We start from the raw sequence: 144,179 nt of genomic DNA on the forward strand, positions 1-144,179 counted from the left end.
GTTAATGTATAATAACATTTAGGAGCGGAATGTGGGTTTTTAGGGGAATAGGGCGGGGAGTGTTTTAATAATGTGAATTTGTAATTAATGTTTTTTTTATTTTAAATTTTTTTAAATTAAAAAAAATATTTTTAAAAATGTGTAATAAAAATTAGGAGCAGGATGTGGGTTTTTAGGGGAATAGGGTGGGGAGTGTATTAATAATGTGATATTGGAAAATATTTTTTTTTTAATTTTAATTTTTTTCCAATTTTAAAAATGTATTAAAAAATGTTTAATATGTTTTAGGAGCGGGCTGTGGGTTTTTAGAGGAATAGGGTGGAGAGTGTATTAAGAATGTAAAATTTGAAACTTTATTTTTTAAAATGTAGGGGTCCATTATGATATCGGGCGGATTGCCTCCGCTAGGCTGGCGGTAGCCACTGCCAGCCTGGCGGAGGCAATCCGCCCGATATCACAACCAGATTTCCCTCCCGCCATATTAGGTTGGCGGGGGGACCACGGCGGACGGAAAGACCGTCCGCCGCTTTTCCGCCCCGGTCGCCTCGCGGCCGGGGCGGAAAAGGAATAATATGGTGGCAGTGTCTAATAGACACCGCCAGCCATATTATGATGTCTGGTTTTCAGTGCGTTTCCGCGGCGGCGATGCCGCCATGGAAAGTCATGCGGTCTTCACTCTGGGGGCCCCCTGCGGGCCCCCAGAGTGAAGTGCAGGTGAGTGGTGCACATGGGGGGTACCTGTGGTACCCCCCTTCATTTTACAAAGTGGCAGGCACTGCGCGGTGCCTGCCGCTTTGTAAATGACAATGTGAAAGTGCATTTTCAGCATTGTGGCGGGCGGTGCAGAGAGCACCTCCCGCCACAATGCTGAAAATACAGGATGCGCGCGCCACTGTGGCAGGCACATCCTAATAGCACCCCGGGGACCCCCGCCCTTATGGCGGGCGGTCCAGATTTACAATGGGATGACGGGCAGGCAAAGTCCGCCTGTTATCCTAATAAGGCCCTTAAAAAAATGTTACATTTGAAAATACATTTTTTAACTTAATTTAAAAAAATTAGGAGCGGGAAGTGGGTTTTTAGGGGAATAGGGTGGGGAGTTTTTTTTTAAATTTGGAAATGAAATTTTTAATAACTGTTTAAATATTTAAAATTAAAAAAATTATAGAGAATTATAGGAGTTGTCTGTGTGTTTTTTTTAAAAAAAATGGGTGGTTAGTGTGTTAAATTATGTCGATTACAATTTTAATAAAATTTAATAAAAATGTGTACAAAAATGTGGGTTTTAGTGTGATAATTAAGTTTTTAGGTTTTTATGTTGTTTTTTTAAAATTTGAAATAAAATTTGTTAAAATAAAAATTTTAAAATATACTTTTTTTAAATTGTGGAATTATTAATTTTTATGAATAATTAAAATATATTTTAGTAAAAAGTTTTTTTTTAAATTTGGAAGTGAAATTTTTAATAACTGTTTAAATATTTAAATTTAAAAAAAATTATAGAGAATTATAGGAGTTGTCTGTGTGTTTTTTTTTAAAAAATGGGTGGTTAGTGTGTTAAATTATGTCGATTACAATTTTAATAAAATTTAATAAAAATGTGTACAAAAATGTGGGTTTTAGTGTGATAATTAAGTTTTTAGGTTTTTATGTTGTTTTTTTAAAATTTGAAATAAAATTTGTTAAAATACAAATTTTAAAATATACTTTTTTTAAATTGTGGAATTATTAATTTTTATGAATAATTTAAATATATTTTAGTAAAAATGTTTTAAAAATTATTTCAAATATTTAAATATAAAATTTAATTTTGGAATTTTGTTTTTTTTGTGGTAAATAGTGTATTTTTTAATAGTAATTTAAAATAATGTGTAAATATGAAAAATATTAAATTCAAAATTACAAATTTAAAATTTTAAGTTTGGAAATATAAATTTTTATTTTAATGTAAATAATGTTTAGTGTTGTTAAGAATTGTGTTATGAATAAAAAAAACATAAAAAATCAGCGGTTAATATTTTGAAAAATTATTTAAATTTGTATTTTATATGTAATGTTTAAAAAAAATGTGTTTGGAATTAAGTAAGCCATTATCCATTTTAAAATATTATTTACAATTATTTGAAATATTTATAAAATAAATTAAATAATGAAAATAATGATAGAATATTTTTAAATAACTTTTACCATTTATTTTTAATTAATTGTTTGGATTATTTTTAATATGTAAAAAAATAATTTGGTGTAAGATGAATGTTTTATTTAAGTATGTTTTTTGTATGTGTTTATTTTTTTAACTGGTGTTGAGTATATAATTAGTGGAGTTGGGAATAGTAAATTATAGGGGTTGAATGTCCAGCACCTTCCCTGACTTTATTCTTGGTGGAGTGGGAATAGTAAATTATATGGGTTTTCTGTCCAGCACCTTACTTGAGTTTATACTTGGTAGAGTTGGAATAGTAAATTATATGGGTTTTGTGTCCAGCAATTTCCTTGAGTGTATACTTGGTGGAGTGGGAATAGTAAATGTTATTGTTTGAGTGTCTAGCATCTTATTTGAGTTTATACTTGGTGGAGTGGGAATAGTAAATTATTTGTGTTGACTGTCCAGCACTTTCCCTGAGTTTATACTTGGTGGAGTGGGAATAGTAAATTATTTGGGTTGACTGTCCAGCACCTTCCCTGAGTTTATACTTGGTGGAGTGGGAATAGTAAATTATATGGGTTGAGTGTCCAGCACCCTCCCTGAGTTTATACTTGGTGGAGTGGGAATAGTAAATTATATGAGTTTTGTGTCCAGCACCTTCCCTGAGTTTATACTTGGTGGAGTGGGAGTTGTAAATTTTATTGTTTTAGTGTCCAGCATCTTATTTGAGTTTATACTTGGTGGAGTGGGAATAGTAAAATATATGGGGTTTGTATCCAGCAAGTTTCCTGAGTTTATACTTGGTGGAGTGGGAACAGTAAATTATATAGGTTTTGTGTCCAGCACCTTATTTGAGTTTATACTTGGTGGAGTGGGAATAGTAAATGTTATTGTTTGAGTGTCCAGCATCTTATTTGAGTTTATACTTGGTGGAGTGGGAATAGTAAATTATTTGGGTTGAGTGTCCAGCACCTTCCCTAAGTTTATACTTGGTGGAATGGGAATAGTAAATTATATGAGTTTTGTGTCCAGCACCTTCCCTGAGTTTATACTTGGTGGAGTTGGAGTAGTACATTATATGGGTTGAGTGTCCAGCAATTTCCTTGAGTTTATACTTGGTTGGAGTGGGAATAGTAAATTATATGGGGTTTGTGTCCAGCAACTTTCCTGAGTTTATACTTGGTGGAGTGGGACCAGTAAATTATATGGGTTGACTGTCCAGCACCTTCCCTGAGTTTATACTTGGTGGAGTGGGAATAGTAAATTATATGGGTTGAGTGTCCAGCAATTTCCTTGAGTTTATACTTGGTTGGAGTGGGAATAGTAAATTATATGGGGTTTGTGTCCAGCAACTTTACTGAGTTTATACTTGGTGGAGTGGGAATAGTAAATTATATGGGTTGAGTGTCCAGCACCTTCCCTGAGTTGATACCTGGTGGAGTTAAAATAGTAAATGTTATGGGTTTTGTGTCCAGCACCTTCCCTGAATGTATACTTGGTGGAGTGGGAATAGTACATTTTATTGTTTGAGTGTCCAGCATCTTATTTGAGTTTATACTTAGTGGAGTGGGAATAGTAAATTATATGGGGTTTGTGTCCAGCAACTTTCCTGAGTTTATACTTGGTGGAGTGGGAACAGTAAATTATATGGGTTTTGTGTCCAGCACCTTACTTGAGTTTATACTTGATGGAGTTGGAAAAGTAAATTATATGGGTTTTGTGTCCAGCACCTTCCCTGAGTTTATACTTGGTGGAGTGGGAATAGTAAATGTTATTGTTTGAGTGTCCAGCATCTTATTTGAGTTTATACTTGGTGGAGTGGGAATAGTAAATTATTTGGGTTGACTGTCCAGCACTTTCCCTGAGTTTATACTTGGTGGAGTGGGAATAGTAGATTATTTGGGTTGACAGTCCAGCACTTTTCCTGAGTTTATACTTGGTGGAGTGGGAATAGTAAATTATTTGGGTTGACTGTCCAGCACCTTCCCTGAGTTTATACTTGGTGGAGTGGGAATAGTAAATTATATGGGTTGACAGTCCAGCACTTTTCCTGAGTTTATACTTGGTGGAGTGGGAATAGTAAATTATTTGGGTTGACTGTCCAGCGCCTTCCCTGAGTTTATACTTGGTGGAGTGGGAATAGTAAATTATATGGGTTGAGTGTCCAGCACCTTCCTTGAGTTTATACTTGGTGGAGTGGGAATAGTAAATTATATGGGTTTTGTGTCCAGCACCTTCTCTGAGTTTATATTTGGTTGTGTCGGAATAGAATTATATGGGATTTGTGTCCAGCACCTTCCCTGAGTTTATACTTGATGGAGTTGGAATAGTAAATTATATGGGTTGAGTGTCCAGCACCTTCCTTGAGTTTTTACTTGGTGGAGTGGGAATAGTAAATTATATGGGGTTTATGTCAAGCAGATTTCCTGAGTTTATACTTGGTGGAGTGGGAATAGTAAATTATATGGGTTGAGTGTCCAGCACCTTCCCTGAGTTTATACTTGGTGGAGTGGGAATAGTACATTATTTGGGTTGACTGTCCAGCACTTTTCCTGAGTTTATACTAGGTGGAGTGGGAATAGTAAATTATTTGGGTTGACTGTCCAGCACTTTTCCTGAGGTTATACTTGGTGGAGTGGGAATAGTAAATTATTTGGGTTGACTGTCCAGCACCTTCCCTGAGTTTATATTTGGTGGAGTGGTAATAGTAAATGATATGGTTTGAGTGTCCAGCACCTTCCTTGAGTTTATACTTGGTGGAGTGGGAATAGTAAATTATATGGGTTTTGTGTCCAGCACCTTCTCTGAGTTTATATTTGGTGGTGTTGGAATAGTAAATTATATGGGTTGAGTGTCCAGCAATTTCCTGAGTTTATACTTGGTTGGAGTGGAAATAGTAAATTATATGGGGTTTGTGTCCAGCAACTTTCCTGAGTTTATACTTGGTGGAGTGGGAACAGTAAATTATATGGGTTTTGTGTCCAGCACCTTACTTGAGTTTATACTTGGTGGAGTTGGAAAAGTAAATTATATGGGTTTTGTGTCCAGCACCTTCCCTGAGTTTATACTTGGTGGAGTGGGAATAGTAAATTTTATTGTTGAGTGTCCAGCATCTTATTTGAGTTTATACTTGATGGAGTGGGAATAGTAAATTATTTGGGTTGACTATCCAGCACTTTCCCTGAGTTTATACTTGGTGGAGTGGGAATAGTAAATTATTTGGGTTGACTGTCCAGCACCTTCCCTGAGTTTATACTTGGTGGAGTGGGAATAGTAAATTATATGGGTTGAGTGTCCAGCAATTTCCTTGAGTTTATACTTGGTTGGAGTGGGAATAGTAAATTATATGGGGTTTGTGTCCAGCAACTTTACTGAGTTTATACTTGGTGGAGTGGGAATAGTAAATTATATGGGTTGAGTGTCCAGCACCTTCCCTGAGTTGATACCTGGTGGAGTTAAAATAGTAAATGTTATGGGTTTTGTGTCCAGCACCTTCCCTGAATGTATACTTGGTGGAGTGGGAATAGTACATTTTATTGTTTGAGTGTCCAGCATCTTATTTGAGTTTATACTTGGTGGAGTGGGAATAGTAAATTATATGGGGTTTGTGTCCAGCAACTTTCCTGAGTTTATACTTGGTGGAGTGGGAACAGTAAATTATATGGGTTTTGTGTCCAGCACCTTACTTGAGTTTATACTTGATGGAGTTGGAAAAGTAAATTATATGGGTTTTGTGTCCAGCACCTTCCCTGAGTTTATACTTGGTGGAGTGGGAATAGTAAATGTTATTGTTTGAGTGTCCAGCATCTTATTTGAGTTTATACTTGGTGGAGTGGGAATAGTAAATTATTTGGGTTGACTGTCCAGCACTTTCCCTGAGTTTATACTTGGTGGAGTGGGAATAGTAGATTATTTGGGTTGACAGTCCAGCACTTTTCCTGAGTTTATACTTGGTGGAGTGGGAATAGTAAATTATTTGGGTTGACTGTCCAGCACCTTCCCTGAGTTTATACTTGGTGGAGTGGGAATAGTAAATTATATGGGTTGACAGTCTAGCACTTTTCCTGAGTTTATACTTGGTGGAATGGGAATAGTAAATTATATGAGTTTTGTGTCCAGCACCTTCCCTGAGTTTATACTTGGTGGAGTTGGAGTAGTACATTATATGGGTTGAGTGTCCAGCAATTTCCTTGAGTTTATACTTGGTTGGAGTGGGAATAGTAAATTATATGGGGTTTGTGTCCAGCAACTTTCCTGAGTTTATACTTGGTGGAGTGGGACCAGTAAATTATATGGGTTGACTGTCCAGCACCTTCCCTGAGTTTATACTTGGTGGAGTGGGAATAGTAAATTATATGGGTTGAGTGTCCAGCAATTTCCTTGAGTTTATACTTGGTTGGAGTGGGAATAGTAAATTATATGGGGTTTGTGTCCAGCAACTTTACTGAGTTTATACTTGGTGGAGTGGGAATAGTAAATTATATGGGTTGAGTGTCCAGCACCTTCCCTGAGTTGATACCTGGTGGAGTTAAAATAGTAAATGTTATGGGTTTTGTGTCCAGCACCTTCCCTGAATGTATACTTGGTGGAGTGGGAATAGTACATTTTATTGTTTGAGTGTCCAGCATCTTATTTGAGTTTATACTTAGTGGAGTGGGAATAGTAAATTATATGGGGTTTGTGTCCAGCAACTTTCCTGAGTTTATACTTGGTGGAGTGGGAACAGTAAATTATATGGGTTTTGTGTCCAGCACCTTACTTGAGTTTATACTTGATGGAGTTGGAAAAGTAAATTATATGGGTTTTGTGTCCAGCACCTTCCCTGAGTTTATACTTGGTGGAGTGGGAATAGTAAATGTTATTGTTTGAGTGTCCAGCATCTTATTTGAGTTTATACTTGGTGGAGTGGGAATAGTAAATTATTTGGGTTGACTGTCCAGCACTTTCCCTGAGTTTATACTTGGTGGAGTGGGAATAGTAGATTATTTGGGTTGACAGTCCAGCACTTTTCCTGAGTTTATACTTGGTGGAGTGGGAATAGTAAATTATTTGGGTTGACTGTCCAGCACCTTCCCTGAGTTTATACTTGGTGGAGTGGGAATAGTAAATTATATGGGTTGACAGTCCAGCACTTTTCCTGAGTTTATACTTGGTGGAGTGGGAATAGTAAATTATTTGGGTTGACTGTCCAGCGCCTTCCCTGAGTTTATACTTGGTGGAGTGGGAATAGTAAATTATATGGGTTGAGTGTCCAGCACCTTCCTTGAGTTTATACTTGGTGGAGTGGGAATAGTAAATTATATGGGTTTTGTGTCCAGCACCTTCTCTGAGTTTATATTTGGTTGTGTCGGAATAGAATTATATGGGATTTGTGTCCAGCACCTTCCCTGAGTTTATACTTGATGGAGTTGGAATAGTAAATTATATGGGTTGAGTGTCCAGCACCTTCCTTGAGTTTTTACTTGGTGGAGTGGGAATAGTAAATTATATGGGGTTTATGTCAAGCAGATTTCCTGAGTTTATACTTGGTGGAGTGGGAATAGTAAATTATATGGGTTGAGTGTCCAGCACCTTCCCTGAGTTTATACTTGGTGGAGTGGGAATAGTACATTATTTGGGTTGACTGTCCAGCACTTTCCCTGAGTTTATACTAGGTGGAGTGGGAATAGTAAATTATTTGGGTTGACTGTCCAGCACTTTTCCTGAGGTTATACTTGGTGGAGTGGGAATAGTAAATTATTTGGGTTGACTGTCCAGCACCTTCCCTGAGTTTATATTTGGTGGAGTGGTAATAGTAAATGATATGGTTTGAGTGTCCAGCACCTTCCTTGAGTTTATACTTGGTGGAGTGGGAATAGTAAATTATATGGGTTTTGTGTCCAGCACCTTCTCTGAGTTTATATTTGGTGGTGTTGGAATAGTAAATTATATGGGTTGAGTGTCCAGCAATTTCCTGAGTTTATACTTGGTTGGAGTGGAAATAGTAAATTATATGGGGTTTGTGTCCAGCAACTTTCCTGAGTTTATACTTGGTGGAGTGGGAACAGTAAATTATATGGGTTTTGTGTCCAGCACCTTACTTGAGTTTATACTTGGTGGAGTTGGAAAAGTAAATTATATGGGTTTTGTGTCCAGCACCTTCCCTGAGTTTATACTTGGTGGAGTGGGAATAGTAAATTTTATTGTTGAGTGTCCAGCATCTTATTTGAGTTTATACTTGATGGAGTGGGAATAGTAAATTATTTGGGTTGACTATCCAGCACTTTCCCTGAGTTTATACTTGGTGGAGTGGGAATAGTAAATTATTTGGGTTGACTGTCCAGCACCTTCCCTGAGTTTATACTTGGTGGAGTGGGAATAGTAAATTATATGGGTTGAGTGTCCAGCAATTTCCTTGAGTTTATACTTGGTTGGAGTGGGAATAGTAAATTATATGGGGTTTGTGTCCAGCAACTTTACTGAGTTTATACTTGGTGGAGTGGGAATAGTAAATTATATGGGTTGAGTGTCCAGCACCTTCCCTGAGTTGATACCTGGTGGAGTTAAAATAGTAAATGTTATGGGTTTTGTGTCCAGCACCTTCCCTGAATGTATACTTGGTGGAGTGGGAATAGTACATTTTATTGTTTGAGTGTCCAGCATCTTATTTGAGTTTATACTTGGTGGAGTGGGAATAGTAAATTATATGGGGTTTGTGTCCAGCAACTTTCCTGAGTTTATACTTGGTGGAGTGGGAACAGTAAATTATATGGGTTTTGTGTCCAGCACCTTACTTGAGTTTATACTTGATGGAGTTGGAAAAGTAAATTATATGGGTTTTGTGTCCAGCACCTTCCCTGAGTTTATACTTGGTGGAGTGGGAATAGTAAATGTTATTGTTTGAGTGTCCAGCATCTTATTTGAGTTTATACTTGGTGGAGTGGGAATAGTAAATTATTTGGGTTGACTGTCCAGCACTTTCCCTGAGTTTATACTTGGTGGAGTGGGAATAGTAGATTATTTGGGTTGACAGTCCAGCACTTTTCCTGAGTTTATACTTGGTGGAGTGGGAATAGTAAATTATTTGGGTTGACTGTCCAGCACCTTCCCTGAGTTTATACTTGGTGGAGTGGGAATAGTAAATTATATGGGTTTACAGTCTAGCACTTTTCCTGAGTTTATACTTGGTGGAGTGGGAATAGTAAATTATTTGGGTTGACTGTCCAGCGCCTTCCCTGAGTTTATACTTGGTGGAGTGGGAATAGTAAATTATATGGGTTGAGTGTCCAGCACCTTCCTTGAGTTTATACTTGGTGGAGTGGGAATAGTAAATTATATGGGTTTTGTGTCCAGCACCTTCTCTGAGTTTATATTTGGTTGTGTCGGAATAGAATTATATGGGATTTGTGTCCAGCACCTTCCCTGAGTTTATACTTGATGGAGTTGGAATAGTAAATTATATGGGTTGAGTGTCCAGCACCTTCCTTGAGTTTTTACTTGGTGGAGTGGGAATAGTAAATTATATGGGTTGAGTGTCCAGCACCTTCCCTGAGTTTATACTTGGTGGAGTGGGAATAGTACATTATTTGGGTTGACTGTCCAGCACTTTCCATGAGTTTATACTAGGTGGAGTGGGAATAGTAAATTATTTGGGTTGACTGTCCAGCACTTTTCCTGAGGTTATACTTGGTGGAGTGGGAATAGTAAATTATTTGGGTTGACTGTCCAGCACCTTCCCTGAGTTTATACTTGGTGGAGTGGTAATAGTAAATGATATGTGCAGCCTTCGATACTGTCTCGCACAGTATCCTTCTCAGTAGCCTTGCCTCCTTTGGCATATGTGACAAAGCCCTGCACTGGCTTTCGTCCTTTCTTACTGACCGGACTTTTCAAATTTTCTCCAACACCTCCACTTCCAACACTTATCTTTCTCCTCATGGTGTTCCCCAGGGTTCTATTCTAAGTCCTCTTCTCTTCAATCTTTATTTTGTCCCTTTAGCACATGTTGCTTATCACTCTGGTCTTAAACTTTTTACTTACGCTGATGATTCACAGATTGTGTTCTCCCTATCCCAAGCTGACCCTTCATCACCTTCTTCTTTACAATCTGGTCTTAGGGACATCTCCCGCTGGATGAGCTGTAATTTTCTTAAGCTCAACAGCGATAAGACGGAGGTGCTTGTCTTCGGTAATAAGCCTGACCTATGGAGTTCGAGACATTGGCCATCAACTATGGGAGACTTACCCATTCCATCGGAACGAGCGAGAAATCTCGGGGTCATTATCGATAGGGAGCTATCGATGAAGGATCAGGCTAACAAGGTTGCAGCCACCTGTTTTACCATTCTTAGGTGGCTGCGAAAAATCTTTTGGATCCTGCCTTCTGACACCCAGAGATCTGTTGTAACGGCGCTAGTGACCTCCAGATTGGACTACAGTAATGTGCTCTATCTGGGGGCGACCAGGGCGGTCATGCGCCGTCTCCAACTAGTCCAGAATGCCGCTGCTCGGCTTCTGTGTGGATGTCGGAAATATGACCCAATTTCCGAACGCATCAAACAACTCCATTGGCTCAGCCTTGATAAACGAGTTAAATTCAAAACACTATGCTTTATGCAAAAGATAAAGATTGAAGCTGCCCCCACCTATCTTCAATCTCTCGTTAAACTCTATGTTCCAGCACGTTCCCTCCGTTCCTCCTCCCAACATTTTTTCTGTGTGCCTAAGTTTAGGCTCACCAGAGTGGGCGGTCGTTCCTTTTCTGTACTGGGACCCAGACTTTGGAATTCTCTTCCTTTAGACCTACGAGTGGAGCACTGCCATCTTCGCTTCCGCAAAGCCGTTAAGACCTGGCTTTTTGCCCAATAATCCCCTTCGGAAAGCTGCTAAGCCTTTAAGACCTGGCTTTTTGCGCTTTAACTCTTTCTTGACTACTATGCTATAATGTCAATCAGCGCCGGGAAACCCTCACGGGTAGCTGTTCGCGCTCTACAAGATTAATAATAAATAAAATAAATAAATAAATATGGTTTGAGTGTCCAGCACCTTCCTTGAGTTTATACTTGGTGGAGTAGGAATAGTAAATTATATGGGTTTTGTGTCCAGCACCTTCTCTGAGTTTATATTTGGTGGTGTTGGAATAGTAAATTATATGGGGTTTTTTATCCAGCACCTTCCCTGAGTTTATACTTGGTGGAGTGGGAATTGTAAATTATATGAGGTTTGTATCCAGCACCTTCCCTGATTTTATACTTGGTGGAGTGGGAATAGTAAATTATGTGGTTTGAATGTTTAGCACCTTGGTAGAATATATAGTTGGTAGAGTGGGAATAGTCAATTATAATGTTTGAATGTGTAGTGTTTTGTGAGAGTATGTATAATGATATGTACAGTGTTTGAATACATGTTGTACACTAAAATTACATTTTAATTAATTATTATAATTGTTAGTAAGTAAAATTAAATTAATCAGACTCACAGCATCTAACGTAATAGCAGCAACTGGCGAATCCGCCTTGGAAGCTAAATGAATAATATTTAAGAAAGTCCAAAAATTGTCTGTGATGGAACACTCCTTTACAAATCCTGATTGATATATATTAATCATGTCCGGGATTACCTTATTGATGAGAAGGGCTAATAACTTGGCAAAGATTTTACAATCTGTATTGATTAGGGAAATAGATCTGTAGTTTTTACAATAAGAGGGATCTTTGTCTTTTTTAGGGATCAGACAGAGTATCGCTTGAGTAAAGGAACCTATAATTTTATCAGTGGCAAGGAAATCATTTATGAGAACTAACATCTAAGGGACCAAAATGTGCTTAAAGTGAAGGAAGAAATGTACAGTAAAACCATCAGGACCAGGTGTTTTAATAGCATTTATAATTTCTTGTTCTAATATAGGAGTATCGAGGGCTGTGAAATCAACGTGGTTATCTGAGGGTTTGAGAATGGTGTGAAAGAAAGAATCAATTTGATCGGTGGCGGGGGTTGATTCGAGAGTAAAGAGGGAGGTATAATATTCAGTAAAACATTCAAGTATCTTGGCATCTGTGGTGTGTCTGATTCCGGCATTATCCATAATGGCATAAATTTTCATTTTTGTTTTTTAATTTTAAGATAGTTTGCGAGTGCTTTACCAGCTTTGTTCCGGCCGCATTACATTTTAGCATTAAATTTAAGGAGATTGTTACAAGCATTATCCAAAGATTGTTTGTTGTATTGCATTTTGGCCTTAATTAGATTGGACAGAGTGTCAGAGCAGTTTGAAGTAAAATATTCATATTCTAGGGACTTGATTTGTTTTAAAATTAATGTTGCATCATTTAGTGACTTCTTTTTTTCCGGGAAACAAAATTGATTATAAATCCTCTGGCAGTAGCTTTGAAGGCATCTCAAATGAAGAGAAATGTTGAAACAGAGGAGAGATTGTTATAAAAAAAATTCCTGCATAAACTGTTGAAATTGTTCCACAAATTGGGTGTCTAAAAGAAGGGCATTCTTGAAGCACCATCGTCTTACGATGGGTGTAAAGGTAGGGTAATCCATGTCTAATATGACGGGCCTGATCAGATATGAGAATGGAGCCAATCTCCACGTTTGTTATGAGTTGAAGGGATGATTGAGTAAAAAATATGTAGTCTATTTCGGAATGAGACTTATGTGCAGGGGAGAAGAAGGAATATTCAAAACATCAGGGTGAGAAATTCTCCATGCATCCAACAGCCCTCTAGATGTAATAGCTTTATAGAAAGTCTTTTGCATTTTATTGGAAATGAGCTTGGGGGTCGATTAGGATGGCGGACGGATTGCCCCCGCCGGGCTGGCTGTACCCACCGCTGGCCCGGCGGGGGCAATCCGTCCGCCATCCTCACAGAAATGACCCCCCGCCACATTAGGATGGCTGGGGGGGTCCGCGGCGGACGGGAAGACCTTCCGCCGCTTTTCCCCCGCTGTCGCCTTGCAACCGTGGCGGAAAAGGTCTAATATGGTGGTGGTGTCTATCAGACACCGCCAGCCATATTAGGATCTGCCTTGGGGAAAGCCTTTCCTTGGCGGCATTGGCATACGGTCTTTGCTTTGGGGGCCCGTTGCGGGCCCCCCATGGTAAGGGGGGGTGGGGAGTGCGCATGGGGGGTACCTATGGTACCCCCCTGCATTTCAAAGTACAACATGGCAGGCACCGCGCGGCGCCTGTCATGTTGTGCTTTGAAATGCACAACATGCATTTTTGGCATTGCGGCGGACGGTGCTTTCAGCGCCGCCCGCCGCAATGTTAAAAATGCGGGATGCACCCGCCAATGTTGCGGGTGCATCCTAATTCGAGGCACGGGACCTCCGCCCTTATGGTGGACGGTCCCTGCCCAATGAAATTAATCCCAAAAAGAGAAGAACAGAAAAGGACTAGAAAATAAGGGGCACCAAGAGTTCAGAAAAGGGAAAGAGGGAAAGCAGTTGGCTTGGTGGACCAAAGTATACATACCAGGTAAAAAGTAGAAAAACAAAATTACTAAAACAAAAACATCGAAATAAGAAAAAGCTGCAGTAGAATAAAGGACATATAAAAATGGATAAAAGAAGGGAAAAAGGAAGGTATGGAAGGGATAGATAAGAAAAGCAAAAGGAAAACACAGTCTCCTTAGAAATATAGCAAAAGAGAAGATGGCAAAAAGCCAATAGGCTTCAGCCATAAATTTCACAAACAAGAAGAACATTGATGTGTGTGGGGGGATGAGGAGGACAAAAGCTTGCTCAAAGCCGGACATCTGAAAAGAACAGAATCAATGACAACAAGAATTCAGAACGCTGCAATCATAAACATAAACAAAATAAACACAATGGAAGGGGACTTACCAAACAATGAGGGAGACAACATAAGGGATGAAGCATACATACGGATGGATATTGCGAAAAAGAACATCAGCGTTGAACGAGGTACGTAGAAGAAACCTGTGGAATAAAAGAGAGGATATGTAAGAAAACATTAAAGTTTTGCTCAGTTCCACAGCTTCTCCTTCATGAGCGTGAATACATTTCTTAAGTTCAGCGGGCTCCTCGAAAGTAAAAGTTCTGTCTTTGTAAGCTACTTTGAAGAAACATGGATGGATGAGGCCATAGCAGGCATTCATAGTACGCAGCGTCGGTCTGAGATCTAGAAGGTCTTTCCGGCGAGTGGCAGTAGGTTTTGAGACATCTTGACTAAAGAAGATTTTTTGACCAGACCATAGCATCTGTGCTGCTTGGCTGCATTGAGAATCATCATAAGATCAGAGTATAATAGGAAATACGCGACTATTCCCCGCAACTTGTTTAAGGATGATGCATTCTGAGGGCCTATCCTGTGAGCCTTTTGAATATTGAGATCAATAGATTTTGGCAAACTAATTATCTGGGGGATGTGAATCTGCAGAAAAGAGATCATATCCAAAACCTTCGGAGCCTTCCAGAATACCATAAACACAAAGGTTGTTGCATCTATTATGGTTTTCCAAATCCTCTGTAGTTTTCTTCAGTTGTGCTATCTCACGAGAAAGAGTGTCCACTTTGGCGACAACGTCCTGTGCGCCACTAATCCTTTGTTTTACATCCGAGAGCCTTGAGTCTAAACCAGACCGTTTTGCCAAATTCTTTGAAGAGTCCCAGTGGTGTCTGACATAAAAGGTCGAATGTTGCACTGTTCATCTATAATATCCTCCAAAGTCAGAGGAAGAGGAGATTTTGTGGGGGGAAACGGATCATTTTTGACTCATTTATTGGTGTTGCCGACCAAATCTTTGCAACCACTGATATTGAACCTAGCAGCCCCCTGGGGCTTGTTAGGATGTATGAGTTCCATGTTAACAACAATATATATCCAAAGGGGAAACAAATAACTCTCTCCAGGCACAGGAAACTAAGTCTTCACAACAATATGGCAAAATAAATTGCGCTAACAATATAATTCAGATGAGATCCTGACTAGAAAAAAAAACAATCGCCAGCACAGATAGCATTAGTTCCATGTAAGGTAAAGATAAAGGCATGGAAAAAAGTAAACTGCTAAAGAAATGCCATTTGTTGTACCGTGACGCTAGTTATGAGGGAAAGAGCCCAAAGGGGCAAAGAACACAGACCACAGGGCCATTTTGCCACGTCGTCTCAAGGAAAAGGAAAGGTGAGGCAGATGCACAAAATGGCAGCTCCACCATGAGGAGCCACCGAGGCAAGACAGAAATGAAGGGAACAGTGTCCAAAGAAACATTTCAGGCCTCAAACGCTTGCCTCAGGGCTCCCCACCACTTCCAAAGCTGAAATACATTTAGAAACTGGCGCACTGTACATTTTAGTGGTGTCCTTCAGCTCCGACCATTTCCTGATATCGCAGAGCTGCCTCAGGAAATGGACATTTTGTTTCACCGTCACGCACACCTCTCTTGTTCCCAATTCAATTCTGTAATAGTCTTATTTGTCTGCATGGTACCCATACTCGCAGCTCCTCCCAGCTTTCTGAAGAACTGATTAGTCTCCCTGGCTGCTGCAATTAGGAGCATCTCTTTGCATTGCCCAGGTCCTGTTTCAAGATTGTCGCCTCTGGATCCACCACAGATCCATCTTTTATATGTAGGCATTTAGCTTCCAATGGTTTGAACCTCACACCTGACAGATGGCAGCTCAGCTGATGTATCGCACCACAAACTGTGCCTCTTCAATCAGCATCGTCTGGCCCCAGCTCCCTTACTCTTATTATAGGAGACGACATGTCAGTCTGAAGCTGTTCAAAGGTTCTCAACTTTTTTCAAATCCTGAGCTAGAAATGGGAACAGAATCACTTTGGGAGCCCACTGGTTACATAGGTAGTAGGGAGGTGAAGGAGTAAGTTTAGGAGTGCCAAGTCACACCAGAGCTGGCTATGACAAAGGCATTGTTTCTTTAAACACTTTAACCCCATACAAATTGGTAGGTGAAAAGCGGTTGATATTTTACAAATGCTTCTGTATTTTATCCCTACACTAAACAAAGATGCCCCATCTGGTGAAATCTTGTGTTTCTGGAATAACAACATATGACATGTGAGCAGGGCCATCTCAAAATAGTGGTATATTTTCACAGAAAAGAATTGTGCAAGTAGAGTCTGGTTAAAAGCACATGAAGAAAAACAGAATGTGATGAGGAGGGAGTTAGTGTTAGCAACATCTAATTATAATAATTTAATAGCAGGGCCAGTAGAATTGGGCCAAATTATGCAGCAGGTTGAGTAAATTTGTCAAATTATACGGCATGTTTTGGTTGTATTACTTCATTATTTTGACAGTTTTACACTTGTTAAGACAGTCTGGGAATTGGTTTCACCTTATTAGTACCAGCCTAACATCCAAATATAGCAGTAAGCAATAGAAAGGTGTCCGGTCAACCTATGCAAATGGCGTTCTACTTGCAATTACACTGCCCTCTCTCATCCTTCCCTCACACTCTCCTCTCTATATTGTCTGCTCACACATGCTACCTTCATGTACCACTTGGTGCTGTGCTCTGGTCCACCTCTTGCTTTTTCCCCCTGGTGCCCCTCCCTCCCACTCTCTCTCTCTCTCATACTCTCTCTCACACCTCTCCCTCGCCCTCTCAGGCATTCTTGCCGCCTCTCTCAATATGGTTCACTTCATGTCTTCGAGCACAGTTTCTGCCCCGTGCTTCTTCAAAACGTCCATCCCACAAACCCATGCTTGCCTCCTGTTCTTGGCATGTCTTCTGCGTACACAGGCACAACCTCTTTATGCGTCTGTGGCCTGCTCTTCCCTTCTTTCTCTGTTTCTCACACACTGTTTCTGCGCTTGTCTGGAGTTCATTCACTACTTTGTGCACAAACTACCTATCCTTCTCTATCTTCCTTTCAATCTATTCTGTGCAGATCTCACCCCTATCTGTTCCCCATGCTACATAGTTTCACTACACAAATATACTACACACCACACAAGTCCACCCCACACAATTTCACAACTAGCAATTCCAATTCAACCCGCATATTTTCACTCCAAACCACATACATCCACTCCACTCCAAACCAAAACACATGGGTAAAAGACATAGTTATTTATAACGCCAATAGCACTAAGTCTCGCAGTGTAAGACCGATTGTATTGCAAATGCTTGTTGGGGCTTGGAGTTCCCATGCAAAAAGGTTTGCATTTCACGTATCAGGGAATTGTCTTACGCTAGCTATGCAGCACTCTTGGTCACGTGTGGGGCCTGCATCCTTCAGCCCCTACTTGTTCTGTTGAAGGTGTCTGGGGCTTGGAGTTCCCAAGCAGCAAGCTTTGCTGGATGTAGCGGGGATCTGTCTCTAATATTAAATGGTAGCGATCAGGTCAGGAGGTGCGCAACGTGGAAGCTGTTCCCAAGGCCATTTGCCAGTTGGGACGAGCATACTGTTGTATTATTAAATCAGCCAACATGTCTGCAGACACCTTAAAAAATCGCAAGTTAGCAGCCGAGAGCATGTTCTCGGATGTCCCAGATGAAACACAAGGGGTGAGCATGATTGACAATGAAGAACCAAGCAACAAAAGCAAAGGGCTGAAAGAAGGTTTTCGTTTATTAGAAAAGCTCAAAAAACAAGAACAGTCAAAATGGTGGGAGGCTACATCGTTAAGGAGGTCCCTGGAGGTGGGAAGGATCCCAAGGGGCCTACGTATAACGATTGCCCCCAGTTATGAAACACCGAACCCCCGGATGATGGCATAATGGGGGGATTGTAATCTGGAGTCGTCCCGGAGACTTGTAGAAATACTGGTCAAATATGCTGAAATTGACAGGGGCGAATTACAGATTAAAATTGAACTTTTGGAGAAAGAAATAGAAAATATGGGAGAACCCCAGATCAGACAGAAATATCATGATGAAATGAATAACCGTTTACAGAAAGAGGAAGAGAAGATTAAAGCACGTAAAACTTACAAATTTAAATGTGATCGCGACGACTATGCAAATGGGCAAATTTTCACCTTTGCCAGATGTTATGATTCAATGCGGAGCACCAATGCTAAACAAAGAACTGCAGAAACTGAGGGAACAAGGAAGGGATAAAAACCAACTGATTCGCCATCTGCATCGGAATTAAGTTCTGCGGTCGATAGTGGGTCAGAGTCAGATAATTCGTTGTTAAGATCAGACGTGAGAAATGTAAAGCTGACTTTGGGGGGAAAATTAGAAATTTTAAAACGCAGCTGAAAAGAGACATTAAGGCCTCGCAACAAAGCACCGGTACCGGCCCAAGTAGGAAAACCTTGTAGTGTAGTTCCTATTTTCCCTATAGGCCCTGCGCATTGGAATAACATAAACAGTAGTTTAGACGTAGAAGTGCGGTCTTCCAGGTCTCTACTGACTATGCTAAACTTAATTGGGTTTGTTACCAACTAGCTCAGAGGTCACTGGAAACTTTCTTGACTGAATAGGAAGTGATCAGCTTCCCTGGCACAGACAAGAAGGGATTCAGTTTTCCAACGACCGCATAAACATGACAACTTTGCTCCTTAGAATAAGAGTCAATCTCTAGAGTCGTGTGAAACAATAGACAGTTATTTTACTCAGTCAGTTGTGCTGATTACTTTCACCAAGATGCAGAGAATAGAGAGACGGGTGTTTTCAATAAAAAGGTATTATTTATTGAACAGTCTTTCTTCTCATGCAAGAGAAATGAATTGCCACAATTGCAAGACTAGTTATTATAAAAAGTGCGTACAGTAAAATGAGGATTGCGAAATAATACTGTAAAAGCATTGATATGGTTTCTTAGCCTTACAATGGTTAAAATGAATAAAATATATACATTCATATATACATTTGGCTAACGTACTCAACTGGTGCTTCTGACTACGCCTACCCCAGTGTACCTGACCTAAGCCTAATACTTGGGAGGGAGTAAGTAAGTAGCAGTTTTAGTTAAGTTGGTTTTGCCAAGGTTTGCTTCAAGAATTCTCTCTAAGGGTTTAGTCAACACCATACCACTGGAATAGAATGTTGGAGGTCTTGTATATCCTTCCAGGACTCGATATCCCAGTCACTCGCAAGAGTAGGCTGGAAACACCGGAGCTGGATTTTCTCGACAAGAGAAAAGACAGCGTCTCTTTCAGCGCGTCAAGGAGGAGGAGGGGCAGCGTCCGTGGGCTGCTTGCATCTGCTGGGCTCTGCAAGGGACAGCTGTTCGGCTCCTGTATTCACCACACCATCACTATCATCGATGTCGCCGCTTGCTTAAGGCAACGTTGGCAATATTTATACCTGAAAGGTGCCTTGTTTGACATAGGTTTTTGGACATAAGACATTAATAAGGATGTCACTAGGAAGTGATTGTCCTTTCAGTGCTCATTAGAATTCTATTACTAATCAAAACATAGCAAGCGGGGTTTTCCCAGGTTGCTGAGTTTTATCTTGTTGAAGAACTAGGAGTGTAATCTAGGAATCTAAGATAGTGGCTTCTGCTGTGTCATCTACTGTAATGAGCTGCAGAGGCGAGTTTCAGAAATGTGGCTGAAATATAGCTCTGATCGTGTATGCCATTATAGGGGTATGAATGGATTATAGCCTTATAGGGGCATAAGGTCACAGTATTGATCGGGGTCCTAGATTAGAACACGACACCCACTCCACGAATTTATGTCCATCAAATTACTAAAAACTAAAGCAATAAGATGCATGTGTAACATTACCCACCCCAAAATACATATTTGCATTTGAAATGGCGTATTTTGAAATACATGAAAATATAGGTACTGTACGTCTTTAAGCATAGAAATCATTCAAAAATTATAGCATATGTAATCAGTTGAACGATTTTGCGAAAAATTACACATGAAATATCTCTTTATACAGAAAAGAAGGGCGAGATACTTTCATCACATATAAATGCATTTGCTGTAACATGTGCTAGAGGCTGATGTAAAGTTATTATGTCTCTAGATCTACCTAAAAATAGAAGTTCTGTTCTTTATGAATAGGTCTACTTTAAGCAAAGAATTTGTGCCAGAAAAAGGTAAATATTTGGAAAAAAGTTCAATCCCAAAAAAAATTTCATGGTGAACGGGGGAATAGACTTCCAACGCTTTTCAGTAGTTTTTGTTGATCAAAACTGAAGGCCGAATTCAGAGTTCATGGGAACGCTGTGTGTCGGAATGCTTTTCAAAAAATATTGTTTCTGTTCAGGGGAGAACATCATATCAGACAGGCTCTCAAAAAATTGGTCTACAAAATCACAGTTCGATAATGCTGTAACTTGGCAGGTGTGAGAATGATTGCTATCATCAAAGTCTGGATCAGCAATGCTCACAGAAGGTCGTACCTGGGTGATGTTGCTTTTATTTCTCGCTCCACTGTTACCACCTAGTCGTAGCACAGGAGTCTCAACGAATGCCGTCATCAGGATTGGTAGCCGCTGGGGACATCACAATGCGTGAGCCGTTACAGGACTTAGCAAAGTATCGATATCCATTGGTACTGCTGATGGAAGTGCAAGACAGGTGTCCAACACGCATTCATCTCCGCATAGCATACATCGAAGCACAGGTAAGATGCAGGTCTGCCATATAGGTCTGAATGAAAGAAACCAGGTCATGTTTAGATCTCTCAGCCTGGCCAATCCAAGCACTCTAGTTATTCGGTCCCGGTAGCGTATTGCTAGGATAGTTTCTTCCATCCCTGCCGGAGTCATGTCTGTATTTTGGCTTGGCATATCGGAGCAGGAGGGTCAAAAATAAAATGCCTGCTACAAGTCCCAAAATCAGGGTATGCCGCCAAAGACTGAATGGACAAAATTAGGAATGATTCCTAGAATTGCTTTGAATGGTGTTAACAGTCCCAAAAAAATGGTCTTGAATATGCCTTGGATGCCTATAGCACTTGACATATTTCGCTAAGCATTTCTGTGAAATGCACGGGGCAATTTGTTGATAAAAGGTATCTCCGAAGCCGTCCTTGCAACTTGGAGATCATACGTCTCTTTTGATGACGTGATGGGCACTGTTGTCTGCAAAAGCACAGACTTCATTCTGCTTAAAGTATCAATTTGTATAGAAGAGACATTACAAAGAGGCCATATGGAAGTCTCAGAGTCTCCAGGGCCGTTTGGAAACAATGCTTGTATACAGCATTTGACCATGGAAGTTACTTGTACGAGATATGCTTTCCCTGCCAAAAGGCAACAACAGCTGTGATCCGTTATTAGAATGTAACTCCCGTTAGAGAGCTGCTTAAAGAAAGGCTCTATCTGCGTTGCAGGTGTGACATGTTGGTGGCATGAAAGGTTGTTTGAAGTTCCTTCACAGGCCCCGTGTAAATTAATACCCTGGCACAAAAGTATACCGCTTAGTGAATATTTGCAATTTTCACCACTAAGAAATACATTTTTGATGCTGTCACTATAGCATGTGTGTGTATATGGAAATTTCCATGCTGACTTAATGTACCCTTTACCCAAACGTTCATACTGGCCAGTCGGTATGTATTCAAGGCAATTTTTAAATCGGAAAGTTGTTATCGGAATTGTGATAATCCCTTGTATTATCCATTCAATGACAGGACTTTCAGACATTGTCAATGGTAATCTCTCAAGTTTTTCGATGCTCAGGTTTGTATAGTCTGCTCCTTTCTGTGCCAAGCTGATTTGTTTATCAGTAAGGTTAAAGATGGAAAACAATGACGTTGTGTTGATTAAACGCCAAGGCACATAGCCTGAACGAAGATTTTGCAGCGTCCAGCCTAACTGTACAATAGAACGCAATTGTGACTGGCCATGCTGTAACATTAGCAAGTCTTTGTCTATTATATCTATGGCAGATGACACAATACTGTCAAGTGAATATATTCTGGAGGACAGAGTCATTAACCCATTGTCCACTACAGAAAGTGATTTTTCCAAATTAATACGATCAATTTCTCGTATTTTTTCAGCTGTTTCAATTTGTCTGACTTTCCAAGCCTCGTTGTAAGCCGCATATATACTGGTTGCTATGAAACGTTTCTGACGCTGTTTGCGTGGTCCCAGAATGAAATCGCGCAAATCAATACCATCTTTAATTAAAGATAAGTGTTGCTTAATTTCTGCCAGTGTGGATGTTTCTAGCCATTCGAGGCAGAGTTTGCCTACACTGTATGTTGTTACTATCCCTGGATGTTGTCTCCGGGAGTATCTAGGGTCTGGTCTGGTCATTGCTAACCCCTGTGTTTTATTCAGGAATCTATCTTGACAGTTATTCGTGTCAGTAGGCCAGATTAACCACTTTTTCCAATCAGGATGTGTTCTGTTTAGATGTAAAATTTTAGATACGTCTATTTCAATATCTGTTGTTGCATTATCAGGTATTGGCTTTGGAATAGACGGTTTGTTAAGGTCTTCAATCTTAGCTAGGCCAAGACAGGTTGTTTGGTGAATTGTGTCATTTAAGAACAATATTTGTTCTGGGATCATGCAGGCTCGAAATAATGCTTCTAGGCCTTGTACCTGCCAATCTTTTGTACCCCATATGGTTTTTGTTTCAATGTTATTTCTCCAAAAATCTAAACCAAATGTCATCATTTTTTCATGAAATGCTTCTAAGTATATCAATTTAGTATTTGTCAGCATTGTTTTCAACCCTGTTTTATCCAACAGTTTATAATAAACGTTTCTGCATTACTGGTGTTAACCACATCCGTGCGGTGCAGATTTTCCGCCGGTGCTGGGCCCTAAAAAAAACGGGCGTGGAACCGTTCCGTCATGAGCACAGCTCGGCCGATGCTCATGACGGAACCGTTCCGTCATGAGCATCAAAGGGGTTAAACCCTGAGAAGTACTGGAATTTCACATAGAATGTTTTAGAACTGCTTTTAGGTGGAGTAGCACAATGTTCCCATTGGTTATTCTTTAAAACATTTCTAGGTTGTGCAGATTTATGTAAGTAATGGTCTTCGTAATGTGAGAAGCAATACATTTGTTCATAACTAGACGAACCTTGTAAATAATCATGTTCTGTAAATCTTGCTGACAACACAAAATCAGACATCATATTATTAATACTTTCAAAATCCCAATCATCAGAAAATGTACTTGGTTTTACAAAGTCACTTAAGGAAACAACACCACCACCCTGCTGGACAACCTCGCCAACCTGGGACTCAAGCAACTGGTGTCCACCCCCACCCACCTCGCCGGACACACACTCGACGCAGTCTTCTCTTCCAGCACAGACATCGACTTCAGCCACGCCACAGAGCTTCAATGGACGGACCACAACTGCGTCCACTTCACCTTCAAGAGAACGACGACCCACCACCACCAGCAACAGGCCGCCCGCAGAAGCTGGAACAAGATCACAGCAGACCAGCTCGCCACCTCCCTGAGCCAGCACCCTCCTGCCAGCTCAGCGGACCCCAGCCAGGCCGCCGACAACCTCACGAAGTGGATCAGCATCTGCACGGACGAGCTCGCCCCGCTGAGGACCCCGCCCAGCAGACCCGGCAGCAAGAAAGCCCTGTGGTTCACCGACGAACTCAAGAGCTCTAAGAAGAACTGCCGAGCCCTCGAGAAAGTCTGGAGAAGGGAACCTACACCGGACAACAGGACCTCCTTCAAGCTTGCCACCCGGAAGCACCACCAGCTGATCCGCGCCGCCAAGAAAACAGCATTCAAGGAACGGTTGGACAACAACGCACACAACTGCAAGGAACTCTTCAACATCGTGAAAGAGCTTTCCAACCCCAGCGCAGGAAACAACGACATCACCCCATCGCAAGACCTCTGCAACTCCCTCGCTTCATACTTCCACAACAAGATCGCGGACATACACAACAGCTTCAACAACCAACCAACGCACACCATGACCGAACAATCACCCCCCACCACCACCCTCCACGCCTGGACCCCGATCAGCACCGAAGACACCATCCGCACGATGAACTCCATCCACTCCGGATCACCGACCGACCCCTGCCCTCACCACGTCTTCAACAAGGCCGACGCTGTCATCGCACCCCACCTGCGAGACATCATCAACACATCCTTCGACACCGCCACCTTCCCTGAGAGCTGGAAACACGCCAAACTCAGCGCTCTACTCAAGAAACCAACAGCGGACCCCACCGAACTCAAGAACTACCGCCCCATCTCGCTCCTCCCGTTTCCAGCCAAAGTCATCGAGAAGACCTTCAACAAGCAGATGGCCGCCTTCCTCGAGACGAACGGATCCCTCGACCCCTCACAGTCCGGCTTCCGAGCCAATCACAGCACCGAGACCGCCCTCATCGCCGCCACCGATGACATCCGAGCCCTGATGGACAATGGAGAAACAGCGGCCCTCATCCTCCTAGACCTCTCCGCGGCATTCGACACGGTCTGCCACCGCACCCTAGTACAGCGCCTCAGCAACATCGGAATCCAGGACAAGGCGCTGGAATGGATCATCTCCTTCCTCGACGGAAGAACACAGAGAGTCCGCCTACCACCGTACAAGTCAGAGGCCTCCGAAGTCATCTGCGGCGTCCCTCAAGGATCATCTCTGAGCCCCACCCTCTTCAACGTCTACATGAGCCCCCTCGCGGCCATCGTACGCAAACACAACCTCAGCATAATCTCCTACGCCGACGACACCCAGCTGATCCTCTCCCTGACCAACGACCCCGCCTCCGCCAGAGCCAACCTGCACGAAGGGATGAAAGAGGTAGCCGAGTGGATGACGACCAGCCACCTGACACTGAACTCTGACAAGACGGAGGTCCTCATCCTGGGCTCTTCCCCCTCCGCCTGGGACGACTCCTGGTGGCCTCCCGCCCTGGGCACCGCACCCAAAACCGACAGACCATGCACGCAACCTGGGCTTCATCCTGGACTCCTCCCTCTCCATGACCAGGCAAGTCAACAACGTCTCCTTGGCGTGCTTCAACATCCTACGCATACTACGGAAGATCTTCCGGTGGATCCCCACCGAGACCAGGAAGACCGTCACCCAGGCCCTCGTCACCAGCCGACTGGACTACGGCAACGCCCTCTACGCCGGTACCACCGCCAAGCTCCAGAAGAGACTCCAGCGGATCCAGAAAGCCTCAGCCAGACTCATCCTCGACATCCCACGAACCAGCCACATCACCGGACATCTGAGAGACCTTCACTGGCTCCCCGTCAACAAAAGAATCACCTTCCGCCTCCTCACCCACGCACACAAAGCCCTACACGACCAAGGCCCGAGCTACCTCAACAGCCGGATCAACTTCTACGCTCCCAAACGCCACCTCCGATCAGCCAACCACGCCCGTGCCGCCGTCCCCCGCATCCGAAGAGCGACTACAGGAGGAAGGTCCTTCTCCTACCTGGCCGCCAAGACCTGGAACTCCCTCCCGACCGACCTGCGCCTGACCCAAGACCACCTCTCCTTCAGGAAGAAGCTGAAGACCTGGCTGTTCGAGCAGTAGCGGCACCCCCTCCCCCCCCCCCCAGCGCCTTGAGACCCTACGGGTATGTAGCGCGCTCTATAAGTGTCACTGATTGATTGATTGAAACCTTGAACTGGTGAGGATATTTCAGGATTTCGACCTCACCATATACTTCATAGTCAGTTTTGTCCCAAACAACCCCGCCGGGTATTGGAATGGCTGTGACATTTACTATTGATAGTTCTCTTTTCTTCACGTGGGATGATCTGTGTGGTTTCAGGACTAAGTTGATGTTCTGACTTGCTGTGTCCATTGAACTGTAATACACTTTCCTAAAATCAAGACTAAAATTAGGCATAGTAGGGGTATAAGTACCCCTGAGATAATCCAATGCTCAATCAATGGTGCATCAATGGTGCATCAAGATATACTTCTTTGATTTGATGAAAGAGTTCTGTTGCCTTTTCTTTAAAAGTCTTTGTTTCTGGCATCACTTCAGGGTCGTTTTGATCTTCAGAAAAGGTATCGAAGTTGATGAAGTAGCCAGAGGCAGTTCTGTCAATTGCTGGAATTGTTTTCTCAATTTGTCTTTCGGTAGCACATTCTGATGCCACATCATTGTAGACTGGTGTTTCATGACGAACTGTTTCAATCTGTGTTTCAAGAGGCACGAGTTCCATGGCATTATTGTATAGTCCCTCTCTGTGCACTGTAGGTTTATCAAATGTGATTAGTCTTTCAGTTTGAACCTCTTGGATTGTTGCAAATTTGGGTATTCTGTTGTTTCTCAGGAGTACACTGGGCCTACTGTTGATTATAGGCCACATGCTTGTGGTTTTACCAGGTCGATTGATACAACTCTGTTCTCCTTTTTACCAGCAAGGGGCGGTAGTACTACTGATCTTGTTCTGTTGATTGCCAAGACAGGTACTGCTTTTCTGTAAGAAGGCCCAAATTCCTTCTTCACCGCTATTTTTTCTCTGACTAGTTCCCCAATCTTTGGAATCCAGACAGGTCTTGCTGGGGCTGGTGGTGCCTCGTCAGTGGTAGCTGGCTGTTGCTTTAACTTTATGTTGCCTAAGGATTTTCTTGTTTCATTCAAGTCCTGTAAAACAGCCAAACGATCTTTGATGTCAAAGTCTTTATTCTTATCTTCTACCACTAATACCTGACTATCTAAGTCCTGAATGTGCATTTTAGTTCCGAACAATAGTTCGTATGGGCTGAAACCTTTTAGAGAATTTCTTGGCAAATTGTTTAGACAAAGCTGGACACTTATTAAATGTTTGACCCACCCATCACCCGAACCTAATACCTTCGCTGTTATAGATTGCTTTATGTCTCGGTTTTTTCTTTCCACTACACTGTTCCCTTCGGGGTGTGATGGACAAGAGTATCGCAACCCAACGCCCATGCTGGCCATGGCCTCCTTATAAGCTCGAGAGCTGAAAGCAGGACCCTGGTCAGAATGGAACATGGGAATTGCGTATGTGCCGATAAAGACTCGCAGATCTTTTATAACCGTCTGGCGTCAGCCGAGCGCTGGGGCCACATTTTTTAAGTGAGTTTTAGTCTTAATAATTAATAGGACGCTGGATGGCATGTAGGCAGCATTACGCCTACCATGGCAGTAATGGACTTGACTCATTGCTGCGATCTCTGTCGCAGTCCGGGCAGTTCTTTACATATTTATAGTGGTGCAGGCTCATTCCCGGCCACCAGTATACTGATTGTAATTCAGTCAGAGATTCCTTCATCTGTTTGTGCCTTGGACCTTCACCCATGTGTGCGTCTGCTATTAATAATTTTCTCTGGTTCATGTTTGGAATTACCCTATCCCCCACTCCAGGAATTTGACCAAAAGGAATGGAGTTTGCATCAATTACGTATGCATAATTGAGTGGATAGTTCACTGGTAGTGCTGCACAGTCGCCTTTTACGGACGTTTTTACTGCCAGCATGGTTTCCCCGTCTATGTATTTTTCTGAACACTTTTTTGTGGCTACGGAAGACGGTTTAGTTGCTTCCGCTGTGGCTGTATTAGCCAATGAATTCCCTGCAACGTGAACGCCATTACGTTGATGACTCAGAGTGTGTATCACGTGAGTCTTTTGTAGTTCTTTCTGTAAAAGAACTACCTGTTTCCAAAGCATTTTATGCTTGATTGTGGCACCTGTGTCGTCTTTGTAATCATTTTGAACCCAGCTCTGCAACTTATTATGGTAAGAGTTGACACAAAAATGCAAATCGCACACGATTAGTGTCAGGAATTCACGTTCTGCATGTTCAAGCACCATCTTTAAAGATCTGATTTCAGCTCTCTGAGCCGAACATTTTCTCAACAATTCAGTTTTTGTTATTTTCGGTCTGAATTTACCGCACAGCCAGCGACCTTTAACAATCGCGCAGGCTGCATCATAGGATTTGTTTTCTACATTGTAGTGCTGGACAAATCTGTCTGTATAGATTATACAGGCGTACTGTGGGAGAGGCAGAAGTTCGATTGGCAGAGGATATTCTTCTTCATAAGTCAAATCATTCAGTTTTTCGAATTGCGGAGCAAAATAGTATTTCACGTCGTCCGCAGCAAGAGAATTTTCCCACTGTATCCATTTCGGATCCAGTGACACTGTAGGCAGGTTTACTGGGCTGAATAGCGCCTCGAAGGCGGATTCCGCTGTGAGGACATTGATCCTTTTGCCATGTGCTAGTTCTCGTTCATTAGCTATTGCAGTTAGTACTGCTTTCACAGAATTTTCTGCGAGACTGAATGTTTTTTCTGCTTGTGTGTACAAGTGAGATTTGTAAGCTATTGGTACCTTTTCTCCCTCATTAGAGGTCAGGTACGTGAATCCGCATCTTCCTGGGATGACATGGATTACAAGGTTGCGTGTGTTATCACGTGTTTCTAATTTAGTTTTTGCTAACATGTCTGTTTGCAATGATCTCAAAATTTCTGTGTGTTTTTGAGTCCAGTTGATTGGTTTAAAATCAGGTTTAGTTAGTTCGTAGAGAGGTTTAACCCTCTCCGCATAATTTAGAATGTAAGTTCTTCCGAAATTCAGGAAGCCTAGAATCGATTGTAAGTTCTTCGGAGTTTTCGGTGCTTGGAGTACAGCGCACTTCTCTAAGAAGTTGTCCGCTACGCTTTTTCCTTCACTTGATAATTCGTATCCTAAAAATAATACTGTCAGATGGGCAATTCTAGACTTTTTAAAGTTGAATTTGTAACCCTCTGCTGCGAACCCAAGTATAATGGTGTTCACTCTTTTCAAGTGAGTCTCCAAGTCGTCGTTTGTGAGATAGATGTCATCGACATAAGATAATGCCTCATCATCGTACATTTGTAGTAACTCTGTTACTCTGGCTGAGAATAGTCCTGGGCTGTTCTTGAATCCCTGTGGGAGCCTACAGAAATTTTTCTGAGACCCCATTACTGAGAAAGCGGTCAAATACCTGCTTTCCGGTGCAATATTTTGACAAAAGAAACCATTAGATATGTCTAATGTCGTTTTATATTTTTTCCGAACTATGTTATTCATTAGTGCAGCACTATGCGAATTTTGTACTGCAAATCTTTTGCAACATGAGTTAAGGTGTCTGTAGTCCAAAACTAGACAATATGAATTGTCTGGTTTGGAGACAGGAAACAAAGGATTGTTCATTTGAGAGGTGCATGTTACAATCACCCCCTGGTATTCAAGTTGATCTAAAATCTCCCTGACTTGTTTTTTAGCTTCTTGCTTAATTGGATACTGCCTTTGTGCAGTTGGTTGATTTTTTTATTGGATTTTGTGAGGAGGAGACTCATCCCATCCTACATGATTTTTATATAATGCTGGTGCCTGGGCTACTGCCCATTTCCTTGCATATATATATTTAGTGTGAATCGGAATGTGATTTGAGAAGGCAGGCATAATCATTTCTTCGCCACGAGGGCACTCCCTGACAAACTCTGAGGGTCAATCTTTTTCAGCTAACAGGATATCATAGCCTTTTGAGAGTTTATCCCAAAATAGACCCCTTATCTTCCTAGTCTTATCACCCTCTATACGCAGTGTTATTTCCTATATCTTATGAGGTTCGCTAACTCTGGTGTCGGCAGTTTCTACTTGAATGTATTCATTCGTGTCCACTGTCTCCAGATGACTCATCAGGATCTTGCGAGCTATACTGATTTCTGCTGCACTGTCTAGCATTGTCTGTGCCCACTCCCCGTTTTTCAACTGTGTCCTCAGTATTCTCGGCATGTTTGATTACTCTAATACTGGCTACCTTCTTTCTTGGAAATTGTAACTTTTTACTTTGAGCAGGTTCCTTGTCTTTGGACTTGGTGTTCTCTCCTGGGTCTGACCGTCCTCTTCTTTCCAATTTCTGCGAAAAAGATCGAGAGGGACGTGTATCAATACTTTGATATCTATCAGGCTTCTTCAAATTATCCCTATTTCTAAGGTTATATCTTTTCTCAGAGGGCTCCCTCTGGGGAGACTGGTGTTCTCGAGTCGGAGTTCTTTCCCTCCGTCGAGGAGACCTTCCTCTGGACTGGAAAACTTTTTCCTTGTTAGTGGATTGTTTATTTCCATCCCAGCTCTTTTTAGGAGTGTTTGAATTATTTTTAATAAATAATTTTTCAGGATTTTCGAGCAGTTGGGGTTTTACTGGTTTTCCACCCAAGCTGTTTCTACCTAGTTCTTCATAACATTTTTCTATAATTCTGGCAAGCTCAATTGGTTGATCTGTTATATCTGTTTCTTTCAATTTCAGGCGGATCGTTTTATCCTCCATTGCCAATTGAACCAACTCCCTATATGCCTTTGTTAATTCTTTTATTTTAACTAAAAGTTCTTCACTTGACATTTTATCAATGTCTGGATGTGGTGTGTAGCTGGCTAGAACCGGCCACGTTGCTCCTGGTCTACCTAGCGGACCGAGCCTGGTAATGTGATCATTATGTTTTAGGGCGCCTTTAAACCAGAGCAGGTGCTCTTGGTATTTTAATGGGATTTACATCTCCTTGAAAGGAGCGTACTCTTCCGGTGGATCCCCTATTTTGTAATAGTGGAACTCGTGTGTTGCGGTGTTTGCCGCTGGAAATTTTATCCAAGAATAGAATACCTCTGTCTGCCGATATTCGTGTGCCTCTATATCGAAGACGATTGTGCCACCTTGTGTGGTCAGTCCATTTTCTATAAGTTTTGACGTTATAGTTTTTCTTATGTTGACCGGGATGATTATCGCACCCGGTTCAGTAGTCCCTGTACCATCGGGACCCTGCTGAGTCGCATTTACTGCGGCATCAACGGTTCCGTTTTCAGTGCCTGACATTTTATTGTCAGAAAGGTTTTGCAGAGCAGGTCTCCAAGGAGACAAAGATTAGGTGCACAATATTTTGGAACACTGTATCCTTCAACGTTGAATAAACCAGAGCTTTACATAGGAATCTCTTCCTACTAAGTTTGGGCGGATTTTAACCTTTCACCCACTCCAGAAGTCTATTGGAGTATTTACGGAAGAAAGGGTCTGTGTGAAAAATGCACGACTGAGTTACTCTAACGTCTTGCGTTAGTTTTATCGCCTTACCAAACGTTGGGCGCCATGTAGTGTAGTTCCTATTTTCCCTATAGGCCCTGCGCATTGGAATAACATAAACAGCAGTTTAGACGTAGAAGTGCGGTCTTCCAGGTCTCTACTGACTATGCTAAACTTAATTGGGTTTGTTACCAACTAGCTCAGAAGTCACTGGAAACTTTCTTGACTGAATAGGAAGTGATCAGCTTCCCTGGCACAGACAAGAAGGGATTCAGTTTTCCAACAACCGCATGAACATGACAACTTTGCTCCTTAGAATAAGAGTCAATCTCTAGAGTCGTGTGAAACAATAGACAGTTATTTTACTCAGTCAGTTGTGCAGATTACTTTCACCAAGATGCAGAGAATAGAGAGACAGGCGTTTTCAATAAAAAGGTATTATTTATTGAACAGTCTTTCTTCTCATGCAAGAGAAATGAATTGCCACAATTGCAAGACTAGTTATTATAAAAAGTGCGTACAGTAAAATGAGGATTGCGAAATAATACTGTAAAAGCATTGATATGGTTTCTTAGCCATACAATGGTTAAAATGAATAAAATATATACATTCATATATACATTTGGCTAACGTACTCAACTGGTGCTTCTAACTACGCCTACCCCAGTGTACGTGACCTAAGCCTAATACTTGGAAGGTAGTAAGTAAGTAGCAGTTTTAGTTAAGTTGGTTTTGCCAAGGTTTGCTTCAAGAATTTTCTCTAAGGGTTTAGTCAACACCATACCTCTGGAATAGAATGTTGGAGGTCTTGTATCTCCTTCCAGGACTCGATATCCCAGTCACTCGCAAGAGTAGGCTGGAAACGCCGGAGCTGGATTTTCTCGGCAAGAGAAAAGACAGCGTCTCTCTCAGCGTGTCAAGGAGGAGGATGGGCAGCGTCCATGGGCTGCTTGCATCTGCTGGGCTCTGCAAGGGACAGCTGTTCGGCTCCTGTATTCACCACACCATCGCTATCATCGATGTCGCCGCTTGCTTAAGGCAACGTTGGTAATATTTATACCTGAAAGGTGCCTTGTTTGACGTAAGTTTTTGGACATAAGACTTCAATAAAGATGTCACTAGGAAGTGATCGTCCTTTCAGTGCTCATTAGAGTTCTATTACTAATCAAAACATAGCAAGCAGGGTTTTCCCAGGTTGCTGAGTTTTATCTTGTTGAAGAACTCGGAGTGTAATCTAAAAATCTAAGATAGTGGCTTCTGCTGTGTCATCTACTGTAATGAGCTGCAGAGGCGAGTTTCAGAAATGTGGCTGAAATATGGCTCTGATCGTGTATGCCATTATAGGGCTATGAATGGATTATAGCCGTATAGGGGCATAAGGTCACAGTATTGATCGGGGTCCTAGATTAGAACACGACAACCTACAGGAGAAGAGAGCGCAGAAGAAGCTGTGAAGCGCGGGAAAGGTAGGTGGAGACGCAGATAACTGCTGTTGGAAGCTGCATGAAGAACAACATAAATGACCCCGAAGAAAATAACACTATTATCAACCTGACTGATATTGATCTTACGGCTGCAGAGAAACAATTATTGTCACTGGGACTTTCGTTCTGTCCAGAATCAAATTTCAGCTACACAAGGACTCGAGCTGATATTTACCGGTTCATAAGAAAACTTAAACTCAAAAACTGTCACCTCCAAAAGAGTAAAGAGTCTGATAACAATGAGGCAGCAGTCCCACACCAAGAGAGTGGTATGGTAGGACTGACAAATTCAGACCATGAATTATTAAGGGACATGCAGAGCCTTGCCCGGGAGGAGGAGTCCAGGACAGGAGTGGGAAACCCCAGTGACATAGCTAATATGGAGCAGCAAATAGAAGGCACCAACGTGAAACTAGTTACACCCTTCAAGCCAAAATTAAAATGTGTCCCTATTATGGCAAGGGATTCTATTGACGCTTTTAATGAACAGGTAGTGGCACACATTAAGAAATTAAACATATCAATAAACAGCTCCAAGAAGAAATACACGAATCAGGACAGAAAATACTGTCAATTGATTGACAAACTTAAGGATAACCATCAAATTATAATCTGGAATTCCGATAAGGGCGGAAATATTGTGTTATGGCCACTTAAAGATTACTTGGAAGAAGCATATAATCAACTTAATCAGGAAGAATGTTATCGTCGTATCACCCCTTACAAATTTAAAGAGACTCAGGAACAGCTATTTTCAGGATTACTTGCATGGAGAAGTCAGGGTCTTCTAAGCTGGGAGAAGGTCAAATATTTGAAGAAAGATCATCCAACTACCCCAGTTATATATTATATACCTAATATTCATAAAGATCCTAGAAGACCGTCAGGAAGGCCCATAATAGCTGCGTGTGACGGCCTACTGGAGAACATGTCTAAAAAGATAGACTTCTTTCTGCAGGAACATGTAAGGGAGTTGGGATCCTATGTGCAGGACACTATGATTTCTTGAGGAAAATCAAAGATATTGAATGGAAAGTATCATATTTGTTAATTGCACTTGACATTTCTTCCTTATACACATGTATCAGAAATCGAGATGGTATGAGGGCGATTGAATATTTTCTGATGAGAAGACCCTTGATATATGCACAGCACATCAACATGCTGCAAAAAATGTTACTGTTCTGCTTAGAGAATAATCTGTTTTTATTTGATGGAAAACTATTTCAGCAGATACAGGGAGTCGCAATGGGGGCCAGCTTCTCCCCCAGTTATGCCTGTTTATTTATGGGCTGGTGGGAGTAGCTGGTCCTCATGCGGCAGCATGCACTGGCATATGAAACCAATATCATTACATGGTTACATTTTATTAATGACTTATTTATTGTCTGGGATGGAGAATTGGAAGGTGCTAATGAGTTCATTAATGCATTGAATATAAACTCAATCAATTTACAGTTTACCAGCCAAATCAGTAAGGATGAGGTCACATTCTTAGATGTTAGACTTAATGTGGTAGGCAACAAATTGATAACAACCCTGTAAAGGAAACCGACTGCGGGGAATACCCTCCTCCACACAACAAGTGCACACCCCCAGCATTTGATTAACCCCTCCCCTGCTGATGACGGAACCGCTACGTCATCAGCCGCGGTCGCGCTGTGCTGATGACAGAGCGGGTCCGTCATGGCCCGGCCGCCGCTCCTGGGCGGCGCGTTCTATTGAGTGGGCGGGGCCGTGATGGAACCGCTCCGTCGTGAGCACAGCGCAACCGACGCTGGTGACGGAGCGGTTCCGTCACCAGCATGTGCCCGCCGCTCGGCCGTCCTCCCCCCTTAGCACTGCGGCGGAATAGCCGCCGCAGTGAAGGGGTTAAAAGCATACCATACGGGGAGATGCTGCGCATCAGGCGCATATGCAGTGAGGAGGAGGATTGCAAGCAGAAACAGGAAGAGAGCCGAAAGAGGTTTCTTAGCAGAGGATATAAGACTCAGGATGTTGAGGCAGCAGCTGCCAAAACTAGGAATGTAGCCAGAATGGACCTTATGCAGCGCACGGATAAAAAGACCAGTAAGCCAGGTATGGAGGAACCGACAAGGTTAATTTTGTTCTACTCCCGACAGGAAAAACAGATTCAGTCTATTATAAAAAATAATTGGCCAATCGTGAGGGGGGACCCTGTCATTGGTAGGCTTCTGCCCAACTACCCAGCTGTTACATTTAGAAAAGCTAATAGTATGGGCAGTATGCTTACCAGCTGTAGCCTCGATACCAGGGCTAAAAGTACATGGCTGACGGCAAGAAAAGGATACTTTAAGTGCGCTACTTGTAAAGCTTGCCAACATGGCATAAATACAACCAGCTACACAACGGCATTAAATAACAAGCCTCGCAGCATAGAAAGACATCTTACCTGCAAAACAGAGTATGCTGTGTATGTCCTAATGTTGGACCCGGCACTTTGGGCAGGTTCACCCGAGACTTTTTGCTTTTTCCTAGCCTGTTTATGGAACATGGTGGTGGTGATTTTAGGCCTCTGCGCACTTTTTCACTGTGGTACAGTGTAAGGTGCTTGAGCTCTATGTGTATGTGTGGTGAGTGAACTGCCCTCCCATAGGAATGAATGGGGAATGTGTATGCCCATGGTAGTTCCTGATGTGTGGGGAGTGCAGGGGCGAGTTTGGTATGAGAGAACTCGTGAGACTGAATGCTGCGAAATGGTATATGCGGCATGATTGTGTCTAGTCTAGAACTGCCACTTTTAGAAGTTGGTATATTTGTGTAATTTGTGTCTGGTGTGTGATTGGCTGGTGAGTCTGGGTGAGGAGTGCCTGGGCCTGCTTGTGGATTAACTATCTGGTTTGAGGGTGACAGGGGCTGGAGAGCCCAGGAGGTTGTCTGAGTCAGCCCATGGATGAAAGGCAGCATCTGCTGCCAGGGAAGTGGGAGGAGATGGCACCTGATAGTGAAGGGCTGTGCCTGCCTGACCACAATGCTGGCTCCACCCCCCGCTGGGCGACTGTCACCTCTATCCCTGATACTGAAGGGACTTCCCTATAACCAGTTCTAGCTGGTTCTCACACTGCCTACACAAAGACTTCAAAGACTTTTCTGTGTATAAGAAGGGGCTGTGTCCCCTTCCAAAATGTTCTTGTTTCTGACTTTAATCTACCAGGGGCGGGCGCTGCCCAGCCCCTGGATGCCTGGAGGACTTCTGGGGGACCCCTCTGCCTTGCCTGGGCTGATGGGGGGACCCTGCCTAGCCCCTGGACACCTGATTGATTTTTCCTGCTGGGGGCTATGCTGCTCCCTCTTTTACTCCTGGACTGCTGAGGTCCTGGACTGCTGAAGGACTTTTTATTTGCTTTAAATTTCCTTTAGCGCTTGAGAACACTTTATTCCTGCTCTAAAAGCACCTGGGAGCGCTGTGGATTGTCATTTAGTGCTGGGAGCGCTTTATTTACTTTGCAGGTGCCCACCCTGCTTATGGTGGCCCTAGCGAGTGCCCACCTCACTTATTTGCTATTTTTTGATTTCTACTCGAGGGAGCCCACTCCTCGGTAAATTCTCCCCCCAGCCTCTGAGTCCCTGAAACGGGCCGCCGCGCTGCCCGCGGCGACCTGGAAGTGCTAGGCCAGCCGGCCAATTGCAGCGCGGCCGGCCAGAAGTCCCGCCCCTGCAGCCAGAGAGAGAGGAAGTAGGGCCGGGAGACGAGGCGTCACGAGGAAGGAAGGCTGGTGGTGCTTGCGGGGCTCCCGTGTGCTGAGGGAGCCCCGAGAACGAAGGAGAGCCGCCGCCCAGCAGAGAGGCCGCCGCCCAGAGGAGCCCCGCCCAGGAGACAGCCCGGTGAGTCGGAAGGGCTGGGGGGGGCTCGGTGCGGCTGCTGTTGGTGCCGGAGAGTGGCACATGGGGCGAGAGCAGAGGTAGGGCGGCCCCAGCTGGCAGTGGGCCGCCCTAACGTTTCGGCAGAGCCTGAGGCTCCAATGCCCCCATCTGTGTACACGAGTCCTGAGAGGGCTCTGGGGGCATTTCTGTGTTCATGAGTCCGAGGGACTCCAACGAAGGGGGCCATAATTGTTGAAGAGCCCCACGAGGCTCTGCAAGGCGGCACTTGTTTATTGCCGTTAGGGGCTCAGTTCATAGTGGTGCAATTTAGGGCGGCCCCAGTTGGCAGCGGGTCGCCCCAACGCAGTCCAGAACCCCGAGAGGCTCCCTGAGGGCATGTTATGTGCCAGAGCCTGATAGATCCAACGTTTGCGGCACATATTTTCAGAGCCTGTGTGGCGCCAGCAGCGGGCGCAGTTTGCGCCTGAGGGTCAGTGAGGACCCTGTCGCAGTTTGCTATTCTCCAGCTGCCCAGCAATTAGTGGGCAGCTGCACCGTTTAGGCGCAAGTTGGAGAGTGAGTCCCTGAGAGGGACAGAGATGGCACAGAGGTGCCCGGCCAGTCACAGCTGCGCAGCACTTAGTGCCAGCTGCAGCGTTTAGACCCTTGTGAGTGTTCCCAGGTGCCCAGCAAGTAGTGGGCACCTGCAACATTTAGGTTTTGCGCCCGTGGCGCACCCCTGGACCGGCGCTGCATGGCAGCGCGCCCTGACATTGGGACACAGGGCGTCTGAGCCCCAACAAGGCCAGTTGGCCTAGGGACTGCCACAGGTGGTGGCTTATGTAAGTTTTGCGCAATTGTATGGTTATTGCACTACTGAATGTGTTTTCTTGCATCATGTGTTACTCCTGCACCTCTGAATGTTTTTATGCATCAGGTGTCTTTCTTTCCTGCGCTGCACCTCTGAATGTTTTAGGCATCATGTGTCTTCTTGCGCTGCACCTGTGAATGTATTTTATTACATCATGTGCTTTGTTCTTAACACCGCTGAGTGTGTAGGTTTATGCATCATGTGTTTCTCTTTACTACTCCTCTGAATGTATATCTGTGCATCATGGGTAATGTGTTCTTTCCTAGACCCCTAAACGCTGTGTGATACTAAGGTGGTTGTCCTTACACCTCTGAATGTTTTAGGCATCATGTGTTTGTCCTTTATTACTCCTCTGAATGTGTTTCATGCATCATGGGTAATGTGTTCTTGTTTATACCCCTAAATGTATTTTATTCTTAGGTGGTTGTTCTTTTAGTACAGGTGGTCCTAGTGAGGTCCTGGTACCTGTTCCCAGTAGTTACTGGATGTGATTTATAACTGTTAGTTTGTGCTATACTTATTCTAAGTTCTAGAAGTGATTTTATATCCTATATTCTATTTCCAAAAGTGTTGATTCTGACAGTGGCCCATGTGGCCCTGTCCTGTACATAATCCCTTGTGAATATTGCCCGAGCCAGTTGGCACAATGTACATGTGTGATACTATCTGATGTGTTTTTTTACAATACAAAAGTTATTTTATATAACCTTGTGTGGAGTCTCTTTTGTGGTGTGCCTAGTATGTTGTTGCTGTTGTGTGCTGGCGCAAATGCTTTACACATTGCCTCCGAGTTCAGCCTTACTGCTCGTGCCAAGCTACCAAGGGGGTGAGCAGGGGTTATCTTGGCGTGTGACTTCCTTGCCCTGACTAGAATGGTGATTTCTGCCTAGCTTTGGCGTCAGCCTTAGCCAACCAGAAATAGCCAGTTCTAACATTGGTGGCAGCGGTGGGATTTGGACTTGTGTTTGCTCAGTGCCACAGCGACAACTGGCTACATTACAAAACTCTGCAATTGTTTTTTAGATAATCACATGTTTGGGATTATTGTTTTTGATTTTGTTTTTCCTCGAGTGTCATTTTCAAATGTGTTCCTGCGCTTTATGTTTAGTGGCAGATGAGAGAAATTGACAGGGCGGGACGCCAGTAGAGGGGGAGGTTCCCATAGATTAGGAATCCCTTGCTGGGTCCAGTGCCAATCCCTGTTCCTGTTCCTGTGTCGGTAGATGGAAGAGAGGGAGTGTGGAGGAAAAATGACTAGCTTGGGAGGGTGGTTATCCCCTGAGTGTAGTGTGTGTGTCTGGATTCCCCAGTATGGTAGGATCCAGTGGTGGCAGCTTAAATGTGTCCAGTGCGTGTGAAGTCCCATTCCCAGTTCCCAGAGTATGGTGCCTGGTGCTCAGTAAGAGGGGTACAGGTTGTGAGTCAGAGGCAGTGAGGAACCGTCTCACCAGTCTGGAGGGGGAGTGTGTGGATGAGTGGTGTCTTGAACCGGAGGAGTTGGTGTGAGTTTTTTTTTTTAAGGAGCTTGCACGTGAGGTGTACCTCTGGTGGTGTGCAGGAGGTCCTGCAGAGGCACTGGATAAGAAGGTGGACGTCTGGCGGTGTGCTAGATGTCTTGCAGAGGCATTAGGAGGTGATTCTAAAAGGAGTGGATTGTGTATCTGATGATCCTGTGAAGGGGAAGAGGTTCATGTGTAGCCCAGCTAGGTCCCAGTAGGATGGTAGGGGTGTAAGGGCTCACGCCCTTTCTCAGTGGAGGCGAGTGAGTGTGGGACGGTGTGTCCCACGTTGGCCTGAAACCCTATCTCAGGGCCTGGAGGGTTCCCTAAGGGAGCGCCAGGTCAGGGGCCTATGCTGTACTTACAGGTCATTTGAGGAGGATCTTCCTGTGTCTAGAGGACGGGGAGTGTCTGTAACCAGAACTCCGGCGGTCCTAGTGTTGGGCAGTACCGCTCCTAAGTGGAGGGTGCAGAAGTCCTGGCTCGCTGAGCATTTGACCGTCTAGAGTGCTTGACCATTTGTGGGGCCTCTGGAGGTCGTTCCCCGAGGAGGGGGGAAAGCCAGGTTGGGGTTGTGGCCTGACCTGGAGGGAGTACTGGAAGAGAGTGTGTTGCTGATACGCCACTGGCGTGTGCTCTGTCTATCCTGAGACACACTGGGCCTGTAGTCATGGAACTGGAAGGGGGTGCAGAGGGACGGTGTCCTTACTTCTGACCCTGGTGCAACCTGAGGGTTTAGATCTTAGGTTGGGAGATTAGGAAACTTCTAGGTCAAGATGAATCTCTGCCAAAGTGGATCAGCTGAAGAGACTGAGGGGCTGCCCTTGCTGTGTGTTCTTGGGCTCACCTGCAGTTTGTTGTTTCCACTAAGGTAGAGGAAAGGGGACTTTGCTGTGTGCTGTGTCCCCCCACCTGCTTGAAGAAGAACTGTGCTGTGTGCTTTGTACCTCAGCAGTGAAATAGTTTCCAGGTGGTAGGCCAGTGATGGAGTGAGGTCCTGAGCTGGTAGGAGAATTGTGTTCTGGTGAGTGCTTCTCTGTGAGGGTGCGGAAACCCAGATGTTGAGGTAGGTTGGGGCATTCTTGCCTGTGACCTCTGGTCAGCCTAAGGGTATGGTCCCTAGGTTGAAGGATCAGTGGTAGTTGTAGCTACACTGAGGAAGAGTGGAGAATGGCTATTGTGTGCCAGGGGTTATTGCCCCCCGCTCTGTGGATTGGTTAGGACCTGTGATATTTGGATGGTCTTGGCTGTGGATGACTAGGGAGTACCAGTGGGGTATCCTAGTTGTGGCAGAGAGTTCTTGTTTGGAGGAAACCATGTAGGTTTAGAGTGTCAAAAAACCGGAGTGTGTCCCTGCCGTGCGGGCCCGTGTCCGTGTTTTGTTGCCCAAAGCAAGGAAGCCCATCAGTGGAGTGATTGGTCTACCCTGCGTTTTGGCTGGAAGGGGGTTGTGTTGGACCCAGCCCTTTGGGCAGGTTCACCCCGAGACTTTTTGCTTTTTCCTAGCCTGTTTATGGAACCTGGTGGTGGTGATTTTAGGCCTCTGTGCACTTTTTCACTGTGGTACAGTGTAAGGTGCTTGAGCTCTCTGTGTATGTGTGGTGAGTGACCTGCCCTCCCATAGGAATGAATGGGGAATATGTATGCCCATGGTAGTTCCTGATGTGTGGGGGGTGCAGGGGCGAGTTTGGTATGAGAGAACTCGTGAGACTGAATGCTGCGAAATGGTATATGCGGCATGATTGTGTCTAGTCTAGAAGTGCCACTTTAAGTAGTTGGTATATTTGTGTAATTTGTGTCTGGCGTGTGATTGGCTGGTGAGCCTGGGTCAGGAGTGCCTGGGCCTGCTTGTGGATTAACTATCTGGTTTGAGGGTGACAGGGGCTGGAGAGCCCAGGAGGTTGTCTGAGTCAGCCCATGGATGAAAGGCAGCATCTGCTGCCAGGGAAGTGGGAGGAGATGGCATCTGATAGTGAAGGGCTGTGCCTGCCTGACCACAGTGCTGGCTCCACCCCCCCCGCTGGGCGACTGTCACCTCTATCCCTGATACTGAAGGGACTTCCCTATAACCAGTTCTAGCTGGTTCTCACACTGCCTACACAAAGACTTCAAAGACTTTTCTGTGTATAAGAAGGGGCTGTGTCCCCTTCCAAAATGATCTTGTTTCTGACTTGAATCTACCAGGGGCGGGCGCTGCCCAGCCCCTGGATGCCTGGAGGACTTCTGGAGGACCCCTCTGCCTTGCCTGGGCTGATGGGGGGGACCCTGCCCAGCCCCTGGACAGCCGATGGACTTTTCCTGCTGGGGGCTATGCTCCCTCTCTTACTCCTGGACTGCTGAGGTCCTGGACTGCTGAAGGACTTTTTATTTGCTATAAATTTCCTTTAGCGCTTGAGAGCACTTTATTCCTGCTCTAAAAGCGTCTGGGAGCGCTGTGGATTGTCATTTAGCGCTGGGAGCGCTTTATTTACTTTGCAGGTGCCCACCCTGCTTATGGTGGCCCTAGCGAGTGGCCACCTCGCTTATTTGCTATTTTTTGATTTCTACTCGAGGGAGCCCACTCCTCGGTAAATTCTCCCCCAGCCTCTGAGTCCCTGAAACAAGCCGCCGCGCTGCCCGCGGTGACCCAGAAGTGCTAGGCCAGCCGGCCAATTGCAGCGCGGCCGGCCGGAAGTCCCGCCCCCGCAGCCCGAGAGAGAGGAAGTGCTGCCGGGAGATGAGGCGTCACGAGGAAGGAAGGCTGGTGGTGCTTGCGGGGCTCCCGTGTGCTGAGGGAGCCCCGAGAACGAAGGAGAGCCGCCGCCCAGTAGAGAGGCCGCCGCCCGGAGGAGCCCCGCCCAGGAGACAGCCCGGTGAGTCAGAAGGGCTGGCGGGCGGGCTCGGTGCGGCTGCTGTTGGTGCCGGAGAGTGGCACATGGGGCGAGAGCATAGGCAGGGCGGCCCCAGCTGGCAGTGGGCCGCCCTAACATTTCGGCGGAGCCTGAGGCTCCAATGCCCCCATCTGTGTACACGAGTCCTGAGAGGGCTCCGGGGGCATTTCTGTGTTCATGAGTCCGAGGGACTCCAACGAAGGGGGCCATAATTGTTGAAGAGCCCCGCGAGGCTCCGCAAGGCGGCACTTGTTTATTGCCGTTAGGGGCTCAGTTCATAGTTGTGCAATATAAGGCGGCCCCAGTTGGCAGCGGGTCGCCCCAACGCAGTCCAGAGCCCCGAGAGGCTCCCTGAGGGCATGTTATGTGCCAGAGCCTGATAGATCCAATGTTTGGGGCACATGTTTTCAGAGCCTGTGTGGTTCCAGCAGCGGGCACAGTTGGCGCCTGAGGGACAGTGAGGACCCTGTCGCAGTTTGCTATTCTCCAGCTGCCCAGTAATTAGTGGGCAGCTGCACCGTTTAGGCGCAAGTTAGAGAGTGAGTCCCTGAGAGGGACAGAGATGGCACAGAGGTGCCCGGCCAGTCACAGCTGCGCAGCACTTAGTGCCAGCTGCAGCGTTTAGGCCCTTGTGAGTGTTCCCAGGTGCCCAGCAAGTAGTGGGCACCTGCAACATTTAGGTTTTGCACCAGTGGCGCACCCCTGCACTGGCGCTGCATGGCAGCGCGCCCTGACATTGGGACACAGGGAGTCTGAGCCCCAACAAGGCCAGTTGGCCTAGGGACTGCCACAGGTGGTGGCTTATGTAAGTTTTGCGCAATTGTATGGTTATTGCACCACTGAATGTGTTTTCTTGCAAACTGTGTTATTCCTGCACCTCTGAATGTTTTTATGCATCAGGTGTCTTTCTTTCCTGCGCTGCACCTCTGAATGTTTTAGGCATCATGTGTCTTCTTGCGCTGCACCTCTGAATGTATTTTATTGCATCCTGTGCTTTGTTCTTAACACCGCTGAATGTGTAGGTTTATGCATCATGTGTTTCTCTTTACTACTCCTCTGAATGTATATCTGTGCATCATGGGTAATGTGTTCTTTCCTAGACCCCTACACGCTGTGTGATACTTAGGTGGTTATCCTTACACCTCTGAATGTTTTAGGCATCATGTGTTTGTCCTTTATTACTCCTCTGAATGTGTTTCATGCATCATTGGTAATGTGTTCTTGTTTATACCCCTAAATGTATTTTATTCTTAGGTGGTTGTTCTTTTAGTACAGGTGGTCCTAGTGAGGTCCTGGTACCTGTTCCCAGTAGTTACTGGATGTGATTTATAACTGTTAGTTTGTGCTATACTTATTCTAAGTTCTAGAAGTGATTTTATATCCTATATTCTATTTCCAAAAGTGTTGATTCTGACAGTGGCCCATGTGGCCCTGTCCTGTACATAATCCCTTGTGAATATTGCCCGTGCCAGTTGGCACAATGTACATGTGTGATACTATCTGATGTGTTTTTTTACAATACAAAAGTTATCTTATAATAACCTTGTGTGGAGTCTCTTTTGTGGTGTGCCTAGTATGTTGTTGCTGTTGTGTGCTGGCACAAATGCTTTACACATTGCCTCCGAGTTTAGCCTTACTGCTCGTGCCAAGCTACCAAGGGGGTGAGCAGGGGTTATCTTGGCGTGTGACTTCTTTGCCCTGACTAGAATGGTGGTTTCTGCCTAGCTTTGGCGTCAGCCTTAGCCAACCAGAAATAGTCAGTTCTAACACCTAATGTGTAACTGCAAGTTGCAATACATTGGTAGCACAAAGCTACAGGCGCATAAGAGAGTCCTACAGCATATCCGAGCCATTACAAATAACGATGAAAGTTACCCCGTAGCAAGACATTTTTAACAGGTCCAAAACTATGATTTGAAGCAGATGCAGTGAGTCCCCTGAAGAAAGGAGGGGATAGGGAACTCAAACTTAGAAGAATGGACACATCATACATTCTAGAATTAGACTCATGTATGGCACCGAGATTTTTTCAAATACTTGTTTGTCAATTATTTAGAAACTTCAGCTTGGGCTGTAGTGGAGTTCAGGACCCATGCACAAATGCTAGGAATCCCTGCACATGTGTTTGCTGTGACCAGGTCACAGGCCGAAATGTCTAAAACTGAACAGGCCCTGGATTCTGGAAGAATGGACCAGGTGCCTCCAAAGAGGAGTAACAGTAGGGTTAGGCAGTGCCTTCCCCCCTGACTCAGAGTACAGATCAGTCTCTTGAGGGAGATGATCTTAGTCCTGAAAAAGGAACTGTCCCGGATGAGCTTGAACCTAATCAGGTTGATTTCTTGGGGACAGGGGCCCTTCTAGGGCAGATCTGAGCTAGGAGCATTACCAATTTGTGGTGATGCACATTAGTTTGAAGAATGCACCTGCCACTTTCCAAAGGTTGGTGAATAAATTCTTAACAGGCCTGGAAGAATATAGTGCAGAATACCTAGATGATATTGCTGTCTTTAGCTCCACCTGGGAGGATCACCCGGTCCACCTGAGAAATGTTTTGGAGGCCCTGCAGAAAGCAGACCTAACTATCAAGGCAAGTGCCAGATTGGGCAGAGTCAGGTTGTGTACCTGGGCCACCTTGTAGGTGGAGGCCATGCTCAACCTTTACAGAGCAAAATCCAGACCATCATGGACTGGGTTGCTCTAACCACTCAGACTCAGGTCAGAGCTTTCATGAGCCTGACTGAGTACTACAGAAGATTTGTCAGGGGGTATGGGTCCACAGTGACCCCCCTGAATGACTTAACTTCTAAAAGAATGCCAAAGAAAGTTCAGTGAACAGTTAGGTGTCAAAAGGCATTTGATGACCTGAAGCAGGCCATGTTCACTGCTCCCATTCTGCAAAGTCCTAACTACTCCAAAGAATTCATTGTTCAAACAGATGCCTCTGAGTTGGGGGTAGGGGCTGTGATATCACAATTGAATGATGAAGGTAAGGATCAGCCAGTAGCTTTTATTAGCAGAAGGCTGACCCCCTAGAGAGAAACATTGGTCAGCCATTGAGAGGGAGGCCTTTGCTGTAGTTTGGGCTCTGAAGAAGCTGAGGACATGCCCACTCGCTTCATTGTTCAGGCAGACCATAATTTATTTATTTTATTTTATTTATTTAAGGTTTTTGTAGAGCGCGTAGTAACCCGTGAGCATCCCAGCGCTAGAACCTAGAAAGTCAGGAGGGAGCAGTAGCAGAAAAGACGGAAAGATCAGGGGAAAAGGATGGTTTTCAGTGCTTTTCTAAAATGGAGGAGATTTGGTTCTGTTCTCAGTTTCCGGGGGAGACTATTCTAGTGCTTCGCTGTGTTTACAGAAAAGCGGCGGCCTCCAGACCGGGCTTTTTTCACTCTATGAACGGTGATGAAGTTCTCATGGTTTGACCGGAGTGACCTGGTAGCTTCGTAAGGAGTGATGACGTTTTTAAGGATGGGGGGACCTTTGTTGTGAAGGAGTTTATGTGCCAGGCAGAGGGCCTTGAAAACCACCCTTTCTCTGACTGGAAGCCAGTGAAGTTGCTTCAGGGCGGGCTTTGCTGATGTTCCGGCCGGGGTGTTGGTAAGAAGTCGGGCAGCAGGGTTCTGGATTCTCTGTAAGGTGTTGAATGTGGCTTCAGGGGCTCCCAGGTAGATGGCATTGCTGTAATCCAGCCTAGACAAAATAAGGCCTTGGATCAGCAGTTTCCGGGAAGTGGGAGGGAGCAGGGGAAGCACCTTCCTACATGCCCTAAGAAGTCCAAAGCAGATACCTGCTGTTTTTTTTGCCTGGATTCTGAAGGTCAGATCTTTCTCAAGCCATACACCCAGGCTCTTGAACTCGTTTTTAGGGACAGGGGGTTCACCTAAACAGGCGGGCCAGATGTTGTGCGGCAGTGAGGGCCCTTTTTGTCCAAGAAGCAGGATTTCGGTCTTGGACCCATTAAGTTTCAGTGCTGAGTTGTTCATCCAACCATGGATTTCAGTAAGGCAGATGTGGAGGTTGGAAGGTTCTTGGTTGGGGTGGGAGAGGGTCACCACCAGCTGGGTGTCATCAGCGTAATTGATAATCGTCACTCCAAATGGGGTGACCATCTCCTCCAGCAGGGACATGTAAACGTTGAATAACGTCGGGCATAAGCCCCTCGTATGGCTAAAACAGATGAAGGGTGAAAACCCCAAACTTTTGAGGTGGTCTATTTCCCTACAGGGGATGGACTATACAGTGGAACGTAGTCCTGGGAGTAACCATGCCAATGCAGATGGAGTCTCCAGATATTTTCACTTAGGACATGAATACTCATCTGGTTAAGGTTAGTTTAATGTCCCTGCATTTGGGGGGTTATGTAGGAGAGTATGATCTGCTTCTTATAGTTCCCCACTTTCTGCTGATGTTTCACTGTTTTACCACTTTAATCTGGCTGGGGCCCTGCTATCCAGGACCTCAGCCTAGCTGCTTCCTCTCTCACATGATTCCATGTACTTTAGGTACACTCCAGATTGTATACTGGGGTACCCTTATGAGTCCCTAGTATATGGTACACTATGTACCAAGACCATAGGTACCCCAATGGCCTACCAGGGGCTGAAGCAACTATTATGCCACCCCTGGGCAGCCTTCCAAAATGACACCACAGGTCTGCTACAGCAGCCTGTGTAAAGTGGTGTATGCACCCCTTACTTAGATATAGGTTTCCTATATCTACCTTATATCACTGCACATATAAACCTAGCAGTCACCCCTATGGCATACATTATCAATCCTGAAGGCAGGGTGCTGAGTTTTATGTGAGAGGCTGCCCATGCATGAGCAAGGCCCTCTGCCGCCTTTGGAATGTATTCTCTGGGTTGTTCTCTGAAGCAGCCAGACCATATACTCTTAAGCGCATTATAACCTTGAGGTAAATGCTAACTTTGGAATGGCTGCAAGGAAACATGTTCTGTTTCGTGTCAAACACCTTGGAATCATACCTCCCCACCAGTATTGACGGCAGAGGTATGATTTCACCCTCCTAGAGGGAGAAACATGGTGACACAGGTACACCAGGTACCAGCTTTACAGAACCCTGGCATCACAAAATGGATGCTGCAGCCACAGACACGAGTTTGGCCTCCTGCTGCTGGACGAAACTCCGGCAGGGGAGGCCTGGACAATAGGTTTCCTGTCACAAGAAGGTGCAACCACCTTCCAGGCAGGCTTTAGTGTATTGGGGCTGGGTGGCTGCACTCCAAGAGTGCTTTGAAGTCTTCTCTGGGGGCACATTTGGTGTCCCTGTGAATAGCCCAGTTCAAATGGTTGCAGCCCCTGCTCTGGCGCAAAACTGGACAAAGGAAATGGGTGTAGCCACCCATCTTTTCACACCCTCCCACCAGTGGATACCCAGAGTTTTTCCAACCCCTTCCTTGGGTTAAAAGTAAGAACCCCTGACCACAGGACTTTGAATTTACCTGGACAAAACTCTGATACTTACTCCTGGAATTTTGACGATCTACAAGGTGCTAGATGACTGAAGAATCTCCCTTGGAGTAAAGGAGTTACTCCCCTGCGTGGCAGGCACCAAAGACGCATCTGACCAGTTTGCATCTCCGAAGCTCCCACCAGACTATGAAGAATTTGCAACACGGAAGGTGGGTTCCCATACTTCCCAGAGGCCGACCCGAGCTCCCAGCAAAGTTGAGACCCATAGCCCTAGTGGGGACCATGGAACTGGAACCTCTGGACACTGTGCACATTTGCAAGTGCATATGCTTCTTGGCAATCCTTGAGGCTGTGCTTTGGGTTACTTGTAGCCCAGACCCCGAGCAGTAATTTCATTGGAGATTGCCGGCCGACACTCAACGAGTGTTCCGTGAGCTAGCCCTTAGTGTTTTCTCTCAAGGTACCATTGCGATCCCTGGTCCATCAACCTTTGGGTCCCTGTGAAGGCAACTTTAACTTTCCTTGGGCTTCCCTGGTTGGTCCAGATGTGCCCTGACTCTCCATTGCTTGGGGAGTCCCCTGGACCTTGCTGGTCCACACCGAGGTATCTTTCCTCTTTGTGCGTGGGTTGCTGTTGCCAAGGCTTGTTGTGTTCAATTTGAGCACATACGCTGCAGCACTCAACATTCTTTGTGAAACAGCTCGAATCCATCTCCTGGTTATCGTCAATGCCTCCTGGTCCTCGTGGCTGCAGAGTCAAGATTCACCTATTCGCACCTGAAGCACCTGACATCGGTGGGCATTCGTCTATCGTGCCCCAGGTCACTGGCAAGTGACCCAGACTCTGTCCCCTCTGCTTTCAGGTTCTTCGCATCTTGGATCCAGGCCTAGATCACACTGGACACTTTCCTTCTTCCCGGTAGCAGCACTTTGCAGAAGATCGCCATTGAAATCAACAATGATTCCTGACACCATTTGACACCTATGCACCCCGCTTCCCTGGGTAAGGTAACTCGAGTACTCTGATGCTCCTGTGGGTGTTGGCCCTAGAACCCCTTAAGTCTAAAGGGGTTTGCACAAAGTCCTCTCCTAAGTGTCCTTAAACTTAAAATTCCAACCATGACTTTCCCCATAGAAGTTAACGGGGCTTGCGACTGTGTTCTCACACTGCACCCGTCCCCCGTGGATCCCCTGTGTCACTACCTTGGGTGGTTCCTTGGGGTCCCAGCAATTCTACGTGCTCTAGGCACTGTGTTTAGTTAAGTTGTGTTTCCTATACCACTTTCTTCATATATATAGTTTGGTCTCCCCCTGGGGGCCCATTGTATATTGTGCTATTTACTGAAGTTCTATTGTGTTTAAATTGTGTACTTTGCTTTGTAATCCCACAAAGAGATTACTAGAGAGTGTTTAGTAATATATACATATATTTTATATATACCTTGTGTGGGTCTCCTTTTATTTAGACATTCAAGAGGTTATAATCTGGTAAACCAAGCTGCTTTACACTCCTGCAAGACTTAGCCTGAAGGCTGCACTCCATAGCTACCACAAGGATACCTTTCAATAAAGGTTGTCTTTGAACCTATCCTCAATAAGGGTTGTTTGGACTGGTGCAAGGTGCCCACTAGAACTAGTGGACAGCATATACCAGGCCAACTTTTCACAAGAAGGAGCAGAGCAGCGCCCCTGCCAGTGCCTCCTGGGGTCCCTCAGTCAGGCAGGCGTAGCAGGCAGCACATGAAGAATCCCTCTCCTTATCTCAGTACAACAAGTACACTGGACTCCTGCCCGAGGCAGGCATGAGAACAAGTAGCATATGGAAAAAAATACCCCCCTGCACATGAGTCCCACCACTAGACTCTCCCCATAGCCTCTTGGAGTTGCTGAGCAGAACAGACATGCAGGGCATGAGGAGACACCCCCTCCCAGTAGATGAGTCCGGACACTGGACTCCTGTCTGTGCCTGCTGGGGTCCCTGGGACACAGCACTGAGCAGGCAGGGCATGGAGGAGACACCCCCTCCCAGTACACGAGGCTGGACACTGGACTCCGGTCTGTGCCTCCTGGGGTCCCTGGAGTACAGCACAAAGCAGGCAGGGCATGGAGGAGACACCCCCTCCCAGTACACGAGGCTGGACACTGGACTCCTCTCTGTGCCTCCTGGGGTCTCTGGAGTACTGCACAGAGCAGGCAGGGCATGGAGGGGACACCCCCTCCCAGTACACGAGTCTGGACACTGGACTCCTATCTGTGCCTCCTGGGGTCCCTGGGCTAGTACACAGAGCAGGCAGGACACGGAGGAGACACCCCCTCCCAGTACACGAGTCTGGACACTGGACTCCGGTCTGTGCCTCCTGGGGTCCATGGAGTACAGTCCTTCAAAACAAGAGAGTTCCCCTGGTAAACCAGAAAGGACCGGGAATGGCAAAGTAATAACAAAATATCTTCCTTTCTGTGAGAAGAAACTCGTAGTGGTGTTCCCTAAAAGGGAATAACAGCACATCAGACTATGCACAAGTAGAAAACCTTATAGTACAGGCAAATATTTTGAGAGTGCTCTACAAACAGCAGGGGTGCTAAAGGGACCAATGTCACTCACTACCAAAGAGTGGCCAAGGTAGATCAAAATGATCCACCTGTACATGTATCAAAATAATCGAGGTCACAACACAACCCAAATGCAATTGTTAAGAGAAACGTAAGTCTCAAGATTCTAAGATTAAACAGTCATTCTCTGTTACAAGACACAGCATGTGATAATGACATAAACAGGTCTTAAAATGAATCAGAATAAGATGGCTGAATCAGAATGTGTAGACAAAGGGTTTTCTTTATTCCTTGTTCAAATTGAAGCGTGAAATGCAGCCAACACGTGTTTCGTCTGTACAACGTTGATATTCAGACTTTCTCAAGGCTAAGAAGGCGTAGAAGTGTCAAATGTTGAGTAGAATCGCTCGAAGGTACAAGGTCGACACCTTAAATATAGGAAAGTATCAGGTCGATTGACACAGCGGGGATCCAATAGAGAAAGCGTGGCAGAGATGGATTAACGTGGAGTATAGATGTATTCAATGAAGGATCCCCTCCAACATCAGAGTTTGAAGTATACTAGTTGAAGCTCAGAAAACACAATGAATAAAATGGCACTCCGAATTTGTGCCAAATCACTCTTGAAGGAACGGATAAAAAAGGCGCAACCTGCATGTAGTATCCACAAGTCAACAAATTGTTTGAAGGTTGAGCCTGTGAACACAGTCCAACGCAGTCTGAAACGCAAAGGGTCCCCCGCACTTGATAATGCGGCTCATGCTCATTACTAAGCTAAGCAATCAATCCCTATTCTAGAATAGATGAAAAACTTTTATTGGCCTATGCATACATGGGCTTTTTCTACAAGAATTTTTGTTCTCTTTTTTTCTTTTTCAATAAACTTTATTGCTCTGGACACACTTAATTTGCCACACTTGGCATCACAAATGTCCACCACATAAAACCTCAGGAGGTCCCTAATATACATAGTATGCTGTTTTGACCTAACTCCACCATATTAATTTGATTGGTACTAATTATTGACAGTATTTTATATATTTAGAGTATATTTATAACATTCTAGAATGAATAGACAGAAAGGAGGACCCTAATTCAAGACTCTCCTTCCTCGCTATAGGTGTTCCTGTCTATTTGTTCTCTCGTTGGCAACTCATATGCACAATCTTATCATTTCTGTCCTAGGTCAATACCTATGGATGTGTCTAAATACTCCCTCTATTTGCATCCATTGAGTCCTCATCCTATCCGCCCAATGATTTTATATAATTGCCATAACTGAGGTGTATGCTAATCTTAAAAAACAAGGCAATTACAGTTAGAATCATGTTGTAGTTACTAGACACTATTCTCACCTAATAAGTCTCTCCCACTCTTCTCTGTTATTGAAGCCTTGATAGTACGTTATGAATTTGGACATAAAGAATGACTCCCTAAGTTTTCTTTTTTTGTCAATGTCACCACCTCTGTCACCACCTCTAGTTGACGGTTTCATCTTCTCTAGGATGAACCACTTATACTCATCCTGCTTGTGATTCATTTCCAACCAATGCTCATCCAAGGGTGCGTTCTTTTTGTGATTTTTTTAAGGCGGACCTGTGCTCCGTCGCATTTCCCGACTTGTCTCCCCTTTATAACCCTTCTGACAGGGGCAAATGATTAGATAAACTACTTGCTTTGTTCGGCAATTAACCAAATCGTTCACCCAATGTGAGGGTCCATTGAGATCAACCTTCTGCTCTCTGATGATGGATTTACAATGGGCATGGAAAATGACCTCTTATTTTAGTGCCATCCTGAATACTCATTTGGCTACTCGTCTTGGGTTCCCTGAAGGTTTTGACTAAATGATTACGAATAGTTTTATTCCTTCTGTATGCAAACGTTGGTTTGCACAATGGAATCATCCCTGATTTTTAAAAGAGACCAGTTCTTGTTGATCATTGTTACTCATTCCATTATAGTTGGATACATCTCTATACCCGACTCTGTGTTAGTAAGGGCCCCTTGCTTACAAAGAGGCTGTCTCTGTTAAAATATCTAGCGCCTCTGCCAGTGCCTCCTGGGGTCCCTCAGTCAGGCAGGCGTAGCAGGCAGCACGTGAAGAAGAATCCCTCTCCTTGTCTCAGTACAACGAGTACACTGGACTCCTTCCCGAGGCAGGCATGAGAACAAGCAGCATATGGAAAAAAGTATCCCCCTGCACACGAGTCTCGCCTCTAGACTCTCCCCTGAGCCTCTCGGAGTGAGTCTCACCTCTAGACTCTCCCCTGAGCCTCTCGGAGTCCCTGAGCAGAACAGACATGCAGGGCATGAGGAGACACCCCCTCCCAGGCCAGTACACGAGTCCGGACACTGGACTCCTGTCTGTGCCTGCTGGGGTCCCTGGGGCACAGCACAGAGCAGGCAGGACACGGAGGAGACACCTCCTCCCAAGCCAGTACACGAGTCCGGACACTGGACTCCTGTCTGTGCCTGCTGGGGGCCCTGGGGCACAGCACAGAGCAGGCAGGGCATGAGGAGACACCCCTCCCAAGCCAGTACACGAGTCCGGACACTGGACTCCTGTCTGTGCCTGCTGGGGTCCCTGGGGCACTGCACAGAGCAGGCAGGACACGGAGGAGACACCGCCTCCCAGTGCACGAGTCCGGACACTGGACTCCTGTCTGTGCCTCCTGGGGTCCCTGTGCCAGTACACAGCGCAGGCAGGACACGGATGAGACCCCCCCTCCCAGTGCACTAGTCCGGTCACTGGACCCACGCCTGTACCTCCTAGGGCAGCACAGAGAGAGAGCAGGCAGGGCATGAAGAAAAGTCCTCTGTGGTCTTCCTGCACAAGGATGCTGTGACTGGACTCCTGTTTGGACTAAGCAGACAGAGCAGGCAGTGCGTGGCCCCCAACCCCCCTCCCACACACACACGCACACACACGCTCACATACACCTCTATAGATGAGTCATTTCACCTGTCTCCTGTCAGCCCCTCCTGGAGGCGGACCCTACAAGGGGTAAAGAGAAAGCCCCAAAGAGTGACACACGCGCACACGCCCAGGTGTACGTAAGTGCAGAGTGTTTGTTATTCAGCGAGCAGCCCCCACCCGGCGCCTGGGTTACTTAAACGGAGGAGGCGAAGTAGGAGAGAAGCAGAGGAGAGAGGGGCTGGAAGGGACCAGAGAGTCGGAGAGCAGACAAGTGAGAACTCCGGAGAAGCAGCAGCGAGAGATCCCCGGAGAGCAGCGCCCCATCCTCCGCAGCGCCCCATCCTCCGCAGCCTCCTGACATGGCCCCGCTGTCTGTGCCCAGGCTGCTGCAGCTCGGCTGCCTCGCCTACCTGCTGCTCTCCGCCTTCATCGCAGCCACGGCCGCAGCCAAAGTCGACCCGCCCGAGCAAAACGACAAGTCGTCCAATATCAAAATCAACCCCAGGGGCAAACTCTGGGCCACAGGTATCTGTCTCCTCTTTCCCTCTCCTGGAGAGATAGCTAAGTGGGGTAAAGTACTTGCTGAAGAGATAGAAGCTTGTATCAAACAGGTTAGGGTAGAGGTTCAAATTCTTGCATGGTAGACCAGTGGGTTAATGCTCCGGATGCTCAGATCCGTGTGTGAGCCGCTCGCCGCTCATTCTAATCCTTTCCAGATAGGTCGCTAGATTAAGGCACCTGCTGTAAAGAAGAGTGTATTACTTGCGGATCTCAGGTTTCCGTCCCAGTAAGAGAGGTCAATGGGTTAATGTGTCAGTTGCAAAGAGAGCTGTGCATTCCCAGGGGTCTCAGGTCTGATTCCAGTTTTGGCAGACTCACTCACTCTTATCCTTCTAAACTTGATCAAACGAGTGTCCCTGAATTCGGCAATACAGGATTTCATGCATCTGAGGGTTATAACATGAGTGCAAGGAATTGGGGAATGTGCTTCTAGTGCAAGCAATGTAAAGTGCTTAGAAAATCTGGGTAATATACCGTGTGCTACATAACCACACGGGTTACCAATATTCCTCATTTGGCGTGCTTCTCGCTGGGCATAGCGCACACCAGTACAGCGTGTGCTGTTCTAGCGCTATAAATCACCAGAGCGCGCGGGGCTGCGCTCGTGCAGTTCCTTACACAGATCCGTGCTCCACGCCTGTTATGTTACCGAATCTAATTTGTATTAATCAGAGACAGAGGAAACATGAGGCTGCCCACTTACAATCCCGTATTTCAGTTCTACAAAGCCATCGCGGGCTTTTGATGACGTGGCAAACTACGAGAGCAAAGCTGGAGTGGTACGTTAACGCCATTCGAACCCCGAAACGACACTATATGGCCATGATTGACAGATTAGAAATTAATGATCTGTTTTTTTTTTAAATATGAGATGATAAATAGTAGTAGTATTTTAATGAATTTAAGGGCTTTTGTTTCATTCGTTTGAATGTTAAAGTGTAGCGTGTTGCTTGTCACATGGTGTTCAAATATGTGAACATTTGAAACGTTTAATCACAGCCTAAATCTACTTTATAATTCGTTTTCACAGTTTGATGTTTAAATCACGAATTATGTGGTAGGTAGTGTAGAAGTATAGTTACTACAACAAACGTAATTAATATAGCGCCAGATTGAAATACATTCTTCTTAGCAAGTGGTCAAAACAGCAGAAGGTAATCATGTTTAATGTACCTACAAAATACTCGTGTACGTTAATGTATGTATATATTGCCCGATATTAAAACTCGGCGAGTTAATGCGGCAGCTGCAGGGAAATGTTTGCGATGCAACCTGCAGGAGGGAGGGCAGCATGGCACGTCCTTTCATCTTTCGGGGGTCAATACACTGACTGCCATTGAACTGCGTGGTAGTACCCCACGTTTCGTGCAGCAAAACGAAGCCAATATTTTAGTACAATTAGTGGTTAGCGTGGCTGTTTATATATAACATCTGCCCATTTTGTTCGCCATCAGTTTCTGATTACATCCTGATGATTTCTTCCAACACCTTAAACAAACAGTATTAAACACCCAACCCTTATGTATTGGTTTGCGCAAATCACTAGACTAAGTGCATTTTACAGCGATGCATCTTGTAAGACCCGGACAACGGTTTGAGAAATACAATAATCAGAGCCACTGGAATTATGCAGCAGGGGATTGCCAAATTATGCAGCAGAGTTGACGAAATTATGCGGCACATTGTGCTATAGTATTACTTTATTCTTCTGTTATCTTTACACATGGTAACGCTGTCTGGGCAAATATTGCACCTTATTTATTAGTACCAGTTTAAGACCCAAAAACAGCAATAAGTAGATGAATATGGCCAGTAAATCTTTTGTGAAAGGCTGTCTTCTATGCAAAGACACATGCCCACCGCTTTTATTAACTTTTGATCCATTTGAGCTAGAAATAATTGTTTTTGTTCAAATCTACAGATTATGTAGCAAGTAATGAATTGTGTGGCAAACATGCAAATTCTTAATTAATCGAAAAACGCTGCTGCAGCAGAATAGCATATTACCAGTGCCCTGACAATAATACTCAACATTCAAGATACAAAAAACTGGAGAGTATATTTTCTTTGCAGTTTATGTCACACTACAGTGATTTGTCGGGTAGGAGGCCCAGTGTGCCTCTGCCTGTGCTGTTGTCTCTGTAGTTTTACATTTGTATTAGATTCACATGTCTGGGTGCTCTGACAGGGATGCAGAATGTGGTTTGGATTCGAAAACTGATTTGAAATGGTATTTTCTCCCTCTGCCTCGTGGGCAGACGCCTCCCCATCTCCTGCGGCACTGATTGGCACCGGTCCTGGAGCTGCTTTCATTGAGTGCCATGCAATTAATGAATTAAACATCCGCTGCTAAGTCCAAGAGGAATGACATGTACTGTGTGTCCCTCAGTCAGGTCCTGTCCTTATCCGAGAGGCAGGGATCTGAGCAGAATCGCCTTTTTGTGAACTTTGCCAGATTAATAGCAAGTGACTGGTGGTTGTTGCCCAGGGAGTCAGGTGCCATCAACTAACACACAACCCCCCTCCTCATACGCCTGACAGGACCTCCTACTCCATAAACAAATTGGAATCCACTAAGACAGTGGGGGTGGTGGTCCCTACTATTGTGGGTAGCACTATCTGTGCTCCCACGTAGTCGTAGCACGCCGCATCCCGTAGAGGGGTGCGAAGACCCCGACGATGAAGCATGACACGAAGGGGCTTGTTGGTGTGTGAGGGGTATTTAAACATTACTGTGTGCTCCCCACCATAGTAGGGACAACCACCCCCACGGTCTTAGTGGATTCCAATTTGTTTATGAAATATACCTGGGGAGACTGAATCCACTTTTTCTCTCCCTCCCTCCTCTGTTATTTATTTGAATTAGCACCTCCTAATCAACACTCTGGAGCACCAGGTGTTCACCCTACAGCCAGACGGACTGTATCTTGCACTGTGTGTCCTTTAGTCAGATACATTGTGCCGCTAACTGGACCTTTTCACCTATAGTAGCCTGTAACATTGTTTAACTTAGGGAGTTTTACCTAAAGTCAGTTATACTATATTAAGGACTAGATTTGTAACCTAATTATTCAAAAGAGGTTTTTATAATCTACAGTCGGATACAGTGTGTCTATGATCTGACCCTTTAACCTCCAGTCTGAAAAAGTGTTTATCTCAGTGGGTTTTACTTACAGTCTGATATACTGTACAAAGGACTGGTTTGCTAAACTATATTGTTCAAAAGAGATGTTTTAATCTGCAGTAGGATACATTGCGTCTACACTTGGACTATTTAGTCTACAGTTTGTATTTAGATTAAAAAAAGGCTGTTACATTATGTAAAGGTCTTGTTCAGAAACTAGTCGCTAACAATGTTTAACGTAGTGGCCTCTGTTCAGTCAGTAACATTGTTTAAGGGAGAGGGCTTTAAAACTACAGTGTAACAATATGTGCACTGTTTAACCTTCAGTGAGTCAAACTAAAACTACAGTCTAACAATATTGTATCAAGGAGTTGACTGTTTAACCTTCAGTCAGTCACAGTGTTTAAGGGAGTGGGCTTTAACTTGTAGGCTGACACGCTGTCTGTAGGGCTCTATTAGTTAACCCCTTCCATCGCTCATGACGAGCTGAGCTCGTCATGAACAATGGGATTCATAGATCATCAGCGTGGAGGATGAATTGCTGTAGCATTGATAGTGTTAACCGACAGTCAGTAACATTGCTTAAAGGAGTGGACTGTATTTTTACTGAAGGGCTGGATTTTTAACCTACTTTCCGTTGCACTCTTTGAAGAAATTGTACTTTTTAACTAAAGTCTGATATATTATATCAAAGACTACATTGTTTTTTTTTCCTATAGTCAATAAAATTGCTTTAAGGAGTAGGCACCTAACCTATAGTTGGATACATTGCGTCAAAACTAGATTGCTTATCTAACAGGCAGTATCATTGTTTAAAGAAGTGGTCATTTAAATAACAGACAGATGCATTGTGTCAAGTTCTGGGCAGTTATCTTATTGTGGGACACAGCAGAATAAATACTGCTCTATGTAGGCTGACGCAGGCTGTGTTGTATAAAGGGTGCCTGGTACCTAGGCTGCATTAAGAACGGAGTTGTTCCTTCAGTTATGTCCATTGTCTGAATATCCGTCTGTGCTATCTACAATGAGACAGGTACATTGTACTAAGGACAGGAGATGCTTTACAGTGAGACTCACTGTATAACGGACTGAGATTCATGGTGTCTACATTATTGAGCATGATGTATTAAGTGGTCGTCTGGTAAGCAATGGGACAGTAGACCTAGCGCATATACGGTTCAGATCTTTTCTGGTGGGATAAATCCTTTTGTTTAATTTCTTTCCTGTTAGAGCTACCTTCCCTTTGTACCTCCACAGTACTCACATCTGTCTCAATTACCTGTAGTATTTCAGTCCACGCTCTAGGGCTACTCACTTCATCATCCAACTTTCATTTTCACTACTGTGGTGATGACACTTACCTTTGATATTTTATAATTCCCTCTGTTTCTCTGGCGCAATGCTCAATGGTAGTATGGTTCAGATGCTGCATGTAAGAGCAGGCACCATAGGACTTTAATCCTGTGAGAAGATGCAATGTCGCATCTGTAGTCAGCCTCAGATACGGTCAGTAGCTTGTCTGAAGTTCCTTCACAAGATGTGGCTTTTACAAATTCCCTAAGGTCAGGTACTAGCAGTCACAGCAATTGTAGCATCCAAACCTGATGGCACCAGCGACCTGTACTTTTGGATAGCGTTTGAGCAACGGTCTTCAAATGATTCAAGACGTCACTCTCCCAATGCTTTTGTGTGTGCGAAAGAACACTCCGGTTGTTGATCAGTCACATTGGCTACTTGTTTAGCAACAAATAAAATTCAGAGTTCTGTGTACAGAGGTCCTCTATTTATCAGAGAAAAACTTTCAACATTACCCCTCCCCCACCCTTGCTCTTCCATGAGGCCAGAGGAGATAACATAGTGTTCCCACTTTGAGAGGGAAGATAAAAGAAGACTTTTACCTCTCTCCACTAGCTCCCTTGCATTGGAATGTCATTCTCTACACCCTATTTTTTCCAACAAGTCTTCTTCATCTTTATAAAACCTTTAAAATCCGGCTTTCCCCAAAGTAAGTCGTATATTTAACTTTAGGCCTCTGGTGGGCAGAGGTGTGGTTTAGAAATGTATTTAACATAACTTAACATAGCACACAATGAATTTATATATATATATATATATATATATATATATATATATATATATATATATATATATATATATATATATATATATATATATATATATATATATATATATATATATATATATATATATATATATATATATATATATATATATATATATTACAATGAGATGTACTTTAGGAAAACCCCTTCCTCCCCAGTCTCCTGATTTTTTGTTCCTTCCAAAAGCACAAGATGAAAGTGAAATATTCTGGTGGGTGGAGACAAAAGCAGCTCTATTTTTACTTTAAAAACATGGTAACAATAGGTCAAACATACAGATTCGTTGTCAAGCCAGGCCTAAAAATGGTAAAAATGAAAGTTTGAGCCCCTTCAAGTCAAATAAAATGCATGTACCTTACTCGGGAAGAGACTGTCTTGGATTCTAAGATAAAGGTATTTTTTACCTTCCTCTGTATTTCCTTCTCCACATGCGCTGTGTCTGGCTGGATTTTACTCCAAAGCTCTTACTTGCCTGACATTCCATTCCCTACCAAGAAAGTGGGTAACCTGAGGAAGGGGGTGGCAAGCACAGGCCTAAGAGGCAAGCTATGGAGGGTGAGTGAGAGCGCATGCACCCTCAACCCTCTCACACTCCTGCACATGGGGCTGCAAAGACTCTTAAAGCACCTAGGGCAAACACCTTTTTAAACTCAAAGCCTAAAAGTGCATGCTTATCTTTCCAAAAGAGGTTACGTTGCAGGGGTTATTATTCTAGTTTTGCTTGTCTGTTGGCTAACTAAATGGAAAGACACTCAGTGGGCCATTTCCTTCTACTGAGTGTAAAATTCAAATGAAAGCCATGAATCTCGGTGGGTTCACTTAAAGGTCTATCTTTGAGTGCTGTTGAGTTAGGGTAATTTTGACACCAAATATATCTAGTGCTTTGAATCTAGAAGCCAGATCAGGTGAGTTATCTCGTCGCAGTGTGAGCTACAGTCTTTCAATTTTCAGCTGCTGTGTAGTAATACAATTGGCGGTTAGTGTACATGTAATTAATGTACCAAAGCATTTAAAAGTGGACCTATGAGTAAGCTTTTATAAAAATTTAAAAAAGAAGACTTGAAGGAGGGGTTCTGGGGCAAGAGGACAACCCGAGGCAGTTCTACAGTAATTCAGATCCAGGTGGCTACATCGGACGTCCCCAGGTGAGGTACATCACCCACCCTCAAACTCATCAACAACGGCCCTGTTACAAATGCTGGGGAGGGTAAAATGACGCTCAGCCTGTGGTAGTAAATATTCTTGTACTGACCCTGGTGGCCAAGGTTACCTCTGCCGATATGTACTATGTGTATTGAAAGTCACCTGACCTTCCTTGACCTCAGACAGGCCCAAGGCCTGCTGCCTCCTTTGCAGGTCTGCCCTACTGACAGCTATGGTTGTCTCTTGTGGAAGACTATTTATTGTCTCTTATTCATTAAAATATATAGATATAGATAGGATGGGCTTTTTGTCAGTTTCTTTGTCTTGATTGGATAGCTTTCTTGTCTATTTAATTTCCCAGCTTCTTATTCCATGTTATTCCAGCTTATTCGGATTTTGCGAGTTCGGTATTGGAAAGAACCATTTAAAAAAATCTTTTTGGCCAATGGTTTGAATACAAAACCATCAGTACTGCAGTTGTAAAGCCAAAGTGTGAGACCGATTGGCTTTACCGATGCTTGTTCTATTTGATCACGAAGCCCCCATTAACCTTTCCCCGTGTCTTGCAATATCTTTATGAACATATTTGAATGCAACATTATTGTTGTTGTAATTAGCGAGTACTCCGAGTGCTGTAGTGAACGGGACTCGATCAGTTGCCATTTAAACTGACATGTGGCGCACCCATAAGCAACAAAAACACCTCACGTGTCCAGATGAATCCGTTTTCTCTGTTGCCAGCGTGAAGCAAGTCCGCGCGCCGCCCTTCAGGTGCGCTGTTGACACCAGATTACACCTGTCAGCCGTGGACTCGACCTGCCGGTGCAGTGTAAAAAAACGTCAGAAAACGAAGCGTGCAGAGCTCGTCAGCCCCGAGAGTCCCACACAGACGCGCGCGGAATATTGTGAGAACCGGAGGGTGGGAGGGGCGGTCTTACAGGAGCGCACACTGCCGCCAGCCCCAGCGCCTTTTGTATCAACCTGTGCTATAACCTAACTCTAGGTGAACGTTTTACAGAACTTGGGAGAATCAAAGACATTGGAAAAATGCTGCTAAATTAAAACTATATATATATATATGACACCTCTGAATTTATTGTGGATACGATGGGACGGCGATGAAAGGAGTCATGATGGTATCGGAGGCAAAAGGAGTAGAGTAGAGGACATATGGCCAATGTGAAGGTCGGCAACGACCCCCAAAGAAATGGCCGCAAGGAAAAGTGCATTAGTGAATCTGTTCTAGCTTACTTTTTTTGGTCACAAAGACACCCCATAATATTAAGATAGCTTAGGTGGGCGAGGCTGCCGAGGCACCTATTTGGATATCTGTGTGTAGCAAGCAAGTCTCGGGGTACAGTGATGGAACCGTAGCTCAGGTGCTTAATACACCAGCTGCACAACTCTGTGGATCCCTGGTCTAAAGTTGGCGCATTCATTAAGGGCTTTACACAGTTAGCGCCTGGTGCAGAGCAGTGTGCACATTTTGTAAGTGAAAGGTGTTTGTTCTATGTAAGTTCGCTTAGGAGGGTAAAACATTGTTGTTGCCTGTGCCAGACGCACTATAGAGGTTTTAATACCAGTGCTGGTAAAAAAGTATAGTCAGGGCTTTTAGTGGTGGGGGGGTCTGTGGGGGTCTGAGCCCCCCAGTTTTTTTGGGGGGGGGGGGGGCCTCAAAAGGGGGCTCTATTTTTGGGCCTCAAAGGTCAAAGGTAGGATGAACAGATGTTCCGGTTTTTGTTTGGTGTTACTAGTGTAGGTAACGTCTTGATAGTGAAATAATGCCAATTTCGTTTTTCACTATTGAAAGGCTATCTTGCCCATAGGATAACATGGTGAATGCTGTGTAACATGTTTACCTGCATATCTTCCCATAAAGGCAAGATAGACATATGGAATCTGGTATCCCTGAACTCAACATTTAATAACACATCCTTTAGTGAAGATGGTTTTTAAATTCTAAGTTTGGAAATAGCACTTTTAGAAGTGGCTATTTTCCTGTTCAACCTTTCTGTGTGCCTCTGCCTGGTTGTGTATTGACTGTCTGGTTTGTGAGTGACAGGGGCTAGGGGGCGGCTCCAGGAGGCTGGCTGAGTCAGCAAAAGGCTGAATAGATCCATCTGCATGTACTCTACATGCAGATGGGTGCACTCTGCCAGTGCACCTCTTCTTTCTTTGTTAGTGTGGGCCAGGGCCATCAGACGCACTGCAGGAGGTGGAGCCAGCATTGGGGCAGGCAGGCACAGCCCTATTGAGACCCAAGTGCTACTCCTCCTACCACTCTGGTGTGCTGTGAGTTGGCTGGCAAAAGGTAGAAGGTCTGCTGCAGAAAATTGTTGTGAGAAACCCCAGCAAAATAGACACAGTGAATATCTTCAAGGTTTTTGGAAAATCCTACACTATTTTTCTAAGTAATGTAAATCATTTTTACATGTTTTAAAGTGTTTGGTATTTTATGGCTTATACTAAATAAATATATCTTTTTGCCTATTTTAGTATCCATTGCTGGATGCGACTTCATGATTTTCTTAAGCACACAATGCTAGTTATCTTGATTTAGACCACGCCCCTACTCAGATAGGCCACACCTCTTTAAGAAATTTGCCAAGTCCCTTTTAGAGCACCACCAGTTTTTCTCCCCACTTAAAGCCTTGAGTATAGTGCATTATTCACCCACTGCGAACAGCGGAGTGTAAACTGCAAGTTATATTAGAGAAACCATTCTCGCCAGGACAGACCTCAGAAAACAATGAATCACCAGCTATTACCGCTAACTATATTCACTGGATAGATCAGTACCCAAATGTTTCCTGAAAACACCGAACAGATGTCACCTTGTTTCTCACATTTAAATGAAGAGGCCTCAACCAGGGCACTGTCTCTTGAGCCACTCTGGCACTTTCCACAAGGGAGCCCTCCATCTATTCGCTCTTGTTCGAGCAGTGCAACTGCTTCCACCTAGCCTCGGGGAGGCTGGGCCAGCTGTGGCATTGTAGGTATCACATGTGACTCAGTAACAGGCAAAGAACTGACGCTACATCACCCACATGCCAGTTTCCACAAGATAGTTTAGTAGATTTAGTTTTAATTTTGTAAACGTTTATGCAAATAACTTGGATTAGTTCAATACAAAAGGAAACATTTATAAGGGACCAAGTGGAAGGGCGTGTTGTACCTTCATGGGGCCCAATCTCATATAGAGCACTCATGGCTGATCTGTGCTAAGGCATTAACTCACTTGGGTGTACCTGGCACAAACCCAGGCTACCCGCTTGGTTACTATAGTGAGCTGCAGGCGTGAACCTGTGCCTGCCCTGGGAGCATCACATTGGTGAAAGTTTGAAACCACTGGCCCAACTTTCACTGCAGGTGGTGGATCTAGCCTCAGTTTCAAGGGGATCATGGATTCCTCTGTAGGTGGGTGCAGTTGGTGAATCAGTGGAACCCTCTCCTCTCCTCCAAAAGGGTGCTTTTGGGGGCACCCTGGCTGTGTGCCATCTCGTATGTGGCAATTCCTGACTGCTTGCATACCATTGCATCTTAATCTGCAGTACAGCGCAGGCGCGGGGAAATGCTTTCCCTCATCTGGCGGAACAGGAAAACCACCTAAGACCAGAACAAATACAGGAACGCCATGAACGAATACCTAAAAGCCACCAAGCGGACTTTTATCAAGAACAAAATCCACACCAACGCAAGCAATGCAAAAGAAAACTTCAACGTCATACAGCAGTTCACCAAACCTCCCCAGCGCAGCTGCTGACATCACTCCTTCTCAGGTCCTTTGCACCAAGCTCAGTGCCTACTTCCACCTGAAAATCAAAACCCACTATGACAACTTCAGCGAACAGACGCTGGAATCAACACCCCTCTCCACCACCAACAACCAGCCGACCATTACCACTTGGAAGCCTACCACCACTGAAGACACCACCACGACCATGAAGAACACCCACTCAGGAGCCCCCATGGAACCCTGCCCACCCAAATCTGCCACTGAGCTGCTGTCACCATAGCTACCAAACAAGGCCGGACCATCCATGTATCCCTCAAAACTGTCATCTTCCCCGACGACTGGAAGCAGGCAGAGGTCAAGCCCCTCTCAAAAAACCCTCTGCCGACCTTATGGACCTGAAAAACTACTTGCCCATCTCCTTCCGTCCCTTTGCAGCCAACGTCACTGAGAGATTCATCAACGCCCAGCTGACCACCTTCTTCGAAGAGAACTCCACCCCCGACTCCTTTCAGTCCGGATTCCGCAGCAACCACAGCACCGAGACTGCCCTCCTCGTCACCACCGATGACATCCGCATGCTACTTGACCAGCGCCACACTGCGGCCCTCATCCTACTAGACCTTTCAGCAGCCTTCTAAATCATCTCTCATCGCACTCTCTTAGCCAGACTCCATGATGCCAGCGTACAAGGACCACCTTCTACTGGATCCGCTCCTTTCTCTCTGGCAGAACCCAAAGGATCTGACTCCCTCCCTTCCTCTCTGAACCTACAGAGATCAACTGTGGAGTACCCCAAGGATCCTCGGTCAGCCCCACGCTCTCCAACATCTACATGCCCCCCCCTTGCCGCCATTGTCAGACAGCATGGGCTCAGCATAGTATCTTATGCTGATTACATCCATACCAGAATCAGCTTCCAAGAACGAATGAATGATGTCGCAGCCTGGATGAGCGACAGCAGCCTAAAACTGAACTCAAAGAAGACAGAAGTCCGTGGCGTCAGACACTCCCCCAGAGTGTAGGACAGCTCCTGGTGGCCCCGGCCCTCGGAAATCCACCCAACCCAACGGACCATGCCGGGAACCTCTGCATCATTCTAGACTCCTCACTCAACCTCTGCATCTTTCTAGACTCCTCGCTCACCTTGATCCACCAGATCAACGCCGTCCCCTCCACCTGCTACAACTCCCTCCGCATCCTCCACAAGACCTTCAAGTGGATCCCCTTGAATGTAGAAAGAACATCACCCACACACTCATAACGAGCAGACTGGACTACGCCGGAATCAACAAAATCCTGCTACACAAGCTCCAAACAATCCAGAACACCGCAGCCAGACTCGTCCTTGGAACCCCGCGACACAAGCACATGACCCAGCACCTACAAGACCTCCACTGGCTCCCCATCGAAAAGAGAGTAACCTTCAAGCTACTCACCCACGCCTACAAATCCCTCCACAACATCGGACCCAAATACCTCAATGAGAGAGTCTCCTTCCACATACCCTAAAGGAATCTCTGCCCCGCCGACCTTACCCTAGCAGAGAACTCACGCATATGCAGACTCAGAGCAGGCGGAAGAGCTTTCTCTTACGTCACAGCAAAAACCTGGAACGAGCTCCCAGTAAACATCAGATGTTCCCCCACTCTGCACACCTTCATGAAAAGCCTCAAGACCTGGCTCTTCACGCCTTAGGGTATTTGTGCAGTTTACACATTACCTCCTCGTTAGTCTTCCTCGCCACATGAGTTACAAAGTGAGCTTTAGCTCCACAACAGAACCCTCCAAAGCAAAAAGAAACCACCTCCCACCCCCTCCCAACATGGCCGACCAGTCCCACCTGACCTCTATAAGAGGCGGGCCGGCCCAACCAATCAGCCTGTTTTTTTTGTTCTGCGCGATTCTCTCCAGAGCACTGTTCAGGTAAGATGGGCCGGCGTGAGCTGGCCCTGGGGTTTTAGGGTGTGGACCTGCTCTAGCGGTCTCTGGTGCCTTATGCCTAAAAATTCCCCCCCCCCTCTTCCTTCCCCCGGTCCTGTGGGGCCGGTTAGGTGCTGCTGTAGCGTGCCATGGGTCTACAGGGGGGGGGGGCGGCCGGGAGGGTGGTGTTGTTGTACATGCCTGTGTCCCCCCCGGTCGTTACTGAGGGGCCCGAGCCTTTGAATGGGCTTGTGGGTACGGCGCATTCGCCTGTAGGTAGTCATGCTGGTGTGTGTCACTCCCCTCCGGTAGGGGTGTTTCCTGTATGCCTGGGAAATGTTCGAAAAGTGAATGTTTTTAACACTCCACAATGGCGCTCTGACTACATGCATGTGCCTCGGTACGTGTGTTGCGCAAGGTTTTACACCCTCAGGCAGCAGTTGGCGCTGTGGCACTGCCTGCGTGTGTGATTCGACTGCTCCCCGAGTTGGGGTCATGGATATACATGACCCAGGTTCGAGTCCGATGTGGGTCTCGCATTTCTATTTTATAATGGGGGGAGAGGATTTGGCATTTTGATCAAAGCCAGTCGAATTCGGAGCTAGTGAGCCGGGTTCAAGTCTCGGCGTCTCTGGCTCGGCATTCGGGGAAGCTGTGCTGAGCACCGTAGACCTCTGTTGCATTGTAAGAGACGCCGTGCTGGAGCCTTGCAGTTCAGCGGCGCTTCGGCGGCCGCGCTGTTTGTTGTGAGGCCGCTTGGCCGGCGTCGGGCCATGGGTCTACGTCATGGATGCGAGGCACGAGAGCAGAATTGCTTCTCTTGTCCTCGCCACGAGCAGACACTCGTAACTTAACAAACGGTCTGTTGGACAGAGGCTTAAGCGGACTCGGTCCTACCTTTTTCTCGGCGGGTCCTCGGGGTCGGCGATCCGGACCGGGGGCCCCCCTCCTGCGAAACGCTGGTCGCGGCCGAGTCGCCCTGCTGCCTCCCTTCAAGGAGGTGGCTGCCCTACGGGCCGCGGCGGTTTGCCGCGCTATGATTGGTTCCGGGCGCCTCCCACCTCTCGGGGGCGGGCCCAGAGTACTTGTGGTGGTGCACTTCGGCACGCAATTGCTGCTGACGTGAATACTCGAGTGATTGCGAGTACTGTGCACCGGGGAACCATTTCATTTTTAATGTGCTCCGCGTTCTTGTGCCTTCGGTGCACGTCGTGTGGTGCGGGTGAAGGTACGGACGGTCCGCACGGGATGGAGAAGTGTGGCTCATGGTTAGAGCGGCAGACCCTGAGGCAGAGGTCTAGCCTGGGACTATTCCCAGCCTCGGCGGGTCTTGGGTCCCAAAATTCCACAGACCTGAGAATTCTCGCCTTAGTGCCTATTCCAATCATGGAGTCCCACTCTGCAACTCTGGGCAATTGCTTGCTTAATTTCCACAAGGGCCCCCACAACGAATCCTGCCTTTGCTGTGGCCCTGTATGGCCGGGCTGTTGACATACAACACGAAGTGAAGGGGTAGTGTTTCTCCCTTCTTCGTGCAGCCGTAGGGCCTGTGAGATTGCCTCATGTACAGAGTGCCGGTGCTTATCTGGCGCGCTCTGAGGGGGCGCGGTGCGACATGGGGACAGTCCCCCTTTGTCCGTGTTCCTTTTTTCTGGCGCCCTGGGGGACTCGCCCTGGGCCGTCGGGTTGAGCCGGTCGCGAGTGTTCCACTCGTGTTGTCCCGTTCTGCGGCTGTGGAGATGCGAATCAGACCCTGGTGCAACGGGGTTCGATTCCCCACCTCGGCGGGTCGTGGACTCGTTATCCCAGGGTTCAGTTATTGCCTCTGGGCATGGCACTCCTCCTTGGGCCTCAGGGACCGGGTTGGGTCTTTCGGCTTGTGACTCAGTGGTTTGATGCGTCTACTGCTGGGGCTAGTGTTGGCCTCGTGGTCGCAGGTTCACATACCGACGGGCCCACTCGGCCTTTCGGCCATCAGAGGTCAGTGAGATTCTTTCCATTGAGTTGGGTTACAACTGACATCTGTTATTCAGCGCCACGATTCCCATAGGGGTGAATGGGCACCTTACTAGTACAGGTGTTTTGTTATGAAACATTTCGTGCTTACGCCTTGTGCCCTTGCGGGGGGGTTGTGCGCGATTTTCGCAGCATGTTGCGCTTCTGTGTCGGCCGGCTTGGCCCCTGCGCAGTTCAGGTGAGGACGTCCCACCCTTGCATGGGTGGGGTCCTTCGGCGGGTCCGGGCCCGAGTTTCGGCGGTGACCGGTCTCATGCTGGTTCGGCCGCTCCCTGTCTCATCCTTGGAGACTGACTTTCAGCCCTCTCACTCCAGGGGGTCCCCTGGGGGGGAGGGGGGGGGGCGGTTGCCTCCATTGCATACCGTACTGGGACGTGGCTGTCCCGGTTCTCGGGCTCTTCGGGCTTGCGGTCCGGTCTTGCGGATTTCCGCGGGGGAAATGATTCGATCCCCGGCACCGGAGGCAGGTTAGCCCTGCTCCATTTGACTCCGGACGATAGCTTGCTTGTTCTTCCCGTAGGCTCCCAGTGCAGGTATGCCTTCGGGTAGCTGAGCGCTTTGCATTCACTGGAATTCCATTGGCACCCACCGTCTCGGCGGGTTGGGGTCCCCACTCCTCCCGTTGTCTCTCCTGTAGGTTTTTCTGGGACCATGGATTGGCCGGTGGGGCCGGCCTGCGTGTGAGGGTCCCCGCTCTCGGTTGCGGGTGCTTCCATTGAGCTTGCCTTCGGGCCCGTGCGGGGGGGGGTGCTGTGCTCCTGGCCCGCCTGGTGGATCTTATTCGCCGGGTGTGGGTCTTGGGGTTCCCTGTCTGGACGTGTGCTTCCTCACGGCCTCGTTTCCCCCCCCCCCCTGGGTATGAGGCTTCACAGCGGGCGGTGTCTCTCAGCCGTCGGCTTCCGGGCCGATGTACAGGGGTCCCTTCGGTCCTCGTCTCGGGCTTGTCCTCCTTCGGGGGGGCGTGTGCCTGGTCCCGGTACTTCCCTCTGGTTCTTTCAGGGGGGGGAGGGGGGGGAGTCCTTTGGCGCCGGGTCGTTTGGAGGTCGTTGGGTTCTCCGGCGGCCGCTCAGCACCTCGTGCTTCGGGGGTTGCTGGACGTCTTCCTGGACGGCCGTCTTTTTGCTGTGCTCGCTTCGGCAGCACTTTTACTAACCTTGGAGGTGACTGGCTTGGCCCCTGCACGTTTTCGTGTGGCTTTCCATTTTCCGGGGCTTGGGTCCCCGGGTCTTGGTCGGGTTGGGCGCCCTGATGGGGGTGTCACCGGTCCTGGCCCTTCGGGCTGTCTTCCCCCGGGGGCCGACGGAGTCGGGTCTGGCCTTCGTGGCATGGTCTCGCCCTGCCCCGGTGGTGTTTCGACGCCTGGGGCCTCGGCGCGGTCTGCCTCCGAGGTCTCTGTTCGCGGAGGGGGGCTCGGCCCTCCGGCCCGGGTTCTGATCCTCCGTCCGGGTCCTTTTTGCCTGTCTTTCGCGTGGCCTGTCGGTCTGCTGTACGCATCTCCCCCGTGCCCTCTGAGTTCGCGGGTCCTCGGCAGGATGCGCTTGGGCAGGGCCGGGGTGCTCATGGGCGCTCGGCTCTACGGCACATGCCTTATTTTGGAACGTGCAGGGGGGTGGTGCCTGGCACCCGCGCGTGGTTGCCACGCACGTCGTGGTGCGTTCCTGTTTTTGGCTCCCGGCGGGCCGGGTACCCTCTCCTGTGGCGAGCTGGCGGTTCGAGCCTCCTGGCCGATCCCGGGTCTTCCCATACCATGGTTGGATCCCCCGCTCTCGGCGGCGGTGTTGTGCCGGCTCTTGTCGGCTGGCCTGCCTCCTTCGGCAGGCCCGGTTCTTGTGCGGATGCTCGGGGTTGTGGCTTGCTGCGGGGTTCCCGCAGGTCTTCCACGTGCTCTGCCTGTGCCCGGCGCTGGGCGCCCTTCTCGCGTTGGCGCGGTCGGCTGGGTGCTGTCCCCGCCTCCGTGGTCCCCTTGCGGGTCTTGGTTTTCCGGTCTGGAGGGGTTCCTGGAACGTGGCCGCTTCTTTCCTGTGGGACCGGTGGTCGGCCTTGCGGGCCTTCCACAGTCCGGTGTATGGCTCCGAGGTTATTTATCCTTCGCCCACGGGCGCTCTGCCGGTCTCCCCCTTGGGTGATCGCTTCGGCGGCACATATTCTAATATTGGAACGTTACTGTGGAGAATTGCAGGGCCCCTGCGCGGAGGTGACTCGCATATTCGTGAGGCGTTCCACGGGTGTTTTCTCTCCCGTTCGAGGAGCTCTTCGGGGTCCGCTCTCTTGGGCCCCGGCCCTCGGTGGCTTTGCGGTTCCTCGCCTTTCGGGGGTTTTCCCTGGTGGCGATGGTGTCTGCTGGGCGGATGGGCGTGCGGGGGTCGTTCCTCCGCTCCCCGCCCTTTCTTGCGGGTTTTGCCGGACGGGGTTGCTCCTCCGGCATGTCCCCCGTGTCCTTCCCGGGGTCCCTTCCCTGGGGCCTCGGACTCGGGTGGTCTCTGTACCGCTTTTTCTCCAACGTGGTTCCTCCCTTGTCCGGGCTGGTTGTTCGGGGTGCTGTTTGGCTTCTCTTGGCCGCACGTTTTTCCTTTCCCGGTGGGATGACCTTTGTTATGCCTTTTGGGCCCGGTTCATCCGGGCCGCTAGCCCTCGTTCCTCCTTGGCTCGCGGGCTTACACAGGCTGGCATCCTTCCCTACGCTTCGCTGGGTTCGGTGGATCCGGCGGGGGCCCAGGGTCGGTCCGCGAGGTGTGGCTCTGTTCCCTGGGCCCCCTTAGTGGGTGTATCCTCTGTGGAGTTTTCTCTGACTTCGGCGTGGTCGTCCCCCGCCTGGTACATGGGTCTCTAGCAGTCCCGGGGGGACTTCGCTGGGGCCGTACTGAGTGCTGGAGCTGCGGCTCCTGGTTGGCCTCCTTTTACTGGAGGTCTTGATTTCAGGTTTCCTGTGGTCCCTGTTTTCTTTTCAGTTGTTTTACATCAACCTTGGGTTGGTTTCTCTGCATCACCGTGTGGTGTTGTTGTTATGGTGGTCAATGAAGCCTTGTTGGCTTGGGTATTGGCTCACGTTGTAACTCAGGGGGCGAGGAAGACTAACGAGGAGGTAATGCCCCGGTTACTTACCGGTAATCTTCATTACTCCGAGTATAGTCTTCCTCGCCACATGAGTTCCCTCCCCCCCTCCCTGTCTGGCTATCGGCTTCATTGTTTGCTTGGTAGATCAGGCTGATTGGTTGGGCCGGCCCGCCTCTTATAGAGGTCAGGTGGGACTGGTCGGCCATGTTGGGAGGGGGTGGGAGGTGGTTTCTTTTTGCTTTGGAGGGTTCTGTTGTGGAGCTAAAGCTCACTTTGTAACTCATGTGGCGAGGAAGACTATACTCGGAGTAATGAAGATTACCGGTAAGTAACCGGGGCATTTCCTTTCACTTTCATATATGATGCTATACGTTGAAATTGCATGCTCGAATCAGCTGTGTCATTGCATGTGTGTATGCGAGTTTGCAAGTGTGTGCACCTGCATATGTCTATGCATGCTTACTCCTTGACTGATAGTCCATGCAGTGAAAACCTGGAGGTTGAGCACAATGTATTATGGTACCTGGACATGAACATCAGTTAAGGGCTGCTAGATGTTGCAGCTGTAGTGACTTGAGGGCAGGGCACTAGGACCCTGCAGGACCTTAAGTGGACACTGGGGGAACTGGACACCATATCCAGTCAAGGGTGTGGGAGGGGGCATTCACGAGAGGGACATCGCAGTGGGCAGACGTACAGAAGCTTAGAGGCAAGACCTGTATGATAGAATAAACAACTGCGACCCTTACCTGTGTCCTGTGATTACCTGAGCAAAGAACATGATAGCTGCCACTACCACATGGCTTGTCCTATGGACTGCCCATGGTCTCCTGGGTTAGAGAGACAGGTAGGAGCAGAAAGTAAACATGACTTAGAGCCATATCTACTTACTATGGGCTCTGTTCTTCGCCCTTCTCCTAGCACCTAAGATGTAACAAGGAGGCTGTTGAGGGGCTAACTTTAAGATGAGGAGTCAACATTGTGCCACTGTTAAGTGTTATGGATGTGTATCCATATTCCCGGTGCGGCAAATTCATGTGTACACCTGTAACCTGGCTCCTTGAATCAACGCCTCTCCCATAACCACATCTGTCTGTAGCTTCACCATCCAGTGGCAACTTGTATTAGAGAGGGCCTTCTTTATAGGATTTTGCTCTGTAAAATAAGCAGTGTGATTGGGAATTTAGCAATCACATTTTACTTTGAAGTGCAAGGGAATATTGATGAATGCATTATTACTAATATTATTGTTATTATAATTTTTTCCGTTTTGGTTTGTATTTACTGAAACCAAAAATAAGCATTTGAACAAGAAATGCGGTTCAAAGCCATAGATCAGATGGGCATTAAACCAGGTTGGATGGGAGAGCGAAAGATGAAATGTCTCAAAGGCACGTGATGTAGAAAGAGAAAAAAGAGGACCCAGAGCCTAGAGGAATGCCAACAGTCAGGGAAGTCGCTTGGGAAATGACCAGTAGGACATAAACCAGAAGAGTCGATCCAAAAGATAGAAGGAAATCCATCACTTGATTTGTGATACCTAGAGACGTGAGTGTAGAAAGGAGGGTGGCATAGCCAACTGTGTTTATTGCAGCCGAGAGGTCAAGGGTGTTAGAGATGAAACCCACGGATTAGCCAGGGTACCATGGGCCCTAATGCGATCAAGGAAAATTGGCCCATTCCCTGATTTAGAAGTTTAAAAAAACACAGCTCCTTTTGCGGGGAATTGGGTGGCTCCCAAGATCCCTGGACCTCGGTGGCACTGCGTTTGTATAGAAAAGGGGTACCCCTGACACTAAATCAGGGTATATCAACAATTTGTGAACAAAAACAATTTAGGAACATGAAAATATCATATTGGACCTAAAAAGCATACTAAGAAATAACATGCATGTACCTTTCAATTCCAAAAATATATTTTTTTAATTCTTTTTTATCGGAATATTTTATAAATGAGACATTTTCAGATACATATTAAATAGCAATAACTCCAGTGTCAATTATTGCAGAAATTATTTACAAGAATAGTTGTTTACATTATTTCATTTTACAGGATACAACATTTTGTTTCTTTTCTAGAGTTCATTAGACATTCACTAAATTATTTGTTAGATATAAAATGCTTATCAAAATCAGAACAAAATGGTGTTCATTGCAGCCGAGAGGTCAAGGGTGTTAAAGATGAAACCCAAGGAGTAGCCAGGGTGCCATGGGCCCTAATGCAAGCAAGGAAAATTGGCCCATTCGCTGATTTAGAAGTTTAAAAAAACACAGCTCCATTTGCGGAGAATTGGGCGGCTCCCAAGATCCCTGGACCTCGGTGGCACTGCACCAGTAGCACTATTGATAGCTACGCACCTGCCTGTACGGGCAGATGTTAATAGGCAATGGCAGGTTTGAAGCGCAGAGGTCCTAGAGCTGTAAGATTAGTTGATTAGTGAGGTCAGAGAGGCCAGGACTCCACGTCAGAGAGGAAGAATTTTGCTCATTTTCAGGCTAAATAGGTCAGGTGGTGCCCACTAAGGGCTAGAACTCCTAGGTACCCGCACAGGTGCTTAGGAGACATAGAGATTGGTTGCACTAGTAGAGGTAATGACTAATTCCATTTTTTTCTTGCAAATGGCAAAATCAGTTTGATATGTGTTTTTGGAAAACAGCAACATTGAATCTTCCCCTTGTTTACATGGTCTAGGCATAAAGGGAATATGGTAGAATATACTGGTTGCTTGTGAGTCAGCCCCGTACAATAGAAACTGTAACTGTTTGAAAATTTGCACTGATCCCGGGCAGTTTTTCACAGATTTTAGTCAGTTTTGTGTTAGTATTATTTGCAACTACGACCAATACAAAATGTTACTTCCATTGACTAACCGATGCCAAAATAACATTTTACTCCAGTTAGTTGGTAAAAATCCCGATTCGAGATGGGTGCAAAATTGAGCACAGTCTTCCAGCTGCCCCAGTGTGTGATCTTCTGCAAATAATGTATTTGAATCCACCCTCTCTACTGACAACGCAAGTGAGCGTGTGCGACTCAAGTCAGTGGCGACTCAGGTCATTGTAGCATATGCTTCTTTTTATCTCTCGCATCCCTAAAACATTTCTGTCTGCCAGTACGTAATGCCAATGCGTCTCGGGTTATACCGTAAATGAGGTAGGCTGTGCTGAGCCCTGCAAATAACTGTCAGCGCCTTCATGTAAAGCTCTTTCCCGTCAATTACTGTACTCCAAACACCACACGGGATTACACAGGAGATAACCAGCTTTAAGCATCAGAAAAAATACTGCGAGATAAGATAAGATAAAAATGAAACGAATCCACTCCTGTTTAAAAAGTGTCCCTTCTTGCTTGTTATGATGATTCCGTTGAACACATGAGTTACGTACTATTAAACGCATGACAGCCGTAATGTGCTAGAACTTTACACAAGTCAAATTCAAAAATACTTTATTTAGACAATTAAGTCTGTCAAAGTGCATTAATTCCAAATAAAGTCAAAATGATAGCTATTGTCACGGTTTTTCGTAAGTGTCAATAATTTAAGAGGTAACCCATAGTTTGTCCGCAGGTTTCCTCAACGGTAAAACATTTTAAAATACATTTCGATAAACAACTAGTGACTTAATAAATTATTTTTTGGCTAAAAGAGCAGTGATATCTGTCTATATGAGGGTAATCTTTTAAGCTACTAAGATTCAAAGTTCCTCCACTTCTTCATTTTGGGGTTCTGAATGTATCCTTAGTTGCTTCTCCACACTCCCCAAAAATGTCACCAGTTTGGTGATCACTTGCGGTGCCCATTATTCAGTAGGAAGCTGACAGCAAATGGTAATGTCCGTGTCCCCTCCTTAGCCCATGGAACTTCACACATGGAAAGGTTGAAGAAAAACAGAACCTGTTGATTTGACGGTCTCCTATTAACACAGGCACAGACAAATGCTGTTTGTTCTAGTCTGCCACGCTAAATCTAGACTTAGGGGCTGATTATGAGTTTGGCGGTCTGATGGGCCATCAAACCCGCAGAAGCGGCACCACAAGCATATTACGAGTTTCCTCACCGCCACAATTTTCTTGGCGGTAAGCCGGCCATGAAAAGTGTGTCAGTGAGGAAACTAAGGGGGCCTTGCAGGGCCCCCTGTTGCCTCAGGGCCAGGGGAGCACATGTTGTGCCCCCTGTATGCATGCACCCCTAGATCCTGCATGGCATGTACTGTCAAGTCCATGCCATGCAGGAACGTGCTGTGGTGCTCCCATAGCAGTGCCTTTCTAAGGCTCAGATATGAGACTTTGAAAGGCACCACCGTAGCAGGACCGGCCTACCTGTATTCCAGACGGAATATGGCAGGTGGCCAGACTATGGGTTTGGTGGTCTTGAAGCAGGGGGCTGGCTTGGCAGCCCGCTCCAAGACGGGCAAACTCGTAATCAGTCACTTAGTGGGTTTTTTCAAGGTTAATTTTAGTGCTTTAAGACTCATGCCCACATCACCATTTCTGTTATATATACGAAACACTATCAAAAACAATGATTGTAACTGCATGCACACGTGAACATTGTGGTGGTGGTAGTAGAGGTGAGGGCGATGGTGATGGGGAGGATAACTTTAGCAATGGTAGTGGTAATAGCTTTAGTAGGGGTTGAAATGGTGGTGATAGTAGAGGTAATATTGGTAGTGGTAATGGTAGTGAAAATTGTGGCCAGGTAACAGTGGCAGGAATACTGGATGTGGAGGTCAAGGTTGTAATTGTGGTGGTGGTAATGGTGTTAATGATGGTGGTAATATTATTGGTGTGGGTGATAATGGTAGTGGTGCTGGCAATGGTGGTGGTGGCGGTAATGATGGTATTGGTTTTGCCAATGGTGGTGGCTTTAGGGATGGTAATAGTGATGGTAGTAATAAAAGTAACTGCAATGGAGCTAGTGGTCATGGTGGTAATGGTAGACGGAGTAATGATGATGGTGGTGGTGATCATGGCATTATTAATAGCATTGTTGCTATTGGCAGTGGTAATAGTGGTCATGGGGTTGATATTGGCAGAGGTGGCAAGGGCAATTGTGGTGTGTGAATAGTGGCGATTAATGATGGCGTTGGTGGTAATATAGTTGTTGCAGGGGTAAAGGTAGTGGGGTGTCTTACTGCACAGAATGTCTTCTGTGAGCTCTGCATACCAAATGAGAGGCACAGCAAGTCCATCAGCTGGGTGCTCAGCACTGAAAATTAAGGAATGGCCCAGCAAACATGTCACATGACTTAGTGGGCGCAGGCAGGAAAGATAAGAGCTGGGATTTAGCAAAATATTAGTAAGGTCTTATTAAATGCAGGTCATCACGAGGTGTGAGCATTACAAAGAATTAGTTAACGAGCTTAAGGTCAGGGTTGCAATCAAATCCTTAAATAAGCTTTAAATAAAGTCTACCACATCAAAGACAATACAGTAGGATTGCTTCCATACACAATGCATGGATGAGAAAAACAACTGGATGTATTACGATTGAGTGTACTTTTGAAGATGTGAAATAGTCCCTAATGTATTGCAATAGAACCACTTCCTAGGAGGCAGAATGATGATAGACCAAAAGACCACTGCATGGCAGTGAGAGAGAAATACTCCCCAGGGCTGATCCAAGATGAGATTGACAATATTTCGAACAAATGAATGCTCGGGGAGCACGTCAAGAAACCAATGGTTGAACTAGGCTGATCCAAGCCCGCACTCTGTATTGAAAGCAATAGGTCTCAAGCCATACCTGAAAAGCACAGTCACCAACATGACTCATTCAAGATCTGCAGAAGAAAAGAATCGAACCAAAAGACCAGTGTACTTAATGAGAATGCGAGAGAAATATTATTTACAGCTACGTCTATGATGAAAGTGTCTTTGAGCTGCAAATAGATCACTTTACTTGGGAACCAGTGGACGTCCTGAGACCAGGGTGATGTGTTGCCCACGGAGTTATAGATTTCATACGTGTCTTAATCTTTTTAGGTCTCTAGTCATGCCAGCAATATTTGAGTGGACTGACCTATCATTACATTGACCTTTGTTCCTCATCCTTCTTCTTACCTGATTCCGTATCCTTTGCATTAAAAATAGCAAACCCTCAGTCCCTTCAACCTGCCTCTGCCTGACCTTAGATCCTTTAACAAAACAACTCAATTTCTTTTGTCTCACATTATTTTCTATGGACATCTCATCAATCCTCTCCTGCTACTTCCCTTTCTGCTTCTTTCTTTTTTTCTCAAGAGAGAGGATCCTCCTTAGAATCTCTCCCCTCTTTTAATATTTGTTGTAATGACATGTCAGCTGCAACTGCTCATTCTCCTCTCCTTCCTTTCTCTAGTATCTATGGCTCCCATGCCCCTTTTTAAATTATAGACACAGATTGCTTCTCCCATCTTTCAAGCAAGATGCATCACATACTAGTCAAACTTCTTATTGTTTCTTGTCAGCCTGGGTTACTGCACTACGGTCTGTGTCTCCACGCTCTTCTAATTTCTTAATCCTTGGTATCAGGTTTGTGGTCCTGTAGGTTCAGTGTGGTGTGCTGACCCAAGGCCCTGCTGTAGCGTTGGGGTCAATCTTGTGGAGGTCTACCCTCAGGTTATAAGAGAAGCCAAAGTTGGAACAGATGAAGGAAGAGGTCACAGCTATCAAAGATGACTAAGTTTGAAGAGTGCTCTCTAGAAGCATTGCTACTCCCTCAATCTTGTATGTTTCCCAATGAGACTCTGGAAGCGTGGCAATGAGAGATAGTTTCTCTGGTCCTCAGATGATAACATGATTTGAATCTGGCATTAATCTATGGATAAAATTGAAGTTCTTTGTCAATCATAATTTCCAGAATTGTACCACTTATGCTGGATCTGCGCCCTCAGAATGCTCTACTAAAATCCTGAGCTTTTAGTATCAGCCAGCACTTACTTCAACTCCAAATCTCAACAAAATATTGATTAATAATATATCCTAAAGGAAGATAAATGTGGAGTTAAGACTATACACTTAATAGTAAATGTATTCTTCCCTATGTACCTTGGCTATATCTTGGTAGTCAGTACCCTGGAATCCATATATGCGCATGTCAGTGTTTTTGACCTTGATTTTTTAACATACAAGCCACTAGTGGTCCCTATGGTATCCATATAGAGATGCATTCACTTTCCATTCACAACAAAAGCCGTCTTATCTTTAATACAGGCGGCTTTCATTGCCTGAACAAGCAGGTCTGGTACAGAGAGAACTGTAGATTCTCAGAGGGATGGCACCAGGTCCTTGTGATGACATCATAGAATGTACACGCTGGACAGAGAAAGAGACCAGGCTATTTATTTTGACAACACTTAAAAGAATATATTTATCGTTTCTAGTGGGTTTCCCGATCACCCTCGACACAAGTCAACAAAGAAATAAAAAAGATATAAAATGAAAACAAAAAATATACAGAAACCAAAGAAATAATGAGGAAGAATAGACACACAAGGGAATGGGGAAATTAAACAAAAGTTAGGCAAACATTTTTCTTTAAGAAAGAGTTTCTATGTGTCCTGGAGAATCTGCCCGTGAAAAACTCTTCAAACTTCAACAATGGTGAACAATCATATTCAGCGAGAAGGGAATAAGCTACAGAAGTCCACATCGCTGATGTGGTTATTTTTCCCCTGTGCTGGAAATCGGTATTCTCCTGTATTCATGACGAGCTCAGCTCGTCATCAGCACAGCCCAACTGTGCCTCATGACGAGCTGAGCTCGTCATGAGCATGGAAGGGGTTAATGATGTGTGATTGAAGTGTACTTGCAAACAATCCTTAAAGGCTGAATCCAGGCGTAGTACCTTCAGGGTTTCCACAATTAATATTAATGATGTACAACAACGTACAATGGATCTGAATGGGATATTTTAGTATTTGGATATTCATTGGTAATAGTATTTTGATTAGATTTGATTTGATTTGAGTTTTGTAGAGTGCAAATGAATACCAGGAGGAGTCTCTGTGCTAAGTAACAAGGAATAGACAGACCACCATTAGAAATCTGTGAAAATTCAGGTTTTTAAAAGCTTTTGAAAGCTCAAAAGAGAGGAAGCAGATTTTATTTCCAGGGTAAGCACGTTCCAGTACTGCGCAGTACCAAACAGGAAGCACTCACCTCCCCAGCAGGAGAGTTTGTGAGATGACACCACCAAATTCGTGTCTGTACTAGACCTAAGAGTCCTATCGGGAACATACGTTCTACTTTTTTCTCTAATAAACACAGGACCTACTTGCGGGAGAGCTTTGTAGGGGGAAAAATCAGTTACATTGCGGTGTTCACACCGCAATACATTTACAACGCGGGCTTTACAACGCAAGTCATTACAATGACTAGCGCTGGATGGCGCTCCAAAGCTAAGGAATAGTATGATTTAATATTCCAACACCTTCCCTACTGTAACGTAGGCTGTAGTTAGAATAGTTAATCATAGTATTCCTAAGTCCAGCCCCCTCCAGCGCAAGTCGTTGTAACGACTTGTGTTCTAATGCCTGCGTCTCAAAAGTATCGCAGTGTGAACACCGCGATGTAACATCGTATGTTCTGAAAACCTGATTTCCTTAAACCGTCCTCTCCCTACTCCCACTTTCCCCTTCACACCAGTCTACCTCCCCCTTCTGAAGAATGGGTCAATAGGAATTCCCTTCATAATTCAATGTCACCTCTGCTTAAGTAGCTGACTTTTTCTCCAGTCCATCTAGTTTTGTGTACAGTGCTCTGATAGCAGTGCTGGCCAACCCAACAAATAGTAAAATCCACCCAGGTTTTCCGAATGAGCTACTAATAAGCACATAATCTGCAATGAAAATCACTATATGTAAATGGGCCTGCCTTTCATTGCAGCTATCATGGAACTCTGACTAGATTTACAAATCAGTAATCCACACTCCACTCGTAGGCATCTTGTTGGAGTTCAAATGATTGATAAATAAATAAAGTTCCCCATTTAAGGGGCCTCGTGTCATATGATTCATAATGCAGAGTGGCAAACAGAAACACTACCCTTAGAAAGTGAGCGTGTGGGCGTTGTGAATTAGTGTAATTGTGCTTGCACTTTGTGGTCCTATGTGGACCTGTGCCACAGAGGTTATATTTTTGTAACGTGTAACTTTCCTTGTGTCGTCCAAACACTTGAATGGCTCTTTTCATGCATCTAGGCCCAATGAACGAGGATACCGTAATGTATTCCCAGTCTCTTGGGAGCAGTGGGGTGCCTTTTCCACGTAGCTGCTCTCACCAGCATTACCAGCATCACCTCCTACGTATACTCGCAGGCTGTTGCCTCTATGCAGAACTTGTTCTGCTGGGTATATCGAATCTGAGGGAGGAACGTGAGCCCAGCACTAATTATTACATGCCATGCTATTGAATTTAGGTTTTCAAATCAGTTTTTTTGTGATTGTGTGTTTTGGAGTCTGCTTCCTTGCTATGCCTCTTCACTGTAATGCAGTTAGGCTGAAAGGACGTTCAAGCATGCATATTCAAACTTTTACATACTTAATTCTGAGAGTCATCATGAAACGTTAACATTCTACCCTCACAGGTGATAAGCTTCGCCATACAAATCTACCCAACAAGATAGTCAATCAATCAGGGAATTGTAAGAGCGCTACTCACCTGTGAGGGTCTCAAGGTGCTGAGGTGGGGGAGGGGAAGAGGGTGGGTCCGCAGATCTGTTTAGCCGAAGGGTCAGGTCTTGAGGGCCTTCCTGAAGGTGTTCATGGAGGGGGAGCGTCTGATGTCTGCAGGTAGATCATTCCAGGTCTCGGCTGCAATGTGAGAGAAGGATCTTACGCCTGCTCCGACTCTGTGGATATGCGGGGTTTCAGCCAGTGCGAGGTTGGAAGATCGGAGGTTTCTTTTGGAAGCGTGGAAGTTGATTCTGTCGTTGAGGTATTTGGATCCGTTGTGTAGGCATTTGTAGGCGTGAGTGAGAATTTTGAAAGTGACTCTTTTCTCCACAGGGAGCCAGTGGAGACATCGTAGGTGTTGGCTGATGTGTTCGTGTCGGGGATGCCGAGGACGAGTCTGGTGGCGATGTTCTGTATTGTCTGGAGTTTGCGGAGTAGGGACTTGTTGATGTCGGCATTGAGTGCTTTTCCATAGTCCAGTCTGCTGGTGATGAGTATATGGGTGACTGTGTTCCTTGACTCAGGGGTATCCACTTGAAGGTCTTGCGGAGGAATGCGGAGGGTGTTGATGCAGCTGAAGGTGACAACATTGATCTGTCAGTTCATGGTGAGGGATGAGTCGAGTCCGATGCCGATTTTCTTGGAGTGGTCTGAGGGGTAATTGGGCTTCCAAGGGCAGTCGGCCACCAGTTGCTGTCCCATGCAAAAGGGGTGGTACCGAGGACGAGGACCTCTGTCTTCTGTATTGTGCTGCTGCAGAGATGATGCTGAAGGTTGGGTTTTGTGCTGAAGTTCTTGTTGGTGCACACAAGAACCTCTATCTTAAGTATAGGAGGTTCCAGCTTTGATTGTTCCTTGAAACCAATGCTGTATGCCACCTTTGCTGGTCTAGTATTTTCCGGTGATCGTGGGTGTATTTTGAGAGCTTCATGCAGCATGTGGTGGTGTTAGCCAAGCTCGATGAGATACTCACTGTGAGTCTGGGCTGATGCTAAAGGTCAAGAGGTGTTATTAGTTTAGGGGTATAATGTGCTCTCTAAGGGTCTGAAAAGAGTAGTACCTCCTCTAGGCAACCCAGTGGTTCATTTGTATACCCCATGTGCTTACTGTGCAATAAGAAATGCAAGACTATACACATGTAATTTATTGGAAGTTAACAAATGAGTGTATGCAAATCTTACAATCAATCTTACAAAACAAACAATCTTAACAGACCAAGACAATAAAAAGGGGAAATTACATAAAATACATATAACCATATATGTATATGACTCTTACTTAAAACAAATCATATAGTGTTGAATACATGCTTTTGGTATTTTCAAGTTGTTGGAGTCCTTGATATTTATTGACGTGTTTTGATTGATTAACGTATAATTCAGACCACTTTCTTTAGGACATAGGAAGGCTTTTGATCTTCCTCATAGTACTAATATGTATGAGAATATAAAACAATTGTTATCCTTCTATATAAAATGCCTAGAAACAAACACAATCATTTACACCACATACACTTGAAAAAATCAAATAGCATTTTAACACTTTTTCACAAATTACTTTGAACAATTGTCTGCAAAGTGAGCACCATGGGTATTAACGAAAACTCCAATTATATCCTCCGATCCATCCTTAAAAAGTAGTGTCAGATCAAAGTCCGAGGTAAGCAGATACACCCTTAAAAGAAATGGGTGGAAACTTGAAATACTGAAACAAATGAGGCTACCGTCCTTAGGAGGTCTCTTCCAAAAATGGTAGCAACCTCTTAGAAGGCTGCCCATCGAAGTCACACACATTTCTAATTCCGCCACATCATACATTATCTCTCAGACATCAATATATATTCTATGTATCAATAGCATTTTGATGCAGACTTGTTTCTCTATCGTACCTGTCTTAATCAAGTCTGGGCTTTCTTTATATCAACCAATATGTGCTATACAATTAGCTCAGAAACCATTGTAACAAACTTCTTAACTCGTAAAGATGATCCGTTTTCATTATCCTGTAGGCCAGCTGTACCCGAGTATTCTGCTTCATTTAGGATTCCTACAGCGATGCTTTGGGCAACAATCTGCACAATGCAACTGCAATAGTCAAGCCTCATGTTTACAGCAGACCTCAGCCCGTTAGGTTGAGATGCCCAAGGGTAGTCACGCGCTCTATAAATCCCATAAAGATAAACACAAACATAAACATTTCTGGGGTTTTAGATGATGTTATTCCTCAACTGGAATCGAATACAATCTAAAGGATCACGATAAAGCATGTCCTATTTTTTTTTAAGAAACAGGGCTATTTTAGGGCAAGCAAAGGGTGAATATTCGCTATTTTTATATTCTACTATAGTGAAATGTTCCAAGAATCTCATTTCCTATGTTATCTTTTAGAATTTTAGCCTGGGATAGGCAAATGAATTGACTGGGGCAGAAGACACACAGAGAAAGAAGGAGGCTGTTTGCTGGGTGCAGTCCCTGTCAGGAAACAGTGCCAGGAAGGAATTTCATCTAAACCCGCTACCCTCAAAAGTCAGGGCAAGGGAGGCGGGCGTATCAGCTTGGAACGAAACCAGTCAAAACGGTGCATGTCTTGTGGCACAGCAGTGCAGGTGCAAAGTTCATGATTGCACACAATTTATATCTAGAGGTACTGAAAATGTTGTGCTCTTATTTTGTTACCTGGCCCTATGGTCCACTCTCTAGGTCTTCAGGTTGGTAGAGTGTACATCTATATTTTGGTAATTATTTGCGTTTTAATTAATTTGTTTTTAATCGATGCTACATGTGTTAGAAGAGTAATGACAATGTATTTCTAGCTCCAAAATTGTATTCATTTGAGAAAAATGCACAATTAATTATTTATTAATATTGTTCATTGCTATGTACGAACCCTATCCTTCAAAACTAGTAGACATAATGATATGTCTTACACTTGGATCTACTAACTGAAAATGATCTCCCGGGTACGACCACGATTTCAGTAAACCATCTACCACGACTGTAAATACTTTTAAAAAGCAAGTTAATTCAAATGCAGCCCTCCAGGTTTAAAATCAATGAGTCACTTATAACAAATGATAATTGGATGCTTGAAATTTACCATATCAAAGCTGATTTCCGTGTTTAATAATTGCAGTTCTTTGTGCCACAAGGCTAACATGAACCGTGTTCTCAACCTTGGCAGTAGGAGTTATTCATCGGTTTCTATTGAGTTCTCTATATTTAGTTCAAAAAGGAAACCACTCACCATACCTGGAAACTCCCTTTATTTTTCCCAATTATTTTTTCCGGGGCATCATTCGTACAGATTGGACACAGGACAAAAGAGAGGCTGATATGTGGTTGATATGCCTCATGACTTGACGTCATCATGAATGAAGATAAGAGACCACCATTGCCCCACCACACTGTTCGCAATGTGATGTCTAGAAGGTCTGAAAGCGCCAACATTCACGCAGAAGCCGCCGACGGCGCTATTCCATGATTTGAAGCTGTACCTGCTTCGCAAGTCTAAATACTTTCTTGTTGACTTGACTCAGTGGTTAATTTGTACAAGTGGTACAGGTGTTGGGCACCGGCACATATTTTTGGGGACCGGGACCTATTTTTTCCTTATCAGATCTTGACCCCGGGTAAGCCAGAGAAAGGCAGCAAAGGAAGAAAGAAGGAAGAGAATGATAGGAAAACAGTGGCAAAAAGGCAATGCAGTTAAGAGGAAAAATTTGCAAGAGAGAAGTAAAGACACAGGAATTGCAGGTTGGAAGAAAAAATACGCCTGTGGAGGAATTAAGTTAAACAGCCTTGGTAGGTGGTAACCCTGGCATTTAGCAGTGCCAGTGATGGGCTCCTAAGAAACAACTTTGGGCCTCGGCACTTAATTTTTTTAAATAAATGATGCCCTGTATCTTAAAATAATCATCTTTTTTAACTGAATATCCACAAGTGAAGATACACCATTGATCAAACATTTCTTCAATAATAAATGTAGCAGCATAAAATAATTTGTGCCCCTCTGACCACATACTGATGCAGCTGCCGCCAGTTGTTATTTTAACATGACACCATGGCTTACTCCTTCATCCTTTAACTTAGGTGAAAGCAAAGCGTTTGTGGAGATTGTGCTTCAAAAGTATTCTGCTAGCAATCGCCTCTCACCTGGAGGGATGAAACAGTCCCAAAGGACAGGAGCGATAGTTTACCTTCTTTTTGGAAACATTGCTTTGGACTCCGAATCTAATCCATAGGTGCTGCTTTCACTCTTAAAAACAGGGAACCACCCCTCTTGTTTTCTCTGCTATTATTTATCCAGTGAAGTTCATCCTCAGTAAAAGACCTAAATGTAGAAATAACCAGGGACGTAGCTTAGTCTGCGACATTAGCTCTGTGAGGGCATGGGGGTTTCAAAATTCCCAAATAAAAAAGCAGTGGGCTGCCGAGTGGAGTGGTGAGTTGACCTAGGTACGCAATGGACTGTTTCAATGAGAAACAGGGTCATCACTGATTTGCATTAGGTGGGCCTAAAGTGAAACAGTGGGTGAAAAGCTATGGTTTGGAATTCTGGTTAGACTCTTTGCAAGCATTCATCACACCACTGTTGGGTGTTTGATTGCCAGTAGTATTCTTGGAAACTTGAGGCTGGTGCAGCTTTCCAAGCCTACTACTGCACTGCCAATGTTTGAGAATGCCTAAAAGTGGTACATTTGCTCCCCTTCAAGGAGTACTTTTACAGGTGCTGATTTACTTCGTTTTTTGTAAACTGCTCACTACATATATGTAAGATCCTGATCCGAAAAACGAACAAGATGGTGAGGAAAACCAACACAGACATAGCAGACCTGACTCAGGGCCCCCTGGTCCAACTACCAAGAGTAGAAGGCCTTTGGGGGGTATCACACCCCAAACAGCCTCCTAAAGCTGCAACCTTGCATGTCTCACCTGGCCTGGTAGTTTTCCCTGGGTACTCAGAATTGCAGTTACGTACAAAATAATGGTCTGGACTCCCGACCCTGTGATTATTTTTTTCAAATGTATTTTAACTGCACACTCTCTTTTTTAACTCATACAAGAAGCATTGATAGTAGAGTTCTCAAATCACTGCATGTTGACAGGGGCTTGTTTTATCAAGTGACCCGTGGCCCCATGAGTCACAGGTAAGTTGCAGGGTCTTTGGAGCTTGTTGTGTCCCTGTAGCTCACACTGGAGGCCTGCACGCTAGTCCTTGGAGTCATTCTGGTGATCCTGGGTTAAAGGGCAGGTTCAGTCTTCCTTCCTCAGGTGGCAGGGAAGCAGGGCCGTCCTTCTTCATGTTTTCCACAGGTTCACAAGTGAATAGTTTGGAGTCAAAGAGTGCTACTGTTAATCCCCAGTGCCAGCCTCTGTGTGAAGGGAAACACCTGGCACACTCTCCTGCCCTTCCTGCGTTAGGCACCCAAATGTCTGAGGTGGCAAAAGGATAGTTCATGTCCCTTAGTGTGTGCTGCAGGCTTTGTCTTTGAAGTGTAATTCAGGGCTGGGTACAACTCCTCCCTCAGCCCTGCAGCTGATTATGGCCAATCCTGTCACACATAAGCACCTTGTGTCCCCATGTCTGGGAGGAGTCAACAACCCATCACAGAGGAGACAGCCACAGTCAAGTAACCCTGTTTATTGGGGAATTTGAATTTTTGAAGTGGGAATTTGTTTGGCAAGGGAGGGGGAATCAAACCCTGAATGTGTGGGGCGATTTTTGACCGACACCCCATCTTTCTTTAGGCGGTGTGGTCTAATTGTTTTCACGCTGGGCACCTTAAAACGGGACGCTGTGCGAGCGCGCCGCTTGCGCGCCTAAGGCAAGCCCATCTGTGCCCGTCAGCGTCTCGGATGCGGCCGGGCCCAGGAATGCTTCCGGTTTGTCGCCAGAGCCATTCAATAGGATCAGATATGGCAGAAATTGTCTCCCTGATATTGGTAGCTGTATGTCTTGCAGACCTCACTTTTATATGTATGGGAGCAACGCCTCTCCCGGTTGCAAACATTGCAACTGGATAGTCGCATCGAACCCAGTGATGTATGATGTCACACCCAATACCAGCTCACATAGGTTACCGCAGGGGAATGTAGATAATTACCTGAAGGTTTTTCTATTGAACACACGCTCTGCAAAAAAATATGACATCCAAATCTTCGATTTGCTAGGCGATTCCACCCCTGACTTGTTGTTTCTGACGGAAATGTGGCTAACTGAAGCCTCTAACCCCACTATCGCCAATGCTATCGCCCCGGGTCTCAGATCTTAAGGAAGGACCGCATTAAGGGGAGGGGCGATGGATTAATTTTAAGTTTTAGGAGCTCTCTCAGCTGCACTCCTCTACCGATCTCGGAATTAGAGGGGACAGAGAGCTTGGGCTTCCTTTTGACCATCTTGGCCCATCAGCCCATTGCGGGAGCATTGATCTATCGCCCTCCTGGCCCGGCATGAAAATTCATGGAGTCTATTAGCCACGTGATAGCTCCTATAGCGGCCAAACACAGCCAATGCCTAGTTCTTGGGAGTTACAATATCCATATGGAGAACGCTTTAGATCCAAAGACCTTGAAGCTGTGCGAATCCCTCGATATTCTTAATCTAACCCCCTACCTTAGTCTCCCCAGACATAGCAAAAGGCACACTCTGGACCAGGTCTTTTCCTCAAAAGGATTGAAACAGAGGTTCCTCTCGCTCTAACCTGGCAGGCTCACAACCTGATACGTTTTAAAATCAGTAGGGAACCTGACAAGCCTCAATCACAGGGAAAAACTCTCACTTGCAGCAGTTTTGGTTCCTATCATCTGATCTCACTGGAGGCTATACAGTGTGCTCTGAGCCTACACCCCATCCACCTCAGCGGCCATCTTGAGCAGGAAGTGCATTCCCTAGAGCACTGGCTGCAACTTCAGGTGCTAAAACTTGCCCCCCACCCCCTACTACCAAGGCAGCTAAACTTACCCGGGCCTCTGCCCCCTGGTTTACTGAAGCACTAAAAAAAGCAAAAGTGTGTGTAAACACCTGGAAAGAGTCTAGCGGAGGAACTATAGTCCCACAGACAAATCCACCTACAATCAAGCACTGAAAGAACGTTATAGGAAAGTTCAAGAAGAAAAAAAAATCTTTCTTCTCTACTAAAATTGCTCAGGCGGCCAACAAAAGCAGAGAACTTTTTAATATTGCAAAAAGTTTTTTGTCTCCTCCATCTATCAGTTTTTTGTCTCCTCCATCTATCAGTCGCCATTTGGTTCCTACGAGAGACTGAACCAAGCGTACAGCCTGCTTTTTCCATGAAAAAATTCGAATCATCCAGGACTCTTTCGCAAGTCAGCTGACTGATCACGAGGAAGCCACTGATCTTCCCCCGGACGCTTGCTGGAACATGGATTTCCCGGTAGTCAATACGATTTTAAATACCACACTGCGGGAGGGGCTTATGCCACAAACATGGACACATGCCAAAATCCTCCCTCTTTTAAAGAAACCTATGGCAGACCCTGAGGTTGCAAGTAACTATGTACCCATCTCCCTCCTGCCCTTTTTCTCCAAGGTCTTGGAGAAATATGTTAATGAAGTTCTTGGTGTTGTTGAAACTCTCCGCTGCCTTCGATACCGTTCCCCACAATAGATTACTGCAAAGACTTAAGGACGGAGAGATCTGGTCACCACCTTTCACTACAGAAATCCCCCCTGAACGTCGGGGTTCCGCAGGGCTCAATTTTGAGCCCTACTTTTTTAATTTGTATATGGCCCCTTCGCCCTTCTCGCCGAGTAGCATAGTGCTAAAATAGTGTTGTACGCGGATGACACTCAACTGTTGTTCACGTACGAGAAGGGTACTGAATTCAATGGGACTAGGATACGCAACTGTCTAACTGAGGTATTCTCTTGGCTCAGTCGAAACCAAATGAAATGTAACTCTGAAAAGTCAGAGATAATTTTTTGGGCTCTCGTTCATTTGTCGCCTGGCTCAACTGGTGGCCTCAGGACATGTCGCCCCACCCCCTTATCTGCTCTTACTATTGAGAAAAACCTGGGTGTTAAATTGAATGCCTCCCTTTCCATGAAGGTGAAAGTCCAATCAGTGGCTTTGACCTGTTTTGGGGTGCTGAAAATGCTGAGTAATTTTCTCCCCCTACTTCCTGTCTCCCACAGGAAAACAGTGGTCCAGGCGCTTGTTGTGTCGAGACTGGACCAGGTCAACTCCATGAATTTGGGACTACCGGAGTACTTACTCGGCCGACTACAGATGATTCAAAACATGGCGGGCAGGGCCATCTTTTTGACTAGACCTAGGACTCGTACGTCTCATCTTTTGTCCTCACTTCATTGGCTTCCGGTGCAGAAAAGAATTCATTTTAAAGCTTTAGTCCTGGTTTTCAAAACATAACATTGGTAGGATCTGTTAGAGCATATTTTAGGTGTTACATATAAGTTGTTAATAGAGAGGTTTAGGCCTGGCAAAAGGTTTCTTTTTCCTGGTTGAAATGCCAGTTTAAAACTGCACCACAGGCGGCAGTAGCTGACCTGAGACATATTTTGAAGTGCTACTTTTAATGGATGGCACATTGACTGCTGCAGGCCTTCTAGTACCATATAATTTGAGGCCCTGGGCACATGTGGAACAATTGAAATGTGCCAATATGATATAGGCCAATTTCACAATTTTTTTGGTAGAGGGTACAAGCGATGTAGCACTGATTGGCAGTGGTAAAGTACAGAGAGTCCAAAAGCCAACAAACACAATTCAGCAACAAACGAGGGACGGACCCAAAACCTTGGGGGACAACCACCTAAAGGTGTCAGGGCTAAACAAATTGATAATTTTTATAGCAGCCCGCCCCACCCTCAACAACATTGTCATTAGTCAATCCAAGAGACAGGTTAGTAGTCACGTAAGCCCTAAATGTGGCTAGATTCTTATTATAAATGGAGCAAAATTACAAGCTATTAAACTAAATATAGGAGATGCTTATAAAACGCACATCCTGGACTCAAGTATTTAAACATGCACTCTTATGTGATAAAAAAGAAAAAACACTGTGTGAAATAACATATTTGCCTAGGATCACACAATTTGGACAAGCAGGAAAGGTGTTATTAATTCCTGGTTATCTGGTTTCACATTTTGAAATACAGACACCTTGGCAGCATTACGAATATGCTGAAAGTTACTTGTTTATGCTACAGTACACCTATCAAAAGGTGCACCCTGTGCAAGCAAGGAAAATGGGCTAGATTAGGATGAATGGGCTGCCCCCAGGCATCTCTAAACACGTGCTGCCCCCAGGGCAGCGCATTCAAGTGAACTATGGAGCAGTTCTTTAAAAGCTGCTCTGCATTTCGCTGTGATGGTGGCAACCAGCCTGCACTTTTAAAGGGGATTGGAGAACATCTTGCAGGCGGGTGCAACAAGTTACTGCACACTCCTGGGAAGACAAACCGACACAGAGATAGCAGACCCGATTCAGGGTCCAAAGACCCAAGAATGCCTTTTTGGGGGGGGGGGGAATACCCCAAACACACACTTCCCCAAAAGCTACACCCCTGGAGATAACAGAAGAGAAGGAAGAGGTTAAGAGACCCAAAAATAACAATAGAACGATTCTGACATACAGAGAGCCATGTCCAGGAGCAGAGAGAGAGAGAGAGAGAAAGAGAGAGAGAGAGAGAGAGAGAGAGAGAGAGAGAGTTGAGGGAGTTGAGATTCATCAAATCTGAAAGGTTCTTCAAACAGCAGCCTAAGACTGTAGTATGCTGTAAGTGTCCTATTAGTATTGTACCTTTAAATATTAGAATGTTCCTATTAGAACTTAGTTATATCATTCAGAACCTTATTGTAGTCAGTGATTACCTGGCCAGCTACCTTCTTACAGCTCTTGCTGTGGGCTCCTTTATCTCTTTTACTGATTAATAAATATAGAAGCTTTTACTACAATCAACCTGCCTCATTTTGCCTTGGTGGTGCCTACTACAAAGACATAGCTGTTTGACATCTCCATTGTGCTGTGCTACTCAATTATTCTATGATCCATTTTCCCCCAAGATTGACCAAGTCTAACTAAGTTTAGACAGCCACACTCATTTCTGCTTAGTAGCAAGATTGCTCCTTTGGGTGTGGCAGTGCGCTCTATAAGTATCATATTCTTTTCTATTCTATTTATAGCCGATTGGACAGCTGAAACATGACGTCACAGCGGGAAGTCTAGTGTGTCACAACTTATCGGCACATCATTAGGAACACCGGGCAGGAGCTGGGGGTGCGAAGTTGATCATTGCCCGTGAGGTATAAGCGATTCTCAGGCCATTCTCCTCCGAACCCACTGGCCGGTGGTGGGCTGGCCTACAGGGAAGTCAGTCTACTTCCATGTAAGTTTGCCTGCATCTGTGAGTGGCAATTTCAGACTCTTCCAAAGGGGGTATTGCTCTACATTTCTCACTTTTGTAAAACATACCGATACAAAAATACGGCTGCTGTTTGTCACAAGACCTGTAAATATTCACCCCAGAATGAAAATATAATTTTAATAATTTTAAGTCAGTAAGTACTTTTTCAATTAAGACTTCATTTGCTCAATGAATCTTTTACCCTCAGCATATCATAGCAGATTTGATATTTAAGAGAAGTGTGGCTCAATGATTAGAGCGGCAGACCCTGATGCAGAGGTCTAGCCCGGGACCAGGGTTCAATTCCCCGCCTTGGCGGGTCTTGGGCTCAAAATTCCACGGACCTGATAATTCTCGCCTCGGTGCCTATTCTAATCATGGGTCCCACTCTGCAACTCTGGGCAATAGCTTGCTTAATCTCCACAACGGCCCCCACAACGCTAACGATGCCTGGCCTCCCCCTTAGGGGTGCCCAGGAGTGGACGCCTGACAGGGAAAGCCAGGATGGGTTCCACAGCGGTATTCGTACAAGCGCCTTGAGACTCTTGCGGGTGAGTAGTGCGCTATACAAGTATCAATTTGCATTTTTAAGAATTTGACAAGCGGGACTCTATCTGCCTTGCGCTTGTCAGGGCCACTTCATGCCTGAAAGAAGCTTCAGCCTTGCCATGACATGACTGGATCACCTCTCCAGATATCACTCCAATCAATCAATCAATCAATCATCGTATTTATATAGCGCACTAATTACCCAGAGGGTCTCAAGGCGCTGGGGGGTGGGGGGGTCCGCTACTGCTCGAACAACCAGGTCTTGAGTTGCTTCCTGAAGGCGAGGTGGTCCTGGGTCAGGCGGAGGTGGGTGGGGAGGGAGTTCCATGTCTTGGCGGCGAGGTAGGAGAAGGACCGTCCCCCTGTGGTGGCTCTGCGGATGCGGGGGACGGCGGCGAGGGCGTGGCTGGTCGAACGGAGCTGGCGTTTGGGAGCGTAGAAGTTGAGGCGGCTGTTGAGATATCCTGGGCCTTGGCTGTGTAGGGCTTTGTGTGCGTGGGTGAGGAGACGGAAGGTGATTCTCTTGTTGACCGGGAGCCAATGCAGATCTCTCAGGTGTCCGGAGATGTGGCTGCGATGGGGGGTGTCCAGGATGAGTCGTGCTGAGGCGTTCTGGATCCGCTGGAGTCTCTTCTGGAGTTTGGCGGTGGTTCCGGCGTAGAGGGTGTTGCCGTAGTCCAGACGGCTGGTGACGAGGGCCTGGGTGACCGTCTTCCTGGTCTCGGTGGGGATCCACCGGAAGATCTTACGTAGCGTGCGCAGGATATTGAAGCATGACGAGGAGACGGCGTTGACTTGTCTGGTCATGGAGAGTGAGGAGTCCAAGATGAAGCCCAGGTTGCGTGCGTGGTCTGTTGGTTTGGGTGCGCTGCCTAGGGTGGGGGGCCACCAGGAGTCGTCCCAGGCGGAGGGTGAGGATCCCAGGATGAGGACTTCCGTCTTGTCCGAGTTCAGTTTCAGGCGGCTGTTCTTCATCCATTCGGCTACCTCTTTCATCCCTTCGTGAAGGTTGGCTCTGGTGGTGGCGGGGTCGTTGGTAAGGGAGAGGATCAGCTGGGTGTCGTCGGCGTAGGAGATGATGTTGAGGTTGTGCTGGCGTGCGATGTCTGCGAGGGGGCTCATGTAGATGTTGAAGAGGGTTGGACTGAGTGAGGAGCCTTGAGGAACGCCGCAGATGACTTCGGTGGCTTCAGATCTGAACGGGGGGAGGCGGACTCTCTGTGTTCTTCCGGCGAGGAAGGAGATGATCCACTCCAGTGCCTTCTCCTGGACACCGACGTTGCTGAGGCGTTGTGCTAGGGTGCGATGGCAAACAGTGTCGAAGGCCGCAGATAGGTCGAGGAGGATGAGGGCCGCTGTTTCTCCGTTGTCGAGCAGCGCTCGGATGTCATCTGTGACTGCGATCAGGGCGGTCTCGGTGCTTTGGTTGGCCCGGAAGCCAGACTGTGAGGGGTCGTGGGATCCGTTCGTCTCGAGGAAGGCGGCCAGCTGCTTGTTGACGGTCTTCTCGATGACTTTTGCAGGAAATGGGAGCAGCGAGATGGGGCGGTAGTTCTTGAGGTCGGTGGGGTCAGCCGATGGCTTCTTGAGTAGAGCGCTGAGTTCGGCGTGCTTCCAGCTCTCCGGGAAGGTAGCGCGTCGAAGGAGGTGTTGATGATGTCCCGCAGGTGGGGTGCGATGATAGCGTCGGCCTTGTTGAAGACGTGGTGGGGGCAGGGGTCGGTCGGAGATCCGGAGTGGATGGAGTTCATTGTGCGGATGGTGTCTTCAGTTTGATCGGAGTCCAGGCGCGGAGGGTGGTGGTGGGGGACGGTGGTTCGGTCGTGGTGCTAGTCGGTTGAGTGCTGAAGCTGTTGTGTATGTCCGCGATCTTGTTGTGGAAGTAGGAGGCGAGGAAGTTGCAGAGGTCTTGCGAAGGGATGATGTCGTTGTTTCCGGCGTTGGGGTTGGAGAGCTCTTTGACGATGTTGAAGAGTTCTTTGCTGTTGTGTGCGTTGTTGTCCAGTCGTTCCTGGAAAGCAGTTTTCTTGGTGGCGCGGATGAGTTGGTGGTGTTTCCGGGTGGCGAGCTTAAGGGCAGTCATGTTGTCCGGTGTTGGGTCTCTGCGCCAGGTTCTCTCGAGGGCTCGGCAGTTCTTCTTTGAGCTCTTGAGTTCGTCGGTGAACCATGGGGCTTTCTTGCTGCCGGGTCTGCTGGGCGGGGTCCTCAGGGGGGCGAGCTCGTCTGCGCAGCCGTTGATCCACTTCGTGAGGTTGGTGGCCGCCTGGCTGAAGTTCGTTGTGCTGGTGGGAGGGTTCGTGCTCAGGGAGGACGCGAGCTGGTCGGCTGTGATCTTGTTCCAGTTCCTGCGTGCCGCCTGTTGCTGGTGGTGGTGGATCGTGGTCCTTGCGAAGCTGAAGTGGACGCAGCTGTGGTCCGTCCAGTGGAGTCCGGTGGCGTGGCTGAAGGCGATGTCCTTGCTGGATGAGAAGACGTGGTCGAGTGTGTGTCCGGCGTAGTGGGTGGGGGTGGTCACCAGTTGCTTGAGTCCCAGGTTGGCGAGGTTGTCCAGCAGGGTGGTGGTGTTGCGGTCGTTGTTGTTTTCCAGGTGGAAAACTCCAGACACCCGAAGCCTCCCACACTGCACTGAAAGCCCGCACTCTACCCATCATGCACAGTTAACGAGGCAGACTCGAGTACTCCACAGAGTAGAACAGCTTCTACAAATGTTACAACGAACAGGGTCACCGGTCATGTCACCTGAATCCCGATAGTCAAATGCTTTTTAAGTGTTTCGTTTATAAAAAAAACATAACAATTCATGTTTCATTGTCCGTAGAGCACCCATTGAAGTCCACTTTTACTGTAAGATGCAATTCATTATACTAGTAAAATAATGTATAAAAGCACACAGTGCATGTCAGTCACCCTGTGATGAAAAGATTGTTTATAGTAAAAACATTTAAGATTCTAGAGCGGTAAAACGGCAGTAATAATAGCCTAAGGCAGGGTGGTAAAAGTGCAAAGGTGCGGCTCGTGATCTGAGGCATGGTAGGAGTAAGTCAGAACCGCATGAGACTGGTAGGCGGTGGGCTCTGCCATGCCACTGAATATTGCCAAGTTTCTTAGTGCAGTCAACAGGTATGGAGTTTTGAAAATGTTAGCAGACACCCAAGAGAATGAAATTAATATGAGGAAATCGATTAAGGTGCTACATGAGCTAAAGCAGACCACTATCACCCAGGGCAGAGTAGTAAAGTGCAATATGGCCTGTTGACTGTTAAGGCGTGAGTAATAGCTAGGCAGAGGCAACATTAGACAAGAGCGCCATTGCCCACGGCTTGTGGCTAGATGTTTCCGGGTTTCATAGTGCAATAGTCAGTTATGAGATTTTCAGGATGGTTGATGACGTGAGAGTTGGTGGGTCGACTTTGAAGCTGAGCTCTTAGGACTTTAAGGAATTTCCCGCACTTCAATGAAGTCTGATTGGTAGAAACATTTAATTTGGGAACAGCAGTCATTAACACCTGGCAGCCATTTGGTGATTTAGACAAATATTATGATGTCACTGATCTTGTTCATGAGGAAACACAGCCACTGCCAGCTCAGTTTGACTGACCTGCTGCCGGCTGCAGCTGTGAGGCCTGAAAATGAATGGGCTGGTGATCTGAACTGCCACTCACAAACTGAAGTAACTTTTCTGTAGTCCGTTCTAGACTTCCTTGGGGAGTACTGAGAAGCGGTTTTTGGACCTGTACATGCTTCTTTTGTTCTGTAGGAGAGTTATATTTTGTTTACATTTCTGCCAATTTACCATCGGTCGCTACCAGTAATTACAATAAAGGTCCACAATGTGCCCCCTACAGTGCTTCATGAACTATGCTTATGTTGGTAACTGCCTTCATGTTCTCCGTTCTTCTGCTCGCTTTCAGGTCACTTTATGGGGAAGAAGAGTATACTGGCCTCCCCGGTGCTGGATTACCCAGAGGAAGGGGCGGCAGTGAACTCCATCCGTCGCAGCCCAGCTCTCTACCTTGAGAACATGAAGGACCTGCTTATCCGGGATCTCCTCCAAACACCCCGGCAGCAACGACCCCTGGATGAGAGCCGCGTGAAGTTTGACCTCACCGACCAGGTACAAGGAAGCGTTTCCTTCTCTTCCTGCTCATGGCATGGGGATCCATTCGTCAAACTATGATCATCAGGAATCACTCAAAACACGTTGCAGATGTGAATGTTACACATGATATTATGGTTTTGTTTACTATTTTGCACTACATGACAAAGAGTGTTCTGTGTAGGTGGGAATAAAAAGGTATATGGTTCATAGGTATGGATGTTACTCAGTCAACAGGGATGTGCATGTCAGTAATCCATACAACTCATGGATTTACTGAGGTGATGGTGCAAGCTTACTAATATTGAGGGGCCAACTGGATGCATCCCCGGAAGGCGCTCCAATAAAAAAAAAACCAGTATCTTTTACAGGTGTGCCATTTTCACTAAGGTGGATGAGGTTTCTCTATTCTGGTCCTAACATTTGGGCATGCTGTGTCTTTAGCTAGTTTTCATATGATCACCTAGCATCAATTAAGGAAAACCTTTAAACCCTGGCTATTTCCGAGGATTAGCTGAACATACAACAGTCAAACTTCTCCCTTTTTACAGGTAGTGCCAAGAAGCAATGCATGTACGAGTGTTAAAAATTCTCTATAACTCGCTTAGCAAAAGGAAATGATGAGGCTTTTGATGGCAGATAGTAGCATGGGAAACCAAGATTCACAATCTTATGATTGCAGAAGTTGGGGGTCGGGCGGGTAGGGGTATCTTTTGAAGGAGAGAATCCGAACAGTGCGTCTTGGAGCGGGTAGGGCGGACACCGGCAGCAATGCCTTGAAGATTTGGATCCAAAGGATGGGCGTGAGTGATGAGGTGATTCCGTTCACTCGCACGCCGTGGTTATGCACCCTGTTAGCAAAAGAAATGCGTAGTCTCACGCCCAATGAGGGCTTCCACACAGGAGCATCAGCAGCCCCATAACTTGCTGAGCCTTACAAGCCTGTCAACTGTGAAGGGGAACTGAGGACTGCCCTGTGAGAAAGCAGTCAAAGACTCTTCACAGTTACATTTTTTAACATTTTATTCTGAGTCTCACTAAAATGCAGCAGAAAATTGAAGGCACGAGACCAGGAAAAACAGATGTGAAATATTTGCGTCCTTTGTAAATATTAATTAATTTATCCTGTAAAAGTATTTTTAAATGGTCAAAAAACACGATTTACACAAAACATAACTAGGATTTGAGTCCACTGCACAGAGAACGTCATGAACTGTACTGCGTTTATACATGTAACATTGTTTTTCTTTGCCTGTGTTATTTCCTATGTCCACTGATAGGAACCATACTAAAGTGGTTGATCAAAGCCTGAAGCAAAAGGTATTCTGTTGCATCTGCATGTAGAGGTAGAAATGTGTGTTCCTATCAAAAGCAAAGCACAGACAGCATTCTCAATCCATCTGTAGCTTCATACGACGGTGGACCTCAGCCAGTGTTTTGTTTATTCCGGCTGTTCCTTTTGTGATTGTTCCTCTGCTGTTAGAGTGCCTATGCATTTATGCACATCTCATCCTGGACACAATTGTCTTCTTTTGTGAGTAATGGATTCATGACCATATTCAGAGGCCAATTCTAGGATTCTCATCGTGGAATGCTCTGGGATTAGATTTGCCCCTGTTGCAATCATGCAACACTTTTTTTAAAACATATTTTATTGACTTAATTGTATTTAATAGTCATACAGTACAGTAAAAGCATCATTTTTTTGTTTTGAATTCTCATTAGCAACAAGTGTTCATATCATGTAGTCATAGCGTCTTATTGTCCAATCCCCCCCAACCCCAGTCCCTCCTCCCTGTTGCAGATCATTGCCATATTTAAGGGATAGACGTAGTGATGTTCTCATTCTTGGCTTTGGTAGTTTTCCAGGCTCGCTGTCTCCTACCTCGGTAATCTGGTTATTAATTACTCGCGGCCACACCTGGGACAGCTTGGGGTCTCCTTCTTCTCGGTTCTGGCTGTATTGGGCTACTCTGCAATTATGCAACGCTTGGGCGTCACTTCTTCCCCCCCAAATTCCCTGGTCTATATGTCTGCGGCATGTCAAGCTGTCGAGCAGAGACCCTCATACACTATTATATCTACAGCGAGGAATCTATTCATATACAGGAAGAGAGTACGGCATAGCATGGTTCTCAATCAATATATCCTTGTCTCTAGTGGGCATCACTCATGCAGATATCTGAGCCTGATGCCAACGCATCTGCTTCACGCTTTCTGCACCTTTTCTCTGTAGAATGTGTGACCCCGTTATGTCAAGACCCTGATGAGCTCCAAGATCCCCCACCACGTGATCTTGAACTGCAATGTAACTCATAGAAGCTGCTGCTCATGAGAAGTTTGGAGTGAAGAACCTGCTGAGCTTAACAGTAACAGAAACTTGAAACAGAAGTCAACCCAACATAAGTAACTCACTTAAATATATCATACATTGACATAGCAATATCATACATTGACATAGCAATATCATACAATCACATAGCAATATGTTGTGTAATTATCTATTAGTAATGTTCCTTCTCGCACACGCATCTATTGAGCAAAGGAAATTGCCCTCAATGCTACTTTGATTAAAATTGCAATTTTGACAAAATATTAGAAGCTGTGGTGTAATGTTTACACATGTATATTACTTTACACAACATGAATTGTTATTAAATGAATCACAGTATTCATATAAAGCACTCAGTCCTGGCAGGGGCTTATGTGGTGGGATGGTGGAAGATCTGGAGGTTCTTGAAGCGCTTCTAGATGTACGTGTGATCAGCGGTGGCATTACTGTAGAGACAGAGCTAGGGACTGTTTAGAAAATTGGAGTCTCCTTGATTTGGGATACATAGATGTAAAATGTAGTTTGCAATAACCAGTGGCATCAATTAAAAATTAACACATTGCCACACAAGCACTTCCTTATTTTCCATTTTATTTTCAGCTCTGATCGACTACTCTGTCTGTGGTTCAGGACTTCACATTTCTTTTAACAGTGGCTGAGCACTCTCTCTGTGTAGTCTAAGGTGTGGATTGAGCCCTAGGCTACTCGATTTACAAATTACAGATTCCAGCCTTTATAGGTCAATTTAATCCGGCTGGCATTCTCAGCTATTTTCCCTCTTTTTCTTGTGGTACCTTAAGTGTACAACTGCCTATTAAGCAAAGATAAAAAATGGAATCCCGCTTATTCATGTGTTAATTGGCTATGGATGTGGAGTGGGGGCCTGAACCTGAGTATAGACATTTAATTTGGATATTGATGCAGGTTCGGTAAATAGATTGATTGGTGTATGGACTCGTGTTAGAGGAATACAATTAATCTATGCAGCAATGCATGTTTGAGGGATAGATAGGATCTGGCTAATATTAGACGTAGAAGAGTTGCATTGAATCTGTGAATGGACTCAAGTTTGCTAAATTACTTAAATCTGGACTCATGTTTACATATGTTAATTGCAGACTCAGTTGGTAGGGTACAGACTGAGAAACAATCCTTCTGTTCTGAACGGGTGTTTTCCTGCTTAGAGATAGACTTATGCACCCAACGCTGGATGAACAGTAGATTTCAAAGGCAGCCAGAGATCTGAAATTCTGCCCCATGGACCTATAGATTTACTAGCGAACCCCTAAAACAGTAAATTGATACTTGTATAGTGCACTACTCACCCGCAAGGGTCTTAAGGCGCTTGTACGAATACCGCTGTGGAACCCATCCCAGCTTTCCCTGTGAGGCGTCCACTCCTGGGCACCCCCAAGGTGGAGGCCAGGCATCCTTAGCATTGTGGGGGCTGTTGTGGAGATTAATCAAGCTATTGCCCAGAGTTGCAGAGTGGGCCTCCATGATTGGAATAGGCACCGAGGTGAGAATTATCAGGTCCGTAGAATTTTTGAGCCCAAGACCCGCCGAGGCGGGGAATTGAACCCTCGTCCATTGAACCCTCGTCCCGGGCTAGACCTCTGCATCAGGGTCTGCCGCTCTAATCATTGAGCCACACTTCTCCCAACAGAATATGAGACAGTGTTTAATAGTGATGCACTACTGCACAATTTCGTAGCAAGAGGTGTACAATACGGCTTTAATGAACATAGGATGTTTTGAATTGATTTTATACGGCAGGAAGTCAGTAACAGGAGCCAATCAATCTATGAACTAGTTTATGGACATAGAGAACATGTAACCTAGATAAAATTCAGCAATTATTTTTTTACGTCATTATTTCATACTCAAGGCAGAGGGAAAGACCCAAAAATACCTAGAAATGTAAAATTGCACATCCGAAATTGGGCGGTAGAGAAGCAGCACTGTGCCATAAAGACTGTGAAGTTAGATAATTAATTCATAAAAGTCTTTAAAATTTCATATTTTCAAGCTCATAAAAAGTTAATTTGCAGCAATGCATGTTTTGTTTCTAGGGATTTCAACTTTGTTTGCTCCATCAACTACACTTGAGGCTATGTATGTCTCGTCCAAACAGACTTCAGACCACAGCCTACATGCTGACAATGAATGCCTCAATATAACTTCTCCACAACAATTATAGCCCTAAAGATTCAGTCCTTCAAGCTCTCAGTGATCAAAAAAGAATGACAAGTTATTGAAATGCTTATTCACAATAACATTAAGAATATTTGATGTCACAGTGACAGGACCGGACTGGCCATAGCGGGCACCAGGCAATCCCCCAGTGCGCCGCACAGTGGGGGCCGGTATTGGGCCCCTGGGGGCCGTTTTTGCAGCATAGCTGCAAAATCGCCCTGTACCAGCCGAAAACCGACCCCGGGAAAGAGCTTGGTGGCACCTCCAACACTCCCCCCCTACACCCTCCCCCAGTGGGAATGGGGAGGGTCCAGTTGAGCACTTTGCCAGGGCCGTTTGTGGTTCCCCATCCGGCCCTGCACATTGCCAATGCTCGTCTAAAAGCAACCCGATCCTTTCTAGCTCATGACCAACAAACAACATTATAAGTAAAACTTTAATATTTAATTTATTTGAGCATGGAGCAACCACAAAAGACTTTTCTGCTGCCTAAATCTTTAATTTAGATTACTAAAACCACTTTAACAATTTTGAGAAATTATATCTCAAGCAGAACTGATAGGTTCTCATGAAACCTTCAGAATTCATATTCCTGAATACATCTGGGGTATATCAATGACTTGTTCAGGATCTTGCACAAGGTTGAGGTAGAAATGAAGCTTTTTCTAATAGGTCTTTCAGCAGTACAGTCGTGTTTTTGTTTTTACTTTGACTTCAATAAAAAAAAACAAAGCTATGAACCGCAAGTATACTCCAAATAATACATTTACCTCAAATGCAAATGAGATGGCATCAGTTGAGAGATGCTGACCTGTTGATTAACTTGAAATTACATTTACACTAAAGGTGAATGTACTCATTGTCTGTAAATTTCAGTGCTATTGAAATTATACGGGAAAGGAGGATAAATTAGACAACAAGGTGGACTAAATTATGGTTCAAGAAAAGGCAAATGATGCAGCATAAAGTGCACATCCTGTGGCATTATTGTCTCGTTATTTTGTCTTGGCAAATGTTTCACCTTATTAATACAGCTACTACTTAGTGGAACCTTATGTGGCACCAGTTTGGTACCTTCTGATCCTTTTGAGCAAGAAGCACATTTTTGTTGAAATATGCAGATTATGCAGCAGATCATGTATCACGTGGCAAGTGAGATAAATCAATAATTATCTAGAAAACGCAGTGGGCACAGAATATCGTAAATTTTATTAGCTGTGTATTCTTGAAACAATAACTTGCTGCTTATGCAACTAGCATCATACTTATAAGTATTTGTGTGTTTGGATTAACCAGGGGTCCCAGCTGCAACCCATGGCGTGTCCCTTGCTACCCCTAGCACTGCTTTTACGTCCCCTGGCCTCAGAGGTGGCAGCATCAGGGCCTGGAACACAGGGGCAGCTCTTCCTAATGGACGCTGGTTGGAACTCCACTTGCCTAGTTTTTTTCATTTTTTTTTTATTATACAAATAGTGAATTATATTATTCACTATTAGTGCAATACAAAATGGAGTACATTAGCAGATAGATGATCCTATCAGTAAGCTAAGCTAAGTAAAACATGCTTTTAAATGTGTGTTGTATGCATGCTTGCGGGTGAGAATGTGTTTATGTGCGTGACAGTGTGTGAATGTGTTAGTATGTGTAAGCATGTGTTTGTAAGTCAAAGTAAAAGTCAAATGGCGTGCAATGTCACTTCTGTTACCCCTAGCATTCTGGTGAATTGATGTCCATGGTTGCAGTAAGGCTTATGGCTAACTCATAGTAACCAGTGTCTACCTGATAGTAACTACCCCAGTGACTGGAGGAGGGGAAGCTGGAGACAGAGGCAACTACTGCAGCTGGGCGACGATGGTGCTGCAGCATGATAGGGGATTCACAGGGCACATACTAGTAGCCGGGTTCATAGTAGGGATAGATGGAGAATTGACAAGGGGTAGGAGACAGGCGAATGGTTGAGAAAGAAGGACTAGGCAGGGCTGTGGGAAGCAAGGGGTACTAAAAAGTGAAACAGGAATCTGCTTTGGAGCTGCAAACAGATGTGCAGGTAAGCAGGGAGCAAACTTCATCTCCCGCCTACGGAAGACAAAAAAGTCAACCCAGAGTTCCAATCCACGATTTAGTGGTTGCAAGAAATGCATCATTGCACCTTGAGCAGCCGAGGTTGCAGGAAGGGCATCATTGCGCCTTGAGCAGCCGAGGTTGCAGGAAGGGAATCATTGCACCTTGAGCAGCCGAGGTTGCAGGAAGGGCATTGTTGCGCCTTGAGCAGCCGAGGTTGCAGGAAGGGCATCATTGCACCGTGAGCAGACGAGGTTGCAGGAAGGGCATTATTGCACCTTGAGCAGCCACGGTTATAGGAAAGGCATTATTGCACCTTGAGCAGCCGAGGTTGCGGGAAGGGCATTATTGCACCTTGAGCAGCCGAGGTTGCAGGAAGGGCATCATTGCACCATGAGCAGCCGAGGTTGCAGGACAGGCATCATTGCACCTTGAGCAGCCGAGGTTGCAGGAAGTGCATTATTGCACCTTGAGCAGCCGAGGTTGCAGGACAGGCATCATTGCACCTTGAGCAGCCGAGGTTGCAGGAAGGGCATCATTGCACCATGAGCAGCCGAGGTTGCAGGACAGGCATCATTGCACCTTGAGCAGCCGAGGTTGCAGGAAATGCATTATTGCACCTTGAGCAGCCGAGGTTGCAGGACAGATTCAGAAAAGGGGGTGGTGATGAACAGAGTGTCTGAATTAAGCAGACCACTCTTACCCAGTCCAAAGATCAGGGCTTGATCCATCACCGTTTTTTAGCTCACTGCACCATCCCAGCTCAGAACCTGGCTACATGCAAATTAGTCTGTCCCTGGCCCAGTGCATCATGGGAACAGGGCAGACCAAACTACCAAGCCAATTCTTATACTGGGAATGAAACAAGCTTCCGGGGACCGGTTTCTGGCATTTCAGCCGTCTTCGGCCCGGCTTGCTTGAATCCTGATGGTGCAGTGAGCAAGGGACTCATGTCTGAGTATACCCTTCCACGCTTATGGTGGACAAAATGATTCAGAAAAGGGGGTGGTGATGAACAGAGTGTCTGAATTAAGCAGACCACTCTTACCCAGTCCAAAGATCAGGGCTTGATCCATCACCGTTTTTTAGCTCACTGCACCATCCCAGCTCAGCACCTGGCTACATGCAAATTAGTCTGTCCCTGGCCCAGTGCATCATGGGAACAGGGCAGACCAAACTACCAAGCCAAATCTTATACTGGGAAGGAAACAAGCTTCCGGGGACCGGTTTCTGGCATTTCAGCCGTCTTCGGCCCGGCTTGCTTGAATCCTGATGGTGCAGTGAGCAAGGGACTCATGTCTGAGTATACCCTTCCACCCTTAGCATGGAAGGGTATACTCAGATGTGAGTCCCTTGCTCATTGCACCATCAGGATTCAAGCAAGCCGGGCCGACGACGGCTGAAATGCCAGAAACCGGTCCCCGGAGGCTTGTTTCCTTCCCAGTGTAGGAATTGGCTTGGTAGTTTGGTTTACCCTGTTCCCATCATGCACTGGGACAGGAACAGACTAATTTGCATGTAGCCAGGTTCTGAGCTGGGATGGTGCAGTGAGCTAAAGATCGGTGTTGGATCTAGCCCTGATCTCTTGACTGGGTGAGAGTATTCTGCTTAACTCAGAAACTCTGTCCATCACCACCCCTTGTTGTCAATATTTTGTCCACCCTTAGCGTGGAAGGGTATACTCAGATGTGAGTCCCTTGCTCATTGCACCATCAGGATTCAAGCAAGCCGGGCCGACGACGGCTGAAATGCCAGAAACCGGTCCCCGGAGGCTTGTTTCCTTCCCAGTGTAGGAATTGGCTTGGTAGTTTGGTTTGCCCTGTTCCCATCATGCACTGGGACAGGAACAGACTAATTTGCATGTAGCCAGGTTCTGAGCTGGGATGGTGCAGTGAGCTAAAGAACGGTGTTGGATCTAGCCCTGATCTCTTGACTGGGTGAGAGTATTCTGCTTAACTCAGAAACTCTGTCCATCACCACCCCTTGTTGTTAATATTTTGTCCACCCTTAGCGTGGAAGGGTATACTCAGATGTGAGTCCCTTGCTCATTGCACCATCAGGATTCAAGCAAGCCGGGCCGACGACGGCTGAAATGCCAGAAACCGGTCCCCGGAGGCTTGTTTCTTTCCCAGTGTAGGAATTGGCTTTGTAGTTTGGTTTGCCCTGTTCCCATCATGCACTGGGACAGGAACAGACTAATTTGCTTGTAGCCAGGTTCTGAGCTGGGATGGTGCAGTGAGCTAAAGAACGGTGTTGGATCTAGCCCTGATCTCTTGACTGGGTGAGAGTATTCTGCCTAATTCAGAAACTCTGTCCATCACCACCCCTTGTTGTTAATATTTTGTCCACCCTTAGCATGGAAGGGTATACTCAGATGTGAGTCCCTTGCTCATTGCACCATCAGGATTCAAGCAAGCCGGGCCGACGACGGCTGAAATGCCAGAAACCGGTCCCCGGAGGCTTGTTTCCTACCCAGTGTAGGAATTGGCTTGGTAGTTTGGTTTGCCCTGTTCCCATCATGCACTGGGACAGGAACAGACTAATTTGCATGTAGCCAGGTTCTGAGCTGGGATGGTGCAGTGAGCTAAAGAACGGTGTTGGATCTAGCCCTGATCTCTTGATTGGGTGAGAGTATTTTGCTTAATTCAGAAACTCTGTTCATCACCACCACTTGATGTTAATAAAGAGGTTGCAGGACAGGCATCATTGCACCTTGAGCAGCCGAGGCTGCAGGACAGGCATCATTGCACCTTGAGCAGCCGAGGTTGCAGGAAGGGCATCATTGCACCTTGAACAGCCGTAGTTGCAGGAAGGGCATCATTGCACCTTGAGCAGCCGAAGGTGCAGGATGGGCATCATTGCGCCTTGAGCAGCCGAGGTTGCAGGAAGTGCATCATTGCACCTTGAGCAGCCGAGGTTGCAGGACAGGCATCATTGCACCTTGAGCAGCCGAGGTTGCAGGAAGGGCATCATTGCACCTTGAGCAGCCGAGCTTGCAGGAAGTGCATTATTGCACCTTGAGCAGCCAAGGTTGCAGGACAGGCATCATTGCACCTTGAGCAGCCGAGGTTGCAGGAAGGGCATCATTGCACCTTGAACAGCCGAAGTTGCAGGAAGGGCATCATTGCACCTTGAGCAGCCAAAGCTGCAGGAAGGGCATCATTGCACCTTGAGCAGCCGAGGTAACAGGACAGGCATCATTGCACCTTGAGCAGCTGAAGTTGCAGGAAGGGCATTATTGCACCTTGAGCAGCCGAGGTTACAGGAAGGGCATCATTGCACCTTGAGCAGCTGAGGTTGCAGGAAGGACATTATTGCACCTTGAGCAGCCGAGGTTGCAGGAAGGGCATCATTGCACCTTGAGCAGCCGAGGTTGCAGGAAGGGCATCATTGCACCTTGAGCAGCCGAGGTTGCAGGACAGGCATCATTGCACCTTGAGCAGCCGAAGTTGCAGGACGGGCATCATTGCACCTTGAGCAGCCGAGGTTGCAGGAAGGGCATCAATGCACCTTGAGCAGCTGATACTAAACAGCAAAACGGTGTCACTGGTTTGATCAAAGGGGCTTGCTCATGCATTCAACCCGTGACAAAGGCCCTGCTCACAGCTGCCTCGAACGTATTGCTAGGTTCGAGGAGGAGAGATTTCAACAGAGTTGGTTTATCATGCCCAATGCTCATTAAGTCTAGGCCTGTTCCCAAATAAAAACCATGTGCCGAAGTAATATTAAACCTGAAAATGGCATCTGATAAGAGTCTGGATTAAAGATTAGAGGCAGCAAGGATAAGAATGTGCTTCTTACATAAAAATGAATTGTACACTTGGTGGGGGAGGGGGTAGAGGGACCGTCATAGAGATCTGTGCGTGGTCTGCAGCTTTAATCCAGCAGGGCAATTACTCATTTAAAGCCCAGTGTGTGCTATCCACGTGGCCGGAGCAGCCTAAGGAAGCGGACGTGCAGGACCATGGGAGAGAGGAAGACGCTGGGGTAAACTCAGCCAGTAAAGGATGAAGCCCCAATGATCGCGTGAGTCGGTTCTATGACCATTCATAACACAGACTGCTGTTAACAAGTCTTGACTTTATGATCCATGTGCCTAGAAGTCCATTCTAGCGGATAACACGAAGCCGGCCACACTGGTTCGCAACAGTTTTAAAGGAAGGGATTTCCTTCGAATTATGATGGCCGCGAGCGCCTCGCAGCCTGAAAGGGCTTTACGCATTAAAAACAATAACAACAGACATTCACTGTAACAGCTCTCCATCTCTTATCGACCCGGAGCCGTGAGGAAAGGTCTGCGTTTGGTACTGACGCGCACTCTGATCTTTCCTCTTCGCTGCGCCTGACTTGACGCCGGGGATAGGAACACTGGTCCTCGTGGGTGACAGACATCTCGGGGACTTGATGCAGGTGACTGGGCGGAAGTTGTAGTTTGCAGACTGGGATCCCAGCCCGGCCAACTCTCAGATCTTGCCGAGATCAATAACGCAAGAATTACTACGTGCAGCAACAGCACTATCTGTTATCAGCACTTCGACACGTTATTGACTTACCACCATGTAAAACCACCAGAGCGAGGAGGACTCGAGGGGGAAGGTCGCAGGCCTAGCGGAAACTCTTTCGAGACAACGGTCTGGGTGAGAGGATATGGCTAAAAGGTGTCAGGGGCAATTGGTGGAAGCCCCCCTAGGGACTGCTATTGGGTAATGAGGTGAGCTTTCCTGCTCGTGTCTGCCGTGTCATTTCAGCTGTTAAATATGAAATACACGCTTATGTGAGCATGTCTCTAAATGCGTAATCTGTGTTTATACAGGGGCTTATTTACAAGCCCCTTGCGCCGCAGGTGCGTCACAATGGCGCATTTTGCTGCCCCATATTTACAAGGACACGAAAAGCCACCCGCGTGGCTTATCCTGTCCTTGTAAATACTGCCCCTTCACACGCAGCACTTTGCATGAAAGGGGTGTTCCATGGGTGTTGCTGTGGATGTTCCCATGCATCACCCATGGAACCTGACACATGGAACCTGGAAATGCGTCTGAATGCTATTAAATACAATTATATTTTAATGAAATGTGTTTATGATATATGTACATAATTGTATTTAAAACATTTTTCCATGTAACATATGATTTGTTATTATTAATTCTTAATTGTTTCTGTAAGTGTAGTGTTGATCTTTTGACATTGTAGCATTACTAGTTCCTTTTGATTTAGGCACTCTCATGACTACCAGTTTTGTCTAATAAGACTGTCTTACATTTTGACAGAATGTCACTGTTATTAGGGACTTTTCTTGTTTTCTGTATTTCCCCTGTCCCAGATAAGGACCAGTAGGAGACCTCCCTTTTTTTCTCTACTGTGGTATTGAAATTACGTCATAACAGAGTACTCACTCACATAAACTTCATAGATTGCCAATTTTCTAACTAAATTGTCACGATATTTGTTACCTCTGAAGAAATGACAAAAATCCTGCTGTACTGTCGAGAACTGTGAGCAACTTTCAGTGCAGTCAATGTATTTCACCGTAGTCCAATATTCCAAGTTGAAGTTTAACATGATTTAACATTACATTGTATGAATAGCTCTTTGCCTGTGGTTCTGAGCTAAATCTGACTACAATCGGATTGCATTTCTCAGCCTAATCATTTCATTCTCTCATTTCAGGCCACTGGTTTATTAATGAAGATACTGGAAAAAAACATTGAAAACAACAGGAAGTGACAAATAATTTGCATTCCTGTCTACACGTCCTGTACATACTAGAATTCTAGCCTGAAATACAGAGGACTAATTTCAGACATTCCAAAGGCTTTTGTTTATATATTGAGAGAATAAATTAAAATGTCTTAACTTATAATTTAATGTAGCTACATCCTTTTTATTATGATTTATTGTTTATGTACTATTGTTAATATTTATCATCGATATTTTAAAATGAAGTACAAAGTACCTTGTATATTTTTCTGACATTTTATGCATTGCTGCTGATGTTCAAAGAAAACCTGTGAATAAAAACCAATCTTTGCACAGAAAGTGTGACTTCGCTCTATGCTTTTGTGCTGTTTTTGAAATATGACTTAGAGGTTTCACAAATGTGTCATGCGTTATGTTTTTTTCAAGAGCCTCATACTACAACAGGAATAAGGGCAAGAGTGTGTTGAACTTGGGTTCAAATAATGAATTGGACAATGTTTGTCCAAAATTGACTTACTTGACTCTGTATTGATGCTAAATAGCTCTAGAGAAGGTATCTGCCTGGGTGTTAAATATCTGCCATGTTAAGAGCATAGATCTATGTTTTTAAGTAGGCCTGGGTGGAATTTCAAATACACTGGAGTAATCAGAGTAATTAGGTATTTCTGCGTTACTCTTTGATACTGAATTACCTATAATAATTCGATTATTCCTGCTTGCATAATTGAGAGTAATTTCGGGGGGCAAAAATCAGCTCACTGTCGCTATTCGTTTTATGCTGCATTCAGCGCTATTTCTTAGCATCAAACTGCATCCTCTGGTGCAGTTTGAACTAAGAAAATAGCGCAAAATGACGGAAGTAAGTTAGGGAAATTCATACTCCAAAAGCACATTTAGAGAGCATGAGTGATTGCTCCTGCTCGCTATTGTTCCATTTAGCACGATTTCTAAGCAAAAAATGCATTCTTGCACCCATTTTGGACGTGAGGGTTAATTTTAGCACAAAGAAATAGCACTTACTGCACTATTATTTCTCGCGTAATTATGCGCATTCGCATGAATTTTTAAGTAGTTCTGCATGATTTTTCGACACTGAATTACGCAAGGTACGCCATTCCCTATTTTCAAGTGTTTCCTGCATTTTACCAATGTAGTCTGGGAACGGATATCAAGAGGGTTTGAGTTCCATATCATGGCTCCCTTTATCCTATTCCTAAATGGTCTGTCATCCCAATTTTTTTGTTTCTAAGCCGGGTACTAGAAAATTGGTTATATTTCAGGATCTGAAATTGCAAGCAGGAATACATGCTTTGAGCTTGTTTGATAGGAAATTGGCTGCAGTAAAGTGGTAAATTGCTTGCATCATACAAGATGTTTAGAAGATTATCATTTTCTTCGCAGAAAGTCAGTGAAATTGTTGAACACAGGTGGAGACTGAATCTAACCACGGCATTATGGATTTTTGAAGATGATTGATTGACTCAATGACAAGGCCTAAGTAAACAGAGTTATCATTGTACAAGAGTGAGTGGACAAAGGCTTTCACAACCATAATGTCTTAAGCAGAGGAGTCGCAAAATACACATGTGATAGAAACATGTTTGGGAGATGTGATGGAAACATGTTTGGGTTATGTGATGGAAACATGTTTGGGTGACCTTTGTGATCTGCTGATCTAAGTTCAGCTCTGAGTCCAATAGGACTCCCATGTTTCGAAGATGTCTGATTTATGACTTTATTAAACATAAATAAGATTCAAATTTTGGCCGGATTTAATTTGAGATAATTTTTATACCCAAAATGATAATGTTGTAAAAATACAGTAACCTGGGGATGAACTGAATGTGTCCTCATTTAAATTGACAAAAATCTGCATATCTGCGGCATACAAATAAACCAAAACTTTGAGATGGCTGAAAAGTTTAGTCTTTAAATGACAGTGTTTGATCCATTAACAGGATCTGATTATTGATTGTCTCAGCAAGAACCTACCTCAGATATCCGCGGATGCCAACACCTCAGCACGCAACCTCCATCAAGAGCAACTTCCATGATGAGATAAAGGCAGTAGCCATCTGGATGAAGGACAGCTGCCTCAAGCTTAACTCAGGCAAGACCAAAGTCCTCATCCTAGGCTCCGCACCTTTCGCCTAGGCCAACTCTTGGGTGCCCTCAGTGCTCGGAACCCCCCCCCCCACACCCACAAGCCACGAAGGGAATCTTGGCATCATCCTGGACTCCTTGCTCTCAATGAACTGCTAAATAAATGCTGTTTCATCCTCCTACTTCCACTTGCTCTGCCTCCTTCGTAAGATTTTCAAATGGATCTCCACCGAATCCAGCAAAACTGTCCCCCATGTGCTCGTCAGCAGCAGACTTGACAAACCACAACACGCTCTATGCCGGTACCACCCAACAACTCCCCAAAAATTACAGACTCATCCTGGACATCCCACGCCGCACCCACATCACCGATCCCCTGAGAGACCTTCACTGGCTATCTATAAAAAAAGAGTCACGTTCAAGCTTCTCACTCATGCCTACAAGGCCCTCCACAACGCTGGATCTGCATACCTTAACCACCGCCTCTCCTTTTACACTCCACTAAACATCTCCGCCCTGCCCAACAGTCCTTGGCTAACCCACCCACGCCCCCTCCCCTTAAGTTCCTTGAGACCCTCACGGGTGAAGAGTTTGCCCTTTATAAGATTACTGATTGATTGATTGATGGTATCAAGTACGGCAGATAGGTACAGGAGTGTTACTACTCCCGATGTCCTGCCATCCACAATCATTCTAGAATTATCGATCATAAAGACTATAATAAGTGTGGTACATTAGCCAAGGGCAGAACACCACCTGGTTTGTCTCTAATAGCTTGTGTTGTTCAACACATTCATAGAAGTGATTGGTGACTACGTTCTCTTACAGTTTTGCAATACAGAGCTGAAGGAATATTGGCCTGTAGTTTAGGTGAGCTTTTTTAAGATGGGTCTCACTACCAATTTTTTACAGTTTTCAGTGAACTTGCCTTCTATGAGGTAAGCATTAATGATCCGGCTAAGCATAGGCGCCATTCAGGGACAGGACGTTTTGAGAATGGGAGGCAGGCTAACCCAGCTAGTGGCAACCCTGAGAGTGCATTAGATGAGATATTACAGTGTAGTTCCTATATTCCCAATAGGCTCTGCGCATTGGAATAATATATACTATAGATTTGACGTAGGACTTAGGTTGACTAGGTCTCTATCGAATATATATGACTTAATTGTGAGTGCCAGCTAGCTCAGAGGTCACTAGAAACGTTCTCGGATACACAAGAAGGGATCCGTTTCTGACATCCGCATAAACATGACAACTTTGTTTCCCCAAGAATAAAACTGATCTTCAGAGTTGTGGAAACAATAGATAGATATTTTACTCAGTCAATCGTGCATGCTTCGTTTCATCAGAGGTGCAGAGAAATAGAGAGACGGGTGTTATCAATAAAAAGGTTTTATTGAATAGTCTTCTTTGTCTTGCAAGTAAAGTGAACTGCTACAATCGTAATACTGGTTGCAAAGTATAATGCGTACAGTAAGAAGAGTATCATAAAATAATACTGTAAAAGCATTGCATGGTTTCTAAACCATTGATAAATACATACATAAATAACAAAGGCTAAAAGTACTCTACTGGTGCTTCTAAAATACACCTACCCCAATGTACCTAACCTAAGTCTAGTACGAGGGAAGAAGTAAGTGAGGTGTAGCATAGGTTTAGTTTTCTTTGCCAAGAATCTAACTAAGATTTCTCTTAGGGTCTAATCAGCTCCGTACCTTGGTTTTAGAATGAAGGAGGTCTGGTATCTCTGTCTTGGGACTCGATTTTCCAACACCCCACGAGGGGAGCTTGGAAAGTGGAAACACTGGAGCTGGATTCTCAGCGAGAGAAAGGACAGCTTCTCGATCAGTGCGTCAGCTGGAGGGTCGGCTTCCTTTGGCACTTGCTTTAGCGAGCTGCGTCGGGCAAGTAGAAGTCAAGCTGCTCCGAACCACCATGTGTTTGATAGGGCAAGTGTAGGCATATTTATACCTTGAAGGTGTCTAGTTTGACATAAAGTCGGAGATAATAACGCCATCAAAGAACCCCAAGGGAATTGTAGTTCTTTGAAAACTCCATGATTTCTAGGACAAATCAATATTCAGGCAAGGGGATGCCCCTGACTGCTGAAGCAGAGTTTTCCAAGAAATCGTTGTGGCTTTTTGGAACAAGTGGTAGTAGCCATGCCTGTAGTTGGACTGGATGGGTTATGTCTAAATATGGGTATGATTTCTATGTCTATTTAAGGGCAATGTGAATTATACCTATATAAGGGCTTGAATCGGTAAATTACGCTTGGATTCTAAAATGCAACACAATACCCACTCCACTTTATTATGTTCGATATTGCTAAATTCTAAGGATGTTTTAAACATATCTAAAGTATGATGTGTAAAAATCCCTCCCAAAATATATAAAATGCATTTGAAATGGTGGTACACGAAAGATGAGTATTTGTGCTGTACGCATTTAAAAAAGCAATATTTTCATTCAAAGCATGTGGTGTGACATTGTAAAATGCTTATCAGAATGAGTCAAGAAAAAACATTTATGAAATGGCTATTAAATACAGAAGAAAGGTCGAGACCAGTCCATGACAGAATATATAAACTGTTTTGGTTGTGGACAAGGTCAAATATTGTCACTTGGAAGTGTGTCAAAGAATTCTTGTTCTCTAAGAATAATTCTACTTTAAGCAGATTACTTTGTACCTCCCCAAAAATTCAATTTTGGAAAAAGTCAAATCCCAGAAAAATAGAGTTCTTACAGTTGGGAGTTTTGTTTTGAAAACTGAAGGTTGAATACAGAGTCCCATAGAACGCTATGTGCTAACTTCAAAAGTCATTCTCGTTGTTTGGAGAAAATATTAAATCCTTTAAGCTGGCAAAGTAATCGTCTACCAAAGTAGGTGAAAGTTGGGCCACTTCATTAAGTAAACCGATAGCACAAAAATGTGAAGCATCGCCGTCAGCGTTAGCTGCATTAGCAACGTTCGTCGGAGATGGAGATGGTACCTGTGTGCCTGTCGATCCACGTATCTCACCCTCAGCAGATTGCGTCTGTGAGATCTCAATGAATGCCGTCATCAGGATTTGTAGCCGCTGGGGGCAACATGATGCATGGGCCGTTACTGAACCAAGCAAGGTATCAACATCCGTTGGCAGTGCTGATGGAAGTGTTAGACAGATGTCCAACACACATTCTTCTCCACATAGCAGGCATCATAGAATAGGAAAAATGCAATCTTGCCAGATTGGTCGGAATGATAGGAAACACGTGGTATTCAGGTCTCTTAAATGGGCCAGGCCCAGAATTTGTATCATGCGCTCATGACACTTCATTGCCAGGAGAGTGTTTCCTATGGTAACCTTGGTGTCACTGCTGACCAGACTTGCCATATCGGAGCAGAAGGAACAAGAATAGTATTCCTGCTACGAGTCCCAAAATGAGAGGCAGGCCGCCGAACACAGAGTGCACAAACTTTGGAAAAATGCTGAGGACTGCTTCAAAAGGTGCTAACAGTCCCGAAAAAACTGTCTTAAATACATGTACAATACCACTGGTATCAGACATGTTTAAGATACGACCTAACATTTCTACGAAATGTACGGGGCAGTTTGTGGATAAAAGGGCATGTATCTCTGCAGAGGACCTTGCAACTTGTAGTTCATACGTCTCTTTGGATGAGGTCAGTGGAAAAGTTTTTTGTAAAAGAATGGCTTTCATTCTGCTTAAAGTATCAATTCTAATAGAAGAGATGTTCAGTAGAGGCCATAATGGCGACTCCCCGTCTGTCTTAACTTTAGGAAACAATACTTGCATACAACAAGTGACCCTGGCTGACACAGTTACGAGATAGGCTATTTCTGGCAACATGCCACAACAACTGTGATCATTCAACATTATATAGCTCCTGTTAGAAAGCTGCCTAAAAATTGGATCTATCGCTGCTGCTGGAGAACCTTGCAGGTTGCAGGATCAGTTGGTTGAAGAACCATCACAGGATCTTTGTAAATTAATACCCTGACATAAAAGTGTACCGCTTAGTGCACTTTTACAATGTGTACCTCGAAGAAATACTTCTTTTCTCCCACTCCAACATCTGTGTGGGAATGGTAATTCCCAGGTTGACTTCATGTATTCCTAATCCAACCTTTCATACACGGCAACTGGTATATGTTTCAAACAGTATTGAAAATTGAAAATTGTGACAGGCAGAGTGATTATCCTGTGTATTAGCCATTCTGTTGCAGGTTTTTCTGAAACAGTTAATGGTAATCTTTACAGTTTTTCAATGCTCAACACCGTATAGTCTGCTCCTCTTTGTGCTATGACAAGGGCTTATTAGCTAGAAACCAGTCCCAGGATTTGTGTTTCCGGTCCAGGGAAGACATGGCTTGGCAGTTCGGGCTCGCCTGTCCACATTAGGCACAGGGTCAGACTGATTTGCATATGGCCATGTCTGAACTGGGGTGGCGGAGTGAGCTAAAGAATGATGATGGATTAAACCCAGATCAGTTGACTCGGGGTGAGTGCTTGCAATATTCAACACTCCGTCCATCATCCCTTTGGTTCTGCTTTGTTCGCCCTAAGTTGGCAGGGTATGCCCAGACGTGGGTCCCTTGCTCACTTTGCCACTAGATTCAAGCTTCCTGACTGATGACGGCTGATTAGCCAGAAACTGGTCCCAGGATGCTTGTTTCCGGTCCAGGGAAGACATGATATGGCAGTTCGGGCTGGACTGTTCCCATGAGGCAGAGGGTCAGACTGATTTTCATATGGCCCTGTTTGAACTGGGGTGGCGGAGTGAGCTAAAGAATGATGATGGATTAAACCCAGATCAGTTGACAGGGGGTGAGTGCTTGCAATATTCAACACTCCGTCCATCATCCCCTTTGGTTTTGCTTTGTTCGCCCTAAGTTGGCAGGGTATGCCCAGACGTGGGTCCCTTGCTCACTTTGCCACTGGATTCAAGCTAGCCTGGCTGATGACAGCTGATTAGCTAGAAACCAGTCCCAGGATGCTTGTTTCCGGTCCAGGGAAGACATGGCTTGGCAGTTCGAGCTGGACTGTTCCCATGAGGCACAGGGTCAGACTGATTTGCATATGGCCATGTCTGAACTAGGGTGGTGGAGTGAGCTAAAGAATGATGATGGTATTAAACCCAGATCAGTTGACAAGGGGTGAGTGTTTGCAATGTTCAACACTCCGTCCATCATCCCCTTTGGTTTTTCTTTTATTTGCCCTAAGTTGGCAGGATATGACCAGACCTGGATCCCTTGCTTTCTTTGCCACTGGATTCAAGCTAGCCTTGTTGATGATGGCTGATTAGCCATAAGCCGGTCCCAGGATGCTGGTTTCCGGTCCAGGGAAGACATGGCTTGGCAGTTCGAGCTGCACTGTTCCCATGAGGCACAGGGTCAGACTGATTTGCATATGGCCATGTCTGAACTGGGGTGGCAGAGTGAGCTAAAGAATGTTGATGGATTAAACCCAGATCAGTTGAGTGGGGGTGAGTGCTTGCAATGTTCAACAGTCCATCCATTATCCCCTTTGGTTTTGCTTTGTATGCCCTAAGTTGGCAGGGTATGCCCAGACGTGGGTCCTTTGCTCACTTTGCCACTGGATTCAATCTAGCCTGGCTGATGACGGCTGATTAGCCAGAAACCAGTCCCAGGATACTTGTTTCCGGTCCAAGGAAGACATGGCTTGGCAGTTCGGGTTGGAGTGTTCCCACGAGGCATAGGGTCAGACTGATTTGCATATGGCCATGTCTGAACTGGGATGTCGGATTGAGCTAAAGAATGATGATGGATAAACCCAAATCAGTTGACTGGGGGTGAGTGCGTGCAATGTTCAACACTCCGTCCATCACCCCCTTTGGTTTTGCTTTGTAAAGACATATGAGTAAAATTGCAATAGTCTTGCCGTGTATCGGCGCCATTTCAAAGACCGGTATTGTTTATGCTGCGTATCGGCTTATTCTATGTGGGAATAGCAAAGCCAATACTGATTAACAATTTAAATCTTTTTGAAAAGAGGCGCAAGCCCATAAATAGCTAAAAAGGAGGTGTGAATGCTTAGGAACTTGCATAGGCAACTCTTTTTTTACAGGAGTTTTTGGTCCTGATGAGAACCCCATGAACAAGGGGGTTTGAAACGCATAGACCCTGGTGTTATTTTGTTGCCAAACATTTGTCTTTTGATATTGGTCTTGGTTTATTGTGCCCATCTAATTAAAACATTTAATCTAACGTACATTTTTGTGAATATTGTATAGGGTGCATACTGAATTAGGAGGTCAACCGTAATTTTGTTTGGCAGGAGGGGTGCAGTATAGGTAGTGTATGTGTATAACATTGAGCCCCCAAGGATGATTAGTGTGTTAGGTGTTTGTGGAGAGTGAATGGGTTTGTATGGAAGTGTTTGATTGAAGGTGGATTGATTTTTCTTGAGGTTTTTTACTATTCACAATTTAGTTTTAGGTCTATCACATGTATTTAAGTGTTCCCTTTGAGATAAAAAAAAATCCAAAATAATATGTGGTATTGAAATAAAAGCTATTTATGAGCGTATGGTTGAATTGCTTTATGGTTCTTGCGCCTCTTTTCAAAAAGATTTAAATTGTCAATCAGTACTGGCATTCATCTTGTTATTTGGTTTAAAGTGCTCAGCCATACTGATTGTGAGCCATACCCTTTATTGTTATATAGTAATAGCAAAGCAGCATAAAAGCAATACTATAATATAACATTCACATCTTGCCGTATATAGGCTTTATAAGTCCCAACAACATCAGTGAGTCAATTACACCCTAATGTGATCTACACAAAGTATCAGTTAACTTAAACAGTTCTTTCATCGCATTTTCTTATGAGTATATTTCATCTTTTTTACTCTTTATCTTTTTAAATTACAGAAAAACTTTTCACCACCAATGAGAACCTAATGACTTCAGTGTACTGTTTGCTAATCAACCTGATGTACCGCCATTTCCTCACCCCTATTCATTCCCTTCGGATTCTTAGTTTCTAAAGCAATTATGTACCAATACTCTAACCTTCTTAGTTTATTGACTCTGTCTTCTCCACGTGTATTGGGGAGCACCTGATCTACCCCAAAAAAACATAATAAATCCCTATTACTCTGATGTTGTTCTGCAAAATGCCTTGATAACTGATATGTGGTATCTTTTGTGGCAATTGCTCGCATATGTTCTAAAATGCAAATCTTTAATGGGTGGATCATGCTCCCAATATACCTCAGTACGCAAGGACATGCTAGAGAGTGTACCGCGTACGAGGAGTTACATGTCAGGAATTTCCATTTAACTTTCTGGTATTTGAGAACAGGTACATTATATGTCAAAGTTCTTCTGCTCCCCACACATTCCTTGCATTTACCGCATAGATAGAACCCCCTCATTTCTTTAAGGGTTCCAGTGGGTTTGGATAAGACTTCCAAATGACAATGTACTAAGCTATCCTTCAAAGATCTAGCCTTTCTGAAGGTAATTAGTGGTTGGGCTGGTATATCTGGTCCTATTACACAATCTGTTTTCAAGATGTGCCAATTTTTCTGAAAAATCGTCCTGAGTTGAATAGCGATGTTCGAGAAAGATGTTATCATTCTGAATTTTGGTATATTTTCATTACCATTCTTTTTTATCTTTTCTTTTAAGAGATCTTCTCTAGGGGTATTCATGACTATGTTTAATGTTGCTTTCAAAAGGCCCTTATCGTACACTCTCACCTGAAATCTTTGCTGACTTTCTTGTTCTGCAGTTTTAAAATCCCTCTCTTTAGTGCTGTTTCTTTTAATTCGTAAAAATTCCCCATAGGCGAAAATTTTTATCGGTCTTGGGGGATAGCTGCTGGCAGCATGTTAAAATCGAGTTGCCTGCTATAGACAGATCTCTGGTTCCACGTTGGGGACCTGCTTCACCTCCAATTACGTGAATTTATTGGTGGGCTGGTCGGAGAAGCATGTTGCTCGATTGTAAAGAAACAGGCAAATTTCGCTTAATCACCACTTTTTCAGATAACTCTAACCAGCTAAGGAATATGATGAGAAAGAACTGGCATATGTTAAAAGCCGATGCAATCATAGGACAGGATATACCTGTGAGACCTTTTAGAAAGGCACAGTCTCTAAAGGACAGTCTGTTGAGCAGTCACTATATCAAGGAAATGGCAGGCACAATTCAGAAAGACCTACACAGATTCGGGCCATGTGGGAAGTGTAAAGCCAGTCAAACCAGTAAGAAAACTACTACCTACACAGTACCAGGACTAAACAAACCAAAATTGATTGTCAAATTCTTAACATGCAGTACACCATATACGGTCTACTGTTTGGTTTGCTAATGTAGGTTAAAATATATTTGAAGTACCATCTATCCCACAAAAGTCTGCATATTGGAATATATGAGGGCTATTGCCAAGAGAGATGCAACATACCCGGTTGCTAGACATTTCAGCACATATCATGACAGTAACAGGGATCATCTGACATATTTTTGTCTGGATCATGTAACGATTAATATCAGAGGAGTGGACAGAATTTTGAGGCTCAGAAGGTTAGAATCGCGTTATATCATTAACATACAGACCAAGGCTCCACAAGGGATGAACAGCAATGAAGAGCTGTCAATCCATTTAGTAGAAGGCTGTTACTTTGATGGCATTTATCTCATGATATGTAGGATTTTGGCCTGCTAATTATCAGGTGAAATTCCTCTTCTTGGCATTTGTCCAACAAGTGGTTAAATGCAGATGTATCTATTCCTTATTTCTATTGATTGTTGCACACTGATGAAATGTACATCACACTTCTCTTTCTTCTTTTCTTCTTCTTTTTCTTTTCTTTCATAATGTTATGAATGATACTGTTGACCGGAAACTCTTGTAGCAGGAGACAGAAGGGGCCCTATAGTTTAAATATTTTATGTGGCAACTGACGATGATCTGTATGCTGGGGTTATGAGTAGGGGAGATAATTAGACATATGTGAGAAGAGCGTCCGACTAGCCCATCCAGGGCGATTTGATGGTTGTTTAATAATTCAGTGTCATGTTGACACCTGATTGAGGCAACAGTAAGATTACACTAATATGGCGTTACCGGTAGTTAACAGAAGTCTCTCCACTATGTCTATGATATTGACGAACCCATCCAGGGCGGAATTGGTGTAGTAGCTTTTATCTCTACTATGAATAATAATATTTACAATGAATTGTGTTTGAATATTATATGTATTTGATGACAAAAATGTACCAACATCGCGTCAATATTTACCACGTTAAAATGGCGCTGGCTAATTTGCTTGAATGAGCTAATTTTCTGTAATTTTGAAAGATGTTAAAATGGTGACCGTTTCCGGCGCGCCTGATACTGATGAAGGCGACTGCCAAAACGCGTCTGTTTGCTGTGGAGTTTTAATAAACTTTCCATGTACTCACCCCTGTGAGGGCATATTTTTTTGCGCAATAGGCACTAAAAATACAAAGCGTCTATATATATACTAAAAAAGGAGGGAGAAATAATAAGAGAGCAAAAAGCATTTACATTCCATCGCAATCGATGTGACTATGAGTGTGGAAGGGTATTTACCTTTGCATGCAAATACGACACCCTGAAAGCAGATAAATCAGGCCGACGACCAAAGAGTACCATTGAAACAACTATTACCAACATGCAGCCGGATCTAACTTCAGCGTCTGATGCCAGTTCTGCGGCAGAAAGTGAGTCAGAAATGGAGGCACGCAGAAAAGTCAGGCAACAAGCTGCCAGGAGGTTCTCTCTAACTGAGGAGGTTGATTTTTTATGTCAGGAATGTCTGCAATCACTAAGCCCGAGAAAACAACAGGACATTCAAGGATCAGCAGAAACAGCACCAAACCAAATACTTCTCCCTAATAACAATTTAATACATGGGTGTCACCTCAATCAAAAAATAGACATCAATATTGTCCCAAACCAGAAATATGTAAACATTATATTATTGTATTGTATCACAGGTAAAGTTTATACTTTGCAAAGAATTTTCTTCAAACTATTTGTTGTATTTACAAGATTCTTCATTATACACAATTCATATTTACACAGAGCCCCAATCAGCAGAAGCAGAAAACATAGGGAGAGGCACAAGGCGAGCAGACGACAAAGGCAACAAAAAGCAGCTGAAACCCCAACAGAAGCAATATTGGCAGAAATAGTACCTACAAATTCGGAGAAGGATTACAAGACAGTCATCAACCTAACGGATACAGCTCTGAACAAGGCAAAAGAACAACTTTTAGCCTTGGGTCTTTCCAACTGCCCTAAGAGTGCCTTTAATTATGCAACCACTGGGGTGGACATTTACAAAAGTGTCAGGAAATTAACGGTACAAAAATACTTCAGACAATCAAAATGGTCAAAACCTAGGGCCCCAACTGAATCCAACAGTGAATCCAACAATCTTACACAAGAGGAAGAGACAGCAACAATGTACATTAGGAGTTCGGAAAATCAGTTGGTTGATGTACAACAAGATCTATTAAACGAAGGTGAGACTTCTGATATGAGCCAAGAAGGATTGAGGTCTCCCATAAGTATCCGCAAATCAGGTCAAACATCCTTCAAACTCCGTTTACTTTCTACCCCTTGATGTTGAAAGATACGATTGATATATTCCAAGAACAAGTAGTCAATGATCTCAAAAATCTCAACCGTAAGAGCCTAAGCATGAATACAAATGCAAATAAAAATAAAAAGAACTCCAATACCATCAGCTCATGACAAAATTGAAATAAAACAGCAAAATAGTTGTCAGAGGTGCAGACAAAGAAGGAAATGTGGTCCTATGGAAACAAGATGATTATATAGAAAAGGCCATGTACCAACTAAATGACAACACTTGTTACTGACGCAGTAATAGACAAACTATGATTGCAATGCATAGAGCATACAATATGAAACTTGCGGCCTGGAAAAACACAGGACTAATTTCTATGGATGAATACAAATACTTGAGGAATGACAACCCGGTAACACCAGTATTGTATTGCATTCCTAAAATCCATAAGCATGCAAGTAAGCTGCCTGTAGGCCTATTATCTCTGCTAGAAAAAGTATTTTTGAAAAGATATCAATATACATGATTTTTTCCTCCAGGAATATGTCCAAAGACTGGCATCGTATCTCGGGATACAGGTGACTTTTTGGAATTTTTGGGGGATTTTCAGTGGCACACTAATTATTTGCTTATGACGCTTGATGTAACCTCCCTGTATACGTCAATTAAACATAAGGACGGCCTAAGAGCCCTAAAGTACTATCTAGCACGTAGGGGTCCTGAATATACAGAACATACCAATATGTTAATTAACATGGTTGAAAGCTGTCTGACAAATCATATTAACTTGTTTCAGAACGCTTATTTTCAGCAGGCAAGGGGTGTTGCCATGGGAGCCAGCTTCTGTATGTATGTATGTATGTATTGGCATTTATATAGCGCACTACTTACCCGTAGGGTCCCAAGGCGCTTCGACCGCTGCGAAACCCTTCCTGGCTTCCCTGAGAGATGGTCCCTTAATGGGTATCTCCAGGGTGAGACCAGGCATCCCCGGCGGTCTGGTGGGGCCGTTAGTGAAGATGAGGCAAGCTAATGCCCAGAGTTGCCGAGTGTGATCGCTGATCAGAGTGGGCACCGAGGCGAGAGAATTATCGAGTCCGCTGACCCTGGTCCAGAAACCTGCCGCGCCGGGAATCGAACCCTGGTCCCAGTCCGTCCTCTGCTCTCGGGTCTGCCGCCTCTAACCAGTGAGCCACACTACTTCACTCCCCCAGCTATGCATGTTTGCATATGGGCTGGTGGGAGGAGCTGGTTCTCATGAAAGAAAATTGCGAAGCCATGACCAAACATGTAAAGGTATGGTGGAGGTTCATTGACAACCTCTTTCTGATCAGGCAGGGCACGCAATCTGAAGCAGAAAATGTCATTGCCCAAATCAATATAAATCAACTCAAACCACACTTCACTGACCGCCTAAGCAATAAGACTATACATTTCTTTGATATGGTGGCATATATTGAACAGAATAAATTTGAAACACGACTCCATAGGAAACCCACAGCAAGGAACGCCATTTTACATGCCAGCAGTACCCATCCTGGGCACCTGGTTCAAAGTATACACTATGGCGAGCTGCTGCGGCTTAAACGCATTTGCAGCAACGATAAGGACCTACTTTGAGCCAGGGCGAATGTCTAACGAGATTCAGGGAGAGGGGGCACAGTAAAAAATGTTTGGTAACTGCCCTCAAAAAAAGCATACAAAAATCCAGGGAGTCCCTTCTCAAATCCAAACCAATTGGGAATGAAATTACAGACATACCTGACAAATGCAGGTTTATCCTGAAATACAATCAGCAGGAGGGTGCAGTAAGAAAAAAAATCAAGAAAAATTAGTACTTGATTAAACAGGACCCTATAATTGTCCCCTCTGTAAAAATTGTAAATTGATACTTGTATATCGCACTACTCACCCGCAAGGGTCTCAAGGCGCTTGTACGAATACCGCTGTGGAACCTGTCCTGGCTTTCCCTGTGAGGCGTCCACTCCTGGGCACCCCCAGGGTGAAGGTCAGGCATCCTTAGCGTTGTGGGGACCGTTGTGGAGATTAAGCAAGCTATTGCCCAGAGTTGCAGAGTGGGACTCTATGATTAGAATAGGCACCGAGGCGAGAATTATCAGGTCCGTGGAATTTTGAGCCCAAGACCCGCCGAGGCAGGGAATTGACCCTGGTCACGGGCTAGACCTCTGCATCAGGGTCTGCCGCTCTAACCATTGAGCCACACTGTTCCCAAACAACCTGCTATAACATACTATAGGGGCAAATCAATGAAGGACGTTTAAGTCAAGAATGACCCATGTTGCCCTACCACTAAAAGTACATGGGATTTTACAAGTGTAAAACCTGTAAAGCTTGTCAACATGGTGTAACGACGACCAGATATAAGACCCCATTGGTGAAATAGAAATAATGATAGGCAAAGCACTAAATTATAAAACTGACCATGTGGTCTATGTGCTGGAGTGCCCTACCAAACTAAAATATGTAGGCAGTACCAGGCCACAAAAGGGTGCTCCAGCACATACGGGCCATCAAGAACAATGATCCAGCCTATCCGGTGGCTGGCCATTTCAATCAAAATCATGCTGGCAACCCCAAGGAACAACAGTACTATCTAATAGATTCCATACCAATCATCAAAAGGGGAGGTGATCGAGAGAAGGCACTCCAGAAATTGGAGATGCAATATATTTACATCTCGATACCAAACACCCAAATGGATGAAATGCCACGGAAGAATTGCATGCCAGTCTACACAACTGAAACATTTTTAATCTAATTCTGTTTTGCCTTAAAATGAAAAACTTGTGTCTTTGTCTTAATGAATATAACTGTATCTTTGATAACCAATCATCCATGTACATTGAAACATTTGGATTTACCTACATAGATCCCTTTTAAATTTCTATAATGACATTTCCTCCACAATATAGCTAAAGTGTAAGACCCACCCCCATTGTTTTTATCTTTATAAATTTAGTTTAGTACAGTTGGCACACAATGTGTCAGGTAGCACAAGTCACTTTTTTCACTAATGTCAGTACATAGTTTTAATAGTGAGCAAACAACAAAAATCAAAATAGGATAAGTCACTCTATCAATACCAATGCATTACCTTTTTTATAAAATGTATTTGTTTTATATATATATATATATATATATATATATATATATATATTTATATATATATATATATATATATATATATATATATATATCTTCAGGAAAAACTTGGCAAGGTTTCCACCATAGTTTCCACAGCACAGAGGGAGTCCACAACGTTCTTTCCCTTTTTCAGGAAATTTATTTCATTACATTACACCGTGTGCAAAACAAACAGGACGGTCGACGCGTTTTGGATGTTGCCTTCAACTGGACCATAGAGTCCCACCATCTAAACAGTCTATTTAAAAGTGACTAAGTGCATAGATCCCTCATTTGTGTCAATATAAAATAGACTAGACCGGTAACCCACACCAGTGTTCTTGGTGATTAGTAGCCACCAATTTTCCACTTTAAACTATGTTTGTAAAGTACAGATTATCATTTTCACATTTTCACATTTTTGAATAAACGTAAAAAAGGGCATTTTTTTTCATTTTTTTGTTATGTTTTCTTTCCGTATCGAATTTAGCAATTCATAAACAGTAAAGTACCAAAGAGTACTGAAATTTGGCGTATTCGAAGCCCAGCAGGATTCTCACAAAGTCATCTGTTCCAGAATAAAGTGCATCAGTGCTAAGATAAAAGAGAAATACGAAATGAGAGCAAATAAGAAAAAAAATAAGAAAAAAGGGGAGAGAAAGGGGGACGGAAGGGGGTATGTATGTAATGTGGCGAAAGGGAGGAAGAGACTGAGCGGGAGGAGATTAGAGGAGCAAAGTAGATAATATAGAAAGGTTTAGGACAGGTGAATTCAAGTTCTATCTGTAAAGTGCATTATATCCATAATCATCACATGTCCAAACTCTGTATAGACTACAAGGTTAGCTCGACAGTCATATGTATTAATAGTACGGCCATCAATGTCTTTCCGACATGTATTTCTTCTTGTGTAATTTTCTCTAGGCACACATTCTCAATGTATCACATTTTCAAAGGCAAGAAATGTTTTTCCGGTGGGGACATAGTCCTAGAGAATAAGAATGGAATGTTTGTGTTGCAAGATTCCTAATAATTATTATTAAAAAGATGCTAACAAGGGATGGAAAGGGGAAATACGCAACAATGTCTTTAGGCAAACTGCTTAGTGTGAAAGGGTCATTTTACGCCTAAATTCAGATTCAAGTCCATTAGGAAGCTTTCAAAACCACATTTCCATCCCTCTTTTTGGAGTCAGGCTGAATAAAGTGACTAGTGCATTGTGCAAGTACAATGTGCAATTTTCAATCCAAAAAAGAAGTCTTTCTCCAATTGTTTGTTATTATAGTTGATGGTTTTGTAATCTTGTTTTTTCTTTATTTCTTTCGGACTACTGAATTCATATTGGCATCGACAATTACATCATACAGAGATATCTTGCAATTTCAAACCATTATTTCAGTTCGTTCATAGTTCTTGTCAAGAATAAAGTGACTAGTGCATTGCGTAATCCTGGTGCAAAACTTCGCAATTTGAAGGAATAAACAAAATACAAGAAACATGTCAGTCGCTGGTCTATGTGGGAATGCTTTAATGGGATGGGAATTAGATGATAGATTTCCTGAGACATCTGATAGGCCCTCTATGTTGTTTTTCAATTTCATTTAGTGTATATTATCCTTCTATGTCTGTCTTTTATTGGAGCTGCCCAATCGTAGTTTGCAGTTTGCTCTTCCACAGATAAAATCCTCTTATTCTCATATATTTTATATATATATATATATATATATATATATATATATATATATATATATATAAACAGCTCGCGTGCTTCAAGAAACACACAGCACTCGCGGGATGAGTTCAGATGGATTTATTTTCGAGGACGCGTTTCGGCTTTGTTGCCTTCTTCCAGCTCGTAAATCCCAACCAATTCACAATGAGGGTGCTTTTAAATCCCAAGATGGAGTCTTGTTAACCACACGTAACACCAGGACTGGATTAGGTAAGTTTGTGTGATATCCCGTTACTGGATGTACTTGCTCACGGGTGAATACTCCTGCTCCGTGTTCCCGTGCTATGCAAACTTTTCCCTCTGATTTGGCTGCTGCACATCCCTCGTCCTGCCAGGGGGCCTCGTGTTTCACGGTGCAGGGGGCGGTATGAATCCGAATCCCTGACTCCGATATCCACAATACCTTTCGCTGATGGTGCCAAGCGTTAGTAGTTGAAGTACTCTGCTCCATTTCCACCAGGACGCAGCACTCTTCTGGACGGGTGCCGTTATCATGGAGGTGGGTCCATTATAACATAAACAGTTCGCGTGCTTCAAGAAACACACAGCACGCGCGGGATGAGTTCAGATGGATTTATTTTCGAGGACGCGTTTCGGCTTTGTTGCCTTCTTCCAGCTCGTAAATCCCAGCCAATTCACAATGAGGGTGCTTTTAAATCCCAAGATGGAGTCTTGTTAACCACACGTAACACCAGGACTGGATTAGGTAAGTTCGTGTGATATCCCGTTACTGGATGTACTTTTTTTTTTTATACACTTTATTAAAGCTGCTGAGGCAATCCACATTTGTAAAGACCAAGCACATATCCAGCATAAATTGACATCAGGTATCACATTAAAACATTGCAAATAAAACCCTGGTGTTTCTAGTAGGATTGCGTATTTGAACATAGAGAATGATACAAGGTAAACATTTTCTAATAAGGCAACAGAGATGCAAAAGGAAAGAAATGAATAGTATGAAAATCGAAAGCAAGATAAAAGAAACAAAAATCATAGTTACTAAATTGCAAGACCAACACCGTAATTCAGCTCTAGTGGTGGTAACCACCATCCCTGACAACATCCCCAGTCCAGACAAAGCAGACGACATCAGGCACCACCCAATCAATACATGGACGGCGTTCAGTACTCCACACAATTGTGTGTTAACAAGAAAGTCAGAAGGATAGATCGAACACAATACAGCCTCCCTGTGTGTCAGGCAATACACCCCCGAAGCCAGGAGGGGCAACGCCTCTCCAATCTACCCGGACCAAGTCACGTGCATCCCAGGGCAGAAGTGAGCTGCATCAGGGTTAGTACGATGGTAGGTGCAACAAAGGGGTTCCTCATGCCCTAGCCCACCCCAGTCGGTGTGTTGGGATGAAGTGACTGAGAGGGTGTTTCACGTGTCATCTTTGCAATATATTGGCGATACGGACCCCAGAAGTCAATAGGGCGAGAAGAGGTTGGGAGCTGCTCTGAATATTCCACACTATTCACATTACAGTATGCCACGCTCCCAAGCCACGAGGTGACCGTGGGGGCGCGTCGTGCACACCAGAGCAGTGCAACCTCCCTTTTGGCCAGAAGGAAGCAAATGGACGCCAGTTTACGGGTTTTGCGGGGGAAATTTGCCACATAACCCAGCAGCGCAATTTCCGGTGTAACAGTCAGTGTCAGACCCAGTATGTCCCCCAGAATCTTGTGTACCTCAACCCAGTAGGTGTGGAGTCTCGGGCAAGTCCAGGACAGGTGTGCGAAATCCGCCTGAGGGGCGCTGCATTTGGGGCAGGCATGAGGTCTGTTGGCGTCAATTCTGTGAGCAAGTGCCGGTGTGTGATACATCCTTCGCAGGAATTTAAAGTGTATGAGTTTGTGCCTACTATTCATGGAGACCTCCCTGGTCATAGCACAACATGCCTCCCATTGGTCGTCCGAAATCTGCGTGCCCAGGTCATGTTCCCATGCGGCGCGGACCGCCCCATCCGACGATGGAAGTGAGGACAAGCACAACTTGTAGAGTTTAGACACCACATGAGCCCCTGAGTTATTTTGTATGATGAATGTAAGTGCGGGATTATCATCAGGCGGAAGGGGGAATGTGGGAAATGTAGCTCTCAACAACGCTCGCAATCTCGTGAGTATGAAAGTATCCATAAAGGTTCGATCAGTGAAACGGGGGTCCTCAGTCACAGAGAAGGCATGTCCATTGGGGAACAGGTCACCAACCGTGAGTAGTTGGAATTTGGATAGCGACCGGCGCACCACAGATTCGCCCGTTATAGGGAGCCTGTGTGAGTTGGGTAACGGAAGGGCAAATGAGTGCAGTGTGTCTATGTGCAGTAAGTGCCTGATTTTGTCCCAAGCCCAAGTCGTCGTAGCGAGCGGGAGTATGTCGTGAGGTTCTCGAGGTAGGCCCCTGGGGAGGACTGCGTTAAGTGGCACCGGGAGCACCGCATCGGCCTCAGGTTTCAAATGTGGGATTCTGGCGTCTGGATGGTACCAATGGTGGGCATACGAGCCTTGGGCGACCAAGTAGTAGAGATAGAAATCCGGGTCCCCAAAGCCACCTCTCTCGTAAGGTAGTGTCAGTGTGCGCCAGGCTATGCGTGGGTTTCCCCCCCCCACACCAATCTCAACAGGGCAGTGCGTAATTGCTTGAAAAAAACCTTGGTTAGAGGGATTGGTATGTTATTGAAGAAGTACAAAAACCGGGGGAGAACCACCATCTTAACAATAGCGATACGTCCGGCCAACGACACAGGGAGACCGAGCCATCTGTCAGTGTTGTCTTCCAGAAAATCTAGAGCTTGCCCGTAATTTAGACGAATGATGGACACAGTGTCAAGATGGACATGTATCCCAAGGTACTTGACAGATTCTCCACACCACTCCAATGGAAGGGAGCAAGGCCACCGTGTGGTGGTGGGGGTGAGCGGAAATAGTTGTGATTTGTGCCAATTGACCCTGAGGCCCGAGTATTCACCAAATCGAGCAATCTCAGATAACAAGGGTTGTAGATTGGTCTCCGGAGTACGGACATATAAAACCATATCGTCCGCATAAAGCGAGACCAAAAGAGGGCCAGTGCGGAATTGGAGCCCTCTGTGAAGATGTTTCTCCTGTTAGTGACGAACCAGGGGGTCCATTGCCAAAATGAAAAGGAGGGGAGATAAGGGGCACCCTTGTCGGGTGCCTCTAGTGAGTGTAAACCCATCAGTGATGGTGCCGTTTAAACGAATGCGAGCCGTGGGCGCAGTATACAGCAGCTCCACCGTCGCAACAAACATTGCGGGCATGCCCATCCTGCGCATCACCTCCAAAAAAAAGGGCCATTCTAGAGTGTTGAAAGCCAGCTCGGCGTCTAAGAAGACAGCAGCCGCTGGCGTGGATGGTTCAATTCTATGTAGGACCGAGAAAAGTGTGCGAAGGTTCAGGGAGGTTGATCTCTGAGGGATAAAGCCAGACTGTGCTGGCGAAACAATGGTGTTCACCAGCAGTGCAAGCCGCATCGCAGGTACTTTGGCCAATATCTTGTAGTCTAGATTTAGAAGCAACAGTGGGTGGTAGGAACTACAGACTGTGGGGTCGCGTCCTGGTTTAGGCAACAAAACTATGACCGCTTCTCAGAGTGTTGGGGGAAGAATACCAGACTCCAGGGCTTCTGAATATACTTCAACAAGTATGGGCACCAGCTCCTCTTTGTATGCCTGGTAAAAATCGGCCGTGAAGCCATCAAGGCCGGGCGCCGAGGAGCCCCCCAGGGAGTCAATGGCTTCAGCAATCAATTCCGGAGTTATGGGATGAGCTAGAAAGTCTTGCATATATTTCTCTAAGTACACCATGGCAATTTCGTTAAAATACGACCCCGGGTCACGGCAATCATCAGGAAGTGCGGACGTGTAAAAATGTCGATAGTAGGTCAAAAAGGTGTCACAAATAGCAGGGGTTGAGAAGTGATGCCCGCCCTGTGCGTCAGCTATGTCGGTGATGTATGCGGCCTGCCGAGGCGGGCGTAGCAGCTGGGCCAATAGCCTGCCCGGCCTATCTCCTTCACCATACCGGCACGCCGTGTGGTATTTGCCCTGAAACCGCAACTCTCTGTCCGCGGTGTCCCTGAACTCCATCAGAAGCTCGAGGCGCGGCGCCTCGCGACCCAGCGAAGGGTCAGCAAGGATATTGCTTTCAACCGCTAACAGTTCGGTCTCTAGGCGGTTCAGAGTAGCACGGATTTCACGCAGTGCTCCAACACGTTTGGGGATGCATACCCCCCTTATGGTGGCCTTAAACCCTTCCCACAAAGTAGCCCAAGTGGTCACAGAGCCAGTGTTGATTTCAAAATAGTCCTTAATGGCGGAACGGACCTCCTCAGTAAAGACCGTGTCCGGTAAGGTTCTCCATGGGAATCTCCATTGCCATTCATACCTGCCCAGCCTAGGGATCGCCAGTGTCAGGACCACAGGGGAGTGATCAGAAAGAGTGCGGGGGAGTGTGGACACTCCAGCGCCGCATGGCCACCAGCTGTGCCGGTGCCCTCTCCCCTCGCTGCTGCTCGCAGCCTCGCTCAGCCCTCTGCCCCGCAGGCCCGCCTTTCTCTGCGGCGTGCTCTGCTGCTAGGCAACGCTCGCACACTGTGAGCGCTCTCCCCCCCTGTCTCGGCTCCGCCGGACCAGGTAGCACTCTGTTGCCCGGTTTTTTATTTAGCACTGTTGTTTTGTTTTGTGACTGCTGTACTTAATCTTTTTGTTTTTCTCGTTTTTCTCGTGCTTGTACCCCCTGTGCCCTCCCCGCCCGCTCCCTGCCGCCGTTCTTGAGGCCACGCCCTCATCCTTTCTGTGCCCTCCCCGCTCCCGCCTCCCAGCTGCCCCTCCCTCTCACTGGTCCATATATGGTGACCGCATGGCGCTGATCTGCGTGACCTGCACGCAGGACACTCCAGCGCCGCACGGCCACCAGCTGTGCCGGTGCCCTCTCCCCTCGCTGCTGCTCGCAGCCTAGCTCAGCCCTCTGCCCAGCAGGCCCGCCTTCCTTTGCGGCGTGCTCTGCTGCTAGGCAACGCTCGCACACTGTGATTGCTCTCCCCCCCTGTCTCGGCTCCGCCGGACCAGGTAGCACTCTGTTGCCCGGTTTTGCATTTAGCACTGTTGTTTTGATCTGTGACTGCTGTACTTAATCTTTTAGTTTTTCTCGTTTTTCTCGTGCTTGTACACCCTGTGCCCTCCCCGCCGCTGTTCTCGCGGCCACGCCCTCTTCCTTTCTGTGCCCTCCCCGCTCCCGCCTCCCAGCTGCCCCTCCCTCCCACTGGTCCATATATGGTGACTGCGTGGCGCTGATCTGCGTGACCTGCTCGCAGGACACTCCAGCGCCGCACGGCCACCAGCTGTGCCGGTGCCCTCTCCCCTCGCTGCTGCTCGCAGCCTCGCTCAGCCCTCTGCCCCGCAGGCCCGCCTTCCTCTGCGGCGTGCTCTGCTGCTAGACAACGCTCGCACACTGTGAGCGCTCTCCCCCCCCTGTCTCGGCTCCGCCGAACCAGGTAGCACTCTGTTGCCCGGTTTTGCATTTAGCACTGTTGTTTGTTCTGTGACTGCTGTACTTAATCTTTTTGTTTTTCTCGTTTTTCTCGTGCTTGTACCCCCTGTGCCCTCCCCGCCCGCTCCCCGCTTCCCGCCGCCGTTCTACCTTTCTGTGCCCTCCCCGCTCCCGCCTCCCAGCTGCCCCTCCCTCGCTCCGACCCCCCCACTCTCCACTTATGGCAGAGTGGATAACGCGCAGCGGTCACGCGCAGCGGTTGCGCCCTATGCGCGCCGAAGGCACGCCAAAGGTAAGCCCGTCTGCGCCCGTCCGCGCCTGGACCGCGCCCAGTGCCAGGACCCCTGGCCCCCACAGACACCAGCCCACCCGCCGGACCTACGACGCCACTGAACTCAACGCACTCAATGCCGGCCGATTCCCGGGCTGCTACCGAGCCACCCCGAGACGCACCCACGGACCCTTCTGGTGCCACTCCTGCAAGTTCAGCTGCATCCGGACCTGCACTACTCCAGCACCAACCAAGACCAAGACGAGCAACAGCAGCAGCCACCTGAAATGCATCCTGCTCAACACCCGCTCCATCCACAGACACGCCGTCGAGCTCTGGAACCTGCTCGACACCACAGCCCCAGACGTCGCCTTCTTCACAGAAACCTGAAAGAACGCCTCTTCAGCACCCGACATCACCATCGCCATCCCAGACGGCTACAAGAACATCCGGAGGGACCGCATCAACCTGACTGGAGGAGGAATTGCCATCATCCACAAGAACACCATCCGCATCACGACCAACACCGACGACACCCTCGCACCCGCCGAGCACCTGCACTTCCAGGTCCACATCAACCCCAAGACCACCCTCAGAGGCACCCTCATCTACAGACCCCCGGGACCATTCACACAATTCAGCGAGGACATTGCCGACTTCGTCAGCCCGCACGCCCTCCCCTCCGCTGACTACATCCTCCTCGGGGACCTCAACTTCCACCTGGAGAACAACAACGACCGCAACACCACCACCCTGCTGGACAACCTCGCAAACCTCGGACTCAAGCAGCTGGTGACCACCCCCACCCACTACGCCGGACACACACTCGACCCCGTCTTCTCATCCAGCAAGGACATCGTCTTCAGCCACGCCACCATACTCCACTGGACGGACCACAGATGCGTCCACTTCAGCTTCAGAAAGACCACGATCCACCACCACCAGCAACAGGCTGCACGCAGAAGCTGGAACAAGAGCACAGCCAACCATTTTGCGACTTCCCTGAGCAAGAACCCACCCACCAGCGCAACAAACCCCAGCCAAGCGGCCACCAACCTCACGAAGTGGATCAGCGACTGTGCAGACGACCTCGCCCCCCTGAGGACCCCGCCTAGCAGACCCGGCAGCAAGAAAGCCCCATGGTTCACCGACGAACTCAAGAGCTCCAAGAAGAACTGCCGAGCCCTCGAGAGAGCCTGGCACAGAGACCCAACACCGGACAACATGACTGCCCTCAAGCTCGCCACCCGAAAACACCACCAACTGATTCACGCCACCAAGAAAACTGCATTCAAGGAACGACTGGACAACAACGCACACAACAGCAAGGAACTCTTCAACATCGTTAAAGAGCTCAAAGAATAGGTAGCAGTGTTCCCTATGGGAAACGTCCGCACAACACTCTAAAGAATAATTTTGTTATGTAAACAATTGGTACACATCAATAATAATCACATAAAGGAAAACATGATTGCATTGAAGGGTGCTAAAGAAACTCAAAGCACTTACTACCTAAAGGTGCTGTTGACGCACACAGAGTATGCGTCACATGGAATTGAGAGAATTGAGAATCTATTTACAGCACTTGTTAGAGGCCCTAAAAATAACACACTCTACTTGTCATAGAGAATACCAGAGGGACAAATAACAAAGTTGAGTTCAATGGGGATTTCCAAAGAAATTCAAAGTACAATCCAATAGTGTGTGTTCTTCAGTTTTTTCTTTATTTTCAGTTTCGTAAAACAAATACTCCCAGCACATAGATCGCCAACACGTGTTTCGTCCTACACAAGGACTTTTTCAAGGCATAAACAAGGTGGAGTGGAGAATATGTTCATCATCAAAACGAAAGACGCAGACTGTAATTGGAATGAAGCATAATACCATTTATATTGATGGTAGCTGGTTGTACTGGGGAGTGAGGAATGTCTTCAAGTCTGTGAGATATTCACAACAGTCAAGTACTGAATAGCTAGTGTGCTATCTATATAAAAGTCGATATTGTCACTAAGCGTCTTCTACAGAGTAGTCAAATGGACGAACACTGGACAAGTTTGGACAACATTCATAAGATAAGTATTGTTGCAACCGTGATAAGTTGTTCGACGGAAAGTGAAGTCATGGCATTTCCTCACCAGTCTATCCCCGTAACGAGAAAAAAGTTAAAGAGCTCTCCAACCCCAACGCCGGAAACAACGACATCACCCCTTCGCAAGACCTCTGCAACTCCCTCGCCTCCTACTTCCACAACAAGATCGCGGACATACACAATAGCTTCAGCACTCAACCGACGCACGCCACGACCGAACCACCGCCCCCCACCACCAGCCTCCGTGCCTGGACCCCGATCGGCAACGAAGACACCGTCCACACGATGAACTCCATCCACTCCGGATCTCCGACCGACCCCTGCCCTCACCACGTCTTCAACAAGGCCGACGCTGTCATCGCACCCCACCTGCGGGACATCATCAACACCTCCTTCGACACCGCCACCTTCCCGGAGAGCTGGAAGTACGCCGAACTCAGCGCTCTACTAAAGAAGCCATCAGCCGACCCCACCGACCTCAAGAACTACCGCCCCATCTCGCTGCTCCCGTTCCCTTCCAAAGTCATCGAGAAGACCGTCAACAAGCAGCTGGCCGCCTTCCTTGAGACGAACGGATCCCTCGACCTCTCGCAGTCTGGCTTCCGGGCCAACCACAGCACCGAGACCGCCGTGATCGCAGCCACCGATGACATCCGAGCCCTGCTTGACAACGGAGAAACAGCAGCCCTCATCCTCCTAGATGTCTCCGCGGCCTTCGACACTGTCTGCCACCGTACACTAGTGCAGCGCCTCAGCAACGTCGGAATCCAGGAGAAGGCACTGGAGTGGATCATCTCCTTCCTCGCCGGGAGGACACAGAGAGTCCGTCTCCCCCCGTTCAGATCAGAAGCCACCGAAGTCATCTGCGGCGTCCCTCAGGGCTCCTCGCTTAGTCCAACCCTCTTCAACGTCTACATGAGCCCCCTCGCAGACATCGCACGCCAGCACAACCTCAACATCATCTCCTACGGCACCCAGCTAATCCTCTCCCTCACCAACGACCCTGCCACCGCCAGAGCCAACCTTCACGAAGGGATGAAAGAGGTAGCCGAATGGATGAAGAACAGCCGCCTGAAACTGAACTCGGACAAGACGGAAGTCCTCATCCTGGGATCTTCACCCTCCGCCTGGGACGACTCCTGGTGGCCCCCCGAACCTAGGCAGCGCACCCAAACCAACAGACCACGCACGCAACCTGGGCTTCATCCTGGTCTCCTCCTTCTCCTACCTCGCCACCAAGACTTGGAACTCCCTCCCGACCCACCTCCGCCTGACCCAGGACCACCTCGCCTTCAGGAAGCAACTCAAGACCTGGGTGTTCGAGCAGTAGCGGACACCCCCCTAGCGCCTTGAGACCCTCTGGGTGAGTAGTGCGCTATATAAATGCTGATTGATTGATTGATTGATTGATTGATTGATTGATTGATTGAGTGTGTGAAGATCAGTGACCCATCACGCCAAGCCCGGAGAGAGTAGCCAGTAGTCAATTCTGGTGCTCGTGTTGTGGTAACTGGAGTGGTGAGTAATGCAGGGGCATTAGTGTGTCGTTTGGCCTCTATGTCAAGCAGTGAGAAATGTGAGCTGATAGCCGCCACGGCTGCACGGGCAAGTGCTTTGCAATCCGGGGAGGGAGATGTGCTATCCCTACAAGGGTCTATCAACAGATTGAAATCGCCCCCCAGCGCCAGTAGTTCTATGTTTGAGTGGAGCAGTGATAGGTATAGGTCGTGAAGACAGGCCGGTGAGTCAGTATTGGGACCATAGAACCCCACAAAGGCAATCCTGTAGCCATACAACACCCCAGAGAGTATTGCATATCTGCCTTCGCCATCAACTTTACTGTCTGTGAACACAAAGGGGATCCGCTTATGTATCAGAATTGCCACCCCACGTGCGTATCTACTGTAGCTAGAAAACACTCTGTGGGCACCCCAACTCCTAGCCAATGAAGCCGTGTCCGCCTGCACCATGTGTGTTTCTTGTAAGAAAAGAACATCTGCTTTATGCCGGTCAGCATATTGCATCACCTGTTTACGTTTACGGGTGGAGTTTAAGCCACAAACATTCCATGTCATCAATGTTAGTCTAGATGGACCAGACTGCAGACCTAACCGGGCCATATCGTCAAATCAAGAACTGTAAGCAATGGGTGGTCGCCCAACAAGCCGACACCATAAGTCTCGCAATCCATCAACAAAAAGAAAATGAGCCACAAAAAAAACATACAACCCACCCCCCACCCACCACCCAGCCTCCCAGTACCCCTTGAGAGGCAGAACCCAGCCAATCTCTGGACAGCAGTGCAGAACACCAATAGCCAATTATACAGAACAGCAAAACATTTCTGCAAACTTAAACGTAACAAACCCCAAGAAGAACAAAATAAGCAGGCATACGCCATGGGGGGAGGCAACGCTACCCCCAAGCGGGCAACCCAGCTGCGCGAAATATGAGATATTGGCAAATATCGAAATCCAGCAAATTCGGACCGTCCCCCCACATAGATAAAGAGCCATGACTGGAGTGTCCTCGGATGATCAGCCCAGGCCAGTTTCTACAAACAAGTCCGCGCTAGCCTGTGTGTCAGGTTGAAGTGGAGAGTTAAGCCTGGAGCCGGAAGTCGAGCCCGGACCCTTTTTGTAAGTATGACAAAAGTCCTAGGCCTCAGCCGGAGAGTCAAAGAAGCGGAATCTGCCGTTAACATCCACCTTCAGACGCGCCGGGTAAAGCATACTGTATTTCAAGCCTAGATTGCGAAGAGCCGCCTTGACACTAGTGAATTTCCGCTGTGCCTCTTGCACCATTAACGTGTAGTCCGGAAAGAAGGACAACTTGCTCCCCTGCCACTGCACCTCACCAATCTCTCGTGCAGCTCGGAGTGCGGCGTCACGGTCCCGAAAGTTCATAATCCTGGCAATAATGGGTCGGGGCAGTTGCCCCGGGTGCGGTTTAGACCCCAGCGACCTATGTGCTCGTTCCACCACAAAGCCAGCCGTGAAGGTGTCTTTTCCGAACAGTTCAATAAGGAGGCTTTCAACAAAGGTATCAAATCGGCCAGTGGCAGTTGTCTCCGCCACGCCAAGGATCCGAATGTTATTCCTCTGACTACGCGCTTCCAAGTCCTCATTCCTAATGGCCACATCTTTAAGAATTTTTTTGACTCGTTCCAGCTGTTTCAGCGTCTTAGAAGACCCGTCCTCCACATCCGATATTCTGGACTCGGCTAAGTCGAGGCGTCGGTCGTGGGCCTGAACCGTGGAGCCAATGTCAGATAACTTTTTCTCCAGGCTATCGAAACGCGTGTCCAGTGCCTTGAAGCCAGCACGCATTTCCCCCATCATGGCGGCCATCATGGACGTTGCATCACCTCCCTCCTGTGTCCCATGAGCGCCAGACGCCGCACCAGGCGGGGGGTCGGTGGCGGGGAAAGATGGTTTGTCGAAAATGAGAGTCCTCTGGGAAGGATCTCTTTTCCCCATCGTCAAGGACGCACTGCGAGGCCGCAGGCGCAGCGACAGTGGCGGAGAACAGGGATCAATGATCAAGGTGAGTGATCAAACTCAGGAGCCACCAGAGCCTGTGAAGAACCAGCGGTGCGTGTACCCAGAGAGTAGGTCTCAATCCAAGGGAGCAAGGTCAGGAGAAATATCGGCCAGACACAGCCAGCCCAGTGATCCGACTCCGAGTCTCTCCTGGTCAGGGGCCCTCGCTACGCCAAGCGTGACTGATTAGGGGGACACCGCGTTAGAAGAAAGCGGAGAGGCACCGGTTCCGCTGTAGCAGTCGCACGGCGGGGCTGCTGTGTTACACCGGAGATCGCCGCCAGGTCCCCCAGCAGCCGCGAGCCCCTCCCCCCGCCCTCCACCAGGCCCCACGGCCGCCACCTGCACTCCCGCATGGTAATCTAGGTCCCGGCTCCGGCGCTCACCCGTGCCGGAGGCCCCCGCCTCACGCCGGGAACCAGGCAGCCCAGAGCAACGGGAACCGCGCAGTAAGGGCGGCGCCTACGCGAGCCCAGCAGGGTAGACAGCAGGGATCGGGATCGCGACCGCCAGCGGCCAAGCGGCACTCACCCGGCGCTCCAGCGCAGAAAGGGAAGATGGCGTCGAGGTCCAGAGGCCTCAGGTCCCCTCCGCCATGTACTCTGTGCTCGGCCGCTCCCGCGGCACGGAAATTTTACCCAGGTGGTCCCGCGGACATCGGGAGGTAGGTCCTAGCGTCTGGGAAATAGATGGGGCGCAGATTACATCCCTGTTCGCTGTTGCCGGGCGCCCGCTCGGAGGAGCTTCACAGCAGAGCGGCCATTACGTTCGCCGCCGTGGCCGCGCCCCCGTCCCGTTACTGGATGTACTTGCTCACGGGTGAATACTCCTGTTCCGTGTTCCCGTGCTATGCAGACTTTTCCCTCTGTGTGGCTGCTGCACATCCCTCGTCCTGCCAGGGGGCCTCGTGTTTCACGGTGCAGGGGGCGGTATGAATCCGAATCCCTGACTCCGATATCCACAATACCTTTCACTGGTGGTGCCAAGCGCTAGTAGTTGAAGTACTCTGCTCCATTTCCACCATGATGCAGCACTCTTCTGGACGGGTGCCGTTATCATGGAGGTGGGTCCATTATAACATAAACAGCTCGGGTGCTTCAAGAAACACACAGCACTCGCGGGATGAGTTCAGATAGATTTATTTTCGAGGACGCGTTTCGGCTTTGTTGCCTTCTTCCAGCTCGTAAATCCCAACCAATTCACAATGAGGGTGCTTTTAATTCCCAAGATGGAGTCTTGTTAACCAAACATAACACCAGGACTGGATTAGGTAAGTTCGTGTGATATCCCGTTACTGGATGTCAAAAGTCACAAGGGTAAATGATGCACTCTCAGAAGCCAAAGTATCAACCACCAAGGTTTAATTCAATACCATTACGAGTTTCGACACTACCAAGTGTCTTGATCACACAAGATTACAGTATAATCGGGACGTGCTTACATAGATAATAGACATAAAAGAGGCACATAGTTCCTGTATCTGGCGTGAAAAAGGTGTCCGCCATCTTGGAATGGTTAAATGCATTGTGAGTTTGCAATAAACACTTAATTTCCTTAAAATATACAAACGTTACAGTAATTTATGGTTGCAACATTGGGATTAAGTGCATGGAATCTGAACATAGCATTCTCATCGAGAAACATTGATTCACGTATTTAAAATCATCTCTGAATGACAAGATTACTGCTCAAACGTATGTAGTAACCACTCTCATAAATGTCGGACTGTAAAGTGGGGAGGAGTGCGAGAAATCGCATGCAGAGCCCAACAGGGCAAGCTGGCTGATGATAAAAAGTGAAAGAAAACTAGTGCCTTGCTTCAGAGATCATCGTCTTGAAAGAGAATGATGTGAGAGAGTAAGAAAGAGAAAGGGAAAAAAGGATATGTTAACGTGGGAGAGACACACATGATGGGGAAGGGGTACGTGAAGCCAGAGGCGCAACCACAGTGAAAAATATCGGGGGTGAGGGGGCTAGAAAAAATTTGGGGTGGGTGTTTAGTATCAAAGCCTTATTAACAATTAACAAGCAAAATGTCTTTAAAAGATCTGTGACATACTCGGGTGCGACTGTGTGTGGGCTCAGGAAGCTATCTCATCCTAGGTGAAGCCCCGTTAGCCCAATGTTTTTTTTGCGCCTGCTGCATACTACATATTCTCTCCTTTGACAGATAACTTGTCGTTGGTTTTAGAAACAAGGTTCTTTGCTCACCTTGTGCTATTGCCGTTGTCCGTGTTACATAATCCATCCTGAAGCTGTACATCTAAAAGATATTAAAAGAAAGATGTTATGATTGGTAATTCTTGCTATATTAATTTGGAGTTAGATAATATTGCGCTTTTATAGACGTTGATTGTCAGATTTCTACGAACGGTTTGTATTGTGAATATGTTCCGGACATTTTAGCGATTATAATAACGTTACTGCTATTGAAAAAAAAAAAAAAACATGTAAATTAATACATTATGTAGGAGTGCGTTTGTGTAAAATACTAAGTCGCATTTTTGTATGTAGTCAGCTACAACCCTTTGACTCCTTCCGATGCATACTCAAGCCTCACTGCTCACCTTTTCGTGGAAAAGACACCTTCTGCATGATGTAGTACCGATCTCCAACAAAGAAGTCTCATATATGCTGCTGAGTCTTGATATCTCTATGGCTAACAACATACTCGTGCTCCCATTATCATCATCGCAGGTTCTTTACCCGCTCAGTGCTTCGGGCACCACTAACTCAGTGATCAAAGAGGCCACGCATGTAGTAGTGGGCCCCTTGTTCGGTGCTTTGGGAACAACTCTAAAATGTCATACAACACGTGCGCTCCGTCTTTTTTAGACATAGGGGCATGTGTGTAGTGACGGATACGCTGAATGGGTGTGGTGTGGGTGTATAGGGAGTGTGTGTCGTTCCGACTACTAGACCTGCAACTAAGAAATCAGTAAAATGGAAAATTGGGCTTTATAATGTTGTTGTGCTTTCCTGGTAGCGTAAGAGTGGCTTTCTTTTTTGTATGTGATGTACAATACAGTCACCATGTATGTAGCCTATTTTGTGACGTATTTTATTGTATAATGCGTTTCAAAAACTAGTTGTGGTAGCGTGCTTTTAAATTAAACTGTGAAGTCTGCTTACGAGTTTGTTGTGTGTGGAAGTATTTTTTTTCTATTTTCAATTCTATTATAATTGTGCGGACTTTTCTCCTTTAGCGTTCAGTACTATATTATTTCATAAAATGTGTAAGTGTTGAAATCGTCTTTGAAAGTAGAATGTAAGCATGTAAGCTGCTGTTTGTGACGAAAAGCAATGACGGTTCTCGCAGGAAGTGGGGAGCCGGCTGGGACCAAAGGGGTCTTAGGGTCTTCCCACGGTCCGCAACGTTACATTTGAGTCCCGGGGGATGGGGTCATTGGGGATTATGAAAAATTTGTGATAAAGGCTTTTTTTATGGTTGATTTATGGTACGCGTATCGAGCACGTATGTACGACGTACCGTGCACAGATTGGAAGTCGTCCCATAAGCGTACTGAAGGAAGAAAAAGAAGAATATTTTTCATATATTTATGAAGTGTATGTGTTTAGATGTTGGGTGGCTCTAACGAGAACCCTTGTGTTTATTGGGAGATTTTAGTACCTACAAGTAAGTACCAATGCAGAGTCTAAAGTTCAAGAGGAATACTCTGCTTCCCTCATTTGTAAAATGTACACCGTCTCTCCTATAGATGCCATCCATATTGAAACGTAGATTGTTGTGGCAGATGGACCCCATTCTATAGTCTCGGAGAAAGGCAAAAACAGATTTATTCACATGTTTCCTAGCTTTTCAATCTGTGGACAATAGTGGTTGGACCATTTCCATTTCTGCCTTTGGCATATATTAGAATATACAAAGGCAGTTTTGGGGAACAGTGTCATCAATTGTTGAAAGGTGTCCTTCATAAGCATTTCCAGACCTACCCCAGTCAAAGTGCCTAGGTCATTGCCACCACAGTGCACAATTATGAGGTCAGGGTGTTGGAGATGTAAAAAGGATTTCACCAATGGCATCAATTGATGCCACTTTAATCCTCTCTGTCCAATCCATTTAATGTCTACATATGGTAAACGTAGGTCTTAGTGAATTGTTTTCTGTTGTGCATAACTTTGGCTCCAGAAAATATAGCTCTGTCCCACAATCCACACTGTAAACATCCTGAAGAGAGATCTGGAAGCACTCTGAAGGTCTCTGTAAATGAAATGGCAGTTTGAAAAGTTCGATTTTTCTAAAATGGTGGACAACATGCAGTTTTGAAAAAAGAAAAGAAATGATTTGTTGTTCGACAATATTGTAAACTAAGCTAGGATGCATGTTTTTGTTTTTTAAAAGCCTGATTTTTGTTGGTTAAGAAAAACTGATAGAAAAGAATGTTACATAAGGTGAGCTGGTATATTCTCAAGTCAAGCACACTTGCTGTTTTAATTTGCAACAATGTATGATGAACTTTTCCCCTGTGTGCAGAGTTAGATGTTTTCTGAAGTGTTTATATGGTAACTGGCAGATTGTGGAATGGGGAAGGGTTGAAAGTTTTGTCAGTTGAAAAGGGTGCAAAAGTTCAAGCAATATAAAAGTGTGTTTCGTTTTGATTTAAAGTGGGAATAAATGTGATTTTTTATTTATTTGTATATGTGTGTAGATTGAGTGTGTAGAGTGACAGGAAAAGTTTGCTATTTGCTATAGGACTTCCTGTCCCAATAGGACTGCTTAGGGGAATTTAGAATGATCTGCAAGGTCAAACTTTTGGATGGGCTTTGTTGAGCCTTTGATGGGCATGGGGACGACCACCTAACAGGGACGGCTCCTGTAGTGTTATGGGGTGCCTATCCCTGGGACACTGCTGTTTGCTATGGTAGGGCGAGAGTTCTCTTTCAAGTAGGAAAGCAGATTGCTTTTCGTCTGAGAGAGCAGACTGAAAGCTGGTCTCTCTGACAAAAAGGAATGCTGGCTCCCGAAGGACGCATGGAGTCGGCTGGGACCGTGGGGGTTTTGGGGTCTCCCCATGGTGCTGAACGTTATATTTGAGCACCGAGGGATGCGGTCCCCGGGTATTGAAAAAAATTAGTGATAGATGCTACTTTTTATTTTTTTTACGGTATATTTAGTGTACGTGTACTTTGCGAATTCTGAAAGTCATTTCACAAAAGCGTACGTAAGCAAGAAAAAATCAATAAAAAATATATATTTTTCAGATATCTATCAAGTTTATGTATTTATATGTTGGTTGCTTGTAATGAGACCTTTTCTCTTCATTGGTACTTATAAGTAAGTGCTTATGCATAGTCTAAAATTGTTGAGGAGCAGTGTTTTATACAGTGCTGAAGTTTTGACCTCTGTTGACTTCTGCATGATCTGTTGGGGGTAGGGTGGAAAATTATGTCAGTTGGAAAGGTTTGCAATGTTAAAGCAATAGAAATGTGTGTTTCATTTTGAATTAACGTGTGAAGGATGTTAATTGGTTGTTTATATGTATGTATATGTAAAATGAGAGGGAAAATGTTCCATTTCGTGGTTTTGATGGAAACACTGAACAAGAGAGATTCTGTATAAGAATATCTACTGTGTGAGTGGTATTCTTTTTAATCTGGAAATCAATTTGATAGGTGAGTTGATAAATTGTATGGGAATGTGTGTGGTCAATCTTTGTACATTAAGGAATTATAGGGCATAATATCAAGATAGGTGATAAAATTTTCGGCGCTTTATCGGCAGAAAACTGACGATAAAGCAGCGATAATGGGCTTGATAATGTGCTCTATGGAATTCCAATCGAAGCCCATTTTAGATGTCATTCACATCTAACATGGGCTTTGATTGGTATTCCATAGAGTATATTATCAAGGCCATTATCGCAGCTTTATCGGCAGTTTTCTGTCGATAAAGCGGCGATAACTTTATCACCTGTCTTGATAATATGCTGCTATATTCGGCCCTTGTTAAACGTTTTATAGTCGTAAATGTGTTTTGCTATAATGCATGCTGTTATGTATTTTTGTTTAATATCAGATTGTGCATCTGTTGATCAAGGAATTATGGGCGATATTATCAAGAAGGGGCGATACATTTTTGCCGCTTTAATTGGCAGGAAACTGCTGCTAAAGGGGCGATAATGGGTTTGATAATATGCCCTTGTGAATTCCGATAGAAACCCAGGTTATGGTGTTAACCTGGGCTTCAACGGGAATTCGCAAGGGCATATTATGAAACCCATTTTCGCCTTTTTAGCAGTAGTTTCCTGCCGATAAAAGGGGCGATATTGTGTCGCCCTTTGTTCATAATATGGCCCTATATTTGTCCTTTTTTCCAGAATTTCTATCCTTTCTTTTTATTCTTCCCTCTCTCTTTTCTTACTGTTCTCTCTCTCTCTCTCTACTGCTGTGTTTTCTTATATTGTCCTCTGTGGTCATATTGCCCTTTTTTGTCTTTATATTTTTCTGTTTCTTCTCTTATTTCTTCTGTCTCCTCATTTTCTTCCCTTTCTCTTCATATTTTTTTCTTGATACTCCTGGTTCTGTCCTCTTTCTTGTTTCTTTCCCTCTGTATATAGACTGAGTTGATTTACAAGCCTCTTGTATGTCTTTGTTGTTGTATTGTGGTAGGGGCATATTATCAAGGAGCGTTGTTAAAATTATCGTTGTTCTATCGGCAGGAAACTGCAGATAAAACGGCAGTAATGGGCGTGATAATACGCTCTTGTTAGTTTCCATAGAAGCCCATGGTCTGATGTTAACATGGGCTTCTATGGGAATTAACAAGGGCGTATTATCAAGCCCATTATCACCGTTTTATCTGCAGTTTCCTGCCGATAAAATGGCGATAATTTTAACACCGGTCCTTGATAATATGCCCCTTAGTTTTTTTGATGTAATAGTGGCACAAAACAATTGTTAATTGTATATGTATTTGGAAAATGAGTCAGTGCTGTTCACTGAAATGTTGTAAGTATATACATGGAATATGTATAGTTATTTAAACGTTTTTCCGTAGTAAATGGTAAAATGCATGGTCTCATGTTTTGTGTCTAATATCACATTGTGCATGTGTGTACATTAAGGAGTTATATTCACACCTTTTTAAACGTTTTACAGTAGTGAATGTGCTTTGGTAAAATGTGTGGTCTTATAATTTTTTGGGTAATATCACACTGTGCATGTGTGTATATTAAGGAATTATGGGCCATATTATCAAGCCTGGGCGATAAAATTATCGTCTCTTTATCGGCAGGAAACTGCCACTAAAGTGGCAATAATGGACTTGATTACAGGCTCTATAGAATTCCAATCAAAGCCTATGTTAGATGTGAAGGACATCTAACATGAACTTCAATTGGAATTTCATAGAGCCTATAATCAAGCCCATTATCGCCATTTTAGCAGCAGTTTCCTGCCGATAAACCGGCGATAATTTTATCGCCCAGGCTTGATAATATGGCCCTATATTTGAACATTTTTGCATATTTTCTACACTCTCTTGTGATACTCCCTCCTGTCTCGTCTTACTCCTTCCTCTATCATTATACTATCTTCTTTTTCTTATACTCTGCTCTCTTTTTATACTTTTTTTTCATACTTGCTCTTCTTTTTGCATATGTGTCCTCCTCTTTATATTCTCTTTTGTCTTTATATTCTCCACTGTTTTCATAGTTCTTATTGTCTTCTCTTAGTACTCCCTCTTTCCTTATACAGTCAGTCTTCCTTCATAATTGTCTTTTGTCCACATTTTTGTGTCTGTGTCTTTTTACAGTCTTTCCTCTTTCTTCATATATACTCTTCTGTTCTTATATTCTCTGTTTCTTGTTATTCTCACTGTTCTTTGTAGGTACTCTCTATTGTTTTCTCAACTTTTCTTTTTTTTCTAATACTCTCCTCTCTGTACTCATATTTCTCCTCTCTTTTCTAATATTTTGCATTCTCTACTAATATTGCTGTGTTTTCTTTTTGTCATATTCATCTCCTCATTTTCACCTCTGTTTTTATACTCCCCCCGTTTTCATATTCTCCTCTCTTTTCTCTTACTTGTGC

General features: G+C 45.5%; 1 protein-coding gene and 1 non-coding gene across 2 annotated transcripts; both read left to right on the forward strand.

The window, feature by feature from the left end:
- The first annotated feature begins 52,704 nt into the window (after positions 1-52,704).
- Positions 52,705-107,472, forward strand: NMB (neuromedin B). Its single transcript, XM_086959024.1, has 3 exons — positions 52,705-53,007; positions 94,663-94,865; positions 107,107-107,472. The coding sequence occupies exons 1-3, from the start codon at positions 52,842-52,844 to the stop codon at positions 107,161-107,163; spliced, it is 426 nt and encodes a 141-aa protein (XP_086815150.1). The 5' UTR covers positions 52,705-52,841; the 3' UTR covers positions 107,164-107,472.
- On the forward strand, positions 69,228-69,334 carry LOC147733820 (U6 spliceosomal RNA). The gene has a single exon (XR_015308884.1). It is a non-coding gene; the product is annotated as a U6 spliceosomal RNA (small nuclear RNA).
- Positions 107,473-144,179: the final 36,707 nt, after the last annotated feature.

Source organism: Lissotriton vulgaris, chromosome 2_1, assembly GCF_964263255.1.
Source record: "Lissotriton vulgaris chromosome 2_1, aLisVul1.2, whole genome shotgun sequence".
NCBI lineage: Eukaryota > Metazoa > Chordata > Amphibia > Caudata > Salamandridae > Lissotriton > Lissotriton vulgaris.

Bases quoted from the DNA above. Each gene is read 5' to 3' on its own strand.
- NMB (XM_086959024.1), top strand. From the start codon at position 52,842: ATGGCCCCGCTGTCTGTGCCCAGGCTGCTGCAGCTCGGCTGCCTCGCC. The intron at 53,008-94,662 runs GTATCTGTCTCC...GCTCGCTTTCAG, and splicing joins GGGCAAACTCTGGGCCACAG to GTCACTTTATGGGGAAGAAG. The intron at 94,866-107,106 runs GTACAAGGAAGC...CTCTCATTTCAG, and splicing joins AGTTTGACCTCACCGACCAG to GCCACTGGTTTATTAATGAA.